The sequence below is a fragment of the Pistacia vera genome, unplaced genomic scaffold (assembly GCF_008641045.1).
Source record: "Pistacia vera cultivar Batoury unplaced genomic scaffold, PisVer_v2 Contig1066, whole genome shotgun sequence".
Lineage (NCBI taxonomy): Eukaryota > Viridiplantae > Streptophyta > Magnoliopsida > Sapindales > Anacardiaceae > Pistacia > Pistacia vera.
Genome location: NW_022195100.1, coordinates 1 through 124795, shown reverse-complemented (window position 1 = coordinate 124795; position 124795 = coordinate 1). Strand labels below are relative to the sequence as shown.

Here is a 124795-nt window from a genome sequence, read left to right as displayed (position 1 = left end):
GCAACTCGCTTGGTGCTTCGGTACCTCATCATGTGCCGCCATCCAGCCATCAATACGATCCCGAAGATCGTCCCCATTAAAATCCCGGAAATCAACCCCATTTTCCTGGAATCCAAACAGAATTTTGATTAAAAAGGCAAAATCAAGAAAATCGAAGAAATGTATTGTCGAGAGAGAGAGAGAGAGAGGAAGTTACAGCCCGATTGAAGAGTAGGGTAAAGGAGTGAATTATAATTTGTGGATCAGATGTGAGACAGAAATTAAACTAGTGCAGGTAAAGGAAACGTTGATCCCACAACACTTTATAAATTTGTCTCCATCTCTCTCTAAATTATCCACGTTTCTCTCACTAGACGTAAAGTTTCGTTACGTTTTTGTGATTGTGAACGTCATAAGGATGGATTTCTAGTTCTAAGCGTCGGCATTTGTTCCAAGAGATGAAAGCATTCAAGTGGTGTAGGCCAGACCAGAGCAGATAGAAACTCTCTATTTCCAAATTACATGTCCGTCTGTCACATTGAATTTTCCGCTTTTATTACTTACTTAACGCACGTCTGTCCGTTACTGTACACTGTACACTTGGAAATATCTCAATCTCATCCTAAATTTTCCATTAAAATACGGATTTTGTAGCCCTTTCACTGTATATTTATATATTTTGGGGTTAAATGGTCCAAGTTGTTAGGGTCATTGAAGAAGGGACGCCAATTAGTCTTTCACCGATGGTAGAGTGGATTTTGGTAATTGGAATTAATAGAAATTTGACGTAAGAGCGGTTACGCAAACTTTAATCGCTCGATTATTGGCGATTGACAGGATCAATGAGAGTAAAGTTTGAAAGATTTTGGTGAATAATTATCAGAAAAGAGAATAGTAATAGTGTAGGATCGTAACGATACTGAAGTTGAAAACAGAATATAAATTTTGGTAGTAAAGTGATATTTTAAAAGTATATGGATGAAAAAATGTTATTAAACCATTATATTTAAGTAATAAAATGATATTTTAAAAGTTTATAAGTGAAAAACTACCACTAAACCATTATATACGTGGGAAAAAGTCTTTTACTCCGGATATGATTACTTATTTCTTTCTTTCTTCTTTGGGCTAGCATTTGGACCGTTTATGTACTACCCTATTAAAGACAATTTGCTTGCTTCCATAACGGTTGAAAAAAGGTGAGAATGACACCCTTGCTATTGCAAAACGAATTAGTTTCATCCGTTTGGCCGTTGCAACAAAACCCTACAGTCTATCCGTTCAAAAGCAAACTTTTACAAAGTGGCTTGAAGTGGAGGCAATCTCTTTTTTTTGTTTGTAATAAATTGTTAATCAATAAAGAATCATTAATTTATTTTGTTTAAAAGATAACAGAACATGCAACGCACATGATCGAGATAAACGGTGAAAGAAGTCAGGAACCACGTTACAAACAAATATTAAACCGCCCGTTTGCAAGTCAAAATCATTAATGACCCGTTAAACCATTAAAGACTCTGATAAGGATGGCTATATCCATATCACGCGTTGATTTTTGATTTCTCTCAGATTTATCAAAAACAAATAAAATTTTAGGGGCTCTAATCATTTCCCCTCTTATTTCTCAATGTTTATTTGACCAAATACAAAAGAATCTGTAACCCACCCGACCATGAATATGAGTCCATCCGTCGCAAAGCTCACCCTAATCCTATATCCAAACATATCCCAACCAAAACGTCTGTAATCTCAAAAATAGCCCCTATATTATTGACTTTCAGACATGGCCACAATATCCAAAGTCCAAACTGCCCTCACTTAATTCAAAAATACCAATCCGGTTTCACACTAGAACACTCGCAAGACAGAGTAGTAACGAAGGCAACAAAAAGCGCAGATTAATAAGCCTACTTGATGCACCATTGTCCAGGGACGGTGACCCACCGGCGATTGTAACCGGCGGCGACTGAGCAGTGTCGGGGCTAGGCGGGGCGACGTAAGGTGGTGGAGGCGGTTGATTGAGGCTAGGAGGCAAGCCCAGGCCATGATTGACGAGGATCTGGAATGCCATGCCACGCTGGCACTGGATGCCATCTTCAGCGTCCGAGAAGAAGAAGTTGGGACCCACAACGGTCAACGGAACTGCAATTGTCAACGATTTACCGAACTCACTGTTACCACCGCTGAACTGGAAGGTATCATCATCTGATGCATCGTCGGTAGTGCAATTATTAAATGTGGTGTCATTGTATGTTAGGATCACGGTCTGGTTGGTGGTCGTGTTGAAAACTAAGTAGATCACAAAGTAAGCAATAAGAAAAATAAAATAAAATAAAAGAATGGATATAAATGCACTGAGAATTATAACTTACTGAGATAGTCTCCGAGGTTGAAGGTTTGGTTGGAGGCCCACGAGGAGTAATTAGTGGCAGAGATGTTGTTTTTGGCGTCGAATAACCAGCCCATGGAGCTACCGACGGTGTGATTGGTATATTGTTGTGATGCGACTGTGGTGATGAGGACTGCCATCACCGTTAGATTTAGCAAGAAGGTGGTGGTCGTCATAACTGTTGAATGTTGAGCCTATATCTATTGTATGCGGTTCGATCTGATGACTTTTGAACTGGGGCTCCTTCCTTGGTTTTTAAAGCGGAATTTGGAAGATAAAATATTGATGCAGGTTATATTACAAAAAGCCGGTGTTTAGTATGTACCAAGTCGTGGGTGGAGAGAGAGGTGTGGGTCCACATCAAAGTTCCAAAATGAGCAGCTGCTCTGCTATTTCCCCTCCCCTTTGTTTTGTTTTGCTTTTAATTTTTCCAGGGATTTTCTTCTTGTTTAATCGCTTTTTGATTTAATTAGACATTCTTGTTTTTGGATTTTGTCGTGGAAATCACCCAGTTGCGTAATTTTGGTTAGACGTCACGTCTTAATCAAATGGGAAATTTTGACTATCCAAACAAAATAAATAAAAGAACAGTAGTAGACTTCCTTTGCTTTATTAATTAATTTAGAACAGCCAGGATAAAACAATTGATTGTCCTTTTCTAATTTGTATGAACAAAACTTGGCTGTGTTACTAATGGAGGTAATGAAAATGTTGTGTGGGGAACCCGGAGAGAGGATAATTCCCTATTAGGAGAGAAGATATTTAGATTTATTCAATTTAAAAGGAAGATATTCAGATTAACTTAGATTCCAACTAAGATAGTCGAAGATCATACAACTTCATAATCCTACGTATTTGAATATTATCTAAACTCTTTCATGTAAATGGGTGCTATATAAACCCATCATAACTTGTTTTCAGGAGGCAGGACAATTATTTTAGGAAAATATTCATCGTTTATAATTCTCGTTCAATTGGAAAAATAGTTAACGTAAGCTCAAGATTCAAACTTACTGAACCACTTTAAAAATTGTCTCTTGTCATTACTTGTATTTTCTATTTAATTATTCAATTATTGATTTTCATTTAATCACGCGCACATTCATTCCGATTCTGATGAAGTCAATCGAAATTCTTTAGTTGGTGCAGATTTTTGTATCAATAGAAGACGATAGAGCAAAGGGTAAACCTTGAACTTTCGAAAACTTATGTTATATATACTACTTTTTTCAAAACTTATCTCAAATTTTACATTTCAATAAGACGTTATATATATATGGTATTATATTATCACATATGGTATTAACTTAAAAATAAAAAGACAATGCATTAAATGATAAGACAATACAATATACAATGACAAATCATTTGAGATATGTGTTTAGGTCATAGGTAAATCACATAATCATTTTGTGGGATTCGAACATAAGAGCTCTAAATAACTTACTCAAATAGGACTTCATTTGGTACACTACTCTCACATCTCACCCTATCCTAATTCACCATTCTCTCTTAAAAAATGAAAGATGTGTTTGTTATAATATCCTTCAAAACCTAATCATATTCTATTCAACTAAAAACATTTAAAAATTACCTTTCTTAATAAAAGTTTAAAAATCAACAAAAACACCCTCACCCACCCAATAATTGTTGGTAGCTAGCCACCACCGTCGAAAGTCGTTGAAATGGTGCACGACCATTTGGATCTAGCCGGTCGTGCGCTATTCCGATGATGTTTGGCCATCGTTCGGCGGTGGTGGCCATTGGCCAGCTGCTAACAATTATTGGGTGGGTGAAAATATTTTTGTTAATTTATAAACTTTTATTATAAAGGGTATTTAGTTAAATTAACAAATATTGGGGGTTAAAAGTAATCTCAATATTTTCAGAAAATATTTAAAAAAAATATACCAAACATATACTCATAATCCTATCATATTTAATTAAATGTTATTCAAAATATAATACTATTCTAAAAAAATTAAAAGAATCGGAACCTAAAATCTTGATATCCCACTACAGACCAAATAGTTTGTTCAGACGAGTATTATTCAATTACTCAAATAATTAATGTTTATTCGTAAAGCCATTATCAAAGTTAATCAAGAGTCAATGACAGGTTAAAATAATGACACTTTGGTAGGAACGTGTCGAAGAGGCCCAACCTTGTGTTTAGTTAAGGCCCAGCTCTTCATTCAAGTCCACATCCACCGCTTTCATCTAAGTCATCAAATTTTAAGTGTCCAATTCAAAGTACAGAGAAGTTAAGCCAAAACGAACTGCAGGACAATTCCTTCTTTCCACGTCCAAAGGGAATGTGCCACACGTTTTAGGACTAAAGGTTGCAACCAAAATGTCCCATTCTGATCTGCCACTCACTATCGCTCGTAAATTTGAGATTTTTCAGGTATTTTGGGGTTGTCAACTATCTTTTGTTAATATTAGATGACATAATAATATCTCGAAATTGCCCCATTTCAAATACCAATAAAGGTACGTAACCAATAATTTCCTAGTTTATTTTCTTATTCATGTATTTCAGTTCTTATTTGATTTACAACACTAATTTGTTTATAATTAAGCTCTGATACCACTGGATATAACGAAAATGAAGTTAAGTTTTGTTCTAATGAATAATAACATTATGATAGTTGAAGTTTATCTTCTTGATAAAATCTAATACGTTGAAGGTTTTCTTTGAGATTATACAGTAATGAAATGGAATATCTAGTAGAACTTAACAAAATAGTGAAGTTTTAGGAATTTTGTGACGTCTTGCGGTCTGACTAAACTTGCATAATCCTTTATTGTAAGGTACAAGCACTTGGGACAATTTGCTCCACTATGGGGAGAGCAAACTGTAGCTCAACTTCCAGGAGATTGGCGTAAAATTAGAGTAATTAATTTGGATTGATGCCAAGGGATCCAGGTGGCATAATTCATCTTTTATCCTTATTTTTTTCTTCTTCATGTGATGGACTTTGCAGATTGTTGGATGTCTTCATGCCTGTTTCACATGTACATTTTTTTATGTATAACTTCATCATTTAATTATTTATTTTTTCTAAGTGGTTGATATTTTCTTTGTTTAGGTATGTGATAAGAGCTTGAAAGTATACATTTTGTTAGTTATTTAATTGAATTATTTCTGGAAAAATGTATTTAATTTGTGGAATTCAAATTGATTATTTCATAAATACCTTTTACAGGATCACGGGTGTATTTTGAGTATTTTCAGGTTCAAACCGATATTTGAAGGAAAAAGAATGATGTCGATGGAATTCGTGATGAGTAGGAACAAACGGTGCAAGAATTGGAGTTGAAACGAGAAAGTTGTGATGCGTCGAAAATATAACGTAAAATCTGGAAATCTTTCAAGATGAGCATGCTTCGATGTTTCAATCATAACTTGAGCTGTAGTAATCAAAATTTGACGATTCTGGTGGCGTTGGAAAGGTTTTTCAAAGAGCTACAAAGTTTGTGTTGATGACTTCATCAAATTCTGAAGTTCAGGGACTCTGGGGATGGAAAGAATGATCATCGCAGTGACCGTTTCTCATCACCGCAGCGATGGGTCACGGGCCTATTTGGCTTATTGCATTCTCCTAATCCGAATTTGAGTGGGTTAAGGATTTTAATTCTTTTCCTAAGTAACCTGCAAACCCTAGCACTATAAATAATGATTTTTAATTAGTTTTAAGGGAGATTGGAGAAGGAGAAAGGACGGCTACTATTTTGGAGATCGGAATTCTTGCAGTTCTCGTTCACCAATTAGAGAAGTTTTTTTATTTTTCTTTCTTGAACTCATGTTATTGAATACAATGGTTGTTTTTATTATTGCAATTATGAACTAAATCCCTTTTCTAGGGCTAAAGATGTAGCCCAATTTATGAATACGTGTTGACTTTATTGTTGTTAATTCTTATTGAGCATTAATTATAAGTTTTATTATTGTGTGTAATGCTTTCAATTCTTAAGGATCCGAGAGTTGAATGATATCATGGGTTGGGTTGAGATCGAGAGATGATACCTAATTTGTTTAAGGTAATAAAACTATAGATTAAGCGAACGCTAGAGATAGGTTACTGCGATCTATGAGGCTCTGGTAAATTCCATAAAATGTAATGATCTCTTAGCTCTTAAATCCAACTTAGAGATATTTTGGGTTGTTGCTTAAGGGTTAATTCGCTAATTGTTCGAGAGAAAGTTAGTGGAATATCAGGGAATTTGGTCTTTAAAAATAAGCTTAATTAGGTTAGGAATAATTGTCAATGTATATGATTAAATTGGTGTGAAATCGGTGCCCTAAGTTTAGTCATATTGATCTTTATACCAAAGTATTTAGGAAATTCTGCTTTTGTTTAGTTTTTAATTTGTTTTCCTTTTCATTAAATTCATTCATAAAATTATGTTTCATCAAATAGCAATAAAATATACTAGTTTGGTATTTGGTAGGTAGTTCTCTTGGGATTCGACACTCGTTTACTCGAGCTTTATTACTTGCACGATTTCGTACACTTGCGAATAGCCTGTCAGTATGTCGATATGAAAAGTAGCTGATGTATTCCGGAGAAGGGCGAACGTGGGTTGGTTTCTTTATTTATCTTGTAAACCTTGTTCTATTTGTTTTTCAATTTATAACTTAGAATTTCCTATGGACATATAGTGGAAGATGGTAATTGCTAAAACATTTTCCATCATATTATGGTGCAGAATTTGAGAAGTTATGGTCTTTCTCCGTTTTGTGCAGAATTTGCGAAGCTGCAGAATTTCTCCATTTTGTGCAGAATTTGACAAGTTGCAAAATTTGAAAAAATCGGCTGTGCAGAATTAATTGGACTTACTGTTTAGGATGTTAGGATGGAACCTGTTTAGGATGAAACTGGAGAAAAAATCAGTTGTGGTGATATTTTTCATGAACTTTTATTTTGTTTTTATGTGAATAAATATGGTTTCCACGTATTTGCACATGATCATTAATACAAATTGTACTTCTTTTTTATTTGTTCTTTTTGGTGCTAGAGGGAAGAATTAATTGCAAGCAAGAATATACAATCAATTAATTGCAAACCTTGAAGATCCAAGTTCTACTTTTAGGTAAACCTAGTAATTTTATTAAAAAGTTAAAGAATTACGATCTAAAAAAGGGACTCCCATGAGAACCTTGGACATGCCCAAGCCCCAAGGGACCTAACTACACAAAAACAAAAAAGACCAAGCAAGGATATACAATCCTTATACACAAAAGCAACACAAACACAAATGACAAGACAACCAAACTGAAGACTTCGGCCAGAAAATGCAACAATCACGTTGCAGGTCCATACACACCACTGTCCAAATCACCACTTCAATTCTAGCACACACTACCCAAGACTCTTGGAAATTGCAGAAACAAATTGCAACCTGCACACCTGCTTAATCTGCAAGTGCAAAAACTACAACATGCCCAGGCTTCATTTCCAGCACCCACCAATCTGCACCAGTGGCACACAAATCATGGACTCTGCATAAAACGCAGCAATCTAAAGCAATAATGATACACTAACAGAATAACAGAAACTATTTTCTTTGGCATAATTGATGAAAAACACCTTTTGGAATCTTTTGTGGCTCCCCCTGTAATCATTAGACCATATCACCAAAATAGAAGAACAAATAGGCACCTTTCGATAAATGCCAATAGAGTTAAATATAGAATAGTGAAAGGCCAAAAGTTGTTAAGTTGCATGTATAGGTCCACCAAAATTAATTCCAAGATCATAACTGTATATATGAAAACTATATTGCATCATATATTGTACATTCATAATTATCCATGACCATATTAGCTTGCCATAATGCCAAACATCACAAATATTCTCACTGAAAAATATGAAAATAGAATGTAGAATATAAGATTTAGTTATGCATCAGCTAACACATAAACATTCAGCACTAACAAAACTAGCCTTAAATATTTTTGTATCCCACGTTATCTCACACAATGTTCCTGATTGATAACAACAATGGGGTGAATTTCAGATTCTAAAACTACCTCAGGTTCAACAGCTTCGTCTTGGAGCTGTTGACGATTAGTCACATCATTTTTGGTCTCCTAAGTCTACCACATGTTGAATTTTAATACAAATTAGCAGCAAAACAGTGGAAGAACAACATCAAAATAGTGGAAGAACAACAACAAAACAGCAAAAGAATAACAAGAAAATAGCAAGAGAACAGCATGAAAAATAGCATAAAGACAGTAGTAAAATAGCAATGATATAGCAGTAAAACAGCAATAAACACATCAGTAAAATAGTAGTAAAACAACAATGATATAGCAGTGAAACAACAATGATACAGCAGCGTCAAGGCATGCAAAAGCATTGTCCTTAAGATCAGAATTCCGCCCCTGCTGAAAGAATCTTTGCGGTGCAAAAAGGCTCAGTAGCGGACTGACCTCCAGGATACAATGACGAACTTCTAGTTAAAGTGCACTCTTTAACAAAAGCTTAGAACACTATGAGGCAACGTAGAAGTGGTGAAGGAAAGTTGATGGAATAAAGATGCAAAAGCAAAAGTAGATTCTATTAAGTGGAAAGATTTTATGTCAAAAGAGAATAAACACCCCTTTTTATACTTGACAATCCATTCATAACAACCCAACTTTTAATTCTGTAATAGCCTTTATAATTGCCACCATTACACTCCAAATTAATATAAGAAACTGCCATGCTTTGAATTGCAGTAACGAAAGCAATTTGCTTTCAAATAAAACGAAAAATTGCAATTACTTTTAATTGCATAAGAGCATCTTCAATGGTGCTCTTTATTTTGAAGAACATTTTTCATATAAATAAAGAGCATCTTCATTAATTTTTAAATATAAAGAATATAATTTTTATTCAACTCCAATAGACTCTTTAAATTTAATGATGATACTCTTTATTTTTAAGAAAAATACTTAATAGGAGAGAGAATTAATAAATAAAATGCATAGGAACTTGTAGTTTATTAATTAAAATTAGGATAGAGAGTGAAATTTGACTCTCTAAATGTGGAGAGCCAAACTCACTCTCTAATTTATATTTTAAAGATAAAGAGTCTATTGGACTATTGTTTTTATGGATAAACTCTTTATAATAAAGAGTTTGGGTCATATAAAGAGTCTTTTGGAGATGCTCTAACAGTCCAAACAATTAGAATTTTGAAATACCAATAACAGATCAGCTTTTATAACACCACAATTGGTATTTTGAAATACAATTGACATTTTTGTATTCTCAAGTGTTGTTTCCTAATCACAAAGTTACATATATTGCCATTAAGTTCCAATATAAAACAATACTAGAAATCGGAAATCAAATTGGTACTAATAAGGAAAAGAAAGAAAGGTTAATTACTTTACGTTTCTGGCAACCACACTAACAGAAATTGAGCAGGAATGGTATGATAGAGGAAGGTAACATGAATGCCATGGTAACCTTTTGAAGCAACATCATGGAAACATGATATAGCAATACTATAATTGTATTTAAGCTTAAAATTTATATCATATATGGTGAAAAATTACAACTGAAATTTGTTCTTAAATAGAAGATGCCAGTGGTATCAAGTTCTTCATAAGTATGTGGACCATCAAAGACATCCTTGATGATAAGCGTACTCAGCAACTACCAAGGGTGGATATCATATATATATTTAGCTCATAAATCATATGACACACACAAAATTGCATAATGAAAAGTGACAATTATTTGGTTATAGGATAAATTACGTAGAAGATGATGAAGATAATGCAGAAAGGTACTTACCATTGCATAACATAGCTTGCATCCTGTAAAATACAGAATAAGTAACAGTCAGTATATCCACAAAAATATCATAGCTGTCTTTAACGTTCTTGTGGCTATCTCTTATGCTTCGTGGGGTACCTTTCCCAAATGAGTTTCCTCCCATTTCACCCAACCTCCATATTGTAGCTGTAATTATGGGCTTCTATCTCATCACCCATGAAACGAAGGAATGCCATATACACTGGAGCCATCCCCACCTGAAAAGCTTCAAAATGAGACGAAAGTACTCTCAGAAACAGTGGAAAACCTAAACAAAGATCATAAAATAGAAAGAATTCAATATTATACGATTTGTCGGCTTGGATACGTCGATGATAGCGAATTTGGCGAAGCGAGATGAAGCTGGAGGTACTGTGAAACGTGCCACTCGTGGATGCAAATGACGAAGGTGGTGTCCAGGCGTACGACTGTGGCAACTGATAGAATTTGAGGTGGGCCTGACTCCTCATCCAATAAGGCCTTGTTGAATAGGAAGATTACCTCCTCTTATAACTCAATAGGCTTGAGCATGCCTAATCGGTATGAGACTCCAACACTCCCCCTCACGATCAAGCTCATATGTTGGGTCATGCCTATTGATGAAGGTAGTTGCTGGCTCTAACTTTTCACCCGCTGGTCAAGCGTCAACTCAAATAAACCTGGGCTCTGATACCACGACATAATTTGAGGTGGGCCTGACTCCTCACCTAATAAGGCCTTGTTAAATAGGAGGATTATCCCCTCTTATAAACCAGTATGCTTGAGCGTGCCTAGTCAGTGTGAGACTCCAACACTCCCCTTCATGGTCAAGCCCATATGTTGGGTCATACCTGTTGATGGAGGTAGTTGCTAGCTCTAACTCCTCACCCGCTGGTCAAGTACTCAGCCCAACTAAACCTGGGCTCTAGTACCAAGATAAAATTTGAGGTGGGTCTGACTCTTTATCCAATAAGGTCTTGTTGAATGGGAGGATTACCCCCTCTTATAACCCAATAGGTTTGAGCGTGCCTAATCGGCGTGGGACTCCAACACTCCCCCTCACGATCAAGCCCACATGTTGGGTCATGCCTATTGATGAAGATAGTTACTAACTCTAACTCCTTACCCAGTAGTCAAGCACTCAGCTCAACTGAACCTGGACTCTGATACCATGATAGAATTTAAGGTGGGCCTAACTCCTCACCCAATAAGACCTTGTTGAATGGAAAGATTACCCCCTCTTATAACCCAATAGGCTTGAGCGTGCCTAATCAGTGTGGGATTGCAACACTCTCCCTTACGGTTAGCCCATATGTTAGGTCATGCCTGTTGATAGAGGTACTCTGGCAAAGTTGCAACGTTGAGGTTTAAGGTGGTGGGGACTAAATGGATTTTGCTAAATGGTTTGGTTTGCAAATTTAGGCAGATGAATTTTGGGAGGGAGATTTAAATTTGGGGAATTCTAATTTCAGCAATGCTACAGACATCGAAATTTGGTACCAAAATTTTGCATTGATATACATGACACCTGACTTGAATGTCACCATGTAGGACACGGTACAAGACTTTCGTGAATGGACAACCATCCATATTTATTGGACGACCATTCATTCAGGAATAGACGAGGGACCAGAGAAAATATTTAAAAATAAATTAAAAATCAATGAACTCCCGTCAAATACTAGGGACGAGCGTCCCTTTAATATAGATGGCCGTCGAAATTACATGGACGGCCGTCCAAATAAGCACACTAGATGGACTGGCATCCATACTTTGTGAAATTTTTTTTTTAAAACATAATTTTAAAATAAAATGCACATAATATGGACACCAGTCCATCTAGTGTGGACGACTGTCCCTTGTATATGGAAGATCGTCTATATTAGATGGACTGGTGTCCATACTTTGTTAATTTTTTTTTTTTTTTATATATAAAAATCAATAGCTTGTCTAATACGCTTTACAAATAAGCGCAAAAAATTTATGTGAAATAAGGAAAAAAACTTTTATTTTTATTTGTTTTTCTTCTCTTCTCAGCGTTTGCGTGTTGTGTTCTCCTTACTCTTTGACGTCGGTTTCTTCCTCAACAGCCAAGCAGTAGCAACTGTTTATGGTATTTTCATAGGAAAGCCACCTCTTTTTATAGAGATAATCATTTAGCGTAGAAAGAAAAATAAGGATATCAAACATTTTAAGCTTCGAAATGTTTGTTAAGGTAAAGAATTTTTTACTTATTTTATATATTTATTTAGTTTCATATTCTATTTTGGATTGAATATATGTTACAATACAAAATAATTGATAGATAATATTTGTTGGTAACTGCTGTGAACTAGATTCGTGAATGCGAAAATTGGTATTAGTTGTGAATGAAATTATGGAATATGGAAGAGTCCAATTTGCTTCGTTTCAATGATGTTGAGGTAAATTGTGTTCAAAACTTTAACTTTGTCGTTAACATGATTTTAAATATGTTGTATTGTATTGTTTCTTATGATGTGTTGTATTAGTACATTCTAATTTTGTTTATTATAAAACCATTAAATCAAGAAAATGAATGTGATGAATTAGAAGATACGGGATATGCAGAGGAAGAAGTGGAGCCTCATATTGGAATGGTGTTTGATTCATTTGATAGTTTGGTGAAGTATTATATAAGGTGTGAGAATAAAATGGGTTTTGAAGTAATGATACGTACGTCAAAGAAAGGAGATGATAGGGAGATGAGATACGTGACAGTGGCGTGTTCTTGTTCCGGGAACGAGAGAAGTAAATCTAGAAATACCTTGAAAAAGCAACCTGTTGCAAAAATAGATTGTAAGAGTCAGATTAGTGCAGATTTGAATGGTGAATGCAAATGGGAAATTAAATTAGTTGTCCTTGAACATAACCATGATCTTACAAGTCCAATGAAAAGAAGATATTTCAAGTTAAATCGAACGATACAACAGTTTGTGAAAAAGAGGCTTGAAGTTAATGATCAGGCTGGGATTAGACTGTGTAAAAATTTTCAGTCATGTTCAGTTAAGGCAGGAGGTGTAGAGAATTTGACGTTTCTACAAAAAGATTGTAGGAACTACATTGAAAAAGTTAGAAGGCTACGACTTGGAGTTGGAGATGTTTCAGCAGTACTCAGGTATTTTATGAAAATGCAAAAGGGGAATTCAAATTTCTGGTATATGATTGATGTAGATGAAGAGAGTCGATTAAAGAATGTGTTATGGGTTGATGCCAGATGTAGGGCCGCATATAAAGAATTCAGTGACGTTGTGACCTTCGACACAACGTATCTGACGAACAAGTATGATGTGTCATTTACTGCTTTTGTGGAGATTGATTATCATGGACATTCGACATTGTTAGGTTGTGGGTTAATTTCTCATGAGGACACTGAGACATTTATATGGCTAATTTGTTATTGGCTTGAATGCATAGATTTTGCTCCTAATGGAATTATCACTGATCAAGATAAGGCCATGCAAAATGCAATTGAGATTGTTTTCCCAGGTACAAGACATAGGTGGTGTTTGTGGCATATAATGAGAAAACTGCCTGAGAAGTTAAGAGGGTATAAGGAATATGAAACTATAAAGTTTACGTTACAAAATATTGTGTATGATTCGCTAACATATAAAGAGTTTGAAGAACGGTGAAACAAATTCATTGATGTGTATAACCTTCACGAGAATAAATGGTTATGTGGATTGTACAAAGAAAGAGTATGTTGGGTGCTTGCATTTCTTAAAGATACTTTATGGGCATGTATGTCTACTACCCAACGTAGTGAAAGTATGCATGCATTTTTCGATGGATATGTAAATTCCAAAACAACATTGAGACAATTTGTGGAACAATATGATAATGCATTGCGAGATAAAGTGGAAAAGGAAAGGGAGGCTGATTTTAGATCTTTCAAGTCTTAGATACCATGCATAACTAATCACCCTATTGAGAAACAATTTCAAAAGGCATACACAACTGCAAAATTTAAAGAGTTTTAAGAAGAGATTGCAAGGAAGATTTATTGTGAATTATCTTTTTTTGAAAAAGTCCGATTCATATAAGGAGTATCAAGTTTTAGAAGATGTTTGGTTCGGAGATAGTAATCGGCGTATTCCCTTCTGGTATGCTTTGAAGAAAGTTCATATGATATTTGTTGTAATTGTCATTTGTTTGAGTTTAGAGGGATTTTATGCAAACATGCCATTATTGTGTTGATTCATAAAAGGGTTTCACACGTTCCAAATAAGTACATTCTACAGCTTTGGAGGAAAAACATAAATAGATGCCATACGAAAATTAGGGTAAGTTATAATAGGTGGAGCACCAACGTTGAAGAACAACATTTTGAGAAGTTGTCTAATATAATGCTGACAGTAGCCGATATGGCATCAAACAGTGAGGAAGACTGTAACATGTTGATGGAATTTATGATTGACATGAGAAAAAAGTTGAAGCAGAAGGAAAGTGAGGGAGGGCTTGGTATTAAAGATGGGGACAGTCCTCCCAAAGAGGGGAATACTCTAATTATTAGTCAACAGACAGTTCGTAGCAAAAGTCCTCCTCCATGTAAAAGAAAGCAATCAAAGGTTGACGAAATTGTACGTAGGGCTAAAAATAAAAAAATTGCAAAAACAAAGAATTGGTATGAGTTATACACCTATTTTTACAGATATTTGTTTTTAAAACATTATTTACTTATTTCAAGTTTATAATAATATTTACTTGATTATTAATGCATAAAAATTATCAGCAGAGCGAGACAATATTGCTGAAAGTCTATTAGGAACTCAAGTGTTGTCAAATGATGTTGTTGTTACCCAAGTATGTGTTATGTATGTTGTATAATTGTAAAAACCTTAAATTTTTTATAACGTGTGCTAAATTGTGGTTGTTAAACATTGATAGTTGTCCACTGGTCTAATTCAAAATCTCATAGGAGAAAGTAATTCATGCACTGGGTAGGAGGATGTAAATGATGAACATGTTTCGCTGGGAGAGATTTGATATCGTTAACCAGTTGAAGCATATAAAATTGTATTTAGTAGAAATCATTCGCGTTGTGGTTAATTTCTGACGAATGCAGTTGAGCTGTATGCTGATTCAGTTGTTTTGTTTTTATTATTTTTGTCGTTGGTTGGGTAAAAGTAGGTTGTATGTTGTAGGGTTGTGAATTCATAATAATAACATAAATGTATCTTGTTCTTACTCTGAATGTTTTCAGTATATATTATTCTACATTTCATTTGAGATTTTAATTTTGATAAGTCTTTTGGTATGTCTAGTATTACACATACATATGCATTGAGATATGTATTGAACAATAATTAATGATATGAAACTGTGGCACATATAATCTTCGTATATAACATTCATACTGACAATTAACATTCATATGATATTGGATACAGCTAATTGAGAACATTTTGTGAAATTAAACTTTATTAATTAACATATTTATAAACAAAAGGCAAACATAATTTGTGTACATAGAGTTTAGTATTTGAACTACACATAATGACAATTAACATTCATAGTGTGTTCCCCAAGGATGTTGAGAAGGTAGAGGTTATTGAGAAGCTCTTCATCATAGTGTAGGGGGTGGAGGCTGACTGGAGGAGGTGGAGATTTTTGACAATTTCTTCATCATGCGGGATATTTCCGTCATGCGTTCCCCAAGGATGTCAACCGTTTCTTCTATTCTTGATGCGAATGAGTTGAAATCACTTTGTAACTGATCATGTTGTTCCTGCATTTTCCTCTCAATACGTGAAAAACTCTCCTCTTGAAACCTTTTGATCTGCGCAAATCTGCTTACTATTTTGTCTAAGGTATGAGAAGACATTTCTTGTACATTCTAAAAAGATCCAGGTTCAAAACTCGTTCTTCTTCTTTTGCGCACATAGACTCGTCCTTGATTTTCCCCTTCTGGAATAGGGACACCTTCATGAACCATTGCCTCTTCCTCTATTTCATCCATAATCAGAAACCATTCTTCTACCACATTCTTTTTAATCAAACCCATTTTACACAATGTGACATCCCCCAACAAATTATTTGCAGAAAACGTAATCTTATTGGCTTCATCAGAAGGGGTGATCTTTAAGCCCAACTTCTCACATATTAGCGTAACAAGCATCCCCCAATATATTTCTCCTTTTTCTGCTTTAATCTCTCCAAACTTCTTAATCAATAACTTTGTTGAATTTACTTGCCTCCCTGTTATTGCTGCTTCTATGAACAATAAATCCTTAACTGTCACATTTCTATTTGTCTCTTTCCTACCATTAAATGTGAAAGTAAAAAATCTGTAAAAAACTCTCATGACAAGATTTTTTAACTTTGTACATTTACACCTATGTCTATGTGGAGGTAAACCCCTATTCCAGAAACAATAGACCAATCTTGTTTGGAATCTCACATTTTGGATACGTTATCCAAACCTTCAAAATCAAACCCTATCCAAAATTCCAGATTGCTAAATCATGCGGCCTTACTACACAATTCTGATTCTTTAATCTAAAAAACATTGTATACGTCGGAAAATCATAAGTATATGTCGCCACAACTTCCAAACTACTAAAAACCTCATAAATCAAATACTTATATCCGTCATATCTAATACTCACCAATTGGTCCCATTTCAAATTATGAATCCAACCATTAATCTCATCACCTAAACCTAAACTTGCTATAAATCCTAAATCCCAACTTCTTCCAAGACAAATAAATCTTTTCGCCATCTCTTTGTATTGATTTTAATGTTGCACGTCTCAAAATTGGACTCCAGATGATGATGTGCCTCCATGAGGAATGGTTGTATTTTTTGCTCTTACCATATTCTGCTTTCTTCTAAAACCAACAACTTCCTGGAAAAAAACATATCCATAAGTAATTCTGCAGATATTAAAAAAAGAGAACTATAATGAAAAATCATGTTTAGTGCCATTCATGTCTAGCTTGTAGCATTACTTATAAGAATATCATTACCTTGGAGCAGTTATGAATTATGTGAACTATAAAATGTTCAAAAAAATGAACTTAGCATACATGCTGAAATGCATTGCCAACAATCAAATTGTCATGTAGTCCCATAGGAGTTACCAGAAAATGAATAATCTTGCCTTGAACAGCCAACTCAAGATCTGAACAAGCAGCCAATGCACTTGTAAAAGTCACATAGTTGTATATTTTTTCCAGCTAATAATATTAATAATAATTGGTTATGGTTTTCTTGATATTTAGTCTCATCCATCTGTTTCTTCTTCACTTGCCCATGTGATTTCAGTTCTCTATCTCTCTAAATCCAGTGACCAATTTTCTAGATAGAGAAATCTTTAACTAACACTACATGGGATGTGGGAGAGAATTAATTGGTGCATTGTGAACTGAATCCTCCAACTATAGCGCCTCTTCTATACTAAGAATTTATTTAAGAAGGGTTTAGAGAATTTCACTTATGTGTTTGTCTATATCTATTATGTTAAAGTTTAAGGCAGCATGCATTAGGTATAATCTAATTAAATCCAAAAACTTTGATGCCCCAATATCGTTTTGGGATCCTAATTTTATAATACATGGTGGCAATTTTATATGATGTTTGGGTGGGTTTATTTGGTGGCTACAATTTTAAGATTTTATGATTTTAAATATAGAAAAGAAAAGAGAATCCACCAACAGAAGAAGTTTGCATGTGTAGTGCAAGCTGATGATTAAGAGGTGAGGTGACCATACTATGGATCATAGCAGCTACAACTAACTCAGATGATGGTAAATTCTTGCTTTGGTGATTTGTAATTGAAGGATCTTTAATGTATGTGATGTTTTAGCTGAGTGTTGGTGAAAAATCAAGATTCAATGACTATAAATGAATCATCAATTGAAGGGTTTTGGTTATAACTTTTTGTTTAGAGTTGATGGTTATCCCTGCTTAATAATCTGCTTTCCTTTCCCTAAAATCACACTCCTTAATATGCTAATTCTACTAATTGAATTATTCCCTCCCTTAGCACACTTACTCTTACGACAATATCACCTAACCAACCTCCACTAACACATGCTCACATGCCACTCACACCTCTTGCCATCTTTTATCCTTATGCCCTTTATATCCCTTCTTACTGATGGAACTCCTTGCCAATTTCACACTCTAACCAGCAAGCAATAGGCAACAAGAATGCAGATAACACAACAAAAATTCTGGAAGAGTTTTGATGCAAATTCACATTTTTGCATAACCAATAACCAAATTCACATCAATACAAATAACATTATTGCACAACCAATTAACAAGCAAATTATTACAGTTTTCAACTTTCTTCAATGAATGAAAGCAACTGAGAAATGCAGTGCAAAACAAAAAATACTCACAGGTGGTACCAGCTGTGTAGTCTAGCCGGAGTCCAGACGATGAAGACAAAGTAGTGAATAACAGCGGCATATAATGTGGCTTCAACGGTGGTAGATATGGTGTTTCTGCTGTTCTGCGTTTTTTTGGAACCCAACAGTTCCTAAACTAGTCTCTTTTTATTTTAAATTTATGTTTTTATTAGTTTGAATTAAGAGTATGGATGTCAGTCCATCTCATGTGGACAACCGTCTCGACTGTCCATATACAAGAGACGGTCGTCCACACCTAGATGGACTGGCGTCCATATTATGCGCTTTTTTATTTTACAATTAAGTTTTTTAAAAAAAAAAAAAAATTTACCACTAGATGGACGCCAGTCCATCTCATGGGGACAACCGTCCCTATAAAAGGGACAACCATCCACAATAGATAGACTGGCGTCCATCTAGTGTGCTTATTTGGACGGTTGTCCGTATAATTTGCCATCCATATTAAAGAGACGCCCGTCCTTAGTATTTGGACAGTGGTACATTGATTTTTAACTTATTTTAAAAAAAAATTTCTAGACCGTCATCCAATCTTGAATGAATGGTCGTTCACGAAGTATGGACGACCATTTGAAAATGTTGGACGACTACCCATTTACAGAAGTTTTGTATCGTGTCCTTCGTGACGACGTCCAAATCAGGTGTCACGTATATCGATGTAAAATTTCGATACCAACTTTTGGTGTACATAACATTTTTGTTCTAATTTTGGAAATTAAGGTTATTGAAATAAAAAAAAAATTATATTTAGAAAAGTGATGTGGCAAATTGTTGATGTGACGTATAAGGTGACAATGCCACATCATCTGCCATGTCATGGAGTAAGAGAATAGTATAAAAAAGTTACGTGAAGGTAGTATTACTCGTTGCTTATAATTAATTCACATACTCACTAAACCCAAAAAGGGAACATGTGGGTTTTGTTATAATGAAAACGATTCTCGTGTCACAATTTTTAAGTCTGAACATATATTTGAGGTATAAGATCGATATTTTATGATTTTTTATGTAATATATGTACTTTTGAAACTTAGCTCAATGCATTATAAAAACCAATACTAATTTTATTGTTATTAAAAGAGCCCACAATTTTAATATAATCAAAATAATCCAAAAATGATATATAAACTCACAATTTATTGGGTCTTCTCCCTGAAGTTCTGGGTTTGGACATTATGACAGAGCTAGGCAGCTAGCCCAGCCTCAGTCAACTGTAATGCTTGTTAGGCCTAAATTACATTACAGCCAAATCTAACAAGAATTGGCTGGTGCCAACCTTCATCTTATATTTTAGTGGTAATTTATCTAAATTTCAGGCACAATAATAACAACATAAATGAACTTTTTAAAATTAACTCCGTCAATGTATAATATTAAATAAACTTCAAGATAAACAGTTTGTAGTACATATATATTTGATGGCCTACATTAATAACATTAATGAGTTTTTTATATTAACTTTTTTTTTATATTTCAAATTCAATTTTTTTAAGGATAGTTTGCCAGCTGTAATTTCAGAATAGGAATAATTTTTTTTTTGAAACAGGGCTGCGTTTGTTTCCTGTTTCAAAAATATTTCATCATTTGAATGCGCGTCAAGATCATTAATTACTTAATGTACAAGTTAAAAAAAAAAAAAAAAAGAAAGAAAGATACTTATTTCAACGGTAATAATTATGGGTCCTTGAGGATACGATATATAAATATTATAACCCTTCCGTTGTGTGTAATTATTTTTGACTGGGCAACCACAAGGGAAGTCTACTAAATCCACCATCTCTCTGGCGCCCAATTCGCCTCCTCGACCGTCCCCTCCAATTCGCTCCTTCTCATTGTCAAACATTTCTTTTATTTTCACTGTTTCTTGATCGATCTTTTCTCTCACATTGATGAACCAATCGCTACAATCATAAGAGATTTGTATCGGATTCGTTCTTTCGTTATTTCGTGAAGGTATATTTCAAGTTATGTTATGATCTTCATTTCTTTATATCACATTTTGCAATTTATTTGATCTTTTATTGTTAATTTAGGTCGTATGCACGATCTACTGCATTGGGGGTTAGATCTGTTCAATTTCTTGAAAATCATTTAACATAATTTCTTGTAAATCATCTCACTCTTGTTTTCTTTAAATTTGATTTTCTTGTAAATCATCTCACTCTTGTTTTCTTTAAATTTGATTTTCAGTTCATGTGACTCCATTAGAGCCTTTTTTTATCATTTTCTCTTTTATTAGTTGTTGCCGAGAGTTTCCGAGAAAGAATCTTATGTTTAACGAAAAGACAGCGTCATAGGTAAGCCCATGAGTTACGTTTGGCTTAATATGTTAAAATTATTTGGTTGCAGTTCTCTTTAATGTTGAGTAGATCAAAGTTGGAATATTTTGAATGACTTTTATTCGGAACATGGATACTATCTTCGTTGATTGTATTGGTCAATGTTTTAGAATTTAGGAGCAATTTATTATCTGTAGTCTGAGTGATGAGTGTTGTATAATATATCAGTGAATTTTAAGCTGTTGTTTACTGTACATCACTGTCATGTTTTGAATTGAATGTGATAGACAGTTATTATTTATTTTTGTTTGTTGGAGTGTTAATAGATTTCCCACAGTGTGAGTTTTATATGCACAGTCACCTTTTGTTTATAACTTAATTATATCTTGTTGCAATTTCATATTATCAGATTGTATATTTATTTCTAGTTATTTAAATTGCAATTACATTTTCATTTATTTATTTTTTTTATGAGTGCCAGACATGTAAATTATATTGATGTTTATTCGCTAGGTTTTTTAAAGCAATAAAACAATGGAAGAAGTAACTTTTGATTATTTAGAAGGACTTGAATGAAGGGTGTAATATCATATAATAGTGAATTTTAAACTGTTGTTTTATCTGATTGGTCATGTTTTGAATTGAATGTGATATGCGTATTTTGTCGGTTGGAGTATTAATTGATTTTCCACAGTTTGAGTTTTATTTGCACTGCCATTTTTTTTGTTTAAAACTTAATTATTCTCTTTCACTTTAGTTGTAAGTTAAATTGCTCTTTCATATTATCAGATTAATCTTTCAAGTTAATTAAATTGTTATTAAGTTCTCTTTAATTTTAATTTTAATTTTTTAGGGATGCCCGGGCATGTAAATTATATTAATGTTCATTTGCTAGGTTTTTAAAGCAATAAGATAATGGAAGAAGAAGAAGAAAAAAGGAAGAAGGGAGAAGAAATTTCTAGGAAGGCCTTAGATGACCTCAAAGGCGTAAGTGTTGTAGAAGGTCAAGTAGAAACATCTGGCGGAGAAAATATCAATGCCAGTGGTGGTGGTGAAACAGAGACTGAAAATGATAGCATAGTTTTGCAAGGTGTTGATCCTGTGACTACAATTGATGAAGACCAGTTTGAGCAAGTGTCTTTGAAAGATCAAGATAACGGGAGAATCCTGCTTTCTGGAACTGAAGAAGCTTCTCAAAGTTTATCCTGGACTTATGGGGGTGAGTATGATTCTTCCCCTGTTGTTGAAACTAGGCATGATCATACAATTTCGAGTCCTGTACTTGAGAGAGAACCAGGTTATGCTATTAAGCAGTCAAGCTCATCAACAAGTCTTGATTCTTACTATGGGGATGTTGGATGCTCTCCCATTGGTTCCCCGCCAAAACCGAAGCTGAAAGCTGCTATGCCAAATGTTTCTCCAGAGTTATTGCATTTAGTTGATTCTGCTATTATGGGGAAGCCTGAAAGTTTAGACATGCTGAAAAATATTGTGAGTGGTGTTGAGAGCTTTGGAACTGGGGAGGAAGCTGAGAGCGTTGCTTATTTGGTTGTTGATTCTCTTCTTGCCACAATGGGGGGTGTAGAAAGTTTTGAAGAGGATGGGGATAACAATCCTCCTAGTGTGATGTTAAACTCTCGGGCTGCCATTGTGGCAGGTGATCTTATTCCTTCACTTCCTTGGGATGGTGATGGTATAGTATTCATGTCCCCCAGGACGAGGATGGTCAGGGGTTTACTTGCCATACTGCGAGCTTGCACAAGGAACAGGGCAATGTGCTCTATGGCTGGCTTGTTGGGAGTACTTTTGAAGTCAGCAGAGAAGATTTTCACTCGGGATGTTGATTCAACTGAGCAGCTGAGATGGGATGGAACTCCTTTATGTTACTGCATCCAGTACCTAGCTGGACATTCACTTACTGTTATTGATTTGCATACATGGTTTCAGGTCATTACAAGAACACTTACTACCAAATGGGCTAATCGCCTAATGCTTTCATTAGAGAAGGCAATTGCAGGAAAGGAATCAAGGGGACCAGCGTGTACTTTTGAGTTTGATGGTGAAAGCTCAGGCTTGCTTGGCCCTGGGGAGAGCCGTTGGCCATTTAGCAATGGGTACGCGTTTGCAACATGGATCTATATTGAATCATTTGCGGACACATTAAACACAGCAACTGCTGCCGCTGCCATTGCTGCTGCTGCTGCTGCCAAATCTGGAAAATCCTCAGCTATGTCGGCAGCAGCTGCTGCCAGTGCCCTTGCTGGCGAAGGAACGGCACACATGCCACGCTTGTTCAGTTTCTTATCTGCTGATAATCAGGGGGTAGAGGCTTATTTTCATGCACAGTTTTTGGTTGTTGAAAGTGGTAGTGGAAAGGGTAAGAAGGCTTCTTTGCATTTTACTCATGCATTCAAGCCGCAATGCTGGTATTTTATTGGTCTTGAGCATACCTGCAAGCAAGGACTTCTTGGGAAAGCTGAGAGTGAGCTGAGATTGTATATTGATGGATCCTTGTATGAAAGTCGTCCTTTTGAGTTCCCTCGCATTTCCAAGCCACTTGCATTTTGCTGCATTGGGACAAATCCTCCTCCTACCATGGCTGGTTTACAACGTCGTCGTCGTCAATGCCCTTTGTTTGCAGAGATGGGTCCTATTTATATTTTTAAGGAGCCAATTGGCCCAGAAAGGATGGCGCGTTTGGCTTCTAGAGGAGGGGATGTGCTGCCTTCTTTTGGACATGGGGCTGGCCTTCCTTGCCTTGCTACTTTTGATCATGTACAACGTATAACTGAGGAAAGTTCCCTTTTAGATGCAGAAATTGGAGGACATATTCACCTACTTTATCACCCTTTACTGCAAAGTGGACGATTCTGTCCTGATGCTTCTCCTTCTGGTGCTGCAGGTATCTTCATTATTTCTCTGCTTTATTGAAAATATTTGCATAAAATTCACTTTTGGTTTCAATGCGAGTGCTATTTGTTATTTCCATGCAAGTTTTGTGATGCACGTTATATTCTTTTCTGGAAGCTGATTTTTATTGTAAAGATGCCTGTGGATTTGATATTCTTTTGCTTATTTCTCGAAGCTGATTCTTATTTTAAAGATGCCTGTGCCTGTGCATATGGAATTTTTTGCTTCTGAGATATTTGTCTTTTCTTATGATTAGTTTTTGCTCAAGTGGTTTTTTAATTCTTCTCTTGAATCTGGATATATAAATAATAGATGAATGGAATCCATATATAAACATATACTATTTCTTCTTTCTTTACTCTCTCGATCATGTGCCGTTATTCTAATTTTCTATTATTTCTTCATCTCCTAATTTTCTTTGTTCTCAAAGCTTTCACATCTAAAAGGCTTAGTCAGGAAATTATAGATGGATTCACAGAAATTATTGTTCTTTAAAGAAAAATACTGTATTATATGGAATGCAAACCTTTAGTTTTTGGTATAATGCTCTTAGCCTTGAGTTTGTAATATTATTTCCTTTTCTGCATTATGCTTGAATGATTTGCTGGAGTGCTTGTTTCTTCTTTCTTATATTATCCAGGCATGCTCAGACGACCAGCTGAGGTTCTTGGGCAAGTCCATGTTGCTACAAGAATGCGACCAGTAGAGGCTTTGTGGGCGTTGGCTTATGGAGGCCCCATGTCATTACTTCCTTTGGCTGTTAGCAATGTGCATAAGAATAGCCTGGAACCACAACCGGGGAGCATTCCCTTAACTTTGGCGACTGCTTCTCTGGCTGCCCCGATTTTCAGAATTATTTCCATGGCTGTTCAACACCCTGGAAACAATGAGGAGTTGAGTCGAACCAGAGGACCTGAGGTTTTGTCAAGAATCTTGAACTATTTATTGAAAACTTTGTCTTCGCTTGGTCTGGGAAATCATAATGGTATAGGAGATGAGGAACTTGTGGCAGCTGTTGTCTCCCTTTGTCAATCTCAAAAGAATAATCATACACTTAAAGTGAAGCTTTTTAGTACACTGCTACTTGATCTTAAAATTTGGAGCTTGTGCAGCTATGGACTACAAAAGAAACTCCTCTCATCTCTTGCTGACATGGTTTTCACTGAGTCTTCAGTAATGAAAGAAGCCAATGCCATTCAGATGCTTCTTGATGGCTGCCGAAGGTGCTATTGGACAGTTCATGAGAAGGATTCTTTGAGTACCTTTTCTCTAGACGAGGCTACCCGTCCCATTGGTGAAGTGAATGCTTTGGTGGACGAACTCTTGGTGATAATTGAACTTCTGATAGGGGCAACACCTCCTTCATTAGCTGCTGATGATGTTCGTCGATTACTTGGATTCTTGGTTGACTGTCCACAACCCAATCAGGTGCTGTTAGTTTTATTTATAGGAACAGGCATGATGGTTTACTTTTTCATTGTCTTTTTTGTCACATGCATGTATTTGCTTATCATTGTATGTTTTGTGTGTGAAAATATATTACTATATATGGATTCATATTTGTGTATAGACACATGCATGTATGTATATGTTTGTTTGTTGCTTATAAAGACAAGACAACCTGAAAGGAGAATAGAGTTTGAAAAAAGGAAATCGTTGTTTAGGACTTTGGTGTAAATAAAATATAATGAATGCGGAAAAAGTTGTGTTCAGTTACAACCTATTTTGATGTGTACTTTGAAGCTATGAGGGGAATGTGAAACAAGCTCATAGCATTAGGACATAAACTTGACTGTTGATAATATGATGGCATATTGATTGGAGCTTGTGTTTTGCATCACTTGGCTTATTTTTCTAATTCATTTTCCTTGTCCTAGTGTATCTATTTTGAAGGTAAATTCATAGTGATATGTTTCTAGCTCACTGTCTCTCTATCTCCTCTGTTGTGGATCTTGGTGAAAACTGTTTTTAAAATTAGGCAATGATCTCCAAGAAGTAGTATCATTGTTTTTTATTCTTTATATTGAAAAAAATCATTTCTTTTTTCTTCCTTTTTAGGTTGCTAGGGTGTTGCATCTGATCTACAGGCTAGTGGTACAGCCAAATACTGCTAGAGCTCAAATGTTTGCGGAGGTATTCATAGAATCTGGTGGGATAGAATCACTTCTTGTCCTGCTTCAGAAGGAAGCTAAGGCTGGTGACGATCCAGTGTCCATAACCAAGAATGACGAAAGCTTGTCAGTACAGGGAACTGAACTAGACCCTGACTGTGGGAATTTGGAAAGAAGTAAGGATGATGAAGTAAGATCTCCTGAAGAAAGTGGATTACAAGAGGAAGATTCTAAATCTGAGCCCCTCAATACTGGTACTGTCCCTGTTGCCATTTCCACTGGCATTACAATTGACAGGATGCTATCGATTTCTGAAAATTCTTTCATTAAGAATTTGGGTGGTATAAGTCTTTCAATTACTGCTGACAATGCAAGAAACAATGTCTATAATGTTGACAAAAGTGATGCCATTGTTGTCGGAATCATAGAGCTCTTAGGTGCTTTAATATCATCTGGGCATCTGAATTTTGGTTCTCAGGCTCTGTCAGACACAACAAGCAATATTGCAGGCATTGGGCTACATGACCGAGGTGGTACCATGTTTGATGATAAAGTTTCTCTTCTACTCTTTGCTTTGCAGAAGGCCTTTCAGGCAGCACCAAATAGGCTTATGACTGGCAATGTATATACAGCTTTATTTGGAGCCTCGGTATGACTTTATCTTATTCTTTGGTTGATTTTATTCCTCAAGTTATTCTTCTGGTTACATTTTCCATCTGATATCTTTTAATATCTGCTAGATGATTTTACTTGTCAAGGACTTATTTGGTTTAATATCTATGCTTGGGCTTTCTACTGATAGTTTTGAAAACATATACATATTTATGAGTTCATACATAACATGTGAGTCCTATTGTCATACATGTCAGTGTCTCAAACCACTTAGTTTTGTCTTCTTCTTTTCGTGATTTGGTCAGCTTATCTTTGTTGACCTAGAACGTATTACCATGGACACATGTTTGCTGCTGAAAAATTAAGGTTTGTTGTCCATCTCTCTATGATGCAGAACTGTTCTGCTTGAGATGATTGTTTGAGATCTTTCTCAATTACTACTGTACTTGTTTCTCCATTGCTTTTGCTGACCTTCATTTTAAGTGCAGAATTGTTGTATTATGCTGAAATAGGGCCTTTTTCTCAATTACCTTTTTGCTGACGACATGTTAATGTGTTTCCTGTTGATCACCGTCTAAATTTGCTCAGGACATTCTGGGTTTTCTAATCTTCATATTCTATTCCAGCACCCTTGATGCTTTAATAGAATTTGCTTGATGATCTGCTGTAGTTTTATCACATTGCATGATGGAGGGTCATTTTTTTGTTTTCCACTATAACTTGGTTAAAGTCATCTTTATCGAATATTAAATCTTTTTTTTTTTAATCCTCTTCCATCTACAGATTAATGCTTCTTCAACAGAGGATGGGCTGAACTTTTATGATTCTGGTCATCGCTTTGAACATTCACAACTTTTGTTGGTTCTTTTGCATTCACTTCCATATGCATCTAGGGCTTTGCAAAGTCGAGCACTACAGGTAATGTATTCATGTTTCTCATTTCATGCAAGAAAGAAAGAAAGAACATAAGTTCTTGTATAGTGAGTTCTATAATTATTTGAGTTATGGTTGAATTGCATGATGCCCGTAGTTACAATAAGTGTGCATCATCCAAAGAAGCTATAGTGAATTTTCTGCTTTGGTATATGCATATTAACACTTTTTTCACTTATTTGGAAGTCAATCGTACTCAGAACTCCCAAACTTATTGGAATTTAAATTATTGAGGAACTATCATACTGTTTCCTCAGGTCATGATTTTCCATCTACGGCAGACTTAATGATCCACGAGATATCTTCAAGTTTATATAACTTAGCAACAAAAAGCATTAGAAGTATTTGCTTTTGATTTATGTCTTGACACTCTTGTTTAACTGATGTTTGTGCCACGTTATGTACATACATGATCATCTTTCTTACATACATTTCATGTGAATGCTGCAAGTGAAGTGTCTGGGGAATTGTATAATTGTTATTGTGTTGTGTAGATATGTTAATGGCGTCTTCTCTTGATGAAACAAGTTACAACCATAGTTAGAATATCTTCTTTTTCTTTTCACATTTTTTCTTCTCTGATTCAGGGTATTCATGGTGTTTCCTGAGCTGTTCCTTTCTATATGATTTCAGGATCTTCTGTTTTTGGCTTGCAGTCATCCAGAAAATAGAAGTATTCTGATTAACATGGAGGAATGGCCTGAGTGGATTTTGGAGATTCTTATCTCTAACTATGAGGTAATCTGAGCCAACTTCAGTCTCTTTATGTCAAAGATGTTCTCTTTAAGTAAATGACTTTTAGTTGCTTATGGAGACAAAGGTAATGCTTAGTTAGGATAAGAAAATTGGTAGAGCTTAGTAATAGCTAACAAGCATATTATCTTATTGGATAAATTTTTGCATGTACATGCCAACTTCTTGTCATAAATATAACTGCATGACTTGTTCTGATAGATGAGTGCAAGCAAACAGTCTGGTTCACCAAGCATGGGAGATATAGAGGACCTAATACACAACTTCCTCAGTATCATGTTGGAGCATTCAATGCGCCAGAAGGATGGATGGAAGGTTGATGTTTATCTTAATTTTTTATTCCATTTGAAGTCAAAAGTAACCTGGAAATTGGTGTGCTAAAAATCTGTATGCTGCATAAAAAACTAGTTTATTCAATGGCCTGAACATGCTCAGGTGCCACAAGACATGGCAGCTTAATTATTTTTCCTTGCTTCACAGTTTCATGGTGGATGACTTCTGTTATCCTGCTCCAATTAGTGCATTTAGAACTGTAGGAATGCCAATTCATTGATGTTTATATATATGTAATTTTGCTTGTGTGATGGTAAGTAAACAGATGCACTTATTACATGGAATTGATGTTTCAGATATGATTATTTGAATATTCTGTGTAGAGTTGAATTCCTATTTTACATTTAACTTCTTTGCCTTACTAATGTGTTTAATTTTTATGGTGCTGGTAATTCCAGGTTCTAAAACATCACAGATTTTAAAAGCCATCTCTATAAATTTTGTTCATTTTCTTGCCAATCAATTTTTTATTTAAATGCTGTCAGTTTTCTGCAACTATGATAACTTTGTTTCTTGAAGGCTGACAACCCAAATTTATTGCTGAACTAGTTTAATCCATCTGCAAGTCAATGCAGAAGTGAAATATGTATGAATAGACCCAAAAAGAAAAAAGGAAAAATTAAAGCATGACGGTATGTATGAGATGGAAATATATGTAGGAAATCAATTGTTAATGAAAAAGGAATTTTAAATGTATCTAGGCAGATGAGTCTTCTATGCAGACTCCCAAACCTTTTAAGGAAATGCTAGTTACATGTTACTTAATTGTTGATTGGATATACTTCTTAATATCTAGCTATATTAGTTTCATTTATTGTTGGTTCACTATTCCCTTTTACAGGATATTGAAGCTACAATTCATTGTGCAGAATGGCTTTCTATTGTGGGTGGATCTAGCACTGGAGACCAACGGACTAGGTATTACTGTTATGTATCTCTGGCCAACTTCTTATAATTCTTGTTGTCTAACTTGGTTGCCTCATCAGTTTCATTCAATTTCTTCATCAATTATCATGGTTGTGTCCAAATTAAACCGTTTCTTTTTCCATTTTAGAGGGGTAGTGTTGCAATTGTCATGAAATCTCATTGCTACAAATAGGGCTAGGCTGGAATACAAAACCATACTGTTTCCTATCTGCGTTGTGCTGAATATTGTTTAAAATTTTGTTGGTTTTATTATTCCTGTGGAAATCTAATTATATGCAGAAACATAAAGATCCACCTGAGATCATTTGGTCTTTCATTGGAAAAATTGCCATTGGGTGCATTCTGATTTTATATGGTACTATTATGAGTGGAAGGGCTGATGATTATATTGCTGTCAATACAGAATTTCTGTTTGATGCATAGAAAATAGTAAAATATAATTCTTAAACTTGAGGAGATTTTGCAATATTTTAAACCTGAGATCATTTGCAATATATTGCTGTCAATACAGAATTTCTGTTTGATTCATAGAAAATAGTAAAATATAATCCTTAAACTTGAGGAGATTTTGCAATATTTTAAACACAAGTGGAAGAGAGAGGACTCATAGTTATTAATGGATTCTCAAGGATGTCTCATGTGTTTGTTGGCAGATAAATACTTTCTAATAATGTTGCATATGCATTGTTATTTAAATCACATATGAGGTGAATAGCAAATTTGCAAAAAAAGTTTTTTGTCTTTATCTTTGAAATCCCAGAATAAACTCACATAAGATAATAAGAAATGGGCATAGGATCAGCATAGTATCATTATTAAGATTATGACTTGCAGGTTTCCAAGGATTTCTTGGATGCGGTGTTTGTTTAACTCTTTACTTCTTATCAAAATATATCTCTATAGATATATTGCACTTCTGAATGCTAAGCCGGTTGTCTAGAGTTCTCTAGAGTTGCAGATCACATACAAACTTTCTGTAGTATTTAATTTTTTATGTGAAACAATATTGGAGAGTCTGTGTTCATTTTATTGACAGTCACACACATTATTTGACTCATGATTGCCTTATTTGGTTCATCTCTATTTTTCGAAGACGTGAGGAATCTTTGCCATTATTTAAAAGAAGGCTCTTGGGAGGCTTGCTAGATTTTGCTGCCAGAGAACTGCAGGTTCAGGTAATGTGGTATACGTGTTTTGATGCATTGGTTTCTTCTCTGTATTGGTTTCTTTGATCTTTTGGAAATAATAGGATATAAAATTGTTCCTTTTTTTTTTAAGCTACAGATTTTCCAAATGGGAATAGAAAAGGAACTCCTGAAGTTTTATGGTAGTTATTATTGATAATCTAATAAGTTGGAGTGTCATGAATAAATTTTTTTCCATTTTTGTTTCACAAGTGTATTTTATTTATTTTTCCATTTTTGTTTCACAAGTGTATTTTTCATGATCTTGATCTGTTCTTTTCCTTGTGATGGCATAACCTATATGAGCTGCTACTAAACATAGTGAATTACATTCTAATTTTAAATTTTCTTTTCTTGCCACTTATATGCCCGAACACTTTAGAAAGATAAGGATGATACTGTCAATCCTCTGTGTTCTTGATTCCAAATGAATGTAGGGAGAAAAACTGCAATAATTTTTACATCCAACTTTTCTTTTGTAGCAGACTCAAGTTATTGCTGCAGCTGCTGCTGGTGTTGCTGCAGAGGGCTTGTCACCAAAAGATGCAAAAACTGAAGCACGGAATGCAGCACAGCTTTCTGTAGCTTTGGTAGAGAATGCAATTGTGATTCTAATGCTTGTTGAAGATCATTTACGGTTACAAAGCAAACTGTCTTGTGCATCTAGCAACAAGGATGCTTCTCCATCTCCCCTTTCTGTTGTAGCTCCCCCGAATAACCACTCAAGTTTGTCGACATCAATTGCTGGACAATCATTAGAATCTTTGTCTGATCACAAATCATTATCTAGTGAATCTGGCGGACTCTCTCTTGATGTATGTTTATAGTAATCTCTTTTTTTTTTTTTTTTTTTTCTTTTTGTGTGGATTTTGCTCCTGTAAAGTAATGCCTCTTTTATTCTGTATTAATTGTTATATGTCAACCCAGGTTTTATATTATGTAGAATTAGATGCATCATTACCTGTTAAAATACATATAGAATGAACCATTAGAGAGGAGGCACTTTTTACCCTGTAGCAAAGAATTTTCACTTTGCTTTGTACTGGTTGGTTGTTAGTTAAGAAGCATGAAATGTAACAAAGAAGAAGCATCTTTTACCAACTAGCAAAAGAATTGAACCAAGAATTCATTTTACTTCATGTAGTAGGTTAACATTTCAAGTTGATTTTTTCAGTCTTGTCTTCTTCATGGTGTTCATTTCTCATATATGTTTAATTTCTTCCCTCCAGTGGAAGTTACAATTTTCTATAATATGGCACTTCCTCTAATAAGATTTCATATAGGTCCTCGCTTCAATGGCAGATGCAAATGGGCAAGTATCGGCTGCAGTGATGGAACGGCTTACTGCAGCAGCAGCAGCTGAGCCTTATGACTCTGTTTCCTGTGCGTTTGTGTCATATGGGAGCTGTACTATGGACTTAGCTGAGGGTTGGAAATATAGGAGCCGACTTTGGTATGGTGTTGGCCTTCCAGCAAACTCATCCGAGTTTGGTGGTGGTGCCAGTGGCTGGGAATCTTGGAAATCTGCTTTGGAAAAAGATGCAAATGGAAACTGGATTGAGCTTCCTTTGGTTAAGAAGTCAGTATCCATGCTCCAAGCTCTACTTTTAGACGAGTCTGGACTTGGTGGTGGCCTTGGTATTGGTGGAGGTTCAGGTACTGGGATGGGAGGAATGGCAGCACTTTACCAGTTATTGGACAGTGACCAGCCTTTTTTATGCATGCTTCGAATGGTGCTTCTTTCAATGAGAGAAGAGGATAATGGTGAAGACAGTATGCTTATGAGGAATGCTAACATAGAGGATGAAACGTCCGAAGGATTACATCGGCAAGTGGGCAACATTGTGTCCTTAGATAATAGTGCTCTAATGTCAGCAAGAAAACCACGATCTGCGTTGTTGTGGAGGTATACTCTTGGGGTGTTTTCTAATTCTATTTTGAAATCTTCTTATTAGAAAATTTCCTTTGAAATCCGTGCATACATTTTTATTTTCCCCATATGATGAATTGTGATTTTGGATGCTTTAATGGCCTTTTGCGGTGGAGGTCCCTACTAGCTAAGTTTAAATAGGGTCATGTTTTTGCCTTCTTTTTTTTTTTTTTTCCCCTTTTCTTTTCTAAAGACCTGTTCATATTATGGGTGAAGGACAACTAACTGTTTTAAGCCATAATTGGTGAGTTCCTTGGTGCTATTCTTATACATAAGAATTCTTATGCTGAATAGGTTTTTTATGAGATGATGATTCCGGATTATTTAATGGAAATTCCATTCACCTGCTCTGTGATTGACTAAAATATAAAGATAATTGTGTGGTTTAATAATTCATCAAAATCCTTAGAGTTCTGAAGATTTCATAGACCCCTCCCTCTTTAAAACGACATAATTTTACCTAAAGCTGTATTAAATTTATCATACATTTTGCAATTATTTGTGATCAATGATTGAAGGATATTCTATCAGTGCATTTATATGGTTTTGCACTTCTAGTTTGTAGCCACTATATCTGTGATTCTTCTCCAGTTCCATGATTTCATATATATGCAGCGGATAAACTGTTCATATGTTTTACCTACAGTGTGGCTGTCACCTGTTCTAAATATGCCCATATCTGATTCCAAGAGCACAAGAGTGTTGGTTGCTTCTTTGTGTTCTTTATTCTGAGGTTAGTTTTTTGGAACTGGCTTTCTATGTTTTAATGAATACTTCTTTTCTTCTCTTTTATCTATTGTCATCTTTTATAAATATATCTAAGTAAAAGTTGGCTTCGTTACTTACCAAAAAAAAACCTAAAGTTGGCTTTTTCAGTTTTCTAGTCCTCTTAATATTTGATAGTTGTTTTTATTGTGACCTTAGTGGGACATATGTTCCAGGTATTTCATGCTGTCAGCAGGGACAGAAAGCCACTTCGTAAACAGTATCTTGAGGCTATTTTACCACCATTTGTTGCTGTATTGAGAAGGTGGAGACCACTTTTAGCTGGAATTCATGAACTTGCAACCGCGGATGGTTTGAATCCTCTTATTCTGGATGATCGTGCATTAGCTGCTGATGCACTGCCTTTAGAGGTCACTTAATATCATCTTTTTCTTTCTCTTTCCAACTTCCTGGCATGTTTCATGTTCTAAATTTAGGGCATGTTTGATATAGAATATAAATATAAAACTTAAATTTTGAAAACAAGGGATATAGAAAAACTTTATGACAATAATTTTGATTGAAATATTTTCAAAATAACTTTTGGATACACTTCTAGATGTGACTGTAAATCCAGAAACCAAGAAAAAAAAAAAAAAAAAACTTTTTCTGTTTTTCAAATTTTCATAGTTTTTAACTCAACAAAATCAAAATTCTGAATATTATATCACACATGATTTCAGATATTTAAATATTATTATATAACTCAGAATTTTGGATTGTGTCTTAGGTTTAACATTATTTTTTGTACAACCTAAAATGGCCCTTTAGTTTATGACTTTTCATGCCTCTGAATTTTTTAGCCACGGTCACTGCAAACTTTTTCATATATTTAGATGCTGCCATGACTATTACATTTTCTGTTGTTTATTTTAGTTAGCTATTTCACGTTATATATTGGTGTTGATGCATTATTCTGAGCCATTCCAGTTGTCCTTAATTTCAGGCTGCTCTTGCTATGATCTCTCCACCTTGGGCTGCTGCTTTTGCATCACCACCTTCGGCGATGGCATTGGCAATGATTGCTGCCGGTGCTGCTGGTGGAGACACCCCAGCTCCTGTGCCAACCACACCACTTAAGCGTGACTCCTCAATGCTTGAGCGAAAAACAACTAGGTTAAAAACTTTTTCAAGCTTTCAAAAACCTTTGGAGGCACCTAACAAAATAGCATCTCTCCCAAAGGACAAGGCTTCTGCAAAAGCTGCTGCATTGGCTGCTGCACGTGATCTTGAACGCAATGCAAAAATTGGTGCTGGAAGAGGTCTCAGTGCCATTGCAATGGCCACATCTGCACAGCGGAGGAATGCTAGTGATACAGAGCGTGTGAAAAGATGGAACATTTCTGAAGCCATGGGAGTTGCCTGGATGGAATGCCTACAACCTGTTGATACTAAATCTGTCTATGGGAAAGATTTCAATGCTCTGTCCTATAAATTTATTGCTGTCCTAGTTGCAAGTTTTGCTTTAGCAAGAAACATGCAACGATCAGAGGTTTGATTACTGCTTCCCATTGCTTTTATCCCCGTTTATAGAGGCTAGAGGCTAGAGGCCACATATAATATATCTTTTTAAATTATATTTTGCTCTTCAGATTGACAGGCGAAGTCAAGTTGATTTAATCGCGCGACATCGTTTATGCACTGGAATTCGTGCATGGCGCAAACTCATTCATTCCTTGATTGAGATGAAGTGTCTATTTGGGCCATTTGGGGATCATTTAAGCAACCCGTCACGTGTATGTTGTGAGATGACACTTTTTGTTAAAAGACAATAATTAAGTTTTTGTTCCATCTTTTTATGTTTGAATGAATTTGTAGGTTTTCTGGAAGCTAGACTTTATGGAAACTTCCTCTAGAATGAGGCAATGTCTGCGGAGGAATTACATAGGGTCTGATCATTTAGGTGCCGCTGCAAATTATGAAGATCAATCTGAGTTGAAACAGGACCAAAAGAATGTGATAAATTCATCAACGGCTCCTATTCTTGCTGCAGAAGTAATCTCAATGGAGGTAGTGAATGAAGATGATGAACAGGCAGAAATTGATAACTTATATGATAAGTCCTACGACTTAGAGCATAGTGGGGAGAATCCATCGAGAGTGTCTGAAACAACTGAGCAAACCCTGCAGACATCAGCAGAGTCTAGCAATACTCAACCTGATAGTGACCAAACTTTGGTTTCAAGTTCATCACCAGTCGCACCTGGATATGTTCCCAGTGAACTTGACGAAAGAATTGTTTTTGAGCTTTCTTCATCTATGGTTCGACCACTGAGGGTTATAAGAGGAACCTTTCAGGCATGTTTTTAACAAAACTTAATTAAAGAACTCTCTTTTAAAGTTGCATTTCTCTTTTGCATTAGACCTAAAATCAGTTTATTGAGAGGGGCTGTTTCCAGTTTATTGAAAATTTAATAGGGTAAACTATGCTCCTTTTTTTTTTTTTTTTTTTTTTTTTTTTTTTTTGAGAGAATGAAACCGGGAAATGTTGTTGCAAATTATAGTGGCTATTTTATATCTGGTTACATTGTTTAGCTATAAATATTTTCTTTCAGGTAACAACTAGGAGAATAAATTTCATAGTTGATAACACTGAAAGCTATGAGGAAGGAACTTCTGATTTGAGACAACAAGAGAAGGATCGCAGCTGGTTGATGTCTTCCCTTCATCAAATTTATAGCCGAAGGTGTTTATGTTAATTTTCTATCTTTTGGTGATTAGTTTTGTCCTGTTTGGCATGTTTATGTGTTGTGGGGTAGGTTATTTAGTAAGTTACCTGGAGTCTTGCTCATAGAAAATCACTATTATTTTGGCTCTTTTTGTTTTGTTTTTTATTGGAAAGGAATAGTTTTAGAGGTTTTCCTTGCAAGGAATTTTTTTCTCTGCGAATTGAGTTAGTCTTTAGACTTATGGAATTTCTTGTCATCTGAAGTTTGACTGCTGCTTCTTACTTCATTTACCTAAATGTAAAGTGGCTGTTGTGCTAAGTTTGGATAGTGGGAGTACTTCTTGTTAACTTTGCAGGCTTTGCTTGGTTGACTATAACTGGTTATTTTGAACCCCCAATATAATTACTGTTCGTAAGAATACCATTGTTTGAATTGCTTTCTTATTTTGGAGAAGTGTTTTTCTCACATTGTGTAACATCAAATGCTTTTTGGTTTTGTTGACTATTTTCTGGAATTATCTGGATGGAAGTTATCTATTTGAGCCTGATTATCCCCAATACGTTTAGTGTTTGTAGGACCACCATTGTTTCATTGCTTTATTATTTTGGAGAAGTGTTTTTCTTAAAATGTAACATTAAATGCTCTCATTTGGCTTTCATATTTTGTTTGTGTTGGCTGTTTTCTGGGTTATTTGACTTGAGAGGAGTAAAAGAATTTCTTTTACATACTATACTGCTGATGGGATGTGGAGTTCTTATGGGATAAAGTTGGCTTCCTAGCATTATTGTGGGCTTTCAGTATCTAAAGAATTTGAGGAAATCTCTTTTTTGTTTTATTTGTACAGTTTGGGAGGCTTTTGTGGCTAAAGTTTTGAGTTCTTTGTATTATCTTATCTTTTGAACCTGTTTTTGTACTAATACCTTTTAATAAAAGTTTCTCTTACTTCCACAGAAGAGAACTGCTGGCATTGCCTTTATGAATATATGTTTTCATCAATTAATGTTTGTTCCAATTTGTCATTGAACTGGTTTCTCTTTGTTTCAGATATCTGTTAAGAAGAAGTGCTCTGGAACTGTTTATGGTTGATCGATCAAACTACTTCTTTGATTTTGGGGTATTTATCTTTTGAAATATGGCTCTTTGTTTGATTGTGCCAAAGTTGCATTTTGTTCTCTTTGACGATGAAATTTTCCTGGTAATTGAATTGTTTGACCTGTTTTTCCTTTTCTACTTATGTAACTTCCCAGAGTTCTGAGGGCCGAAGAAATGCATATCGAGCAATAGTTCAAGCACGTCCTCCTCATTTGAACGATGTTTATCTTGCAACCCAGGTTTGCACCTAGTTATGCTGTATGATTCTGTAATAAACTCAACTCATTGTTTATCTGCAATTTGTATGCATGTGCGCACACTTGGAGAATTTCCTAAATCTATATGTAGATAAATTTATATGAGAGAGAGAGAGAGAGAGAGAGAGAGAGAGAGAGAGATCATCAACAGTGAATAAGGCTTCTTTTACCATTGTTTCTCTTATAATCTATAACTTTAATTTGTGTGTACTGTCTTCTGTTGTAGAGACCTGAACAACTTTTGAAGAGAACTCAGCTTATGGAGCGTTGGGCAAGGTGGGAGGTAAGAATTCTAACAAATTTAATATATGCTGCATTAACTCTTTTACAATTGAGAATCATCAATGTGCTCATTTTCGTTTCCAAATTCAATGTGTGAAAAGATAAGGGAGGATAATAACTGGTGGAATTATAACCCTTTTACAGATCAGCAATTTTGAATATCTAATGCAGCTGAATACACTGGCTGGGCGTAGTTTTAATGATATTACTCAGGTGGGATTTTTCTTTCTTATTTCTTTTTTCTTTATTTTGGGAGTTGTGGATAGTTGCTCATTCTTTACAGGACTTTTCGTTTTGCTGCAGTATCCAGTTTTCCCCTGGATTCTTTCTGACTATAGTTCAAAGAGTTTGGATCTTGCCAATCCTTCTTCTTACAGAGATCTTTCAAAGGTGACTTAAATTTTGCTTCCAATCGTCTAGATTCTTTTTTTTTTTTTTTTTTTCTTTTTCCTACATTCACTATAGGTTCATATTTACTTGCAGCCTGTTGGAGCATTGAATCCTGACCGGCTTAAAAAATTCCAAGAGAGATATTCTAGCTTTGATGATCCTGTCATCCCTAAATTCCATTATGGGTCACATTACTCTAGTGCTGGAACAGTATGTTTTCTCTTCCATTTAATTATTTTATGGTAGTGTTTTGTCTTCTTGATTTGTTAGAACTGTTGGAAGTTGGAACACTGTTGGCTGTGTAATTCCAGCTCAGGAAGATATGCTCTTCTATTTGTTTACTTTGTGAATTAGTTACTATATATTAAGTGTACTATAATGGACCATATTCAAATCTCTGGTAATTCTTCTGTTGTCCATGCTTTATTGAGTTTTGAGAGTTGCATCCTCCAGTGTATGTTTTAAAGACTGTCGATCTCCTTGAACCAACCAATGCCAATTTAAATTCTGTAGTATGTACTCTGCTGTAACTTCTTTAAAGGTTCTATTTTTCATGCCTTTCTTTTGATATAGAAGTTCATTAGCTATATGCGTTTACTTCTTAAAGATTCTATTTTTCATGCCTTTCTTTTGATATAGAAGTTCATGAACTCTGCTGTAACTTTTTAAAGGTTCTACTTTTCATGCCTTTCTTCTGATATAAAAGTTCATTAACATTTATTAAGACAGTTTTGAAAAAATAATAGCCTGAAGGCCTCTATTTCTACTTACCTGTGTCGTGTAATATGTCAACGCTGTCATTATACCTCTCTTTAAATGTGGGTGTTTCGTTGACAGGTTCTGTATTATCTTGTTAGAGTTGAGCCATTTACAACTCTTTCAATTCAACTGCAAGGTGGAAAATTTGATCATGCAGACCGGATGTTTTCAGATATTTCTGCTACTTGGAATGGGGTTTTTGAGGATATGAGCGATGTGAAGGAATTGGTATGTGTTGGTTTGATTATCACTATGTCTTAGGGCTTGTTTGGGAATTGCATATATATATTATTTATCCTTGTACTTATTAAACTAATGGTAGGTTATAAGCATACCATTTATAGTAATTGAATATAATATCTGAGAAATGCAATAACCGACTGCTGGAAACCAGTCGCTAGGATCTGGTGACCAAAAAATTCTTTGACGAGTTCTGTTATCAATATTAGTATAAAAATTATCGTCTTTGAATATCTATGTGTGACTTCATCGGCAATGAAAGTGTTGTTTGGGCGGCATAAGCCGGCATTTGACCGAACTTTCACAATAAGATCCTGTTCAAAAGCCGAACCAATTGGAATAAAAAATTGTATGGTTAGATAGGTTGTATAGAGATGGTATTTTTTATACCAATATTGTCACCAAAACACGCCATATTGGATTCCTGCAATCCACAGCTGTTGTGTGAAAGCACTTACAATTTTTTAAAATAAATAAATTGCAGATCTTATTTAGTGGAAGGTTTTATATCTATTATCGAATAAGGTTATTAATATCTTGTATGTTCTGTGTATTTTAGGTTCCTGAGCTGTTTTACTTCCCTGAGATTTTGACCAATGAAAATTCAATCGACTTTGGTACAACACAATTAGGGGAAAGGCTCGGTATGTAACTCAAAGTAATTTGTTTCATTGTTTGAAAAAATGAAATCTCATTTCCACTGACTGGTAATTTTCAATGTATCAGATTCTGTCAGACTTCCTCCTTGGGCCGAAAACCCAATAGATTTCATACATAAGCATCGGATGGCTCTGGAGAGCGAGTATGTATCTGCACATTTGCATGAATGGGTTGATCTTATATTTGGGTGGGTTTCCTCTTCTCTTGAAGAGATTCTTTTCTTTAATCTTCATCCTCTGTTTTTTACTTTTTTTTTTTTTTTTCTCTCTTTCATCTTATTTCCTTCAATATTTCTGAGCTGGTAGCAATGTTCATAAACAACTTCCTCACTTAAATTGCCTTTATGTTGTTCTGTTTACTGCTATTTACAAATGTGTATTGGAACATTTAGGTATAAGCAACGAGGCAAAGAAGCTATATCATCAAATAATGTTTTCTTTTACATTACTTATGAAGGAACAGTTGATGTTGACAAGATCACGGATCCTGTAAGTTTCTGTTATTTTAAAATGCTTCTTTGATTTGTTTTCTTTTACTTTATTCTTTACATTGTTGTTTGCAACAAAAGGTACAACAGCGTTCTACACAAGACCAGATAGCTTATTTTGGACAAACCCCTTCCCAACTGCTTACTGTTCCTCACTTGAAGAAAATGCCTTTAGCAGATGTTCTCCATTTGCAGGTATTCCTTGATTTAAGTTCGGCTGGAACTAATCCATTTTCAGGTTGATGTGGGTTTTGCGTCTGTACATATATGTTTCTGTTCTTATGTTTTATTGTTCTGCTGGCTATGTTGAAATGAATCAGCTTAGGCCATGTGTTAGATCATTATGGCAATGTCTTGTGCAACACCTTACTCTAGGCCCATCACACAGATGAGAAGTGATGGCAATGTCTTTTGACAGCTTCCCTTGTAAATTACTTGATGTAAACATTAAGGACCTTACTTTAGTATGATCTGGGACAAATATCACATATGCTCATGGAATTTCCTTAAGATAATCATCACCATACAAAACATATTTTGTATCATGCTTGATATTTCTTGTATGGACATATTGTATGGTTAAGTTTGTTATTACTTGGGATAAATAAATCTCACTGAAATTTATATAAAACCCTCTGTAATTTTATGCTTTCTAATTGGATAATCTTTTCTTGAACAAGATCCTGATTTAAATTTGGATTTTCAGACCATCTTTCGGAACCCGAAAGAAGTCAAGCCATATGTTGTTCCAGCCCCGGAACGCTGCAATCTACCTGCATCTGCCATCCATGCATCCTCAGACTCTGTGGTGATTGTTGATATGAATGCTCCTGCAGCCCATGTTGCACATCACATCTGGCAGCCCAACACCCCTGATGGCCGGGGTACACCATTCCTCTTTCAACATGGAAAGGCCGCAGCAAGCGCTACAGGTGGAACATTCTTGCGCATGTTCAAAGGACCAGCGAGTTCTGGTGCTGATGAGTGGCATTTCCCTCAGGCACTAGCATTTGCATCATGTGGAATAAGAAGCTCAGCTGTAGTTTCAATCACACATGATAAAGAAATTATAACCGGTGAGCATCTCTTAAATTCTTTTAACCTGTTTAATACACTATTCTTTTTCCTTTTAAATTAGAATTCATGCAAGTGAATGCTCTTTTTGTGAAGTAGAAGCTTTCAGTCTGTAAGATGTCAGTTAATCCCCTCCAAATGAATTCTTAATAAAATGTTAGATCGCCTATTCTTGTGATCTTCCCCTTTTTGCTTCCATTAGTTATTAATTGGGTTTCAGAAAAGTGCAACATAAGTGTGGTGAACCACCATTCAAATAAAAAGTAATTAGACATTATCCTTTTTTCACCGTTGTTGAAGACCTAAAATGAGGGATTTATGAGAATTTTCCCCTCAGAAAATGATCACTCTCATTTCTTTGCCCTTCCGTTATCTTTGCACTCAAGGGAGGATGGACAATAATTTTATAGTGTTGCTGGGTTGTAAACTAACTTTTTGAATAAAAGGTTGTTAAATTGAGAATATTAGTATTATTGTCATACCATTATTATGCTCTGTTTGTCCTTATTTTCTTTATGCCAGGCTTCTGCTTGTTTAAATTTTGCCTGCCGCCGAATCTAGTCAACCTTATTAGAATTTGTTTTTCTCTTGTTTCAACTAACTAATTTCTTATTGCTTGCTTTGGGATTTTAATAGGTGGGCACGTGGATGGCAGTATCAAGCTGTTATCATATGATGGGGCAAAAACATTAGAGACAGCTACTGGGCACTGTGCTCCAGTCACTTGCCTTGCTCTCTCACCTGATAGCAGCTACCTTGTGACAGGATCACAGGACACTACGGTTTTACTTTGGAGAATACATAGAGCTTTTGCAGCTCGAACTAGCAGCATAGCAGAGCCTTCCACTGGTGCAGGCACACCAACCTCCTCAACCAACAGTAACACTCTGGCAAACATATCGGCAGATAAAAGTGGGAGGCATCGTATGGAAGGTCCCTTACATGTTCTTCGGGGTCACCACAGGGAAGTACTGTGTTGCTGTGTGAATTCAGATCTAGGAATTGTTGTTTCCTGTTCTGAATCGTCTGATGTTTTGCTGCATTCTTTAAGAAGGGGTCGCTTGATCAGACGGTTGGTTGGTGTGGAGGCACATGCTATGTGTCTTTCATCTGAGGGAGTTGTAATGACCTGGGACAAATTACAACACACTCTCAGTACGTTCACCCTAAATGGGGTTTTAATTGCCAGAGCACAACTTGCTCTCTCCGGAAGCATTGGTTGCATGGAAATTTCTATGGATGGGCAGAATGCTTTGATTGGAATGAACTCATTTTCTGCAAGCAACAAAGCAAATAACAGCCAGTTTTCGAATTTAAAACTGACAGAAGATTTTGATCTGGAATCAGATGAGACGGGGGATACCAACAGTTTGGATATTCCATCACCTTCCGTTTGCTTCCTTGATCTACATACTCTTAAGGTATGAGAAACTGAAATTAGATGAGTTTAGGTTTTAAAGGGCTTTTCCCCCCTCCCCCCCCAAAAAAAAATGGATGAATTTGTAACTGAACTAGACAAGAAAGTTTATTCTTGGAGTCGTACAGAATAAGGGTGTATTTCTGTTTCTATGACTGGACATTTCTGTTGCTTGCGTCATACTGTTGGCGTTTTAGACTCGACTAATTGCCCTAGTCCTGTTGTTCAATACAGGTGGTTCACACTTCCTAGAGGTCATAGTAATTTAGCATATCTTATTTTATACTATCCGTGTCACAAGCTTCTGCATTAATATAGAACAATATTTTTTTTTTTTCTCAGGTATTTCATGTATTGAAGCTGGGGGAAGGTCAGGATATTACAGCTCTCGCTTTGAACAAGGATAACACAAATCTTCTGGTGTCAACTGCAGATAAACAGTTGATAATATTCACAGATCCAGCTGTAAGTTGAATCTTTCTCTATGCTTCAAGTTTGCTTCCTGTTTGTGTGGATTGAAAAAAAAAAAAAAACACTTACTGTCCTCCAGGCTTGATCAAAGTTAACTAGACCCGCAGGTTTTAAAAGGAGACAAGTACACCCATCCGGCAATATGTATTACTCCAAAACATAATAATGGCAAAGTCAAGATATGTGTAGAATAATAAAAAAAGTAAAATTAGACTGATAAAAACACAAATTGAATGACAAAAAAGAAAAAGAAAAAAAATTCTCTATGTTGTCAGTTTCTCTCTCACCATATATATCTAATATATCATTTTATTAGTGTAAAGCTTTATGCTTTTCTCAAATTAATAAATTTATATTTTAGATGACTTATTTTCCCATCTAACCTTTATCAGTATCAAGGGGTTAAACTTAGGCATAAACTTTTTTATTTTTTGTCATCTTAGCTTTATCTTCTGCCAGCAAGTAAACAACATTAAAACTAAGAACTGGAAACAAATACAAAAAAAATGTGTACCTTCACGACACTTTCTTTTTTTCCTCTGTTCTCTCTCTATCAATGTTGCTTTCTTTAAATCTAACACCCTAACATACATCTTGAATTTAAATCAAAGAGGAAATAGGTAGATTGAAGCCTTACCAAAACCGAGAAAACAAATTCTGAAAAAGAAAAAACTTAGGAAAGTCCATTCTTCCTCCAAATCAATCTGCTCACAATATGTTGATTATGAAGTTAAACATCCTCAACATTAAGTGATTAGCATCAAATAAAGCTTAACTTCATCATAAGGACTGTGACACTATGATCAAATAAACTTCATCGTGAGTTTGTTTTTCTATTCCTTGCAGTTGAGCTTGAAGGTGGTGGATCAAATGCTCAAGCTTGGTTGGGAAGGTGACGGGCTCAGCCCCCTTATAAAATCATAGTTTTAGGTCATTGTATTTCACTAGGTTTTTGAAAGATGATTACAGGAGATACTGAAAAGTAGATACGATTAGAACAAAGTAGAGCAAGGGCATGTTGGCTGCCCCGGTTTGGAGATCAGTACAGATTTCTTGGGTCACAGTTTGCAGCTGTCTTTGTGGGTGTAACATATGTACACGGGGAACAACCTATGCATATTATTGCATCATTGAGTTCCAGGCTACCATATTTATCTTGTATTCTTGTGGTGGTTCAATAATTTTTTGGTGGAGTCCACCTCCGAATCAGTTTTGTCTATTAGTTTTTTTACAGATTAGTGAATGAAATTATACAACAGCCATTCATTCTTGTATCTTCTTTGTATATTCTGTATATGACTTGAGTGAGCATATGAACTTTTCTTTTAATGCTATTTTACCTGGATTTTTTTTGTTGAAATTTCCATTATCAGATGAATCTTAACATTTCCATTTACTCCACGTTTGTGAATTTTGGTGCAAATATTGAAATTGTATGGTTCCAGAATAACAACCTCAGATAGTTTTCTATTAAAGCAGTGGTATCAAACGGTTGGGCCGGGCCTTTGTGGGCTATTTCATCAAACGGGTTACGTGGGCTCGGCCCATTGTTAATTTTGATAGGCACAGGCCGTTTGTAAAGCTCAATTAAAATTAGAGTGGTGATATTTGAGCTTCTACCAAATTTATTTGTAAACCCCTTAATAATTAATTTCATTATTTTAAATACAAATAATATTTTATTTTATTCTAAAATTACCCATATTTTATCATTTTCTTTATAAAACTCAATTAAATTTGTTTTTTTAGCTCCACCGTATTAATGCTTATCTTCTTGGGTCAAATTTAATTCATTTTTCATCTTAGATTTGCAGTATGAAATCCATGGCTAGCTAAGGTTAATTTTTTGTTCTTTTAAAGAACATCATGAAATCCACGCTTCCTTTGGTAGGGGTGTTCAAAGAAATGGAAAAACTAAACCGAACTGAACTTTTGGTTATCCGATAAATCGATTTAGTTTCAGTTCAAAGAAATAAAAATACCAAATTTTTTATTCTGTTATCGGTTTCGAAGGATATGGGAAACGGTTAACTGAAACTGGTTTTACCAACCAGTTTATTATAAAAAATATTAAATTAAAATATAAAAAAATCCTGTTTATTATAAATATTAAATTAAAAAATGTACAAAATATAAAATATTAAGTGTTGGTCATGCCGACTGAAATCAAGCCCGATTCAAGAAGCTCGACAAAATCTGCATTCGACGCACAACCTACGAAGTTCGAGCTTGACATCAAATTGAGCAATTAGTCTTCGAAGCTTGAAACGAGTACTGAACACTAGGGGTAAGATGTTGTGTGTGATTTTTTCATCAAGCTCGGAGAAGTTATAGCCCGACCCAGAACCAGTTCGGCTCAAACGATTGTTCGACCCAACATAAGCTTGTCGAGACATAGCTTAACCCAACATAAGCTAGTCGCAACCAATCTCGACAATTGTTCAAACAAATCACAGATAAACTTAGATTCTGAATATTTTGGAAGGGATCAGATCAACAACAATGATGGTGCAATCTCAACACTCAATCGTGAGGATATTGGAGTCTGGAGATACATTCCACTCTTGATTGTAATCCTTTTATTTTTGCTCTTTTCTTTGTACAAAATTTGTATATAAACCCCTTCCAATAATGGAAAAAAGGTTAGCAAATTAGTCTAAATACTATATTGATTTCTTGTAAGCTCACAAAGCAAAATAATAAAACAATGGACGTAGGCTCAAGATCATAATTTGTCAAACCACTTTAAAGAGCCTATTGTGTTATTTACATTACTGCATTCATTTTTATATTTTGCTGATTGTCATTAATCACGCACACACTCGTTCAAATTCCACCAAGGTCAATTGGATTACTTTAGTTGCTATCAATCTCATATCAACAACCGTTTTTGGTTAACCAAGAAATCGGTTTTCCCTTTAACCAGTTTGATTTCGGTTTAAGAAAATTCCTGAACTAAAAAACTGATTCGGTTCACAAAATCAGTTAACCGATCTTGAATACCCCTAAGACCTTTGCAGCATGTTAAATTTTTTTTTTTTTTTTTTTTGTCCGAAACCCATACACGATGGCTACTCTTCCCTCGATAAAGATTTGCACACCAATTACTTATTGGTGGAATCCATGGAGCCAAGCCCAGATCATTCATCATTGGGNTAATTAATTTCATTATTTTAAATACAAATAATATTTTATTTTATTCTAAAATTACCCATATTTTATAATTTTCTTGATAAAACTCAATTAAATTTATTTTTTTAGCTCCACCGTATTAATGCTTTTCTTCTTCGGTCAAATTTAATTCATTTTTCATCTTAGATTTGCAGTATGAAATCCATTGCTAACTAAGGTTAATTTTTTCTTCTTTTAAAGAACATCATGAAATCCATGCTTCCTTTGCTAGGGGTGTTCAAAGAAATGCAGAAACTAAACCGAACCGAACTTTTGGTCATCCGAAAAATCGGTTCAGTTTCACTTCAAAGAAATAAAAATACCAAATTTTCAGTTCGGTTATCAATTTGGAAGGATATGGGAAACAGTTAACCGAAACTGGTTTTACCAACAAGTTTATTATAAAAAATATTAAATTAAAATATAAAAAAATCTGGTTTATTATAAATATTAAATTAAAAATATATAAAATATTAAGTGTTGGTCATGCCGATTGAAATCAAGCTCGATTCAAGAAGCTTTACAAAATTTGCATTCGACGCACAACCTACGAAGTTGAGCTTGACATCAAATTGAGCAATTAGTCTTCGAAACTTGAAACGAGCACTGAACACTAGGGGTAAGATGTTGTATGTGATTTTTTTATCAAGCTCGGAGAAGTTAAAGTTCTACGAGGTTATAGCCCGACCTAGAACCAGTTCGGTTTAAACGATTGTTCGACCCAGTATAAGCTTGTCGAGACATAGCTTAACCCAGCATAAGTTAGTCGCAACCAATCTCGACAATTGTTCAAACAAATCATAGATAAACTTAGATCTTGAATATTTCGGAAGAGATCAGGTCGACAACAATGATGGTGCAATCTTAGCACACAATTGTGAGGATATCGGAGTTACATTCCACTTTTGATTGTAATCCCTTTATTTTTGCTTTTTCTTTTGTACAAAACTTGTATATAAACCATTTTCAACAATGGAAAAAATGTTAGCAAATTAGTCTAGACACTATATTGATTTCTTGTAAGCTCTCAAAGCAAAATAAGAAAAACAATGGATGTAGGCTCAAAATCATAACTTGTCGAACCACTTTAAAAAGCTTATTGTGTTATTTACATTACTGCATTCATTTTTATATTTTGCTAGTTGTCATTAATTACGCACACACCCGTTTTGATTTTGCCAAGATCAATTGGATTACTTTAGTTGGTGTCAATCTTGTATCAACAACCGTTTTTGGTTAACCAAGAAACCGGTTTTCCCTTTAACCGGTTTGATTTCGGTTCAAAAAAATTCTTGAATCAAAAAACCGATTCGGTTCACAAAATCAATTAACCGGTTTTGAACAACCCTCAAACCTTTTGCAATATGTTAAATTTTTTTTTTTTTCCGGAACCCCATACACGATGGCTACTCTTCCCTCGATAAAGATTTACACACCAATTACTTATTGGTGGAATCCATGGAGCCAAGCCCAGATCATTCATCATTGGGCCGTTCTGGGGTCAGACTAGCCCGTTTGACTTGTTTTCGGGAATGACATTTTTTTTCCCTTTGGAACTGGGTGTAGTAACTAGTAACTGGTAGTATTGTAATTACTTACTAGGTTTGTGTTGAGGTCTGAGGGGATTTAGAAAAAAGAGAGATGGGAGGCAAAGGAAGAAGAAGAAGAGAGAAGAACTACAGAGCAGCGCATGGAGGTCCCACCCGACTCCCACCTCCACCTGATCCCTCCCAAGTCGACGCTTTACCTTCAAAACTCCGCAAGCTAATCTCTTTCACTTCTACTCATCAAGGTTGCTTACCCTTTCTTTTCAACTTCTCTTTCTAAAAGCACTTTGCAATTACGTTTACTAATAATTTAATGTTTTTCAGATTCTAACAAGGTTTCAAAGGACGACTATACGAATTTAAAAGTAGACGCTGATGCGGACAAAGTTAGTTCCGACCTGCTCTGCTACTCTAATTTATATGGATGAATGTATAAACTTTGTTTTGATTTTTATTTTTTTCGCTGCCCGTGATGTGTTATGATGAACTAAAATTAATGTGTAGAAGGGCCTTCTGGAGAAAAAAAGGAAATTGGAAGCAACTGGAATCGAAGATGGAGATGCAGATAGCGTTGATGAAATGCCGCAGAATAGCAAAAATGAAAAGGGAAAGAAAAAAAGAAAGAGGAAGGAGATAAAGGACCTGCGATTTGAGACTGAAATAGGGAATTTGGCTACCCGTTCTAAAAGAAAAGAGCGCAAGAAAAAGTACGCACTTCTTACTCTTTATTTTCTTTGATATGATTATGATGATGCTTGATGCTGCCTGTAATCAGTTGCATCTTGTAGTTGTTGGAATGGTTTCCATTGACTTTAATATGCTAAAGATAGTCTAAATTTGATATGAAAGGTGACATTGTCGCTTTGAAAATTTCTTTAGAATTGAATGTGGTTTGTTTTTGGCATCCAACAATTATAGCATCTGCATGAATGCTTGACCTTATTGACTGCAAACTACTAAAAGTTTTAACTACTGGCACAATTTAAGCATATTAAATACTTTATGAGTTCCAGGCCTTAATGGAGGATTCATGTGACCAACTTCGTGTAGGAGGATTCATACACCCAAATGAAGTATAGTGATGCCGAAGGATTCATTTGACCAACTTCATATAGATGAAATTTAGAGTTAGCTTACCCCAAGTTGAATTTGTGAACTTCCCACCCCTCTTTTGAACTAGAATTAATAAAGAAACACTTGATGCAATAGTTTTGACTTTTGTACCCCGTGCCACTTATGAGGACAATATGTTTAGTCTGTGGAACTTAAGTACCTAGTTTGTGATGTGGAGAGACAAATATGAGATGGTAACTGATGGTAAAAACGAAAAGATGGAAAATATTATTCTTTGATGTAGCTGAAAATAATTGATCATAGCCATTTGACATCTTCAAAATGCTTGAGCAGTTTCATGTGTCATTCATCTCAACAAATAATCTGGGTGAATGCAAAAGTGATTTTCTGATGCAGACCTCCTTTTGCATGCTGCATTGTCAAACAGTTAATAATTATGTTGATTCATTTAGGTATTTAGAAGAAAAGAAAAAGAAACACAAGAAAGCTAAAACAGAGGAGGAGCTGGACTTCCCCGGATGTGAGAATATAAAATTCGGAGATGTGGTTGAAGCTCCGCCGAAATTGCTTGCAGTTCCTAAGGTAGTATCATTGGTATTTGATTAATAACTCGAATAACAGTTCTCCTTCAATTTAATGAGAATTTTCTGATCTTTCTGCAGGCAGTGAAGATTGATGCTTCGAAAGAGAGGTTACGTTTGCAGGCAATTGAGTCTTACAGAAATCGCAAAGGATGGAACTCAAGACCAGGGCTTCAGCTTCCTCCATTGACCACATCACAGTCATTATAGTTGGTATCAGCTTAATGCATATGCAACTTATTGCCAAACGTTTTTTCCCTTTTTCCTGCTTCTGTGACTTGATGGCTTTCATCTGTAAGATAGATTGTAGTTGATGGTTCGCAATGAGAAAAAGACAAACGATATATTGATTTCATTATATTGAGAAAATAGTAGAATTTATTGAGTTTTGTTTTCAAGGGTACTGGTGGTTATTATTATAGTTTAAAATTTAAATAGGCCCAGTACACCCGCTAACTATTCATTAGTCTTTTTGTGGCTAGAGGCATTGAATGGAGATAAATTTCATCCATTAAAATAAAAAGAAATCTTTATTTCGATGTTGCATTATGTGATTTTGTGTTTTACGTCCCTCTCTGAAGAGCTGTCTCTGGATCAAGACTAAACTTGGATCCAAAGCATTTGCCTTTTACTGCTAATTGCTTTTAGAGATTAGAATTTAGAATACGTGTGCAACCTCATTACTGGTTGTGAAATTATGTATAAAGGCCTCTATTTTGCTTTAGGGACAGTTTAGTAGGATTGCTAAAAAATTATAGTTAAGCATATTCAATCGGCAGAATCCAAATCAAAAAGGGGTTAGATCTTTAAGATTTAAGACCCATGATTAACCTCAGCTTTAAGATGCTGATAAAAGTGGGTCATGTAGAGGAAAGAAAAACACATAAAAGAGCGCGAATAAAGTGGGTAATAAAAGAACAGCGCGTAAATAAAGTGCGTCATGAAAGGGCACCACCAAATCTGCTAAGCATAAAGAAGCTGTAGTATCAGCTAATAAAAGCTTTTGATTATTTGCAGACTTTATGTCCATTGCTTAATATACAATAGAATAGATACAAAGTTAACTTCCACGTCTTTGGAGGATTCGAACATGGAGGCCTCCATCCATGTGAAGATTAATCATTGTCCTGTAATTGATAATTGCCTTCTCATTGCTCAATTTGAACTCGAAAAAGTGTAACAGGACTGCTGAGAAGATCTTCATCTGCCTATACGCGAATTCCTTCCCGAGACAAATTCTTGGACCCGCCTGTTAACCACCAAAAAATTTAGTTTAGTTTCTACAGCAAAATCAGACTCACCACTAGTAAACCATTCCATCACACATTCTGCTGACCTGGAAGGCTGTAAATTTGAAAGGGCTCTCTTTCTGAAATATTCCATTCTCATCTAACCATCTCTCCGGTTTGAATTCTTCTGCATCATCACCCCAAATGAATTTCATCCTGCCCATTGCATAAGGTTGGTAAGCTACCATATCACCTTTACTCACATTGAACCCATCTGGCAAAGTATCATCGGCAAAGCATATCTTCGCGTCCTGCAAACAAAACAAATTTAAAGGTAACTTTGAAATATGAAAATTGATTCGATTTGGAAACATTATGGTATTAATTGGCTCTTAACCAAATTTTGGAATGTTAATAAGGATGGTAACAATAATATTAACGCCAATAAAGGAGAAAAGGATAATCATTTTTCTTTCTAGGAGAAATAAGATTACCAAAAGCATATGGTGGGATTGGATATAAGTAATACATAGCAATAATATAAGTGGTCAGAATTTTATTTACCACTGGAACAGCAGGATACAGTCTAAGGGTTTCAGTTATAGCTGCATGAAGATAATACATCTGTTCTTGAGATTCTTCAGTAATACTGTCCGCAAACTCAGCAAAGTTTGTATTGTCCTTAACGTTTGTAGCTTCTTTCACTTCTTGTGCAACTTTTTCCTGCACAGCAGGATGCTTGCAGAGCATGTAAATAAACCACGAAAGTGTGGTTGCTGTTGTGTCTTTGCCAGCAATTATGAAGTTTAGAATTATATCTCGCAGATACTTTGGATCAGTCTCAGTTACTTGAAGAAACCTTGATAGAATGTCTTCTTTCTTCATCTGCTTCACCATATACAACATGTTCATACCACAGCTCTATATATCATAACACTTCACATTAAAAACATAAACTGTCAGTTAGCTGACTTACAGAAGAATCATCTTGTGGGTTGCTCATTTGTTCAATCTTGTTACGAATTAGCTTGTATACGAAAGTGTCAACCACTTCAATTTTTTTCTTTAATGTAGCTTCTGATCCAATATTAAGAAACTTCTTGATCTTCCATGAAACATCAACGTATCGAAAGAGGGTCATTGCACTTGCATCATCAAAAGCAGTGCTGAAATGGTCGCCTTCTTCGCTTGATCCACACATGCTGTCTAATTCAACTCCAAAAGCAACTTTGAATATAGAATCTAAGGTCGATTTCATAAACAGAACCTGAATGAATATTTTATATTCAGTTTATATTCTACATCAAAAGGCAAGTCAAAATCTGCGTATGAACATTGAAACTCACTTGCATGTCCATTATCTGATTGGAATTTGCAGCTTCAAACAGAATCTGAGCAAGTTTTGCGACATTTCTCTTGAAAACAACACTGCTAAAGTCTCTCAGAACTTTTGTTGAGAACTCATAGCTAGATAACTTTCGCTGTTGACGCCACTTATCACCATCAACTGTGAAAATTCCATCCCCTAGTAAATCCCTAAGAATTTCGTAATTATACCAGCCCTGCACAAAGGATTGATTACAGAAGCAAAATTTATATAAATCTAGAGCGTTGTATCTGTTTTGAACCTTCTTTTGTAGTAAATAATGAACGCCCATATGTTAATTAGAATTGAAAATCTTAAAAATCAACAGATACATACTTGATGCAGAGTCAAGAAAATAGCTTACCTTGCCATAATTTTCGAAGTTAGTTTTAAGAATATATTCAACATTGGGAGGATAAGCAGTGTAAACCTCATTTCTAAAAGGGGAAATCAACCTGTAAGTCTTATGTTTGGTAGCAAGATCAGTCATATAATGATGCAATCTGTTGAAGTTGAGGAGCTGATTGAATACTGTGCCACCAATTGGATGATACTTCTTCTTTTGCTTCAATTTTCTACCCAGAATTCCAACAGTAAGAACTCCCAGAATTATAGCTAAAGCTGTGATGGAAAGAGGGCTACCCAGGAAGAAATCCATGGAAACCTTGCTCACTAAATGAAGATGATGGATAACGCTTTTCAACTGTTTTCTAAGCATGCGTAAATGGTTTCGAGTTTGATTTATCTAGGTTGATAATTGGGAAGAATTTATCCGGTTATATTTTAAGATCTCAAAATATTAATCCAGGTAGGTGGAAATTGTATTAATTCAGGTAGCTGGAAATTGAATTCAATCCCTTGTTCAAAAAAAAAAATTCAGTTGTGGCACTGGCTCTTGACATTTAGTTATTAACTGTAGGGAGAACGACTTACACATACCTAAGGTTTATCGTAATGATAAGTTGATATCCAAAAAGTTTTAAAATGATAAATAGGTATTTTCCGTCATGTTCTGTTAGTAATTTCTGTTTATTACTGTTAGTAGAGTGAAAAGACTAAATGCCCTTAAAGTTTGAATTTTAGTTTTTTTATAAATTTAAAAATTTCTAAAAAAACCCTTAAGTTTACAAATTTAACTAAATACCCCAATATTAAAAATTTTGTAAAATAACAAAAAACACCCCCACCCGCAAGTGCCAGATTCCCGCCACCACCGCCGGTATCTGGCCGGAAAGTTACGTTACGACACAGACCCGCGGATCTGTGTCGTAACGCGTCGATCTGGCCTTTTCTAGCCAGATCCTGGCTGATCTGCCGGAAAAGGTCAGATCTATGGCTAGATCTGGCCGTCACGCCGCAAAACTCCATCTGCGGCTTCGACGCCAGATCTGGCATTAGATCTGGCCTTTTTCGGCCAGATCAGCCACGATCTGGCCGGAAAAGGCCAGATCTGGCTGCTGCTTCGACGGCCAATCTTGCCTTTTCGGCCAGATCTGTGGCGGATCTGACCGGAAAAGGCAAGATCGGCATGTTACGACCCAGATCAGATGGATCTGTGTCGTAATGCAATTTTCCGCCAATTCCGCGATGGGGCCGGAATCTGGCACTAGGGGTGGTGGGATTGGTGTTTTTGTCATTTAACAAACTTTTTATATATGGGGGTGTTTAATTAAATTAGCAAACCTAGGGGGTTTTTTATAAATTTTTAAATTTATAAAAAACTAAAATTGAAACTTTGAAGGGTATTTTAGTCTTTTCACTATTAATAAACAAAAATCACTAACAGAACATGACAGAAGGTACTTATTTGTCGTTTCAAAATCTTTTGGGTATCAACTATCGTTACGGTAAATTTTGGGTATGCACAAGTCGTTTGGCCTTAACTGTACTTTTAAGATTTAATTACGTGGATCCCTTCCATGATTTAAGAATGATATAACACGTGTCTGAACAGTCAGAAAAATATCTAAATTCAATTTATGATACAGTGAGGTAGCGTGTATACAAATTAATGTGATCTGTCGTGCCGTGTTAAATCGTGCTGGATCCCGTGGTCGTAACTCAATATCATAGGCAAACGAGATATTAGTAAATTAAGTCAACCACAATCCATGGGCCATAATGTGTCAAGTTGAAATAGATTTAACCATAAAATTATTACAGTATCTTTCTAGATTTGATACATTCAAATCCATCAACTTCTCCTTTTAATCGCGCGAAGATGGAGGCTTCCATCAATGTGAAGTGTGAACATTGTCTTATAAGTTGTGATTTTGGCGTCATCAGCTAATTTGAAACGGAAGAAGCGAAGAAGGGCCATTGATATTATCTTCATTTGCCGGTAAGCGAAACCTTTCCCTAGACAAATTCGAGGACCACCCTGTAAAAATAGAAAGAATTATATATATATATATATATATATATATTAAAGTTTGTTTGACCAGATCACATATATTGTAATAACCAAGAAACTAGGGAACTTAATATAATACGAACATGAAAAGAGACAAATTTGAAAGGTGATTGGGGTTGAAAAATTCCATTCTGAATCCATCTTTCAGGACGAAATTCCTCAGCATCATCTCCCCATATATAAGGCATTCTAGCCATGGCATATGCCGTGTAGTAAACTCCATCTCCTTTTTTAACTCTAAACCCATCAGGAAGGACATCATCAATTTCTGCACATTTTCCATCCTGATATAGCAAACATACAAGATTATTGTCTAGAGAAAACTTATGGTAAAAACCTGTAGTCAAATTTATGTATGAAAATAAAATTTTACCAGGGGAACGGCAGGGTATAGCCTCATGGTCTCTGCCAATGCTGCATGAAGATATTGCATTCTTTCAATTGTTTCTTCCGTAATAGTTGCCACAAAATCGTCAGGGTTGGTGACTTCGTATCCTTCATTCTCGGTGATGTCTCTCACTTCTTGTACAATCTTTTCCTGTACAGAAGGATTCTTGCAGAGCATGTAGAAGAACCAGGAAAGAGTGGTGCCACTAGGATCTTTGCTAGCGCATATAAAATTCAATATAATATCCCTTAGATATTTATCGTTCATTTTCTCCGGATCTTCTTCACTCGCCACCAAAAATCTTGAAAGTAAGTCTCCTTTTTGATTCTTTACATTAAAAACATAAAACAAAATTTAGAAGGAATTACTTTAATGCCTAAAACTCATAGTATTAGAAGCACACTAAATAACGCTTACATAATCTTGTTGTACGGCGAGAAGATTCCTATTTTCGTTAATGAGTTTGTTCACAAACCCATCAATAACTTTAAGATTATCACTAATAGAAGCTTCAGAACCGATATTGAGAAGCTTTTTTAGCTGCCAGAATGGATCTTTGTATCGTCCATATACTAAAGCATTTGATTCGTCAAAGGCTTTCATGAATATAGTCCCCTCTTTGCTTGACCCATCCAAGCAATTCAAATCCACTCCGAATGCGACTTTAAATATCGAGTCCAAAGTGAACTTCATCATCATATCCTGCAAAAGAAAAAATATTGTTATAGAATTAATTAGGTAGTCATGTGCAATCAAATATTATGAAGAAAACATATAGATAAGATTACTTACTTGCATATCAAAGATCCCACCCGCAATAGCAAATTCCGAAACTGCATTGACCACCTTCACAGTGTTTGTTTTAAACACAGAAGAACTGAAATCTTGAAGATCTCTGGTTGAGAACTAATGGCTAGCCAACATCCTCTGCTGCCCCCACTTTTCTCCATCCACGTTAAATATCCCTTGGCCAAAAAGATCTTTCATAACAAGTTGATTATACCCACCTTTTGAATATTTATCAAATTTCTCTTGTAGTACATGTTCTATGTTCCTAACGTCGGTCGTGTAGATTTGGCTTGCTGCCGGAGCAAGAAAGCGAAAAGTTGGTTGTTTTCTGGCAACTTGAGTGTGGTAGTCATAAAGTCTGTTGTAATAGAAGAGCTTGTGAAAGACTGTACCGTATACTGGTGCATAACTAGGGTCTCTGAAAGATTTGCCATAATAGGATTTGATTATGAGATAAGAGAAGCGTAAAAGGAGAGAGAGAATTGACAATGCAATGAAGGCAAAGATAGCAAGGATGATACCCATTTTTTTCTTTTTCCAGTTGTGAATGAGATGAGATGGATGATCTTGGTTATATATGGAGCTGGTTCTAACTCACCTTGGTAATCCACATGTATCGTAACTTAGCTATTAAGTTAAAACCTGGATTATTGATACTCTCCATGTGTTACAACAAGATCAAGAGCATCTTGAAGTTGGCTAAGTAACATTCTATAAAAGAGGAGAGCGAATACATAACGGGACTAAACATACTGTTATGCCCGGGAAAATAAAGGGCTGACATGGGAAAGTCACGTTAAGGGTGACCTGCTCCCGTCAGGGCAACACGCACACGTCAGACCTGCAAAATAATATGGAGCTCACACGCGTCCATTCCTCTGCAGCAAGTCGTGCGAAGTCAGCTTGGAAAAAGGAAAATGGGACGAAAAGCCGGATTATATCCTGACAATCACACCAACCCATGGATTTAATGATGATTACACGCTTCAGTTTGAAATAAAAGGAAGAAGACCCCTCCATTAGGGGGATTCGGCCATTCTTTACAGGAAACAACTCTCTCTCTCTTGTAAAAGAAAACCATTACTTTCATAACTCTCATGTACGTCAGTCCGCCTCGCGACCTGACCCACACTATATCAATACAATCAGTGGACGTAGGACTTTCTACCTTAGCATCCGAACCACTATAAAGTCTTCTTTGCATTTATTCCACTTGATATATCCATTATCACGTGTATTAATTCATCAATAGTGATACCCACGTGACAATTGGTTGGTGCCGAAAACGAGCATCAACAGTTTGGCGCTAGAAGGAGGGGCTGATTTAGCGTCTACCCTCCAGGAGAATCTTTGACCTACTGGTCTTCACTACTACATAGCCCACCAATCTGAACCTGAGCAGGGGAACCAACAGCTGAAGGAGTCCCCCCAGCCCGAGGGACACCCCTTCCACCAACCTCCAGTTTCGCAAAATGCTGTTGAATACCCCAGCAGCTCTGCAACGGACCCTGCCATCAAAGCTACCTGGAGAGGTTCGACCAATACTTTCCAATGGTCAACCAGAGGTTGGACCATCTGGACCAAGGCATGTCATCTACGACAGCCGAGCGGTACAACCGCCAAAACGCCTGCAGGTCGCGCGAAAGCGCGGCAAAGGGCGATAGCCCGTGCCGCGAGCACTGCAGCGCGTAAACGCAAGGGTAAGCAAGTGGCAAAAAGTAAGCCTACGGCGCTCCAAGGGCTACGAATACAAAAGGCGCCCCGAGCAGGGTGTCGGCAAAGCTGAGACTCGGTGAAAAAGTGATCTCGAGCTGTCCCATACCACGTCGCAAGCAACCCGACCGAAAATGTAGGGCCGATGATTCCGATCACCACCACAGAACGATCCCGATCGTTCTCATCGGGTGGCCTCCATACCTCGCGGGCGGTTTCCTACCACCGCGAGGGTCGTGAAAATGCCCCGCACATACATCGCCTCACACGCCTCTAGTCCGTGTGTCGAGCGCGGTTGGGAATACCAGCCGAGGCGAGGAGGGATCCGACCTCCGAACTCTCCTGAACCGCAACCGGGAAGGCCGGGCTCGCATGGGTGAAAACAACCCAGGTATGGCTCCGTTACCACAAATGAGGAGCTGCAGCGACTCTGGACAGGTTAAGGGAGCAGCGAAACGAACAGGCGCAGGTCGCCTCTACGTCCCCATTTTCTCCTGAAGTGCTAGCTGCTCCACTTCCACCAGGGTTCAGAATGCCAGATTGCGGCCGTTTGATGGAAACTATGATCCGCAGGATCATTTATATGATCAACACCTGATGGAGCTCCACCGGTTTTGAACCTTGCGAAATGCCGCTGTTTGGCCGTGACGCTGACTTCTCATGCCAAACGTGGGTAAGGTTGCTCCCAGCGGGATCGTCAGTTCGTGGCCTCAGATGACACGACGTTCCTGCGGCATTTCCAAGCCAACCGGAAATTTTTAATGCCTTTGAGCTACCTCAGCAATTAAGGCAAGAGACAATGAATCCCTGCAGTCTTACATTGATCGCTTCCACAGGGAGCTCAACAAGGGGCTCACGCACCAGAGGAGTCCATCCGAACTCTAATAATAGCTGGAGTTCGCCCCAAACCGAACTGTGGAAAGAACTGCAGGCTAAGGACGATACCTCCCTCACCAGATTCTATAACCTGGCAGAAAAGTATCTTCGAATAGAGAATTTGCTGGCGGCGCTCCGCCGTCGCGATCACGGCACTTCCAGTAGTATGTCAGGTCAGGGGGACAATAGGCGAGCTGATCGCAAAGGAGACATTGACGGTCAGCGAAAAGGGAAAAACCCCGCTACGAGCAGAAAGAGTCCTATGCTCCTGTCCCCCTTCGCGATCGCGACGGACCCAATACACTCCTTTGAATGTGTCCATATCTGCATCCTCGATAAATCCGAGGAACCAGCCTGCTCGTAGCCCGAACCAATGAAAACCCCCGCTACGGCCAGAAACAACAAAAGTACTGCCGTTATCATCGGGAAAATGGGCATCTCACCGATGAGTGCCGAGCTCTAAAGCGGCTATCGAAGAGCTCATCAAGAAGGGTACTTCAAGAGTACATTGACGACTCCCCAAAAGAAAACCAAGGGGAGCGAAAAAAAAGCGTCGTGATCGCAGCGGGTACGACAGTGTTAATATAATCTTCGAGGTCTGCACCTCGCGGGAAACACGCGAGGACGCAGGAGAGATATGTTCGCGAAGGGCGCCACGACCCGATCAAGTAATGAATACTTCTAGCGACCTCCGAAAGCCAGAAAAGAGGAGCCAATCACTTTCTGCGAGAAAAGCAGCTCGCCTGCACCATCCTCCCGAGGATGCTCTGGTAATCACGCCCCTGATAGGGTGTCATAATGTCTGCAGAATGCTTGTAGACAACGGAAGCGCTGTGAACATCCTGTTCAAATCCGCTTTCGACAGAATGAACCTAGTCGAGCCGACCTGAAGCCAGCCTCGATGCCTCTGTACGGTTTTACAAGGATCACCTGATCCCCAATGGAACGATCCAACTACCGTCACGCTCGGCGACTACGACGAGGTGACTAGGGTACCGAATTCTTGGTCGTGGACTGTCCATCGGCCTTCAATGGAATCCTGGGGCACCTCTGCGAGAACCTTCAGGGCAGTCACTTCCATTTATCATCTCAAATGAAGTTCCCCACTCCAACGGGGATAGAGGAGGTAAGCGGGTCGCAAAGCGCATCTCGCGAATGCTATGTAAAATCATCCAGATGGCCACAAAGGAAAGGGCATTTCTCGGTGTGCACCCCGCCATGCTATGGCGATCATCGGATCGAGCCACAGCCTTGTCCGCGGAGTAAACATAATCCGCGAGTTCAGGAAATCCCCCGGAGCGCCCGGTTAGGATCTGTCCGAGTTTCGGTTGATCCAGAAGAGCCGAGCCGAATGCTAAAAATCAAAAGCTGTCTCACCTTAGCTCGCTTCCGAGCTGGTAAGCTTCTTGAAGGAGAACATTGATATGTTCGCCTGGTCGCATGCATATATGGTCGGGATCACCCAGACGTTATTTGTCATTCACTGAACGTCAGCAGTGAACTAAGCCTTCGCCAAAAGAGAAGGGCAATGATCCGGACGGTACGCCGCATTAAATCAAAGTGAGAACCTTCTCCGCAATGGATCTATTCGCGAGGCTCTACCCGACCTGGGTTGCTAACCCGGTCTTGGTCAAGAAGCCAAATGGCAAGTGGCGGACCTCGTGACTTCAGCGACCTGAATAAAGCTGCCCGAAAGACAGCTTCCCCCTGCCAAGAATCGACCAGCTCGTTGACGCCACCTCAGGGCACGAGCTGTTAAGCTTCATGGATGCATACTCGGATACACAAAATCCCGATGTATAAGCCAGATGGAGAACATACGACCTTCATTACGGACCGGGGCTTACTGTTACAAAGTCATGCCCTTCGGCCCAAGAATACGGGTGGCGACTTATCAGAGGTTAGTCAACCGAATGTTCTCCGACCAGATCGGAGGACAATGAGGTCTATGTGGACGACATGCTGGTCAAATCCCAGGTCGCCACAGAGCTATTTCGCATCTCGCTGAGATGTTTGACATACTCCGACTCTACAGAAGAGAGTTGACCCTCTCAAATCTTCGTTCGGAGTATCGTCAGGAAAGTTCTTGGGATATATGGTCAATCAGCGGGGCATAGAGTAAACCCCGAAAAATTCAAGCTCTGCTAGATATGGAAAGCCCGACCAGTAAAAAATAGGTCATGATCTGAATGGGCGAATAGCGGCACTTAGTCGCTTCATATCAAGGCTAACAGACCGCGTTTATCATTCTTCAATGTTCTGAAAGCCAATAAGAAATTCGAGTGGACTTCCGAATGCGAGCAGGCATTCCAGAGTATAAAAGAGCATCTTGGGAAGCCACCTCTCCTCTCTAAGCCTCTTCCACAAGAAATCCTGCTCATCTACCTGTCCGTGTCTCATGCGCGGTCAGTGCAGCTTCTATACGAGAAGAGGAAAAAGTTCATGGTCGGTATATTATGCAAGTAAGCGTCTATCGGATGTCGAGATGCGGTACCCGGAAATGGAGCGACTAGCTTTTGCCCTATGGTCGCGTCAGAAAGCTGCGACCTTACTTCCATGCCCTACAATCAATGTAGACGAGTTACCCTCCAGGCAGTCCTCCAGAAACCGGAGGCCTCGGTAACTGCTCAAAGGGCCATGGAGCTGAGCCAGTTCGACTAAGGTATACGCCCAGGTCGACTATCAAAGGGTAGTGTTGCAGACTTCATCTCGGAATTTTCCTATCTCCCAAGCGAGCAACAGTCTAGCGAGTCGGCAAGAAACTATTCGAACCTGTCGACCTGGAACCTCTACGTCGACGGTCATCAACAGGAAAAGAGCCGGTGCGGGTCTTCTCCTGGTGCCCCCGAGGGTTTCGGATTCATGGTATCCTCCGTTCGGGTTTAAGGCGACCAACAATGAGTCCGATACGAAGCTCTGCTCGCCGGGCTGCGACTCGCCAAAGAAATGGTGCAACCACGATCAGTGTGTACAGCGACTCTATGCTGGTCGTCACCAGATCCTAGGGGAATACCAAGCTAAGGAAGAAACACGGTCCGCTACCTGAAAGAAGCTAAGGTCTCTCTGGGGTCGTTTAAGCACTTCGAGATCGCTCAGATCCCAGGGAGAACACCTCAATAGCGGACGCCTTGGCAAAGATAGCCTCGTCACTAGATTCAGGGGCTCCTGTAGCATTCTCTGTTCGTTTTGTCAATGCTCCAACTATCAGCTCACCGAAACAGTCCTTGAACGAGGTTCAGCCAGATTCCTGGATGACTCCCATTGTCCAGTACCTCAAGGATGGGATCTTGCCTAGCGACAAGTCGAGGCAAGAGTCCTACAAGTAAGTTCTGCTTTTCACACTCATCGGGGATCAGCTGTACAGGAGAGGATTCAGTGCCCCACTCCTCCGATGTGTGACCGTGAAGAGCAGACTACATCATGAGGGAAATTCATGAGGGGATCTGCGGTAACCACGCAGATCTCTTGCGACAAGATTGTTCGCCAGGGATACTATTGGCCCCGAATCCAAGAAATGCGCACAACTTCGTCAAAATGCAACAATGCCAACGGTTCGCGAACATTCCGCGAGCCCCTTCTCACAGCTGATCACTATGTCTAGCCCCTGGCCATTTTCCATGTGGGGGATCGACCTTATCGGCCCCATGCTAGTTGGAAAGGAGGGTCAAGTATCCGTGGTCGCGGTAGATTACTTCACAAAATGGGTCGAAGCCGAGCCGCTAGCCGCGATCACGACCAGAAGCTGAAAGACTCGTTTCAAGAACATAGTGTGCCGCTATGGAATTCTCACACCCTCATCTCAGTAATGGAAAGCAATTCGATAATGAGGAGTTCAAGCATCTCGCGACGAGCTGGGCATCCTAAAAAGTTTGCCTCAGTCGCCAGACCGCAGGCGATGGCCAAGTTGAAGCAGTCAACAAACCATCAAGCACACTCTGAAAGCCAAGCTCGAGGCAGCCAAAGGAAATTGGGCTGACGACCTCCCCGAAGTCTTGTGGGCGTATAGCCAACTCCAAGGACCTCCCCCTCGGAAACTCCATTTTCCACTAGCCTATGGCTGTGAAGCAATGATCCTGTAGAGGTCAAACGGGGTCTCTTCGGAGGGACTTGTACAATGAGGACAAAAACGAAGCACTAATGAAGCAAGTTTGGATCTGGTCGAAGAGCACCGCAACAAGGCTTCGCTAAGGATAGCACCTACCAGCACGAGCAAAAGATTCTTCCTCAAGGTCAACGAAGAGACTTCCGGTCAGAGACCTTGTGCTAAAGGAAGTTCTACTCGGAACCAGAAAGCCGAGTGCGGGTTACTAGGACCTAACTGGGAAGGTCCATACTGGGTCGACAAAGTCATCAGACCGGGGACCTACCATCAAAAGGTTGAACGGTTCCAAAGTACCCCGAGCTTGGAATGCCGACCACCTCCGGCCGTACTATCATATCCTGAACTCAGCTCTCATTTTTTGTTAATTTCTTTTTAGTATTACTTTGTTCGCTTAAAACAGTTCTATAGTGTTCTGTTCGCACGAAAAATTAGTAAACATTGCCTATGTAAATCGCAAATTGTAAATTGTACACACAATATATGAAAAGAGCGAACTGCAAATTGAAGATGATTTCATTCATTTACAAACAAAAAGAGTCCAAAAACCCGATTACGACAAGGCACACTCATTACGCCTAAGGCTGGTCAGGAAGATCCTTCGAGCCAGAGCCACCTGCCTGGTCGGGTCCCTGGGCGGCCGCGGCAGCCTAGTCGTCCTCCTCGACCATGATCCGCAAGGTCGCCTGCCAACCCTCCGGAGGTCGGACATGTCCAAATCCAGGTTCCTTGCTCGTAGGGAGTAAATAGACCCGATTGCCCAGTCCGCGGCCTTTTCTTCCAGCTCCTCTGACTGATTCTGCATTTCATCAATCAGAGAAGCGACCTCACCCGACTCTCCTGGACTCGGCCTCAAGAGCTAGCCTTTCCTGCTCGGAGGCCTGCCTATCTTCTCAGCTCGCTGAGCCCATGCGAAGGTCGCCTGGAGCTCCTGGTCCTTTTCTCTCCGACTCCCTAGAGAGCCTGGCGGTTGTCCTTTGAAGTTCTCTGACTTCCTCTGCACGCCGTCGATCTCCGCCCTCTGGAAGTCCACTGTTCGCTAAGCAGCGTCCTTTTGGTTCAGATACCTATTCGCTGCTTCGAACGCTTGGGTTCTTTCCGCCTCAACGGACTCCAAACTTTGCTTCAGCTTCGCGACCTCCTCCTGCAGGTCGCTCGTCCCTTTTCCATGGACATCCTCATCGTAAGCAACCCCTGCGAGGATACGAGTTAGACATAAATCAAAATGAAATTTCAAGTACAGCTGGTTTACCTTGCTCAGATGCTGGAACGACGTGGCCATCAGTCGTCGCCCATGTCTGCAAATTCGCCGTACGACTCCGATAGCTCGCAATCGAGCAGGCCATAGACAATTGGCTGCAGGTACTCGGCAGACTCCCCAACGATCCAGAACAGGAGCGTCCTTCGCCTTGTCGCCAGTCACCGCCTCGCTCGCTGGCTCTTTCCCGCACCTCCTGGATTCTTGCGCGTCCTCAAGGCTCCTCCTCGGATTCGGTCTCAGACTCTTCGACCTGGACCTGTTTCTCTTCTTGGACCTTTGGCCGAGCCTTCCTCTGGGGTGAGCAGGAGGTGCCTGAGCGACCTGTTCTGTCCTGGTCGCTTCTTGCACAGGACGAGGCGCGAAGGCGCAGAAGCTCGCAACATTTTGTCGGGAATACACGGGCAGCCTCGGCCGCCCTCTCCCTCCTTGATCGAGGAAAAACAAATGGTGCTCGGCGGGACTGCCCGGACCCTTTGGGGGCATGGTCTCTGTATTTAAGCTCGTCAGTAAGGGAATTTATTCACGACCAGAAAGGGATCAGCATACTTACCTTCTAGGGTTCTAACGACCCTTGTCGGTGAAAAAACCGTACTTCCGTAGGTTCGCGGTTGTCACAAGCTTCCTCGCGTCCGTGTTTCTCGCCCATCCCCCGAAGATACGAGCCTGTTCGGGTTGGCGAGTAAGTCTTGGCTGGTCGTTCTATTAACTGCAAAAGAAAACAGGTCGTTACTATGATCGTGCAAGCAGATAACGAACCCAGCGAAAGGAACCTATTTGGATCCTAAAATGGCAGTGACCGTTATAAAAGAAAAGAAAAACTTTGTCTCGTAGGCCCCCCGCATTGCTGGATAGCTGTGTATCTCCGCGGTAAGGTGGTCGCCGAGACAATAGTACGAATCCTTGTCCCTACTCTTCTTCGGTAGTAGGCGACGCCGAGCTCCACTGCTTAGGCTCCCCTAGCCGTTTTCGCAGCACGCGATGTACATCGCGACAGCGATGACATACGCGTTTGGCGTCAACTGCATTGGTGCGATCTCGAAATGATCCAGGACCGACCTGATGAAAGGATGGAAGGAATCCTCCCTCCACCCTTGAAGATCTCTTCAGAGATCGCGGCAAGGCCATCAGTCGGCGCCGTGACGGCCTAGTGTGGTCGAGGAACACCTCCGAGCGATGTCGAACTGCCTCTTTATCTAGCATATTCCTCGAGGTGAGAACCTATAGACATCGAGAGCTGCGTCCTCGGGAGCTCCCCGCGAGGACGAGCTGGCTCCTTCCTCGGGCCTGGATGTTGACGGTTCCATTCCAGTCTGCAACATTGACAGACAAGTCATTTAGGCCTTCGTGTTTGTCCCGTGCGGTGGCAAGGACAAATACTTAAAACCTAGCAGTGATTCAAGCCGCCATCCACGCTGAATCCAATAACGGCGACGCGACTCTGGTGAAACACCAGACCCAACGCCGTGGTTCAACCAAACCAATGCAAAATGAAAAAGGAAAGACCTTACTCTTGGTATATGGAGCTGGGGCCGAAACTCTTTCTGGTTGCCTGAAAAGCGCTGATCGGGAGAGAATGATTCTTGGTCTGCAAAAGTTTATCACTCGAAGCGAAAGAAATCTCGGTGACCTCATCTGAAAAATACAAAGTTTTATATGGATTGCGAATCGACGGTTACCACCCCTCGGAACCAGAACGGCAGTTCTCTCTCTCCCCGCATTAAATGCGCCCCACTCGCATTAAATGCCGTGAAAAGGGGCGTCGTTTCAAACCCACGTCGCATTAAATGACAGTATAAGGGTTGTCGTTTCAAATGTGTTACACAGTCAATGCTGTCAAAACGCGTCGGGTCATCATACCACGCATTTAATATGTCTGACAAACGCTGTAACGCATGCAGAGCGCCTGACAGCGCAGAGCCAGGTCATTGAACCTCTAAGGTACAGAAAGGAGCGTCCGTCAAGTCCAGGTCGCTAGGATGAAGATTGTCAGGTCGCTTAGGCAAGGGATCGCGCGAGATCGTGTTCGCTGCGAGTCTTAAGCCGAGCTCACCCCATCCAGGTCGAGCGACCAAAGCCTCCAGTGTGACTTAGTTTCCAAGGCTCGTTCCTCAAACCTTAAAAACTAGGGGGCTTCTGTTTGCCCGGAAAATAAAGGGCTGACGTGGGAAAGTCACGTTAAGGGTGACCTGCTCCCGTCAGGGCAACACGCACCCGTCAGACCTACAAAATAATATGGAGCTCACACGCGTCCATTCCTCTGCAGCAAGTCGTGCGAAGTCAGCTGGAAAAAGGAAAATGGGACGAAAAGCCGGATTATATCCTGACAATCACACCAACCCATGGATTTAATGATGATTACACGCTTCAGTTTGAAAAGGAAGAAGACCCCTCCATTAGGGGGATTCGGCCATTCTTACAGGAAACAACTCTCTCTCTCTTGTAAAAGAAAACACTTACTTTTTATAACTCTCATGCGTCAGTCCCCTCGCACCTACCCACACTAATATCAATACAAATCAGTGGACGTAGGACTTGCTACCTTAGCATCCAACCACTTTAAAAGTCTCTTTGCATTTATCCACTTGATATATCCATTATCACGTGTATTAATTCATCAAATAGTGATACCCATGTGACAATTGTTGGTGCCGAAAACGAGCCAACACATACATTCATTGATCTACTGCGATGTTGCTACTCTTCACATGTTACAGTTTGGATGTGTGTATTTCGTTGGTGTCAAAATTATGTATCAATATTATACAATATGAAAAGTGGATCATGTGAGAAATGAAAACGTAAAGGGTGATCATTGTATTCAATTTTATTTAGTCAATGGGATTTCTTGCCCTCAAATAAGCATTTCCGCAAACCAAAAAGCGATACTATTATCAATTTACTTGAGGTACATTTTAGGTACCTCTTAAGTTCTAACCAATACTATTAACTTGATCTGGCATGCGATGGAACAGAGCGGAGAAAATAGAGGAAAAATCAGACGTGCAATAGCAACTCCAAAACTGCTTTGACCAGCTGCTTAACAGCACTAACCTTAATTCTTACGACTGCTAGTAGTAGTAAACGTTGATATTGGCTACAGTTGACATGTTGGACATTGCGTGATCCACACTGCCAATAGCCATTACTATTAATTTAGATATTTACAATACATTTCCCGAATCTACTGATCGCCACCAAAATATGGAAAACTGTCCTCTTGCCATAATTTTCAAAGTTTGTCCTCTTCGTTGAATATATATATACATAATTTTTCAACTCGTGGGGGGACTTTAATTAGCAGTTAAACAGCCTGTAAATCTTGTGCATGTATCAATCACATTTACGGTGCAAATCATTTGAAGTTGAGGAGGCTGTTTAAACATATATAGCTTTTTGCTGCAATTTTGTGAGCTGATTAAGTGTATTCATATCACAATATAAGTTTTGTCCTTCAACTAAAATTAAAATTAAAACTTGATCTAATAGAAATAATCAAACGCTTAAAAATCAAATACATTTTATTAAAAAAATTCTTATTCATTAACTCAAGTTACCCTCCATTTTCATGGAATAAATCTTAAATAAATGATTTCTTACAGGGGTGTGGTATGGATTTGACTCCTAGGCTAAGCCTCAGGCCAGCAAAATTTAACCTAGGAGAAAAAATCTCATATCATTTAACAAAATAATTATCATATGCAATTATGTAACAACACACATATTAATGAATACCAACTACCAAGTACAAGTGACATGATGATTCACTTTATATCACATATGTTATGCCTGGACTTAGGGCTGACGTGACACTCAATTAAGTGCGCAAGGTCAGGCCTCGGGAAGAGCCGCTGCCATTCTGACGCCGCTGCTTCGTGTGATCATGGTGGCACCCATAGCTTGCTTCCATCAGAGTAATGGGTGCAGGTCAGGCCAGATAGAAGTTGTGGATGCCCCGCAAGTCCAACCTGCAGCAAATCACGTGAATTACTCTAAACGAAGGATTTGCACGGATCATCCCATCAACTTGTAATTCAATAATGATTACCTCAAGGCATCCCACTATAAAATGGGAGCTCCTCTCTCATTAAAGGGATTTCGCACATTTTACTCTTGATAAAAACTCACTATCTAGAAAGACAGTCTTGAATATCTTGTATTTTCAGTGTAAAGTCAGTCATCTAAAGCGACCTGACCCTTATCATTAATAAAAACATCAGTGGACGTAGGATTTGCTTCCTTAGCATCCGAACCACTTTAAAAAACTCATTTCTCAATGCATTTATCCATTCTTCAAAAACCTTTCACGTGTGTCTTTGGGGCTAACTCAACATTTCACATGTGCTTTTAGTTGGTGCAAAATCGTGCATCAACAACATAAATTAAAATATCTAATACGGAGCTGAGAAAGCAAAAATATGTAACACTTTTATTACAGAAGCAAGTTGTAACAATGAACCCATATTTTTTAGACATTAAGGTATTGTGCATGTATTTTATTACACAAAATCTGAAAAATCAAAGTATTTTCTCATTAAACAACAATTTCAATATTTTGATAAATTAGATTATAAAATAAAGTGTAGCTACACATAGAATTCATAGTGTTCTTTATTGCAATTGTCTTTAAGGTTAAACTCGCCAATACAACAAATTTATACTCATTTTTCGATGCTTTTTTGGATCCTATCATTGAAAATAGCCCATGTATGGCCTGGGTCAATCCGAAGGGGCTTTGACGAAACCATGTTTAGGATCTCTTCTGCTCGCTCTGTAGTGAAAGAAATTGGTCGGTGCCATTCCGTTTCACTCATGTACGTAAAGCTAAAAATGCAAGCACCGCAAATATTGCACAACACACTTATTTACATATAAAAAATTCATCGTATTCTATTATTGAACATATATATTAATATTAGAAATTAGAATCCATCAAATTTTCCTTGAAATTGCACACAGATCGAGGTTTCCGTCAATGTGAAGTGTGACATGGTCCTGTAAGTTACATTTTTGATATCATCAACCAATTTGAAGTGGAAGAAGCGAAGAAGGGCCATTGATACTATTTTCATTTGTCGGTAAGCAAAGTCTTTCCCTAGACAAATTCTTGGACCAGCCTAGAAATAAGAACAAATTAAGTATTAAGACCATGTGATTGGGATGCAGTATAATGCAATCTAATTAAGGAAAGGATATTACGAACATGAAAAGCTATAAATTTGAAAGGTGATTCAGGTTGAAAAATTCCGTTGTTAACCATCTTTCAGGTCTAAATTCCTCAGCATCCTCTCCCAACTATAGGCATTCTACCCATTGCATAAGCGGATAATACACAATATCTCCTTTTTTCAATCGAAAACCATCAGGAAGAATGTCGTCTGTTTCTGCACACCTTCCATCCTGTCATACCAACACCATTATGACTCAACATAACCACTATCTAAATGATACTTTGGCCTAATTAATTTTCATACCAAAATTAAGCTTGTTCCTATTACTCAGAAAAAAAAAAATTAAAATAAAATTGCCTACCACAGGAACTGCAGGGTATGCCTCAAGGTCTCTGTCAAGGCTGCATGAAGGTACTGCATTCTCTCAAGTGTTTCCTCCTCCGTTATGTTTGCAACAAAATCGTCAACGTTAATTTCTTTTTCTTGACTACAGTACCAGTGACATCTTTTACTTCTTGTACAATCTTTTCCTGTATCAGAGGTTTTTGCAGAGCATATAGAAGAACCAAGATAGTGTGTTAGCACTTGTATCTTTGCCGCTATCATAAAATTCAATATTATATCTCTCAAGTATTTATCATTCATTTTCCCTGGATCCTCCTGACTCGCCACCAAAATCTTGAAAGTATGTCCTCCTCCTGATTCTTCAAATAGAAAATTAATAATGGCAAACCTTTAGGAATTAAGTTAAAAAAACAAAGAAATGGATTTAACACAGATTGATATTAGAAACTCACATAATCTTGTTGCGCAGCTAAATTATTTTCTCTGGTGTTAATAAGTTTGTGCACAAAACTATCAATGAGTTTGATATTCTTCTTAAGGGATGCTTCAGAGCCAATATTGAGATACCTTTTCAGCTTCCATATTGGATCAATAAACCGCCGAACACCAAGCATTTGAATCATCGAAGGCTTTCATAAATTCAATCCCCTCTTTGCTTGATCCATCCAACAATTCAAATAAACACCAACCCAACCTTGAATATGGAATCCAAAGTGCATCTTGTTATGCAACGGAAACATAAACTCTAACGCTAGCTATTGAATATAATAATAACAATAGTAAGCATAAAAAATAGCCAAAATTAAATGCAAAAATAATAAAACCAGGAATTAACGAGGTTCGTTATTGAAACCACGTCCTCGGGTGCTGCAAAAGAAAACTCCACTATCTCCAAAACATTACAAACTTTTGGGCAATACAAACAATACCCAAAACAAAGGGGAGATACAACAAACTTACAAACTAAAGGGTCCTTAAAGAAAAACCCTAAACAAAAGAAGTATAATGGAATTACAACTTGGGATGCCTAATAACAATGATGGGTCCTTATATATAGGCCCCAAAAGTTTCCCACTTTTCAATCCTAATCAATGTGGGACAAACAACCTTTTCTTGGCCTATTACATATAAGTCCCTAAACCTTTCTCCATTATCATTTCTACCCCATGTGATTTTGCTAAAAGCCATTTTTCAAACAATCTCCACCTGGCGAATTAGCAAACCTCAAATTTTGTATTCTTCTGTCAAAATTTGCAACACCTCCAATGTGCCAAAAGCACAATCAAGCTCTTAGGATGTTGATCAAGTTCAAACAGTGATTGAACTTGATCATTGTCACTACTTTTGTTAAGACATCTGCAGGATTCTCAGCAGTCCCAATCTTCTCTAATAAGATTCTTCTTCAGAAATAATTTCCCGCACAAAGTGGTAACAACATCTATATGCTTGGTGCGAAAGGAATACTAGATTCTTTGTTAAGTGAATAGCACTCTGACTGTCAGAATAGATATCTTCTTCTGACTAATTTTCAATTCATTCAATAGCCCTTGTAACCAAATAGCTTCCTTCACAGCCTCTGTAACTGCATGTATTCTGCCTCTGTAGTAGACAAAGCAACTGTAGACTGCAAAGAAGATTTCCAACTTACTGGGGCTCTAGCAAGAGTAAATACATATCCAGTAGTTGACCGACGCTTATCCAATCACCAGCATAATCAGAGTCAACATAGCCAACACAGCAATTGACTAAGATTTTCATCCTGCTCAAAAACCAAACCAATGTTTACAGTACCTATAATATACCGTAAAATCCCTTCACCTTGCCAATGTCCTTTACCAGAGCTCATATACCTGCTCATAATTCCAATTGCATGTGAAATGTCGGGCCTAGTACACACCATTGAATACATCAAGTCACCACCGCATTTGAATACGGAACTTTTGACATATACTCTCGTTCTTCATGCGTACTTGGAGATAATGATGCACTAAGCTTTATATGAGGAGCAAGTGGAGATTACTCAGGTTTTGTACTTTTAGTTATGCCAAAACGTTGTAAGACCTTCTTTAGATACTGCTTTTGTGTCAAACAAACCTTGCCATTTCCTCTATCTCTAATTATCTCCATACCGAGAATCTCTTGGCTTTCCCTAAATCCTCATCTCAAATTCTGATTTAGTTGAGCCTTTAACTTCTCAATTTCTTCTACATTCTTTGAAGCAATCACATATCATCAACACTATAGAGTAGATAAATGAGAGTATCACCTTGTAGCCTTGAAAATACACACAGTTGTCAAATTTGCTTCTTGTGTACTCCTGACCCATCATAAACCTATCAAATCGCTTGTACCACTGCCTCGAGATTGTTTCAAACTATAAAGCGATCTTTTCAGTTTACAAACCCAATCTTCCTTCCCAATACTCCATATCCTTCTGGCTGAGTCATATAGATTTCCTCTTCCAATCACCGTGTAGAAACGCGGTTTTCACATCAAGTTGAACAAGTTCAAGATTCATCTGAGCAACCAAGGCCAACAAAATTCTAATGGAAGAATGCTTTACAACTGGAGAAAATACCTCATTGAAATCTATTCCTTCCTTTTGAGCGTAGCCTTTCGCCACCAACCTTGTCTTGTATCGAATGTCTTTCAAATTCGGAAATCCTCTTTTCTTTCATATACCCATTTGCATCCAATTGCCTTCTTATTCTTTGGTAATTGAACGACCTCCCAAGTTTCATTCTTATGGAGAGATTGCATCTCTTCTTTCATGGCTTTCCTCCATTTACCATTTCGGAACTGCTAGCTACTTCATTATAAGTGGAAGGAACTTCACCATCTTCAATTGGGAGTGCATAGGCCACCGTATCAGCAAAACGAGCAGGCTTGCGAATTGCTCGTCTTGGCCTATTAACAGCATGGATCTTGTTGAGGTTCTTGGGAAGAATCCTCTTCTCATCTCCAATGAACTCCTTATCATAGGAGTCTCATTTCCAGCTGGGCTAACTGATGTTGTTTCAAACTCCACCTGCGGCTGAGTAGCTCCACCTGCTGCTGAGTATGCTCCACCTGTTGCGGAGTACTGAAAACCTTCATCTGGCTTCCTGTTTTCTTTTCTAACAAGAAACTCATCAAATGTCACATCCCTACTAAACAGTATTTTCTTCGAACTTGGACACCAAAGACGTATCCTTTCACACCTGAGGTAATCCCCATAAATACTGCTTTCTTTGCTCTAGGATCTAACTTAGACTCTTTTACATGTATAAACAGTGGAACCAACACATGTAGAAGTCATAATCAGAAAACAGGTTTTCCAGACCATACTCAATCGGCGTCTTGTCTTCAATTGCAGTTGATGGTAGACGATTAATGAGATGACACGCATATATAACTGCCTCAACCCAAAACTCTTTGCCCAACCCAGAATTGGACAACATACACCAAACTTTCTCTAGTATAGTTCGATTCATGCGTTCTGCCACCCCATTCCTGTGGTGTATTTCTCACTGTAAAGTGACGTACTATTCCTTCGTCTGGCAAACTTTCAAAAATGGATCACTACGATACTCCCCACCATTATCTGTATGTAGCTGCTTGATCTTTCTGCCATTCTGAGTCTCAATCACTTTTTCCATTTGGAAAACACCAGTACGTTATCTTTAGTTTTTATCACATACACCCAAACTCTTCTGGAAAAATCATCTACAAAAGTGACAAAATAGTGCATACCTCCCAAGATGTTTGTTTGGTAGGTCCCCACATCAGAATGAACATAATCCAAAATACTCTTAGTATTATGGATTACGGTGCTGAATTTCACTCTTGTCTTTTTCCCAAAAACAATGCTCACAAAAATCTAGCTTACAGGTCTTTGCACCTTTCAATAACCTTGATTCACCAAACTAAGTAAGGCTTTTTCACCTGCATGCCCCAAACGCATATGCCATAGCTTGAGCATTTCTGAATCTACATCCTTCTGCACGACTACATCGTCGTTTCAATAATTGTACTACCATTATAGTATACAAGTTGTTTCTCCTGCCTTTGCTTCATTACCACAAGAGCGCCTGAAGAAACTTTTAGAATTCCACTCGCATATTCACTGTGAAGCCTTTAGATTCCAAGGCTCCCAAAGAGATGAGATTCTTTTTCAACTTCAGTACATACCGAACATCTGTCAGAGTTCTAGTTGAGCCATCATGATTCTTCAACCGAATTGAACCTATCCCGGTTGTTTACAAGCATCGTCATTGCCCATATAAACAACTCCACCATCAAGTTCTTCAAAATTAAAGAACCACTTGTGGGGACACATATGATAGGTACAACCTGAATCTATAATCCACTCATTTGTTCCAGAGGGGATGGTAGGCTAACTAGACAGAAATCTGACTCATCCTTCTCACGCTCAATAACGTATGCATCAGAAGCAGCTTTGCCTCTTTCTTTTGCAACTTCGGACAATCTTTCTTCCAATGCCCTTTCTCATGACAAAAGGCACATTGATCCCTATTGAGTTTTCCCTTAAAACGAGATCTTCCTCTTTTCTCCTTCTTACGACTCTGATTTTGACTCAGCCCTCTTGCAACAAGAGCTTCTGCCGACTCATCTCATTCTCCTTCTGATCCTCTTCCGAATTTCATGATTGGACAGAGCAGAACAAACTTCTTCAAAGGACAATTTTTCTTTCCCAAGAAGTGTAATACTAAGATAGTCCAACTCATCTGGAAGAGATCCAATTAACAACATAGCCTTATGCTCATCTTTGAATGTTTCATCCAAATTTAACAAATCAGCAATTAATCTATTAAATGTATCAATATGGCTACTGATATTCGTACCTGGTCTCAACTGAAGACGAAACAGTCTTTTCATCAAATAGAGCCGATTCTCATTACTTCTCTCATGTATTTGTTTTCCAGCGCCTTCCATAACTTATTGGCAGAAGTCTCTTTCATGATGGATATTTTGCTCTCTACAAAGACATGAGCGAATCATCCCACACACTTTTACATTCAACCTCACCCAGTCTTTCTCATAGACATCTTCTGGTTTTCCTCCTCCAAAACGATTCTAGATCCTGCTGATACAACTCTCCATTACCTCACTCAGCCACAAGCCAAAATTATTTTGGCCATCAAATTTTTCAACATCAATTTTGCATTTGAAACCGTTATCATCTTTACGGGTGTGGATGTGGGTGCCGCGACGGTGATGCCTCGGACGATAATCCTCGGACAATGATGCCATATTTGCCTTACTCAATTAGCTTGGCAAACAAAGTTCCCAATAACCGCTCCCACAATATTATATTCAATAGCTAACCAACAAGTCACATAGTAACCAACAAATCAACAATAGCCCTAGGTAGTAGTAAGTGCTGAAATATTAAATACACACCAGGAAAATTCCCAGGAAACAATGGAGGGGTCACAAATGGTCCCACTTAAAATCCAGTCTCCTTAGACTTTTATTGTCTTTTTGACAGAATTTCCTAGACATGCATATAACCATACAAATAGCTACTCATTGTCCTAAACCTAGGCTCTGATACCAATTGTTATGCAACGGAAACATAAACTCTAACGCTAGCTATTGAATATAATATAACAAGTAGTAAAGCATAAATAAATAGCCAAATTAAATGCAAAAATAAAGAATACCAGAATTAACGAGGTTCGGTTGAAACCTACGTCCTCGGCGCTGCAAAAGAAAACTCCACTATATCCAACATTACAAACTTTTGGCAATACAACAATACCCAAAACAAAGGAGAGATACAACAAAACTTACAACTAAAGGGTCCTTAAAGAAAGAAACCTAAACAAAGAAGTATAATGGAATTACAACTTGGGATGCCTATAACAATGTATGGGTCCTTATATAGGCCCCAAAGTTTCCCACTTTTCAATCCTAATCAATGTGGGACAAACAACATTTTCTTAGCCTATTACATATAAGTCCCTAAACCTTTCTCCATTATCATTTCTATCCCATGTGATTTTGCTAAAAGCCATTTTCAACACATCTCATCAGTATCCTACAAAGAAACATTAATTAGGGCGCAATAAGAAATTAGACACATTACGTTACATGTATTAAAATATTCGAAATGATATAACTAGAGATGCATCTTACTTGCATATCAAACACCTGTCCGCAATAGCAAACTCGTAAACTGTTTTGACCAGCTTAACCGCGTTTCTTCTAAACACACCAACACTAAAATCTCTAAGAACTCTTTTTGAAAACTCAAAGCTAGCTAGCTTCCTCTCTGCCTCCACTTCTCTCCATCGACTATAAATATTCCTGGCCAAAAGATCGGTGGCTATATCTTGATTATATTACCTTTCGAATAGTTACTGAAATTTGTTTTCAGGATGTGTTCTATGTTCCGTATATCGGTTGTGTATATTTCGCTCAGTGCGGGAGCAAGAAGCCGAAAAGTGCTTTGTTTTCGGGCAAATTGAGTTTGGTAGTCATAACGTTTGTTCAGGTAGAGGACCGTTGAAAGACTGTACCTTTTACTGGTGGATACAGGGTCTTTGAAAGATTTGCCTGAATAGATTTGATTTGAGAAAAGAGAGGGTTAAGAAGAGAAATAAAAGTGACAACACAATGAAGGTAAAGATGGCCAAGATGATACTCATTTTTTTTTCCCTGTTGTGTAGGAGAAGAGATGGATGATATTTATTATATATTGAGCCTGTTCTCTATCTCGTAATTCCTCCTGGAACATGAGAAAAATATGATATTGAAAAGTGGATCTTTGAGGAAAATATATCTACATCTATTAGAGACGTGACCACGTTAGGTGATGCATTATTGCATTGTATATTAATTAATTTATTACTTATCTTTGCCATCCTGCGCATGGATGGGTACAGAGTCGGGAAAACTCAGACACTAGCAAACCCCAAAAGCCAAACTGCTTGACAGCATTCATTCATTTTTTTTTTTTTTTTTTTTTACCAGATGTTTTTAGACCAGTTTTGTACCCTGATACTAATCTTTCGAGACTTAAGTTGACAGCTATAAATCTTCTCTAGTCACACCTATTAGCAATCTGGTGAATCGAACTAAAACCTCTTAAATATACACCCAAAAATCTCATAAGTTAAGCAACTCAATGGTGGTTAGCATTCTTCTCCTCTGCAACACTTTTTTTTTTTTAATTCTGAAACAAACAAAGTGGTATTGCATTTGCTACGTAAATCTGATATCATTCTTTATCGACACCTTGTATGATGTTCTAATTCAACTCATTTACTGTATTTTTTGAACTACATAAAATGTTAAATTTATTATTATTATTACTGTAACCTCATACTTATTGAGTAGTTTCATGGACATACTTTTAAGTCAAAAGCTAGTAGGTAGTTGACTTCACTTTGGCAATGCCTTTCTTTGTTGGGTTTTCGGCTCAATATAACAAGAGCATTACGAACAACTCTAGGATCTTCGGCTCATTTTGAGGCCTGTGATTCCGTTTTACTTATCTAGGCTTGGGCCAATAAGTGACATCCGCGCCTATTAATGGTTAATATACAATTACATAGGGTAAAGCTAACAGTGCAGCACCACACCAATTACATAACACTTATACTAATAAATCTCGTATTCTATTTTTGAACATATATATTAAAACCCATCAACTTTTCCTTGAAATTGCACAAAGATGGAGGTTTCCGTCAATGTGAAGTGTGAACATGGTCTTGTAAGTTACATTTTTTGTCTCATCACCAATTTGAGTGAAAGAAGCAAGTAGAGCCATTGATAGTATTTTCATTTGTCGGTAAGCAGTCTTTCCCTAGACAATTCTTGACCAGCCTGGAAAATAAGAACAAATTCAAATATTAAAACTGTGTGATTGGGATATAGATATAATGCAATAGCTGATTAAGAAAGGGATATTACGGACATGAAAACTATAATTTGAAAGGTGATTCGGTTGAAAAATTCCATTGTTAGCCATCTTTCAGTCTAAATTCCTCAGCACTCTCCCCAAATAAGACATCCTACCATGCATAACAGATAATACACACCATCTCCTTTTTTCAATCGAAACCCTCAGGAAGAATGTCGTCTGTTTCTGCACACCTTCCATCCTGTCATAACAAACCCACTACCACCTATAACCACTATCTATAGGGTACTTTGGCCTAATTAATTTATATCAAAATTAAGCTTGTCCTATTACTCAAAAAAAAAAAAAAAAAAAAAGAAACTTTAAAATAAAATTGCCTACCACAGGAACTGCAGGGTATAGCCTCAAGGTCTCTGCCAAGGCTGCTGAAGGTACTGCATTCTCTCAAGTTTTTCTTCCGTTTGTTTGCAACGAAATCATCAAGGTTAATTTCTTTTTCTTGATTACCAGTACCAGTGACATCTTTTACTTCTTGCACAATCTTTTCTTGTATTAGAGGGTTTTTGCAGAGCATGTAGAAAAACCAAGATAGTGTGTTAGCACTGTTATCTTTTCCGGCTATCATAAAATTCAATATTATATCTCTCAAGTATTTTCATTCATTTCACTGGATCCTCCTGACTCGCCACAAAAATCTTGAAAGTATGTCCTCCTTTTGATTCTTCAAATAGAAATTAATAATGGTCAAACCTTTAGGAATTAAGTTAAAAAAACAAATAACATGAATTAATACACAGATGATATTATCAGAACTCACATAATTTGTTGCGCGGCTAGAAGGTTCTCTTTGTGCTAATAAGTTGGTGCACAAAACCATCAATGAGTTTGAATTCTTTTAAGATGCTTCAGAGCCAATTGAGATACCTTTTCAGCTTCCAGAATGGATCAACATATCTCTGATACACCAAAGCATTTTGAATCATCGAAGGCTTTCATGAATTCTGTCCCCTCTTTGCTTGATCCATCCAGGCAATTCAAATCAACACCAAACCCAACTTTGAATATGGAATCCAAAGTGCATCTCATCAGTAAATCCTACAAAAGAAAACAATAATTAGGGCGCAATAAGAAATTAGACATACTACGTTACATGTATTAAAATATTCTAAATGATATAATGGAGATACTTGGCACTTACTTGCATGTCCAGGACCCGACCCGCAATAGCAAACTCGGACACTGCTTTGACCAGCTTAACAGCGTTTCTTCTAAACACAGCACAACTAAAATCTCTTAGAACTCTTGTTGAAAACTCATAGCTGGCTAGCTTCCTCTGCTGCCTCCACTTTTCTCCATCGACTATAAATATTCCTTGGCCAAAAAGATCCGTGGCTATATCATGATTAAATTCACCTTTTGAATAATTACTGAAATTTGTTTTCAGTATGTGCTCTATGTTTCGTATATCGGTGGTGTAGATTTGGCTTGCTGCAGGAGCAAGAAGGCGAAAAGTTTTTTGTTTTCTGGCATCTTCAGTTTGGTGGTCATACAGTCTGGTGAAGTAGAAGAGCTGGTGAAACACTGTACCATTCACTGGTGGATAAATAGGTTCTTTGATAGATTTTCCAGAATAGGATTTGATTATGACAAAAGAGAAGGTTAAGAAGAGAAAGAGAAGTGACAACGTAATGAAGCTAAAGATAGCCAAGATGACACCCATTTTTTTTTTTTTCTTTTTCCAGTTGTGAATGAGAGATGTGATCCATGAAAGAATTATCTTGAATATATATTCAGCTGGTTCTGTATCTTATAATCTATCGTGGAACATATGAAGTATATACTATTGGAAAGTTGATCATGTGAGTGAAATATATCTATGAAGAAATTAATACGTTAAGGGTGATGCATTTCATTCCAATTTTATTTAGTCAATGTGATTGCTAATTAAATTAACTTTCAGTAGTACATTCTAAATAATCTCATAACATAAGCAATTATTAACATGATTTTTGCCAATCCAGCGCATGAGATGAGAACGGAGTAGGAGAAAAATATTAGAAAAATCATACGTGTATTAGCAAACTCCAAAACTGCTTTGACCAGTTTAATTAACAGCATTTATTCTTAAATTTTAATTATTATATTACAGAAAAAAATAAAATTGACACCCCTAAAGTTTTTCTGTTCACGCTTAAGAAGTTTGACTGTTATTAAGTATTTGTAGTTCCTTTTCCCTGAATCTCGTGGCCGCCACCAAAAATATTAATTGGAAGTATCTCTTTGAGATATAATTTTCATTTTTTTTTTTTTAAGAGTAAACGACTTTTTCCCACCCAAGGTTTGCCTTAATGGCACTTTTTCACCTAAAAAGTTTCAAAATTCCACTTTCCTACCAAAAGTTTATATTTTATTAATACTCAAAATACACTTCACTTTCTTAGTTGGCATTCGACGAGTTACTAGGATCCAAGGTAAGAGGGGTTTTGTAGAGTAGAGGTCAACGGATCGAATAGTGGTGACTGATTAAATATTCGCTATCGGAATTAGCTGAAAATCAACTAAGAATAGGAAATACTAGGTTTGCGATGGCTGGCAATCGACGAGAAATCAGTAGGGGTGTTCGGTTCCAGGTACCCTACACTTTTTGAAGGAACTGGAACCGACGGTTCCTTGAAATTTGGGACCAGAACCGAAACCGACAGTTCCGATTCCTAGATACCCAGAACCAGAACCTGTAACAACGGTTTCGGTTCCTGTTCTGGGTGCCCTGTAAAATTTTATGACCCCCCAAAAGTTTTTAGAATGGCAAAAAAACCCTTAAAAACTTACAAATACCCCCCCTGGCACTTGTTAACAAAAATAAAATTACAAATTATAAATTTAAAATTATAAACTTCATTACTTTGTAAAGGTAGATTCTCAAAAGTCAAACCAACTTACTTTAAATGTTATGAAATATAAATATAAATGTATTCACATTACTTTTTCTAAAAAAGTTTTTATTAACCCCCATAATCTTTAATTTTATTTTATATTAGTCTCGGTTCCTGGTTCCTGGTTCCGATTCCAGTTCCTAACTATAGGAATCAGAACCGGAACTGCACAGTAACGGTTCCAAAAATTTGGATCCAGAACCTACACATTGACGATTAGTTCTGGGTAGGAACCGGAACCAAACCTAGGGTACCCGCAGGTTTTGGTTCCAACCGATTCTTTTGAACACCCTTAGAAATCAAGTGCGGGAGTCAGAGAGATTTTGTAAAAAAGAGATTAGAGGTTTAAATGGTGGTGACTGAGAGAATTTTTGCCGCCGAAATCAGCTTTGGATAGTAACGGAATATTAACTTTGGGTGGGAAAGTGGTATTTTAAAACTTTTTGAATGGGAAAGTGTCATTAAGGCAAACCTTGGGTGGGAAAAAGTCATTTACTCTTTTTTTTTTCTATGACGTGGTATACGGACCTAATGTTGGAAAAGTAACCCGCCCGGCCCGTGGCGGGTTGGTGGTTTTGGCAGGTTAGGCCTGCCACTTGTTAGGGTTGGCTGGCCTAGGCCGGCCCGCCAACCTTAACCTTCCGGGTTAGGCTGCGGGCTGGGCTAGGTTAGCCCCCTTTTTTGATTTTTTTTTTCTTTTGTTTTGTTTAGTAATTAACATTTATAAATGAATAAATGTAATTGTTTTTAGTTAACTTTTCAAATATCAATAATTCAATTAAATTAATTTTTTTTGTTTTGTTAACATTTCAAATATTAATTCAATTTTAATACAATAAAATTGTAATATAAGAAAAATTAGATTTATTCATTTATCAAAAAAAAAAAAATTACAACAATTATTGCCTCGTAAAAAACTTCACCAAGAAAAACCCAATGGGACAAAAACTTGGTAAAGAAGAAAGAGTGCAATAATTAGCAATTAATTTACAAGTTACAATTTACAAAACAACTAATACGGGGGTTGACTAGGACCTCCCTCATCCGCATCATCTATATTACAAAATTGAAATGATTCTATTAAAGTATCGTCGACAACCTCGTATTGATCTTGATGGCGCAACCGTTCCCAATCTCGAAGACATGTGAGGACTTCAATCATTTTTTGTGAAAGTTTAGTCCTCCTTTCATTTAAAATTCTTCCACTTGAACTAAATGTTTGTTCGGATGAGACGGTTGAGACATGAACAGCGAAAACATCCAAGGCAAGTCTTGATAATACTAGAAAAATACATTTTCTGATTTTCCAATATTCTAAGACATCAAAGTTCCCAAATATTGTTGAAGCTCGTTACTCTGGATCCTCCTGACTCGACACCAAAAATCTTGAAAGTATGTCCTCCTTTTGAATCTATAAATTGAAAATAATGGTCAAACCTTTAGTAATTAAGTTAAAAAAAAACATATAATAACGGAATTAAAACGGATGATATTTATCGAAACTCACATAATCTTGTTGCACGGCTAACAGATTTCTCTTGGTGCTAATAAGTTTGTGCACAAAACCATCGATGAGTTTGATATTCTTTTTAAGGGAGGCTTCAGAGCCAATATTGAGATACCTTTCCAGCTTCCAGATTGGATCAACGTATCGCCGATACACCAAAGCATTTGAATCATCGAAGGCTTTCATGAATTCAATCCCCACTTTGCTTGATCCATCCAGGCAACTCAAATCAACACCAAAACCAACTTTGAATATGGAATCCAAAGTGCATCTCATCAGTGAATCCTACAAAAGAAAACAATAATTACGGCGCAATAAGAAATTAGATCCGTTAAGTTACATGTAGTAAAATATTCAAAATGAAATAATTGGAGATACTTAGTACTTACTTGCATTGTTTTAAAACCCGGCCAGTTCAACTGGGACCCCGAAAGCTTCAATGGGCCGGGTTTATATTTTTCCTATTCACCCAAAACCCTAGGATTTGGGAGGATGATCGACGAACAATTGACGGCCGGAATGTTAGGGCTTTTGGAGAGAAATTGCCGGTGAATGTAATGGTAGTGACGGAGTTGATTTCCGGTGAGTAAATCGACCGAAAATCAAACAAAACTGGCAACGGCAACAATGGGATTTTTCCAACAATTGGTGAGGCTAACAGGGGTGGGGTGAGGTGAGTTTTGGTCAAGAGGAAAAGGGGAGTCATTCCTGGGTGATGGGGAGGGTTTTCGACGCCGGCGTCGATGAAATCTGGCCTAGAATGCCAACGCCGACGTCGGTGAGATCTGGCCAAAATCGAACCTATTTCGGCCAGATCATGGGTATATTTTGATAGAAATGGGCTCAAGTGATGATTGGGGTTGCATCTGGGGTGTCACCGCCGCTAATCAGTCGACGGTTGATTTGCATTTGGGGTGTGTTTGATAAATTTCAAACCTATAGGACTTAACGTAATTTTTAAGGGTATATTTGCTGAATTTTAAAAGTTGTTGTCAATCGGTTTGACCGTTGGTCAAACCGGGACCCGGAAGCTTTGTTGGGTTTCACCCCGGGTTGGGTTTTAAAACATTGCTTACTTGCATATCCAAGACCAGACCCGCGGTAGCGAACTCGGAAACTGTTTTGACCAGCTTAACGGCGTTTCTTCTAAACACAGTACAACTAAAATCTCTAAGATCTCTAAGAACTCTAGTTGAAAACTTAAAGCCGGCTAGCTTTCTCTGCTGCCTCCACTTTTCTCCATCGACTATAAATATTCCTTGGCCAAAAAGATCAGTGGCTATATCTTGACTATGATCACCTTTTGAATAATTATTGAAATTTGTTTTCAGTATGTGTTCTATGTTTCGTATATCCTTCGTGTATATTTCGCTTTGTTCCGGACTGAGAAGCCTAAAAGTTTGTTGTTTTCTGGCAACTTCAGTTTGGTAGTCAGAGAGTTTGTTGAAGTAGAGGAGCTGGTGAAAGACTGTACCTTTTACTGGTGGATAAGTAGGGTCTCTGACAGATTTGCGAGAATAGATTTTAAATATTAAAACTGTGTAATTGGGATGCGATGTTGCCATCAGATATATGCTAAGCAAGCCATTCCTATTATTACTAAATTACTAGGACAAATATAAATTTATCTGTTGTTGGCTACAATCGGTCCTGATCATATTGTCGCTCTCTTTTGGATTTTTCATCAGTTTCAACGTTTTTTTTCCAAGTGACTCCCTCTCACAGTACTCAATAAACAACATTCTCTTCGCATTCTGATTGGAACACCCTTGATAGTTCCTTTAACAACATGAAATATATCAAGTTACTTAGGAAACAAAGGTCGAAATTAGATGTAAAGATTAAAGTAATTTTTGTAATAAATTTCTTAAAACTAAATCTCTCTCCTCACAGGGCTTGGCACTTGGCAGTATATTAATTTATTTATTAACTTGATCTTTGTCAATCCAGCGCATGGGATGGGTACAGAGTAGGAGAAAACTCAGACGACTGGCAAACCCCAAAAGCCAAAGCTGCTTGACAGCATTCATTCTCTTCTTTTGTTTTTGCACACTGACACTAGGACCTTAAAGTTAACAGTTAGGTAAATCCTCTCAGTGGCCACACTTATTAACAATTTAGGTAGATTGAACTCAAAATCTCTTGAATAATATACCCAAAAATCCTAGTTAACCGTTAGGCAACTCAGTGCTGGTTAGCATTCATTCTCTTTTACGTCCATTTTTGTTTTTTTAATTACACTGACAAACAAACAATAGTGGTATTGCGTTTGTGCTACCTGCTAGTAAATCTTGATATCGGTTCATTTATCGACACCTTGTATGATGTTCTAATTCAACTCATTTACTTGTATTTTTTGAACTACATAAAATGTTAAATATTATTATTATTATTGTAACCCTCATACTTATTGAGTAGCTTTTATGGACATACTTTTAAGTCAAAAGCTAGTAAGGTAGTTGATATCACTTTGGCAATGCCTTTCTTTGCGTGGCTTTTCTGCTCAATATAACAAGAGCATTTACGAAACAAGGTCTAGGATCTTCGGCTTATTTTGAGGCCTGTGACATTCCGTTTTACTTATCTAGGCTTGGGCCAATAAGTGATATTCCGCGCCTATTAGAGCATTTCTAAAAGACTCTTTATATGATCCAAACTCTTTATTATAAAAAGTATATCCATAAAAACAAGAGTTCAACATACTTTTTATCCTTCAAATATAAATTAAAGAGTAAGTTTGACTTTCTACATCTAGAGAGTCAAATTTCACTCTCTATCTTAATTTTAATTAATAAACTACAAGTTTTTATGCGTTTTGTTTATTAATTCTCTCTCCTATTAAGTATTTTTCTTTAGAATAAAGAGTATCTTCATTAAATTTAAAGAATCCATTGGATTTGAACAAAAATTGTGTTCTTTATATTTAGAAATTAATGAAAATGCTCTTTATTTATATGAAAAATGTTCTTTAAAATAAAGAGCACCATTAGAGATGTTTTTAATGGTTAATATGACAATTACATATAGCTAAGGCTAATAGTGCAAGCACCGCACCAATTACATAACACTTATTTACACAGTAAAAATTCATCTTATTCTATTTTTGAACATATATATTAAAACCCATCAACTTTGCCTTGAAATTGCAGAAAGATGGAGGTTTCCGTCAATGTGAAGTGTGAACATGGTCTTGTAAGTTACATTTTTTGTCTCATCAGCCAATTGGAAGCGAAAGAAGCGAAGTAGAGCCATTGATAGTATTTTCATTTGTCGGTAAGCAAAGTCTTTCCCTAGACAAATTCTTGGACCAGCCTGGAAAATAAGAACANTGGATTATTGGGGTGTTTTTGTAATTTAAAAAAAAATATTTAGGGGTATTTAATTAAATTATCAAATTTAAGGGGTTTAAAAAAAGTTAAATAATTTTGGGAGTAGTATTCCCAAAAATCTGAAATTTTGGGTAATTTACTGTTTAACTTTTTTGGGAATACTAAAAGTAGTATTCCCAAATGTGAAACAAACGCAGCCTAAAACTGTGTAATTGGGATGCGATGTTGACATCAGATATACGCTAAGCAAGCCATTCCTGTTATTAGTAAATTACTAGGACAAATGTAAATTTATCTGTTGTTGGCTACAATCGGTCCTGATCATATTGTCGCTCTCTTTTGGATTTTTCATCAGTTTCAATGTTTTTTCCAAGTGACTCCCTCTCTCACAGTACTCAGTAAACAGCATTCTCTTCGCATTCTGATTGGAACACCCTTGACGGTTCCTTTAACAACATGAAACGTATCAAGTTACTTAGGAAACAAAGGTCGAAATTAGATGTAAAGATTAAAGTAATTTTTGTAATAAATTTCTTAAAACTAAATCTCTCTCCTCACAGGGCTTGGCACTTGGCAGTATATTAATTTATTTATTAACTTGATCTTTGTCAATCCAGCGCATGGGATGGGTACATAGTAGGAGAAAACTCAAGACGACTGGCAAACCCCAAAAGCCAAAACTGCTTGACAGCATTCATTCTCTTCTTTTGTTTTTACACGCACTAATCTTTCAGGACCCTAAAGTTGACAATTGGATAAATCCTCTCAGTGGCCACACCTATTAACAATCCAGGTAGATTGAACTAAAAACCACTTGAATAATACACCCAAAAGTCCTAATTAACCGTTAGACAACTTAGTGTTAGTTAGCATTCATTCTCTTCTACGTCCATTTTTATTTTTTTAATTACCCTGACAAACAAACAATAGTGGTATTGCGTTTGCTACCTGCTAGTAAATCTTGATATCAGTTCATTTATCGACACCTTGTATGATGTTCTAATTCAACTCATTTACTTGTATTTTTTGAACTACATAAAATGTTAAATGAGCAATGTTAGTTTTACAAAGACACATACAAAGGGACATATAAAGACAATCTATACTCTTGATTTTTATGATTTATCTCTCTCTCTCTTTCTCTTTTTCTGTTTTTTCTTTATTTTTTCTTCTGGATGATGTCACTTTGTAGCCCTCTTTATATGGGTCTTTGTAAGGATAACATTTTTCAATATTAAATATTATTATTATTACTGTGACCATCATACTTATAGAGTAGCTTTCATGGACATACTTTTAAGTCAAAAGCTAGTAAGCTAGTTGACATCACTTTGGCAATGCCATTCTTTGAGTGGCTATTCGGCTCAATATAACAAGAGCATTTACGGAACAACGTCTAGGATCTTCGGCTCATTTTGAGGCCTGTGACATTCCGCGCCTATTAATGGTTAATATAACAATTACATAGAGGTAAAGCTAACAGTGCAAGCACCACACCAATTACATAAAACTTATTTACATAATAAAAATTCATCGCATTCTATTTTTGAACATATATATTAAAACCCATCAACTTTTCCTTGAAATTGCACAAAGATGGAGGTTTCCGTCAATGTGAAGTGTGAACATGGTCTTGTAAGTTACATTTTTTGTCTCATCAGCCAATTTGAAGTGAAAGAAGCGAAGTAGAGCCATTGATAGTATTTTCATTTGTCGGTAAGCAAAGTCTTTCCCTAGACAAATTCTTGGACCAGCCTGGAAAATAAGAACAAATTCAAATATTAAAACTGTGTGATTGGGATATAGATATAATGCAATAGCTGATTAAGAAAGGGATATTACGGACATGAAAAGCTATAAATTTGAAAGGTGATTCTGGTTGAAAAATTCCATTGTTAAGCCATCTTTCAGGTCTAAATTCCTCAGCATCTTCTCCCCAAATATAAGACATCCTACCCATTGCATAAGCAAGATAATACACACCATCTCCTTTTTTCAATCGAAACCCATCAGGAAGAATGTCGTCTGTTTCTTTACACCTTCCATCCTGTCTAAACAAACGCCACTACCACTCAATATAACCACTATCTATAGGGTACTTTGGCCTAATTAATTTCATATCAAAATTAAGCTTGTCCTATTACTCAGAAAATTAAAAAAAAAAAAAAAACTTCAAAATAATTGCCTACCACAGGAACTGCGGGTATAGCCTCAAGGTCTCTGCCAAGGCAGCATGAAGGTACTGCATTCTCTCAAGTGTTTCTTCCGTTATGTTTGCAACGAAATCATCAGGTTAATTTCTTTTTCTTGATACCAGTACCAGTGACATCTTTTACTTCTTGCACAATCTTTTCTTGTATCAAAGGGTTTTTGCAGAGCATGTAGAAGAACCAAGATAGTGTGTTAGCACTTGTATCTTTTCCGGCTATCATAAAATTCAATATTATATCTCTCAAGTATTTCGTTCATTTTCACTGGATCCTCCTGACTCGCCACCAAAAATCTTGAAAGTATGTCCTCCTTTTGATTCTTCAAACAGAAAATTAATAATGGTCAAACCTTAGGAATTAAGTTAAAAAAACAAATACATGGAATTAATAACACGGATGATATTATCAGAACTCACATAATCTTGTTGCGTGGCTAGAAGATTTCTCTTGGTGCTAATAAGTTTTTGCACAAAACCATCAATGAGTTTGATATTCTTTTTAAGGGATGCTTCAGAGCCAATATTAGATACCTTTCACTTCCAGAATGGATCAACATATCGCTGATACACCAAAGCATTTGAATCATCGAAGGCTTTCATGAATTCTGTCCCCTCTTTGCTTGATCCATCCAGGCCAATTCAAATCAACACCAAACCCAACTTTGAATATGGAATCCAAAGTGCATCTCATCAGTAAATCCTACCAAAAAACATAATTAGGCCCATAAGAAATTATACCGTTAAGTTACATGCAGTAAAATATTCAAAATGAAATAATTGGAGATACTTAGTACTTACTTGCTATCCAGGACCCGACCCGCGGTAGCAAACTCGGAAACGGTTTTGACTAGCTTAACAGCGTTTCTTCTAAACACAGTACAACTAAAATCTCTAACAACTCTAGTTGAAAACTCAACTCTGCTAGCTTTCTCTGTTGCCTCCACTTTTCTCCATCGACTATAAATATTCCTTGGCCAAAAAGATCCGTGGCTATATCTTGATTATAATCACCTTTTGAATACTTATTGAAATTTGTTTTCAGTATGTGTTCTATGTTTCGTATATCGGTCGTGTAGATTTCGCTTTGTTCCGGACCGAGAAGCCTAAAAGTTTGTTGTTTTCTGGCAACTTCAGTTTGGTAGTCATAGAGTTTGTTGAAGTAGAGGAGCTGGTGAAAGACTGTACCTTTTACTGGTGCATAAGTAGGGTCTCTGATAGATTTGCGAGAATAGATTTTAAAAATGAGAAAAGAGAGGGTTAAGAAGAGAAAGAGAAGTGACAATGCAATGAAGGTAAAGATAATTAAGATGATACCCATATTTTTATTTTCCTGTTGTGAATGGAGGATCATCAGATGATCCTTAATTATATATTGAGTTGGTCCAATCTGTAAATAATTGATAATTTTAATTTTAAAGTCTTACGTTCGTTATTGAAAGTGAATATTTATTTAAAAACAAAAAACGGGAGTTTAGTTGAAACGTCAAGGTTTAAGCGATGAGATTCTCTATCTTGGTGGCTAAGAGACGGAGTCTTCTTTCAGGGCATTAGAGAATTCATCATCATCTGTTTAACACATTCTTTACAGGACACAACGGTGCAAATAAGGTATTGAGACAGGAATTTGTTAAAATATTGATAAATTGACTAACAATTGGATCTTTTTGAGGTTCTTTCTTTCTTTTTATTAGTTCGATTTTCTTTTGCGATGTTGCCAGCAGATATATGCTAAGCAGGCCATGCCAATTACTGGGATAAATATAAATTTATCTGTTGTTGGGTACAATCGGTCCTGATCATATTGTCGCTCTCTTCTGGATTTTTAATCAGTTCCAATTTTTTTTCCAAATGACTCCCTCTCTCGCAGTACTCAATAAACAGCATTCTCATCGCATTCTGATTGGAACACCCTTGACAGTTCCTTTAACAACATGAAACATATCAAGTTACTTAGCAAACAAAGGTCGAAATTAGATGTAAAGATTAAAGTAATTTTTGTAATAAATTTCTTAAAACTAAATGTCTCTCCTCACAGAGCTTGGCACTTGGCAGTAGCCTTAAAACACTTCATATTGAACAAGCAGTAACCGAAAGGTTAATGTGCAGCAGATACTTATTTAGAGGTAATGTCAATAGTAGGCTACAAAGTTCATTACCTACAGAGATCAGAATAGCCACAATAATCCAACATTATTAGAAGCCCGAGCTGACAATGCAAGAGTTAAGTGCAATACGCTTCCTGCAAATAAAAACTAGATTGTTTTTCCTTTTTCTTCTGTTTGGGCGTCACATTTTGATATCCATCAACTATTCCTTGAAATTGCATAAAGATCGAGGCTTCCATCAATGTGAAGCGTAAACATTGTCTTGTAAGTTACGTTTTTTGTGTCATCGGCCAATTTGAAGTGGAAGAAGCGAAGAAGGGCAATTGCTACTATCTTCATCTGACGATAAGCAAAGTCTTTTCCGAGGCAAATTCGAGGACCAGCCTGCAAATGTAAATACATATTAAAATATTGAATCTGTTAGACAAGCGTACATTATAATAGAAAAAAATGAGATTACTAACATGAAAAGATACAAATTTGAAAGGTGATTCAGGTTGAAAAATTCCATTCTTGAGCCATCTTTCAGGACGGAATTCTGCAGTGTCTTCTCCCCAAATATAAGACATTCTACCCATGGCATAGGCCATGTAGTACACCCCATCTCCTTTCTTTAGCCTAAATCCATCAGGAAGAATGTCGTCTATTTCTGCACACCTTCCATCCTTGTATACCCAAAATTCAAAGAATATTTAATAAGTAAAAACATATAGAAAATTAAATTGATCTTTAAAAATAAAATTTTACCACAGGGACCACAGGGTATAGTCTCAAAGTCTCTGTTAATGCTGCATGGAGATACTGCATTCTCTCAAGTGTCTCCTCGGTTATATTAGCCACAAAATCATCAATGTTGGTTGTTTCTTTCCCATCATTACCAGTGATATCATTTACTTCTTGCACCACCTTTTCCTGTATTAAAGGATTCTTGCAGAGCATGTAAATGAACCAAGAGAGAGTATTGGCAGTAGTATCTTTGCCAGCGATCATAAAACTCAATATTATGTCCCTTAAGTATTTATCGTTCATTTTCTCCGGATCCTCTTGACTCGCCACCAGAAATCTTGATAGTATGTCTTCTTTTAGATTCTTGAAATTAGGAAAAAAAAATTAAAATGAATTAATTTAATTCAAGTAATAATAGAATTAGAACAAAGGTAGTGATCAATATAACTCACAAAATCTTGTTGCAGCGTCAGATTATCTCTCTTAGTTCTAATAAGTCTGTTCACAAACTCATCAATGACTTTCAGATTGTTCTTAAGAGACGCTTCAGAACCGATGTTAAGAGACCTTTTCAGCTTCCAGAATGGATCAACATATCGCCAATACACCAAAGCATTTGCATCGTCAAAGGCTTTCATGAATTCAGTCCCCTCTTTGCTTAACCCATCCAAGCAATTCAAATCAACTCCAAACCCGACTTTGAACATCGAATCCAAAGCGCATTTAATCAGTACATCCTGCAAAGGGAGAACATTAAAATATAATTAGGATTTATACATGTTATGCTTAATAAAATATTTTAATCTTAAGAACACTTACTTGCATATCGAAGATCCGACCCGCAGTAGCAAACTCCGAAACTGCTTTGACCAGCTTAGCAGTGTTTTTTCTAAACACAGCACAGCTAAAATCTCTAAGAACTCTTGTTGAAAACTCAAAGCTAGCGAGTTTCCTCTGTTGCCTCCACTTTTCTCCATCCACGTTGAATATCCCATGGCCAAAAAGATCTGTCATAATATCTTGATTATACTTCCCTTTTGAATATTTACCGAAATTTAATTTTAGTACATGTTCTATGTTTCGTATATCGGTGGTGTAGATTTGGCTGTTTTCAGGAGAAAGAAGCCTAAAAGTTCGTTGAGTTTTGGCAAATTGAGTTTGGTAGTCATAAAGTTTGTTGAAGTAGAAGAGCATATGAAAGACTGTTCCATTTACTGGTGGATAACTAGGGTCTTTGATAGATTTTCCGGAATAGATTTTGAGTATGAGAAAAGAGAAGAGAATGAGAATTGAAGACGTAGTGAAGGTGAAGATCGTTAAGAGGATGTTCATCTTAGTATTTTTAATTATGTTATCAAAAAAGAAAGGAACAATAGAAAATATTGATTATCTGCAAGAGCTCGTATATGTTGAAAAATCTTTAGAAATCCATCCCTAGAAGTAATATATCTAGCTTTGTTTTGAAAAAAGGAAAAAGCATCTGAAATAATACCTAAATTTCATGCGTGGAAGCTCCCTTTTGTTCACGCTCTGTTATATTTTAGAAAGGCCGCCTTTATTGTCTAAAAATAACCACAAAAAATAAAGGGATAACATTATTTCTATATTATTTCAGAACACTCATTTACGGAGAATTTTGAATCACAATTTCAGAGGGAAGAGATTTATCCTCTTTGGCAATTTCTAACGAAGTTGACGTCTTTTTTATCCAGTGCATGAGGAGGTAATATGGTGCGGGAATGTACTGTGACATATCATTTAATTGGATCACCGGTAGTACAATATTGATTGGTTTGCAATAGCTACACATTTTACTTGATCCAAATCAAGTTCAACAACATTAGCAGGGCAATACATATACTAGAATTGTAGAAAATAAAGACTCGAAGAAGGAGGAAAAACAGACTATTTCTTCTCGTGTTATTTTATTGAATAAAGAAGACATTTAGTAATTAGGAATTCAATCTTCTTATAAAAGGAAAAGAATAATTAAAAAAATAAAAAACTCCTAAAATAATTAAAAAAAAAACTCCTAAAAAAACAAGATACACTAACTAATACATAATAAGGAAACAAAACAACCAAATAAACACAGTCGACGTCTTGACTTTCAACACTCCCCCTCAAGCCGATGTATAGATGTTGATCATACCAAGTTTCTCTACAAAGTCTTTGAAGTTGGCTCGAGCAAGAGCTTTTGTGAGAATATCTACAGTTTGATCGGTTGTCGGAGTATAGTTAACCTTAAAAATTTCTTCTTCAATCTTTTCTTTGATAAAATGTCGATCTATCTCCACATGCTTAGTTCGATCATGATGAACCAGATTCTTGGCTATACTGATGGCAGCTTGATTATCACAGTATAATTCCATAGGATGCTCCAAGGTGACCTTTAATTCTAACAATAATCTTTGTAACCAAATTCCTTCACAAATTCCATGTGCCATAGCTCGAAATTCTTCTTCTACGCTACTACGGGCTACAACGGATTACTTCTTGCTTCTCCAAGTCACCAAGTTTCCCCACACATAAGAACAATATCCAGAAGTTGATCGTCGATCTATAATGGATCCTACCCAATCTGCATCTAAATAAACTTCAATATTTCTCTTAAAAGTTCTTAAGAGGAATAGACCCTTACCCGCAGTCATCTTGAGATATCTCAGAATTCTGTATACAATAGTCATATGTCTCTCAATCGGGCAATTCATGAACTAGCTGAATACACTGACGGAGAAACTGATGTCAGGTCTAGTATGGGAGAGATAGATGAGTTTCTCCACAAGGCTTTGATACTATCCCTTGTCGACAGAAGCACTCCCGTCATTAACTTCAAGCTTGACTGTTGGATCCATGGGGGTCTCGGCAGGTTTACAACCAAGCATTCTTGTTTCACTCAACAAATCCAGAATATACTTACGTTGGGAGATAGAGACGCCTTTCCTTGACCTACCAATTTCCATCCCCAGGAAGTACTTAAGATTCCCTAGGTCCTTGATCTCAAATTCTTTATCCAAGAATTGTTTGAGAAGACTAATTTCTTCCTCATGGTCACCTGTTAGAATGATGTCATCCACATAAACAATAATAATGGCCATCTTCCCTTCAAGGAAGTGCTTCACAAACAAAGTATGGTCAGATTGACACTGAGAATATCCATAACCTTTTACTGCTTTAGTAAATCTCTCAAACCATGCCCGCGAAGATTGCTTGAGTCCATACAAGGATTTTTGAAGTCTACAAACCTTGTTGGAGTTAGATGATGTCTTAAGCCCATCAGGAATATCCATATAGACTTCTTCTCTAGATCACCATTGAAGAAGACGTTTTTCACATCTAGTTGATGCAAATACCAATTAAGGTTAGCTGCCAAGGATAAAAGTACACGAACAATGTTGAGCTTGGCAACTGGAGCAAAAGTTTCCTGATAGTCAATGCCATAAGATTGGGTGAATCCTTTGGCAACCAAACGAGCTTTATACCTGTCCACACTACCATCTGCTTTATATTTCACTGTGAAGATCCACTTACACCCAACAGTTTTCTTACCTCTCGGAAGATCAGTAATTTCCCAAGTTCCATTCTTTCTTAGTGCCTAAATCTCTTCATTAACGGCAACGTTCCACTTAGGACACTCAAAGGCTTCCTGAATATTGCTAGGAGCCTGTATCTCTGTAAGACTACTAGTGAAGGCATGAAAAGAAGGAAACAAACCATCATATGAAATAATTTAAGTTTCCAATGGGATGTTGAGTGCATGACCGAACCCATTTTCTCTAAACTATGAGCATATTTAATATCTCATTTTCTAACTCAGAATCAACAAAACCATCTAAGTCAAAATTATTACCTGGAATTTCGGGAGGATTAGGACTTGGTTCATGGTTTTATTGAGAAAGTGCTCTTTCCTTTGTTTCCTCTTGGATGTGCTCCGTATCCCGCAAATCAACAATGAACTTGGTGTTTTCTGCAGGTTGAGGCTGACTAAATGACTCTAGAGGAATGTGATTTTCTATGGTGATGGGTGACTCTAGGAATGACTCAAAGTCCTAAAACTAATATTCCTGAGTTGAGTTCTCCCCCTGAATATCAGTTTTGGGGTAGTATGGTTGATTCTCAAAAAAGGTGACGTCCATTAAATTGTAGAATTTTCTTGTGACAGGAGAGTAACACTTATATCCTTTTTGATTTGTTGAATAACCAAGGAAGATACACTTGAGTGACCTAGGATCAAGTTTACTTATATATTGTTGATGGACATGGACAAAGACAGAGCATCCAAAAATTTTAGGTAGAATAATGGAAATAAGACGAGTAGTCGGAAAAGATTTTAGAAGGGTTTGACATGGTGTTTGAAATTTTAGCACCCTAGAAGACATCCTATTGATAAGATATGCTGCTGTAAGAACAACTTCCCTTCAAAAGAATTTAGGTACATTTGTGGAGGACATTAGCGACCTAGCTACCTCTAACAAATGTCTATTTTTCCTTTCAGCGATTTCGTTTTGTTGTGGGGTGTCTACACAGGAATTCAAGTGAACTATCCCTTCTTTTGATAGGAATTCCCTAGAACGATGTTGAAGTAATCTTTAGCATTGTCAGACTTTAGGATTTCGATTTGTGATTGGAATTGGGTTTGAATCATATTTTTGAAATTTTTAAAGATTCGACTTGTTTTTTATTTGTCTTTCATAAGAAACGCCCAGGTTAATCTAGTATAATCATCTATGAATGAGACAAACCACCTAGCACCTATTACATTTTTTATTTTTGACGGACCCCAGATATCGCTGTGAATCATAGAAAATGGTCTAGATGCTTTATAAGGTTGAATAGGAAAATGAGATTGGACATGCTTGGATAATTGACAGATTTCATACTCAATAGATTTTGGATTTTTATTAAATAACGAAGAAAATAAATGTTTGAGGTACATAAAATTGGGATGACCTAAATGATAGTGCCATAACATAATAGTATTATCATTATTTTGATGAAATACTGAAAAAGAACTAACGTTAACTGCCGTTTGAGGTTGTTCTTGTGAAAGTGGGCACTCCTTAAAGATATAGAGTCCAGAGCACTCCTCAACATTGCCAATCGTCTTCCCCAAATCCAAATCCTGAAATTCACAATGAGTGGAGAAAAAATTAGTAACACACTTCTGATCCTTGGTAAGTTTACTAATTGACAACAATTGCAGTCCAAGTGAGGAACAAAAAGAACAGAATTGAGTGTGATATCTTTTGCTAACACAATTGAACCTGAACCAGTAACCTTTGATAGTGAACCATCTGCTATTCTAACAGTTAAATCATTTGGACATGAGTTAAATGTATTAAAAACCGTTGCATCCCCCATCATATGATTAGATGCTCCTAAGTCCACAATCCAGGGTTTGTCTTGTTTCTTATACACAGAAAAAATGATCATAGAATTACCTTTGTGAGCCAGGGTTCTAGAACCAATGACATGATTTGAAGACGAACCAATTTGTGACTGAGTAGACAGAAGAAGAGACAATAATTTTTGAAGCATCTCCATTTGTTCCTTATTAAAAGGACTTACTTCAGGTGATAGTGGCTCCTCTATGGAGGTGTGATTTCCTCGGCCTTCTTTCTCCATTTGACGTGCTGGCTTCCAATCAGACGGCTTCCCATGTAATTTCTAACATGTTTCCCTCAAATGTCCTAGTTTTCTGCAATGATCACACCAAGGTCTTCCTCCTTTAATTTTCTGACGATTATCTGAAGGGGCAGACTGAGTTCCCTTAGTGAAAAAAGGCAGAGTTTTCGACTACACTCAGATGTTGAGGTGACCCCATCATGACTTTCTTCCCGTCGGACTTCAGAGAAAACTTCTCTGAGACTAGGTGATGTCTTTGCTCCCATGAGTCTCCACGGACCTCATCAAGATTTTTATTCAAACGTAGCAAAAATTTGTGAACATGTTTTTTCTCTACAATATTTTTGTACAATAATCCATCAGTAGTACATGACCAATTATGAACCGTCATACATATCAAGTTGATGCCAGTTGCGAGTAAGAATATTAAAATATTGAGTTACCGTAAGATCCCTTTGTCGCAGATCATGGAGAATCCCTTCAATCTCTGCCACCTCAGAAGTGTTCTCGATGTCGGAGTAAGTCTCCTTGGCTGCATCCCAGAACTCCTTAGCAATTTCAAATGCCAGAAAACTCTCGCCAATGTCCATATTCATTGAGTTAACGAGCCATGACATAACCATGTTGTTTTCTGCCAACCACTTCTTGTAGGTAGGAGCCGTTGGTTCTGGGGCTGCAGAATCACCAGTGAGGTAGTCGTATTTCTCTTTCCCCCGAATGAACATTAAGAGGGATTGAGACTATGGGACATAATTCTGTCCATTTAATTTATGAGAGGTAATAGGAACATTGGTGGCTTCCATATTTTGAACAAAAGGAGATGAAGGAACGATGATGCCCGAAGAAGTTGAGGAAGAATTACTTTCTGTAACCATACTGGAGGTTGGTTCGTATTTGGGCATGAAGATTTGAAAGACCAAAAAATAACGAGTAGGAAAAACTCGATGATGAAGATTAAAGATTCAAGATTAAACCTGCTCTGATTTCATGTAGAAAATAAAGACTTGAAGAAGGAGAAAAAACAGACTCTATTTCTTCTTCTGTTATTTTACTGAATAAAGAAGACAAATAAATAAGTAACAAGGGTGAGATAATTCTGGAAAAGAATCTCTCTTAAAGGAAAAAATAAAAATAAATCAAGAAGATTTGACAATTAAGAATTCAATCTTCTTGTAAAAGGAAAAGAATGATTAAGAAAATAAAAAACTCCTAAAAAAAAGATACATTAGCTAATACATAACAAGGAAACAAAACAACCAAATAAATAAACACAGTCAACGGCTTGACTTTCAACGAGAATTTAAGGCAAAAATAAACTTTACAAATTTTTAGTGTATACACATTCAGTAAACAGACATTTCAAGAGGAACCATTTCAGGAGTAAGATTGTGCTGGCTCTCGCATGAAATAAGAGAGGGGAAATGCTGTGAAGGGAAGGCAGAGATGACAACTTTTCCTCTAGCTCTTCCAGTTTCTAAATATCGAAAAGCTTCAACAACATCTTCAAACTTATATGGGCCAGTAGGATCAATCTCAGCTTTAAGCTTTCCATTTTCTAAACAAGGCCTGAGCTTCTCTAAGTTTTCTCCAGAAACTGTCAGGCTGGAGTAAACAGCTCTCGGATGCGATGGAGGCCATGTTATATCAATGATAGGTGCATCATCCTTAGCTACCACGAAAGAACTCTTACAGTCACCTGAAATAAAGATTCCCAATCCACATAAAGCCACAAACTGCAATTAAGATTTAATTATAGTAATAGTAGTAAAAATTAAAATAAGAAAACTTACCAATTGTATCATAGAGGAAGTCAAATTTCTCCTCAATTTCTTCATAACTAGTCTTTTTGTAGTCAATAACTTTATCAGCTCCCAAATTTTTGACATATTCCACCTTTGGGGTGCTGGTTGTAGCCACAATATAGGAAGCTCCATACAAGTGCTTCGCCAGCTGAACAACTAAAGTACCAACACCGCCTGCTCCACCGACTATAAAAATTGTTTGCCCCTCTTTGAATTTTGCAGTTTCAAAGCCTTCTATTGCCGTCTGAACGGCAAGAGGCAAGCTGGCAGCTTCCTCAAATGAAAGGTTTTTGGGCTTCTCCGCAACCACGCTCTCTTCCACCACTATGAACTCTGCCAGAGTCCCAAGCTGCTTTAGTTTTCCCTCCGCATTAAAGTCTTGGATGTTGCCATAGACCTCATCACCTATATTGAATTTTGTAACACGGCTGCCTTTTGCAACCACAACACCCGCCATGTCACAGCCAGGAACAACCTGCATAGGCACACATCAATCACCCACATAAATTGCAATATTATTGGTTCCTTAACTACCAATAAAATATTTTTATGACCAGGGTACCAGAAAAATCACAAATTACCACAAAACTAAGTGTGTGACTCTAAACATTAAGTTATTACAAAATTCCGTCCAAGTTTAGTCATTTTCTGCTTAATTAATTCCAAGTAGTGAGTCTCTAATTTCTAATAAATCTAAAAATATTCTAAAATGGTCAACATCCATGTGTACATCGAAATAACCAGTTAATGGTCAGTGTACCCTTCAAACAATTCCCACGTCCTAAAATTTTCTCCATTGATCTGTACACATAAAAGTTTTAGTCAGTACTTAGTAGGATCAGAGCACGGAATTGTATCCAACACATGATGTTGGTACAAACGAGGACGACAATTCAGACAAAGAAAATGGACAAATCAGCATACAGAGAAATTAAACCAATCATATATGTACACACAAGCCCTCACAAATCCCAGTTCCCCTCATGGCCTCATCCTTTCCTCTCGTCTCTCTCTACGTGCTGATATATTTGTTCTCACACGTAATAGTGGTATTAATTTCTACTCACAGGAAAGTCAGAAGGAAATATGGGTCGTTGGCGCCTCTTGGAATCAATAGGATTCAAGGCAGCAGCTCGTACTTGGACGAGTAGTTGGTTTTGCAGGGGAGTAGGAAGCGGGAATTCCCCCAACTTGAGGACTTCCTTGCTACCATATTCCTCATAGCACCAAGCTTTCTGCATTTTTATGTTTCTTGCAAATGTTGCCCCTTTCCTCAGTATTTATAGGCTACAAAAACAATAATGCAGACTTGAAAGGATAAGAAACAAGATAATTACGGTAATTATAATCTCGACATTGAATGTTGAGATTATGTCTATGTCGAGAAGAGAGAATCTCCAAGATGATAAAACTAGCTGTTATCTGAAACCAGTAATATATTATCACAGTAATTTATCTTCTAAGATGACAAGAGTACTTGCGTTAAACCATTAATATCACAGTAATGTTATCTTCTAAGATGACAACATTAGCCTCTTTTTTAAACCTTTAATATCACAGAAATTTTATCTTCTCGTTGAGAAGAAAGGAAAATTAAAATTAACCTCTCTTTAATGATGGAAATGAAATGACATGACATGCATGAAATTAACAATTAAACAAGTTGCATGTCGTAATCCTTATTGCTATCACTGTAGGTTGCCATTGATGAAATGTGATGCTTTCTTTCTATTTAAAGAGCAGGTTTGGGTCTTTGTTATACGTCAAAAATTTTAATTCAATTCAACTCCACGAATGTACATATTTCTACTTCTTAATAAATGAGTATTAAGGTTCAGCATACATGTTCAGAGTTTACAGTTTTTTATGATGATATCAAAATGTCAAATTCACCAGAATGCCTAACAAAGCAGAAGGGAGGTGAAATTGATAATCATACAAATAAATGGTGACAAGACAACTGACAAGTACAATACACTGATTGATGTGTGCTTGCACAAATTTCTTATATGCTAATATTGCTATTGGAGGAACATTTATAACATTGGGTAGACATCAATTTACAACTTGTAATAGAGGTGGATAGGGACCAGTCCCAAGCAGGCCTGGGTCGGCCCCGTTTGAGACTGGTCCCAAATGAGACCAATAGCTCATGGGTTTGGGATCGGGTCAGGCCCAAGTCCATGAGCAAAATAAGGACCCAAACTAGTTCTAGGACTGGTCTTATAGGCCTAGGATTAGGACCGGTCTTGAACCGGTCCTATGGGTCTGGACAATTTTTTTTTACCCCTGATCTTTTTTTTATATTTTGGGGGTAAAACAAAATTTTATAGGAGGTTTTTAGTATTTTTTAAGGATAGATTAATAAGTTTTTAAAAATTTAATTAATTTTAAAAAATAATAAATTAATTAATTAATTAATAGTTAATTTTAATTTTTAATATAAATTCACGTTTCACACATTCACGCTTCACAATTAAACAATTAAATATTTTTTTAATTTAATTATTTATTTTCATTGTCAACAATATTTACATCATTTAAATCAGTATTCCTAAGGAGTTCGAGTAGTTCGGGATCTTCAGGGTGTTGTTGTAGTCTTCTTTCTACATGAGTCCAATCCAGTAAACACGTTATCACTTCAATCATCTCATCGGTTAAAGAACATCTTCTGTCTTCAACAATCTTACCAGTCGTTGAAAATGTTGACTTAATGCAATTGTAGAAACCGGCACAGATAAAATGTCACGTGCCATTTGGGTTACAATAGGGAATCGACTTTCATGTTGGTTCCACCACTGAACAATATCCATATCATGTTGCTCCTTCATCGTCATATAGGACAGGTCCACTTGTAGGTAACGATTCAGCTCATTTGATCCATGTATGTATGAGCTGGAGCTGCTACTTCCACCACGTTCCACATACGTCCACTTGCTCGATCCTTGACGGAGGGCTACATTAAGGTCCTGATCCTCTCTCCTGAACGTTCCACTTCCACTTCCACTATGCCTGTTCTCATATAAAGAAAAAAGGCTATCCAATTTTTGTTTAAAGTTAGTCAAATAAGATGTATAATCATGTCTTAAATGATGGTCTATCTTAGTAATTATACAGTTAACTACGTGTAATTTAAACCTAGGATCTAAAGACTAAAACAAGGACTAATCCATATAAGAATGGAATATCTAACCAATATCTCTCATATTTTTCTTCCATCTTTGAAACAATTTCACTTAAAATGTTATTATATCTATATTGAGCAAAAGTTTTAGAAATTTGAAGTAAAATATCTAACACTAAATTAGTAGTTGGATAATAAATACCACTTAATGTATTAGTAGCATCATAAAAAATTTGAAGAAATGAATAAAAAAGTTCACAAACCGCCCAATTATCATAGCTGACAACTTTCTCTGGATGGTTCTTCCAGTTGACGAAATCTGTAATTTGTTTCACGGTTGGCAAAGCTTTTTCCAACATCAGATAGGTGGAGTTCCAACGGATAGGCATGTCTGTACATAACTTCAAAGGTCGAACCGGTGGGTCCTCTTGCTTACAATATTTGACATACTCATGCCATCTTTTATTGCTACCGCTGACGATAAATTTGATAGCTCTGCGCACCCTCTCCATCTTCGAATGTATAGCATCTAAACCTGCTTTAACTATCAAATTGATGATGTGGCAAGCACATCTCTGGTGAAAAAATCTGTCTTCACCACGCGCATCCAATTTCTTTTCAAATAAAGAAATTGCCGCGGTGTTAGCAGCTGCATTATCAAGCGTTTGCGCTACAAGTCTATCAGTTAATAAATATTCTTGCAAAACTTCAAGAATTGTAAAATAAATAGTTTCAGCACTATGTTTTTCATATAATGGTTTAAAACCTATCAATTTTTGTTGTAAACCCCAATTATGATCTAAGAAATGTACTATGACAGTTAAAAAATCGGTTTTTGATCTACAAGCCCATATGTCTGATGTAAGTGCAATAGATATATTCCTAAAATTTTGAAATTCTTTTTTAAGTTTATTATTTATTTGTTATAAGTTTTAGTATATCTTTCTACTTGTACTTCTACTAACAGCGTTATATGCTGACAAAATGCAGTTTTAACCATATGAATAAAAAAAGGATTTTCAGATAAACAAATGGGAGAGTCCGTAGCAACTATATATCTTGCTATTTCCTCTCGTGCAACAATTGTATTGCCATGTTGAGAGAGTTGAGGATTGTGGATTAAAATTAAGTGGAGTTTGAATTTGTCTACCTGATCCGCTTGAAGATTCATCGGGCAACTGCATTATTTGGGGGTGCTTCTTCTCTACGGTGTCGTCGCATTGTCGAAGTCCCATTCTCAGCGCCAATAATGGTTCCACAAAAATTACTATCCCACATGATTCTTCCCCTCCCCATTTGTCTTTGGCCGTTTTGATTTAGTGAGTATCGCCATACATCGGACACGACCCTCTTTGATGGTCAGGGGGTTGGGCTATGCCCGTGCCCGTTGACTCGCAGCTCACATGTGTTTGGCTACACCTCGTCCCGACCGATGTGGTTGTGAAATTGCAGCTGCTTCCTCTAGAGGAAATGGTGAAAATGGATTAAAGCCTTCCATTTCTTCGGTGGATGGAACGTAAAATTATTTGGAGAACCATTATAAATTTATGATAATAATAAATAATTAAAATGAAAGAAATTAAATTAAATATAATATGAAATGATGATATTGAAAAATAGAAAAAATTGAATAATATGTAAATTATAAATATAAATATAAATTGAATGAGAAAAATTAAAATGAGAAATTGATTGGAGATTTGGAGTGAGATTGATTGGTGTGGAAAAAATGAAAGATCTTAGGGTTATTTATAATGTGGTTGGGGGGGGGGGGGGGGGGGGGGGGGGGGGGGGGGGGGGGGGGGGGGGGGGGGGGGGGGGGGGGGGGGGGGGGGGGGGGGCGGGCGGGGGGGGGGGGGGGGGGGGGGGGCGCGGGGGGAATGAAAAAAAAAAGTTATAATTTATATTATAACTTATAACCGTTGGCTGTGACCGTTGCCAGCCAACAGTTAAAAATAAAGCATAACCTGCAGCAGCCAACGGTTATTTTAAAACCATTTTTTTTAATAAATTTTGTCAAATTTCATTTTAACCCTTGTATTTTATGTTTATTTTAAAAATGATAGGGGGTTTTAGGTAATTTGATAGGGACTATATTGAAAAAAAAAATTGGGCCCAGGCCCTCCTCCTTAGCCATGGTCCCATTTTGGGACCAGGCCTCCTAGGACCGAGTTTTGGGGCTGGGGTTTTGGGCCAGTCCCAAATGCCCACCTCTACTTTGTACCTTGTTCCCCAGAACTCTCGAAGATAAAATAATAGATAACATCAAATATTAAGGCTCCGTTTGGTTTACTTTTTTACACTTTTTAGAAAAAATTTGTGAAAAAAGTTAAAAAAAGCTGAATTGGGCGGGTATTACGATGTAGGATTTGAAAATTAATAAAAATACCCCCTATATTTATTTATTTACTAAACACCTCTATAATAAAACATTAAAAGTTAACAAAAACACCCACAATTCACCCAAAAAATATGGACAGCCGGCCACCACCGTCGGAGGGTGACCGTAGTGGCCTTATCGGCACATGACCGGCTGGATCTTACCGGTCATGCGCCGACATGGCCTTCGCCAGAAAAGGCCAGATCTACGGCTAGATCTGGCCATTGATGGCTAGATCTGGCCATATTTGCTAGTCAACGATGGCCAATATATGGTCGTTGTTGATGGTCAACGACGACCATATGTTGGCCGTCGTTGACAACTGGCTACGGCCAGATCTTTGGCCTTAGATCTGGCCTTTTTTGGCCAGATCCACCGTAGATCTAGCCAGAAAAGGCTAGATCGGTGCACTACCGGCCAGATTCAGTCGGTAGTGCACTGTTATACCAGATTCCAACCATCTTCCGGCAATGGTGGCCGGAATCTGGTAAACGTGGGTTGTTGGGGTGTTTTTACAATTTGTTAAAAAAAATATTTAGGGGTATTTAATTAAATTAACAAATTGAAGGGGTTTAAAAAAAGTTGAATAATATTGTGAGTTTTTGTTATTTTACTGTTTAACTTTATTGGGAATACTAATAGTAGTATTCCCAAAAAGGAACCAAACGGAGCCTAAGACAATATATACCTTGTTGCAATTAAAGAGACCAAACGAAAACCCAAATGCAATCCAAACATCCAACACAACAGATAAATCACAAGAATAAACAGATAATAAACTGGAAAAATAAAAGACACAATGATTTATAGTGGTTCAGTAATCTTACAGATTACCTACATACACTCTCCAAGGCAATAAGCAGATTTTACTGAGAATAGAGAACCTTACAAAGATTTACGCTCACCCTTTACACAGTGCGAAAAACCCCTCTGTAAAAACCCAGACCTCATCACCTCTCATACACCACACTCAATAACCAAATATTAGAGACAGATTTATACAGAAAGTGTAACAGAAGGAATAATCCAGCTAAGACCTACCACCACCGTTGATTCCATCAACGCTCTTCAGATTTCCAACACATCCAGCAAATCGTAACAAACTCTCTCTCTGTGTTAACCAAGAGAGAAAGCTCGAGAGAAACTGAAAATGAGCAAAACCTAATTTGGATTAGGTTTATTGAAGATTAGATGTTACAGAATTGCCCCTTAGCTTTTAGCATAATGACTTTGACTGCCCAAGTTGTATTTTGACTTCCACGTGGGCATAAATCAATTGCCACCTCACAACAAATCTTCACCTTGACACTTGATCATTGCCCTCACTTATTGCCCTGGAATTCCTTCTAATTTTCTTCAATGTGCAGAAGGCTCTTAAAGAGCCTTAACTTGTCCAAAACAACAGACTTGATGAACATGTCTGCTGGGTTTTCATCTCAGGAACCTTCTCCACCTTAATGGCTTTATCTTCAATCAGATTCCTTATAAAATGCAACCTGACATCAATGTGTTTTGATTTCTCATGAAACACTTGATTTTTGCATAGAAAAATTGCACTTTGGCTGTCACTCTTAATTGGAACCTGCTGCTGGTTCAAACCCATTTCTTCAAGCATTCCTTTGAGCCACATTGCTTCTTTGACAATCTCTGTAATGGCAACGTATTCTGCTTCCGTAGTTGACAAAGTAACAATTGCCTGCAGATTAGCCTTCCAAGAAACCAGATTATTCCAAAAAGAGAAACAGAAACTAGTCATGGATTTCCTATTGTCTACATTTCCTGTATAATCAGCATCCACATATCCTACAATGATATTCCCCTGATTTTGCCCCCTACTGTAAACAATACCAGTAGTCAGTGTACCCCTCACATACCTAAGCACCTATTTTACAGCTTCCCAATGATTCTTCCCAGGATTACTCATAAACTTACTTACTGAACTAACTGCAAAGGCTAAATCTGGTCTGGTACAAACCATCAAATACATCAAGCTCCCTATTGCATTTGCAAACAGGATGCAAGCCATTTCCTTCCTTTCTTCTTCTGTTTCTGGGCATTGTTCTGGACTGAGTTTAAATTGCTGTCCTAAGGGTGTTTTGACAGGTTTGAAATTACTCATGTTAAACTTCCTGATGACTTTTCCAGCATATTCTTTCTGTGACAAGATCAGTTTTTCATTTTTTTTATCCCTTTCAATATTCATTCCTAGGATCTTCTTAGCTTGCCCTAAGTCTTTCATTTCAAATTGTCTACTCATCTCTTCCTTAAATCTAGCAATTTCATAAAGATCTTTACAAGTTAAAAGCATATCATCCACATACAAAGCCAAATAAATGTAGCACTCACGATACAAACACTTAAAATAAAAGCAACCATCAAAGCTACTTCGAATAAACCCAGCATTCACCATAAACCAGTCAAATTTTCTATACCACTGCCTAGGTGACTGCTTTAATCCATATAGTGATTTTTTCAACAAACAAACTTGGTTTGTAAACCCTTTTTCAAACAACTCAGGCTGCTCCATCAGGATTCTTTCTTCTAAATCACCATTCAAGAAAGCAGTTTTGATGTCTAATTGCTCCAATTCTAAATCAAACTGAGGCTAAGAGAATTCTGATAATAGTATGTCTCACAACTGGTGAGAAAATTTCATTATAATCAACTCCTTCAACCTGTGTGAAACCTTTGGCTACCAATCTAGCTTTAAACCTATGTGCTTTTACCCCTGGTATACCCTCTTTCCTTTTGAAAACCCATTTACACTTAACCACCCTACTGCCTTTAGGTTTGTTAACAAGAATCCAGGTTTGATTTTTTATTAGAGACTCATACTCTTCCTGCATGACAAGTTTCCATTCCTTAGAATCTTTACTAAACATGGCTTCCTTAACAGTTCTAGGTTCATCATCAATCTCTTCAGCAACTTGAAGAGCAAATGCTACCATGTCGGCATGTGAGTACCTCCTAAGTAGTCTAATTTCCCTTCTTTCTCTATCTCTAGCTAGTTGATAATTTTGTAAGTCATGTCCACCATCATCATTATCATCATTATCACCTAAACTAGGTTCATCCTCTTGGGTATGGGAATCTGAAACAGATTCTGTAACAGGATTGTTCAGACTTGGAATATCTCCATCTAGCTCCAGATTAAACACCTCTGTCTTATCTGCATTGTCACTCTCTTCCTGACTCAAACCACCCAATCTCATCTTCATTGAACCTCACATCTCTACTAATAATACACTTTTTCCCTTCAATATCCCAGCATTATAACCCTTAATCCCATCAGGATATCCTAAGAAAATACACCTAATAGCCCTTGGTTGTAACTTATCTGTTTTTTCATGAATAAAAACAGTGCAACCAAAAACCCTAAGGTTACTATAGTTTGCAGGATGCCCATACCCTTTTTCCATGGGTGTTTAAAACTAATAGCTGAGGAAGGTATTCAGTTTATTAGGTAAACAGTTGTGTGGGCAGCCTCTGCCCAAAAACTAGTAGGTAACTTAGAACAGGATAATAGGCTTCTAACATTTTCTAGAATGGTCCTATTCATCCTTTCTGCTAAACCATTCTGATGGGGTGTGTGTCTTACTGTCCTATGCCTCCGAATTCCACTTTCCCTACATAGATTATCAAACTCTTAATTTATGAATTCTTATCCATTATCAGTTCTAAGTATCCTAATTATCTTCCTAGTTTGGTTTTTAATCATAATCTTTCAGTCTCTGAATTTCCTAAAGACCTCTCCCTTAGTTTTCAAGAAATAAATCCAGACCCTCCTAGAATAGTCATCTATGATGCTGATGAAATATCTACAACCTCCTAAAGATGGATATTTAGTTGGTTCCCATACATCTAAATGGAGATAGTCTAAAATAGCCTTGGAACAGTGGTTTCCCACACTAAATCTGATTTTGTTCATCTTCCCATAAATGCAGTGATCACAGAACCAGCTTCTCTACTTTATCTCCTCCTAGAACATTTTGCTTACCCGGCTCAAATAATCCTTTTTCACTAATATGCCCTAAACTCCTATGTCATAAAGTTGTCTTATTAGACTTCTGAGATAAGGATACTGCTGCTGTTCCAATGATGGTTGAACCATTTAGAATATACAGCCCATTCCTCATCTCACCCTTCATTACAACTAAGGACCCTTTAGTTACTTTAAAGACTCCACCTTGAGCTTTATAACTATAGCCAATTGAGTCTAGACTTCCTAAAGAAACTAAGTTTCTTTTTAGCTCTGGTATGTATCTAACATCAGTGAGCCATTTTGAACTTCCATCATGCAAATTCAGCCTTACATCTCCTATTCTGAAGACTCTACAAACTGCATTATTTCCCATCAACACCTTTCCAGACTCTAGTTTCTTAAAGTTTGACAGAAAACTCCTATTTGGAGTCATGTGAAAAGAACAGCCAGAATCAAGTACCCATTCAGCATCAGTTTCTTTTTCAGAAGCTACTAACACATCAGAACTCTCATAACCATCAGAAGCTATATCTACACTCCCACTAGCATCTTTTCTCCTGCTTTTTCTTCCTATCAGGACAGTCCCTCTTAAAATGACCTTCCTTATGACAGTGAAAACATTTCCTAATGAACTTAGACTTAGATTTTGATCTGCCCCTGAAATTTCCCTTCTTGTGGCCTTTCTTATTAAATCTTCCTCTTACATAAAACCTCTCACCATCTAGTTTACCTTCCTTTTTAAATTCAGCATCCTTAGCAGTAATTGCTACCACTACTTCATCTAGTTTAAGGGTTTGTCTGCTATACTTAAGGGTGTCCACAAAGTTAGAAAAGATTTTTGGAAGTGAGTTAATAAGGATCACTGCTTGATCTTCATCCTCTATCTTAACACTAAGCCCTTCTAGATCCTGTATAAGTTTCATAAAGTCATTCATATTTTCTCCTAATATTTTTTTTTCATCCATTTTAAAACTGAACAGTTTCTATTTTAAAACTAACCTATTAGGAGAGGATTTTGACAGGTATAGGGAGTCTAGTTTTTCCCAAATTTCAGCTGGTGTTTTCATTTTCTTAACTTCCCTTAAGACCTTATCCCCTAAACCTAGGATTAAGGTATTGTAGGCTTTATCTAACAGGTTTTTCTTCTCCTTCTCAGATAGGGAGTCTGGTAAACTATCCTCACCCTCTAAAGTACTAGACATACCATCCTTAATTAAGATAGCCCTCATTTTCATCTTCTACAATCAATAATCATTATCCCCTATGAATTTCTCCACCTCAAACTTAAACATTTTCCAGGTTCCTACCCTTCATAGATGCCCAGAGTAAAAAGCCCAATTTACCCGAGACTAAACAGAAACCCTAAAATTGTAGCTGTAAACAGAAAAATCAGATCTAAGCCTAGATGTTTCAAATTCGCAAAAGATCTCTTAACCTAGGAAAAAACCTAGGTGCTAGAATAAGAACCTAGCTCTGATACCACTTGTTGCAATTAAAGAGACCAAACAAAAACAAGATGCAATCCAAACATCCAACACAGCAGATAAATCACAAGAATAAACAGATAATAAACTAGAAAAATAAAAGACACAATGATTTATAGTGGTTCGGTAATCTTACATATTACCTACATCCACTCTTCAGGGCAATAAGCAGCTTTTACTATGAGAATAGAGAACCTTATAGAGATTTACGCTCACCCTTTACACAGTGCACAAAAGCCTCTGTAAAAACCCAGATCTCATCACCTCTCATACACCACACTCAATAACCAAATATTAGAGACAGATTTATACAGAAAGTGTAACAGAAGGAATAATCCAGCTAAGACCTACCACCACCATTGATTCCATCAACGCTCTTCAGATTTCCAACACATCCAGCAAATCGTAACAAACTCTCTCTCTGTGTTAACCCAAGAAAGAAAGCTCGAGAGAAACTGAAAATGAGCAAAACCTAATTTGGATTAGGTTTATTGAAGACTAGATGTTACAGAATTGCCCCTTAGCTTTTAGCATAATGACTTTGATTGCCCAAGTTGTATTTTGACTTCCACGTGGGCATAAATCAATTGCCACCTCACAACATACCTTAAATACGATCGAGTGTACAAATAGTAATAAATGATTTTTTATCAAGAATATTGTTCAACTACTAGTCTTTGATAGATCAAGAAACCCGAAATTCAAATGCACCAGACCTGTTGTTGGGCTTTCTTTTGACAGCCATGAATAACAAAAATGCAGTAAGGTCTGGAGTAGCTCTCTTTGTAAACTAATTAGTATGTCCCTTCTTCCTTCTTAGAGTTACGTTCTGTTGTTAGGTTGTTCTATATGCCTTTTGATGTGTATATAAAAGGAAACCCAAGTTCCAGTATCCAGCAATGCGGGATTCTACTGGTTATTGATGCAACAATGTTGATTCAACTAAAGAGAATAGTAATATGATAAGTTAGCATTTCCTTGTGTAATCTTCCAGAGATAGAGAGAGAGCAACTAACATTATAATATAATACTGGTTCTGTTGCAATGAGATCATTGGAAAATAAACAAATATAAATAAACTCAATCTCTTAAAAAACGCACGAGAACCATAGATGTTTGCATCTCTGAAGCACCAAGGAAACGAGAAATATTTAGTGACGTCGATTTTCTCCAAGTTAAAGCTTTTTTATCCTCCACTTTTAGTCACCTTCAATACATAATAAATTCACGGATTTAGAATGTTCTATATTTCTATTTGACATGAAAATAGGTTTCAATTGTTACGAGGGATTTTGAAGAGTCAAATAGATAAGGGATTTGACAGTTGTTGGAGACTTTGAATTAATGCCGCAGAGGAGAAGAAAATTAGAAAATTAAAGTAAAAAGTACGGTATTTTTGTCCTTCCATCTCATATGTAGTTAACTTGACTAGCATATGTATACGCGGAAGTTGCTATTTTTCAACAAAAACTCTCATATTTAGGTTATTTTTGTGGAGTAAACGACTTTTTCCCACACAAATAATGGTTTAATGAAACTTTTCCACCCACAGGCTTTTAAATTATCATTTTATTACTTAAATTTGTATTTCGATGGCAAACAGAGAGCAAATTCGGTTTAGACTATTGGGGTTTTTGAAAAGAGGAGGTCGATAAGTCTTTTGGTAGTAAAAGGTTGGATTTTGATGGTTGGGATTGATCGGAATTTGACTTGGGAGGAGTGGCTTTGCAAACCCTAATCGCTCGATTGCCGGTGATTGGTAGAGTCTACAAGAGTAGGGTTTGAGGGGTTTTGGTGAGTGATGATCGAAGAAGAGAATGGTAGTGGTATAGGATCACATTGATGCCAGAATCGGAAACAGAATATAAATTTTGGTTGTAAAGTGGTATTTTAAAATCTATGGGTAGAAAAGTATCATTAAACATTATTTGGGTGGAAAAAAATGGTTTACTCTATTTTTGTGCTTAAAGAAATTTCGTCATGTTCGGGGATTACAATTTACAAACGACATCCCGTTTTGTTACGAAACTATATGAATTGTATCCGATCCAAGTTAGATAAGCCACTTGGCCATTTGAGAAAGACTGTTGTTATTTATGTTTCATTAAATTATTTTAAGGTCTAATTTAGGTTAAATCTATTTTAAAAAGAGTGATACTACACTTACAAAGAAATTTTATAAAGATCTTCATACAAAGTGATGTGACAAAATATGAATGGAATAGTGAATTTAATGAGTTTAACTTTTTATTTTATTCTTTCATTTATTTTTTTTATTTTATTTTATTTTATATAGAAATCTTTGTAAGAAATCTTTGTTTTAAAAATATGATTTATGGGACTTACAAAAAGCTTTAGTGTAGCTCAGATGACAATACTCTTTGTTGAATTCGTGAAGTCGTCCAGCCCAGGCCTAGAATTCTGTCCACTACCCAACCCATATGATACTATTGGGTTCAGGCAATCCAAAGTCTACATAGCTGTTTGGGCAAGAAAATTAAAAAAAAAAAAAAAAAAAACTTTATGAAGATTATTAACGAAATCAACCAAAGTATCTATATACAGAAGTAACAGAACATTATCGTTTGATAACATACTATGATTAATGTAAAGCTGTTAAAGAAGGTTGTCTTATTTCCAACATCATGGTATCATCTTGTTGATACAAAAAATCTGATTGACCTTAATAGAATCAGAATGGATATGTGCATGATTTAATAAAAATCAGTAATTGAACAATTAAAGAGCAAAAATAAGTGATGATAAAAGATAATTTTTAAAGTGGTTCGACAAGTTTGAATCTTGAACCTCCGTTTACTGTTTCTCTTATTAAACGAGAATTATAAATGATGAATCTTTTACTAGAACAATCATCTAACCCCCTGGAAAATAAGTTATGATTGGTTTATATAGCACTCATTTATATGATAGAATTGAAGTACTATTCAAATATATAAAATTAGAAAGTTGCATAATCTTCGACTATTTTAATTAAAATCTAAATTAATCTTAATATCTTTCTTCTAAATTGAATCAATCTAAATATCTTCTTTAATGAAAATTATTCTCTCTGTATTTTCTGCACAACACATCTTTTGTGATTACATTCTAAATCAAAAAATTAATTGATATAACCTAACCCTTTAACTGTTTAATTATATGATATTGCAAGTTATAGACATTTCTCGTTATTATAATGTACTCCCTCTGTTTTTTTTTTTTTAAAGTCGTTTTAAGGGTATACACGACTTTTAATAAAAAAGTTTATTCTCTCTCCCATCCAACATTTTTAATTAGTCTCCCTCCCAGGCCAATACGGAAAATGGAGAAGGAGACAGACGAAATTGAGAAGGAACAGATAAAATATTTAATTTGAAAAAAAACTATACCAAACGATTTAAAAAAAAAAAAAAAACGAGGGAGTAGAACAAATAGAATTATCCTTACAAAAACACAATAATTACTGTAAATATGGTCATAAAACGCATGTCTGTTTTACACATTTGCCGTTTTATGACAGTCTACAAACGAATAACGTCTGGAAATAGAAAATAGAGGCAACACGCGTACTTTTTACGAAATTTATTATTGATTAAATTCATACGAAATCGCTTAATGATCCTAGAAAACAAACTCAAGAGAGGACATCATTAACATAGCGTTTGACACAAGCTATAAATACCTCTCGCGCCAGCCTGGTACCTTTTTTCTGCTTAGAATTTACGATCTGGTCCTTCCCAATTACATGTAATTCCGGCCCGTTTGGATGGCATCTTCAATTCTTCCCAATCTTCACGTGACTTCTGTGATTCAGTTTCCAGTTACATTTATTTTCTAAACTGATTGATTCCCGTACTGTAAATCTGCGATGACTTTAATTTCCTCAGAAATTTGTTACATTATCTGTGAAATGGTTCGTAAAATCTCAATCGTTTTCTTGAAGTTTAATTTTCTTTTCTTTTTTTTCCCTTTTAATTTAACTAAACAATTGTTTTTGGTTAATTTTATCAGACATGGGTTTCCTCAAAGGCATCTTTGCTCTCTAGGCTCAATTTTCTCCCCGATAATTCGCCCTATGAGTCTGGACAAAACCCTAGCTCTTCCACAATGGACGTGGAGCAGGAACTTTAGTCACAACGAAAGAACAGCATATAGCTTAAGGATATTTCGAATTAGCTAAAGCAGAGATTGATAAAGCGGTCAGGGCTGAAATGGGGTTTGGTTGACGATGCTGTTATTCATTACAACAACCCCAACGAATTTTAAATGAAGCCATTTCGACTCCTGTGCCTTCTTATATCAGCTCTAGTATAAAATCTCGGACCGAGTGCCGTTTTCATTCTCTCAAATAGTTTGATAATGACACGTGTTTTGGCAGTGAACTAGAGAAGGTGAAATCTTATCGGCAAAGATATCAAATGGCAGGGTCAAGTGTCCGAGAGATTACAACTTGGGTCGGCGGACAGGTTTGTATTGGTACTGTTATATTTTCATTGACCATTTTCCTTTTTTATCTTTTTAAACATCAGTTGTACTCATTTTTCCCGTTCTTGTTTTCTGTTTTATGTACTCTATTTCAGGTGGCACATCAAGAACAGGTATGGGTTTTCTTTTCTTATTTTAATCTTAGACACATTTCACTTGAACTTTAATTGGGGATGCTTTTTTTATTCTAACATTTGGAATCATCTTTATGTAAGTTGGATTTTGCAAAATGCTGTAAATTTTCATATTTTTTTCTCAGAATTAAGGAACATTGTCACATATTACTCATTCCAATCTGTGTTAAAAGTTTTTAGCTTTTCTTGTATCAATCTTCGTCTCATATTAAGGCTTCTGAATGGCAATTTTATTGTTGAAACAGGAACCTTGGATCTTCAGTATCAGATTCTCTGTGTTGGCTTCTGAAAGTCTTTATCAATCTTTACTTTATACAGCAATGAAGTTATAAAATATTGTCTGGTAAAACACCCAAACTATTTTAGGGACCCCAGTTGATTAAGACCTGTAGCCATATATGAGAGTCATATCAATGGTTTTACAACTTTTTCGTTCTTTTGTGATCCTTACTGATATTGGTAATGGTTTTGAGAATTGTCCGTGTTCTTTTTTCTTGAAAGTTTGCCACAAACTGGACCTGTGGGTTACTGATTAATTATGCTATATTTTACTGGTGTTTTTCATTTTTACAAATATTTGCAGAGCACCTTACCTCGGGCACAACTGCTGCAGTTTCATCAACATCAAATACGAAAAAGGTGTCACAAAATCTCCGCATTTGAATAAAAACAATCCATTGCGAGGAATCAGACTGATAAAGTTGTAAGCTCTAAACCTGTGCAAGAATCTGGGGTGGATAGTGATATCAAATTGGTTGAAATGATAAAACAGCAATATGGATAGAAGTCCTTCTGTGAAGTGGGAAGATGTTGGTGAGAAATTTTAACTGGCTTTTTCCTCTTTTTTTTATTAAAAAAAAATGTCACATTATAATTGCATAAGCACTGGATCTTTTTGCAGCTGCGCCTTGAGAAAGCTAAGCACTTAATGGAAATGGTCATTTTGCCAACCAAAAAAGATTTGTTCACTGGCCTTCGGAAGCCGGCAAGAGGTACCTATTGATTAATCCAGAAAATGATGTGTTAGCACTTAAGACTTGTGCAATGGACAGAACGTCTGAATTCTGGTTTTTAGGTTTGCTTCTCTTTGGTCCACCTGGTAATGGGAAGACCATGCTTGCCAAAGCAGTGGCATCAGAGTCACAGGCAACGTTTTTTCAATGTTTCGCATCTCCACTAACTTCGAAATGGGTTTGTCTCTGTCCATATTGTTTCGTTTCTATTTATTGTGCAAATAGTGCTTTCTAGGTTGCCCTAATCAGTTCAGTATATAGGTGGGAGAGGCTGAGAAGCTCGTCCGGACACTCTTCATGGTTGCCAATCCAGACAGCCATCTGTAATTTTCATCGAGTATGGTGCTGATTTTTTCTGGAAAACCCATTCTGAAACATCTTGCTGCTCCTGTTTCACAAGTTGGTTGTGCTTTGCATGTTTATCATTTGTTACTATTATTGTGTTATTGTCATCAACTTTTGTATTTGGGTATTGATATCAACTGTCACTGGTAGTACCACCATAACTTAATTTGTACATCACATTACTTAAGCTCTTTTAGCGATCTGTAAGATTAAACAAATTTTAGCTGCTAATATTCTATGTTTCGCTTGGTGATGCTCATCTTGTTTTGAAATAATAGTAAAGTTCAAGCATTTCAGTGCAAATATTGACTAACACACTATAAATGACAATACCTCCACCATCACCATCACCCGCATCATCTCATCTTGTGTATGCCAACATTTGAGAGTTGGTGTCAATTGGTTGTCAATCTGAGTTCAGTTAAATTTTACTGTAATGATATCTATTCATCCCTGTGTTTCTATTAGATGGTGCTTGACTGTGCATTTTTCCTTTGTCACTTTAAATAGATAGATAGCATAATGTCAACAAGGTTAGCTAATGAGAATGATGCGAGCAGAAGGTTGAAGTCTGAGTTTCTGATACAGTTTGATGGAGTTACATCTAATTCTAATGATTTAGTGATTGTCATGGGTAAGCTTCATATCTTTATTGATTAAGCCCATCTTGATTTTCTTGGCTACTGGGATTTGTTGATTTATCCCCATCATTGTGGCTTTTTTCTGATATCTTGTCAGCTTCCTCGTTTAGGTTCTTATACCTGATTTGCACCATTAGTCTTGGTTCACTTAGCGAAACTGCCTTAATCAATAAATAAATTCAACAGGAATGTCAAGAAAAAACGTTTGCACTTGATACTTACATTTTTGGCCTATGGAGATTGTTTATTCTTCTTTCTGATCCTAAATTAAAGAATATATTGTATTATTGACCATTGAAATCTCAACAGAAATGTCAAAGAAAAACGTTTGCACTTGATACTTACATTTTGGCCTATGGAGATTGTTTATTCCTTTTCTGATCCTAAATTAAAGAATATATTGTATTATTGACCACTTGAAACCTTGGTGGTCTCTTGGTCTCGTCAAGAGTGTAAATCTTGACAACCTTGTTCCTCTTAACTGTTATTTTAGCTTTGATATAGTGATTGCATTTCTTTTAAATTCTCTTCTAAGTTTATGAGTTTATTTTTTGGGGTAGGGGTGGGTTTTTATACAGTCCCTTCTAATTTTGTAATTTCTTGATTTTTGTATAATGCAGGTGCTACTAATAGCCACAAGATTGGATGATGCAGTTCTTAGGAGATTGGTTGTATGTTGCTGAATTATTCTGAAACTTGATTGCTCTGAAGTAATAGAAATCATACTAGGTTATGCTTCTAAAGATATTTTCTCTAGGCCATTAGTTATGGTATTACCTCTCTCTTTTTTCTTATTCTTTTCAAATATTTTGAGCAAAATCGGTGATGATATTATTAAGTACAACCCCTTAAACTTATACTTAAGTTCATATATAGTATTAAGCTCTAACAATATCCATAGGGTAGACAGTTTTTTTTTTTTTTTTTTTTTTTTGTTTTTTTTCTTTGCGTAAGGGAGCGGTAACCTTGTCGTTTGTTGTGGCCTTAATTTGGAGGCAGTTTTGATTCATGTTCTACTGTTTAATATATTTTTCTGCCACTCCTTCATTGATGCTATTGATGTCTAGACTAGTGATTTTTAGGAGCCGTGTTTGTCCAAACATTCTGGATTCTATTGCCTTGTAGTTGAGAATTGTTTACTGTTGTAAGCTTATGTATTCATACCTAAACACCTTTCCGTAAATTACCAGCTACAGTGGCAAGAGAGAAAAGATAATGGATATCTAGAGAAGTAAAATGGTCTGTTTGAAAAATGTAAGGTGGATAGCAAGTCAACCTTGTCAGTTATGCTGCTTACCCTAACCCCTTCCAACCTCCTCCCAGTTGCCTGGTCTCTATGGCTTAGAAAATGTTGACTCGTGACAATATAGTGTGGCTGTTGTTGTGCATGTGTAGAGTCATGTACTCTTTGTTTAAGTGGCATATTATTTGACATCAATGACTCATTTAATGTGAAAACCTGAACCAGGTGAAGAGAATATACATACCTCTACCAGATGAAAATGTTAGGAGACTTCTTCTTAAACACAAACTGAAGGGCCAAGCATTTTCCTTACCTGGTAAATTTATCAAGAAGGTTTTTTTGGTGATCAACTGATTTCTGCAATCTTGGTCTTTGGTTGTAAAGGACATTGTTGAATCTATGTGTAATCTGCAAATAATGTCTGTTTATAATACACTTGTAGCACTGTGTATTTCACAAGCATACTGTATCCCTTGCACTTTCTGTTGATCTGCCCCTTTTGCCGAACCTTGCTGATACTTGTCATTATTTGTCAGGTGGAGATCTAGAAAGGCTTGTGAGGGAGACAGAAGGTAAAATTTTAATCTGTATGATAACATTTTCAATAATATTTGTTTGGATAGTAGTGTTATAAACCATTTTAACTGGATAAAATAACTTTGGCCAAGACTGAGATGGTTGGTGTCTTGCAGCCAATGAACTTATACTCCCAAGACACTTAACACAGCCCAATGCAATCACAGTATTCGGAATATTTTATATTCCCATTCTTAAATAAGAAATGAAAATTTTAACATGGCAACTTGTAATGTATAGGATACTCCGGAAGTGATTTACAAGCCTTGTGTGAAGAAGCTGCAATGATGCCAATTAGAGAACTTGGTGCCAACATTCTGACCGTCAAGGCAAATCAGGTAATCCAGCTAGAAAATTTTGGACTTGGTGATCTTTTCTCCGTATTTTGGAACAGTAAATGAGAAATTTTATTGATGCTAACTGAAATTTTAATCATACCAGCTAAGACCTCTAAGATATGAAGACTTTCAGAAGGCAATGGCTGTAATTAGACCCAGCTTAAATAAAAGCAAGTGGGAAGAACTTGAACAGTGGAATCGGGAGTTTGGCTCTAATTGAATTCCAAATCATCACATGTACTGAAAGCAATTTTTATTTGATTTACTACCCGAAGTAAAAACAACACGACACATTAAAAATGAAAGATCCTAGTATGTATTCTTGGAAGTTTCTGAAATGTAAATTCTTTTCATTCTTTCTGATGTATTATCTCATTGTGTAACTTTACCAAGACAATAGGAATTTCATTGTTGTTATTATTGAGGATATCATATGGTTGAGTTTTGATGAGTTTGTACCATAAGATGCTTGAGACAGTGGTTAAGATAACTGAGATGACATGAGATAAATACCGTCTTGAAAACATTATTTCGTATATAAAGGAGAATAGAAATAATTCTAGTGAAAGCATAAACTTGGGACGTAGTGAAACGGTGCGTTTTAGAAATTCAAATTTTGAAAGCTCGAAGTTTAAAAAATAATGACACGTGCATCACCGTCTTTACAAAGACAACTAACGGTCGAAACTCGAAACGAAACACATATAACGTGAAAAGACTACACTACCCCAGTCAGTATCAAACACATTGGATTGGAAGCTTTTTCCTCTTCCTCGTGCTATGCTAATCTCTCCGGTAAAGCTTTTGCCCTCGTTTGAGTATGGCCGCTCGGCCCGCTCCCAATTTAGTCTCTTCCTCTATCTGCTTGTTACGCAATTTCTTGAGGTTGCTGATTGAGATAAACTAGAGAATATAGGCGAGTGGCTTATATTTCTTTGCAAGGGTAATATGGTCTTTCGGCTCAAGATTGGTTCATTTTAAAGTTTGAATTTGCAGGGGTTAGCTTTTATCCTCGGGGGATTTCCAGCGAAGGCCTCGGATTCAGAAGCTGTGGGGTGTCATGTGGACAGTGATAATTAAAAGCTCGTGACTTTTTATTAGTGGATATTAATATTTTTATTTTAAGGTAAAATATATATTTTTATAATAAATTTTATGATTTTCTTTTTATTATAAAGGGAGATATATGAATATATTTCAACTTTAAAAAAAAAAAGTTCTTTCAATTGTTTATAAAAAAATATGTTCATGAAAAATATGCTTAAATGAAATCATCACTGAATAGTCCAACGATCAATTAAGATTTTTAGACGTATTACTTAAGAGGTTTTTAATTAATTTTATTAATTGAGATTTTTAGGTAATTCGAGTGTCTAGGATTATGCATGTCACTACTAATCTAACGGTGGTGTCAAGGTCTTGTAATCATTTCTTCATATAGTTATACCTATTTTAAAACTATATGGGGGAAAACTAATTTTAAGAGTAGATTTGTTATGCATGAGAGTGGCTTCGTATACCTATTCAAAAAAGTACTAAGCTCAACTAAATGACATTCTTTGACGTTGATCCAATGTAGTCCGACAATTTAGAAGTCAGTTAGTTAACAATAAAAATATCTTTATCTTCTTTACAAAATTCTTTGAATTGCATTAAATCAATGGCTAAGTTTCCACTACAATAGTTTAACCTCATATACATTCACATAATATTTTTATTTAGTATATCATTAACACTAAGGCTATATGTTTGGATGAGGATGAGAATGTATAGTGACAGACCCACTTAGTCATGAGTGGGGGCTAGTGATCCCACTAAAAAACAATTCATTAATTTGGTTTGATTTTTTACTTTTGGAGATTCTATATTTGTATTTGTGTTTTTAGATTTGGTCAAATTCATTTACTTTTCTTATGAAGCAGGCGGCCTCTAGAGTACAGGCAACGTTTTTCAATGTTCTGCTCTCTCACTAACTTCGAAATGGGTTTGTCTCTGTCCATATTGTTTCGTTTCTATTTATGTGAAATAGTGCTTTTAGGTTGCCTAATCAGTTCAGCTATAAAGTAGGTGGGAGAGGCTGAGAAGCTCGTCCGGACCACTTCAGGTGTGCCATTACCAGAAGCCATCTGTAATTTCTCGATGAGGTATGCTGATTTTCTGGAAAACCCATTCTGAAACATCTTGCTGTCCTGTTTCAAGTTGGTTGTGCTTTGGTGTTATCATTTGTTTATTATTGTTGTTTGTCATCATTATTAACTTTTGATTGGGTATTGATATCAACAGTCACTGGTAGTACCACATAACAACTGACAAGTCACATACTTAAGCTCGTTTTAGCGATCTCTGAGATTAAACAAATATTTAGCTGCTAGAATATCTATGGTTCGCTTGGTGATGCTCATCTTGTTTTGAAATACATATTGTAAGTTCAAGCATTTCAGTGCAAATATTGATACACACAACTGATAAAATGAGCAATACCTCCACCATCACCATCACCCGCATCTCTCATCACATGACTCTTCTGTGTATGCAACAATTTGAGGATTTGTTGTCAAGTTTGGTTGTCAATCTGAGTTCAGTTAAATTTTACTGTAATGATATCTATTCATCGCTGGTTTATTAGATGGTGCTTGACTGTGCATTTTTCCTTTGTCACTTTAAATAGATAGATAGCATAATGTCAACAAGGTTAGCAATGAGAATGATGCGAGCAGAAGGTTGAAGTCTGAGTTTCTGATACAGTTTGATGGAGGTACATCTAATTCTAATGATTTAGTGTGTCATGGGTAGCTTCAATTCTATTATGATTAAGCTTATCTTGATTTTCTTGGCTACTGGGATTTGTTGAATTTATCCCCCATATTGTGGCTTTTTCTGATATCTTGTCAGCTCCTCGTTTAGGTTCTTATACCTGATTTGCACCATTAGTCTTGGGTTCATTAGCGAAACTGCCTTAATCAATAAAATAAATGTCAACAGGAATGTCAAAGAAAAACGTTTGCACTTGATACTTACATTTTTGGCCTATGGAGATTGTTTTTTTCTTCTATCCTAAATTAAAGAATATATTGTATATTGACCATTGAAATCTCAACAGGAATGTCAAAGAAAAACGTTTGCATTGATACTTACATTTTTGGCCTATGGAGATGTTTATTCCTTTTCTGATCCTAAATTAAAGAATATATTGTATTATCGACCACTTGAAACCTTGGTGGTCTCGTGACTCGTCAAGAGTGTAAATCTTGACAACCTTGTTCCTCTAACTGTTTATTAGCTTTGATATAGTGATTGCATTCTTTTTAAATTCTTTCAAGTTTATGAGTTTATTTTTTTTTTTTTTTTTGGGGGGGGGGGGGGGGGGGGGGGGGGGGGGGTGTTGTGTGGGTGGGTGGGGTTGGTTGGTTATACAGTCCTTCTAATTTTGTAATTTCTTGATTTTTGTATAATGAGTGCTACTAATAAGCCACAAGAATTGGATGATGCAGTTCTTAGGAGAGGTTAGTATGTGCTGAATGAATTTTGAAACTTGATTGCTCTGGGAAGTAGATAAGAATCATACTAGGTTATGCTTCCAAGGATAATTTCTAGGCCATTAGTTATGGTATTATGCCTCTCTCTTTTTTCTTATTCTTTTCAATATTTTGAGCAAAAATCGTGATGATATTATTAAGTAACAAAACCTTATACTATACTTAAGGTTCAAGTAATAGTATTAAGCTCTAACAATATCCATAGGGGTAGACAGTTTTTTTTTTTTTTTTTTTTTGGTTTTTGGTCTTTGGCTAGAGTGTAACATTGTCGTTTGTTGTGGCCTTAATTTGGAGGCAGTTTTGATTCATGTTCTACTGTTTAATATTTTTTCTGCCACTCCTTATTGATGCTATTGATGTCTAGACTAGTGATTTTTAGGAGCCGTTTGTCCAAACATTCTGATTATTGCCTGTGTGTTGAGAATTGTTTACTGTTGTAAGCTTATGTATTCATACCAAACACCTTTCCGTAAATTCCAGCTACAGTGGCAAGGGAGAAAAGATAATGGATAACTAGAGAAGTAAAATGGTCTGTTTGAAAAATGTAAGGTGGATAGCAAGTCAACCTTGTCAGTATGCTGTACCCTAACCCCTTCCCCCTCCCAGTTGCCTGGTCTCTATGGCTTAGAAAATGTTGATCATGACAATATAGTGTGGCTGTGTGTGTGCATGTGTAGAGTCAGTACTCTTTGTTTAAGTGGCATATTATTTGACATCAATGACTCATTTAATGTGAAAACCTGAACCAGGTGAAGAGAATATACATACCTCTACCAGATGAAAAGTTAGGAGACTTCTTAAACACAAACTGAAGGGCCAAGATTTCCTTACTGGAAATTATCAAGAAGGTTTTTTGGTGATCAATGATTTCTGCAATCTTGGTACAGAGGGAGTAGAACAAATAGCAATATATCCTTAACAAAAACGACAATAATTACTGTAAATATTGTCATAAAACGGCATGTCTGTTTTGTACACATTTGCCGTTTTATGACAAGTCTACAAACGAAATAACGTCTGGAAATTAGAAAATAGAGGCAACATCGCGTACTTTTTACGAAATTTATTATTGATCTAAATTCTAATACGACATCGCTTAATGATCCTAGAAACAAACTCAAGGAGAGGACATCATTAACATAGCGTGTGACACAAGCTATAAATACCTCTCGCGCCAAGCCTGGGACCTTTTTTCTGCTTAGAATTTACGATCTGGTCCTTCTCCAATTACAAATTGTAATTCCGGCCCGTATTGGATTGACATCTTCAATTCTCTCCCAATCTTCACTGACTTCTGTGATTCAGTTTCCAGTTATCATTTATATTCTTCTAAACTGATTGATTTCCCGTACTGTAAATCTTTGCGATGACTTTAATTTCCTCAGAAATTTGTTACATTATCTGTGAAATGGTTCGTAAAATCTCAATCGTTTTCTTGAAGTTTAATTTTCTTTTTCTTTTTTTCCCTTTTAATTTAAACTGAACAATTTGTTTTTGGTTAATTTTATCAGACATGAGTTTCCTCAAAGGCATCATTGACTCTCTAGGCTCAATTTTCTCTCCCGATAATTCGCCCTATGAGTCTGGACAAAACCCTAGCTCTTCCACAATGGACGATGGAGCAGGAACTTTAGTCACAAACGAAAGAACAGCATATAAGCTTAAAGGATATTTCGAATTAGCTAAAGCAGAGATTGATAAAGCGGTCAGGGCTGAAGAATGGGGTTTGGTTGACGATGCTGTTATTCATTACAACAACGCCCAACGAATTTTAAATGAAGCCATTTCGACTCCTGTGCCTTCTTATATCAGCTCTAGGTATTAAAATCTCGGACCGAGTGTCGTTTATTCATTCTCTCAAATAGTGTTGATAATTGGACACTGTTTTGGCAGTGAACTAGAGAAGGTGAAATCTTATCGGCAAAAGATATCAAAATGGCAGGGTCAAGTGTCCGAGAGATTACAAACTTTGGGTCGGCGGACAGGTTTGTATTGGTACTGTTATATTTTCATTGACCATTTTCCTTTTTTATCTTTTTGAAACATCAGTTGTACTCATTTTTCCCGTTCTTGTTTTCTGTTTTATGTACTTCTCATTTCAGGTGGCACATCAATGAACAAGGTATGGGTTTCTTTTCTTAATTTTAATCTTAGACACATTTCACATGAAGCTTTAATTGGGGATGCTTTTTTTATTCTAACATTTGGAATCATCTTTATGTAAAGTTGGATTTTGCAAAATGCTGTAGAATTTTCATATTTTTTCTCAGAATTAAGGAACATTGTCACATATTACTCTATTCCAATCTGTGTTAAAAGTTTTTAGCTTTTACTTGTATCAATCATCGTCTCATATTAAGGCTTCTGAATGGCAATTTTATTGTTATTTAGTTCTTTAGTGTTGAATCAAGGAACCTTGGATCTTCAGTATCAGATTCTCTGTGTTGGCTTCTGAAAGTCATTTATCAATCTTTACTTCTATACAAGCAATGAAGTTATAAAAAGTATTGTCTGGTAGAAACAACCCAAACTATTTTAGGGAACCCAGGGTGATTAAGACCTGTAGCCATATATGGAGATCATATCAATGGTGTTACAAACTTTTTCGTTCTTTTGTGATCCTTACTGATATTGGTAATGGTTTTGAGAATTGTCCGTGTTCTTTTTTCTTGAAGAAAGTTTGCACAAAGCTTGGACCTGTGGGTTACTGATTAATTATGCTATATTTTACTGGCATGTTTTTCATTTTTACAAAATATTTGCAGAGCACCTTACCTCGTGCACAAACTGCTGCAGTTTCATCAACATCAAATAACAGAAAAAAGGTGTCACAAAATCCTCAGCATTTGAATAAAAACAATCCATTAGCGAGGAATCAGACTGATAAAGTTGTAAGCTCTAAACCTGTGCAAGAATCTGGTGGTGGATATGAATCAAAATTGGTTGAAATGATAAATACAGCAATAGTGGATAGAAGTCCTTCTGTGAAGTGGGAAGATGTTGGTGAGAAATTTTAACTGGCTTTTTCCTTCTTTTTTATTAAAAAAAAAAATGTCACATTATAATTGCATAAGCACTGGATCTTTTTGCAGCTGGCCTTGAGAAAGCTAAGCAAGCTTTAATGGAAATGGTCATTTTGCCAACCAAAAGAAGAGATTTGTTCACTGGCCTTCGGAAGCCGGCAAGAGGTACCTATTGATTAATCCAGAAAATGATGTGTTAGCACTTAAAGACTTGTGCAATGGACAGAACGTCTGAATTCTGGTTTTTAGGTTTGCTTCTCTTTGGTCCACCTGGTAATGGGAAGACCATGCTTGCCAAAGCAGTGGCATCAGAGTCACAGGCAACGTTTTTCAATGTTTCTGCATCTTCACTAACTTCGAAATGGGTTTGTCTCTGTCCATATTGTTTCGTTTCTATTTATTGTGCAAATAGTGCTTTCTAGGTTGCCCTAATCAGTTCAGCTATAAATTAGGTGGGAGAGGCTGAGAAGCTCGTCCGGACACTCTTCATGGTTGCCATATCCAGACAGCCATCTGTAATTTTCATCGATGAAGTATGCTGATTTTTCTGGAAAACCCATTCTGAAACATCTTGCTGCTCCTGTTTCACAAGTTGGTTGTGCTTTGCATGTTATCATTTGTTACTATTATTGTTGTTATTGTCATCAACTTTTGTATTTGGGTATTGATATCAACTGTCACTGGTAGTACCACCATAACTTAACTTGACAAGTCACATTACTTAAGCTCGTTTTTAGCGATCTGTAAGGATTAAACAAATAATTTAGCTGCTAGAATATTCTATGTTTCGCTTGGTGATGCTCATCTTGTTTTGAAATAACATATTGTAAAGTTCAAGCATTTCAGTGCAAATATTGATTAACACAACTGATAAAATGAGCAATACCTCCACCATCACCATCACCCGCATCATCTCATCTACATGAACCTTCTTCTTTGTGTATGCAACAATTTGAGGATTTGTTGTCAAGTTTGGTTGTCAATCTGAGTTCAGTTAAATTTTACTGTAATGATATCTATTCATCCCTGGTTTCTATTAGATGGTGCTTGACTGTGCATTTTTCCTTTGTCACTTTAAATAGATAGATAGCATAATGTCAACAAGGTTAGCTAATGAGAATGATGCGAGCAGAAGGTTGAAGTCTGAGTTTCTGATACAGTTTGATGGAGTTACATCTAATTCTAATGATTTAGTGATTGTCATGGGTAAGCTTCATATCTTTATTGATTAAGCTTCATCTTGATTTTCTTGGCTACTGGGATTTGTTG

At 36.8% G+C, this 124795-nt stretch overlaps 7 protein-coding genes and 5 pseudogenes across 10 annotated transcripts; 4 read left to right on the top strand and 8 right to left on the bottom strand.

Moving 5' to 3' along the window:
- Positions 1-1676: 1676 nt before the first annotated feature.
- Positions 1677-2685, bottom strand: LOC116131214 (cucumber peeling cupredoxin-like). Its single transcript, XM_031416861.1, has 2 exons — positions 2352-2685; positions 1677-2268 (listed from the first exon to the last, which is right to left on the bottom strand). Exons 1-2 carry the CDS (start codon positions 2542-2544, stop codon positions 1823-1825), a joined length of 639 nt encoding a protein of 212 aa, XP_031272721.1. The 5' UTR covers positions 2545-2685; the 3' UTR covers positions 1677-1822.
- Positions 2686-20316: 17631 nt separating this feature from the next.
- Positions 20317-44456, top strand: LOC116131183 (BEACH domain-containing protein C2). The gene is given in 35 exon segments (XM_031416834.1): positions 20317-20514; positions 20752-20858; positions 21704-23742; positions 24391-25178; positions 25809-26510; positions 27257-27391; positions 28040-28144; positions 28361-28474; positions 29334-29410; positions 30513-30594; positions 31089-31418; positions 31887-32509; positions 33000-33001; positions 33180-33247; positions 33249-33266; positions 33475-33669; positions 34245-34790; positions 34891-35034; positions 35117-35596; positions 35854-35984; positions 37012-37081; positions 37215-37298; positions 37543-37599; positions 37743-37811; positions 37902-37988; positions 38082-38198; positions 38826-38975; positions 39547-39631; positions 39714-39834; positions 40039-40135; positions 40216-40329; positions 40841-41210; positions 41845-42629; positions 42968-43090; positions 43943-44456. Coding segments are annotated over 33 exon segments (8934 nt in total). The 5' UTR covers positions 20317-20514; positions 20752-20858; positions 21704-21755; the 3' UTR covers positions 44021-44456.
- Positions 44457-47857: 3401 nt separating this feature from the next.
- LOC116131197 (glutamic acid-rich protein) lies at positions 47858-49821 on the top strand. 2 transcript variants are annotated; one of them, XM_031416851.1, is made up of 5 exons: positions 47858-48059; positions 48139-48200; positions 48322-48521; positions 49341-49470; positions 49551-49821. In XM_031416851.1, exons 1-5 carry the CDS (start codon positions 47909-47911, stop codon positions 49677-49679), a joined length of 672 nt encoding a protein of 223 aa, XP_031272711.1. In that variant the 5' UTR covers positions 47858-47908; the 3' UTR covers positions 49680-49821. The 2 variants fall into 2 exon arrangements, with proteins under 2 accessions (XP_031272711.1, XP_031272705.1); XM_031416845.1 differs by having other exon boundaries at positions 48319-48521.
- Positions 49822-50433: 612 nt separating this feature from the next.
- Positions 50434-52772, bottom strand: LOC116131153 (cytochrome P450 704C1-like). 2 transcript variants are annotated; one of them, XM_031416799.1, is made up of 6 exons: positions 52429-52772; positions 52045-52260; positions 51675-51965; positions 51263-51586; positions 50806-51009; positions 50434-50718 (listed from the first exon to the last, which is right to left on the bottom strand). In XM_031416799.1, exons 1-6 carry the CDS (start codon positions 52720-52722, stop codon positions 50530-50532), a joined length of 1518 nt encoding a protein of 505 aa, XP_031272659.1. In that variant the 5' UTR covers positions 52723-52772; the 3' UTR covers positions 50434-50529. The 2 variants fall into 2 exon arrangements, with proteins under 2 accessions (XP_031272659.1, XP_031272664.1); XM_031416804.1 differs by having other exon boundaries at positions 51263-51583.
- Positions 52773-54826: 2054 nt separating this feature from the next.
- On the bottom strand, positions 54827-56179 carry LOC116131142 (annotated as a pseudogene).
- Positions 56180-68532: 12353 nt separating this feature from the next.
- Positions 68533-75769, bottom strand: LOC116131135 (annotated as a pseudogene).
- A 1407-nt stretch (positions 75770-77176) lies between these two features.
- LOC116131128 lies at positions 77177-82991 on the bottom strand (annotated as a pseudogene).
- Positions 82992-86121: 3130 nt separating this feature from the next.
- LOC116131191 lies at positions 86122-88283 on the bottom strand (annotated as a pseudogene).
- A 441-nt stretch (positions 88284-88724) lies between these two features.
- LOC116131167 (cytochrome P450 704C1-like) lies at positions 88725-91303 on the bottom strand. 2 transcript variants are annotated; one of them, XR_004128219.1, is made up of 6 exons: positions 90615-91303; positions 90248-90532; positions 89817-90158; positions 89534-89734; positions 89121-89453; positions 88725-88885 (listed from the first exon to the last, which is right to left on the bottom strand). XR_004128219.1 is itself a non-coding variant. In XM_031416808.1 (5 exons), exons 1-5 carry the CDS (start codon positions 91125-91127, stop codon positions 89268-89270), a joined length of 1527 nt encoding a protein of 508 aa, XP_031272668.1. In that variant the 5' UTR covers positions 91128-91303; the 3' UTR covers positions 88985-89267. The 2 variants fall into 2 exon arrangements, 1 of the variants encoding a protein (XP_031272668.1); XM_031416808.1 differs by lacking the exon at positions 88725-88885 and having other exon boundaries at positions 88985-89453.
- Positions 91304-96497: 5194 nt separating this feature from the next.
- On the bottom strand, positions 96498-98500 carry LOC116131113 (2-methylene-furan-3-one reductase-like). The gene is made up of 3 exons (XM_031416751.1): positions 98290-98500; positions 97211-97697; positions 96498-97116 (listed from the first exon to the last, which is right to left on the bottom strand). The coding sequence occupies exons 1-3, from the start codon at positions 98461-98463 to the stop codon at positions 96764-96766; spliced, it is 1014 nt and encodes a 337-aa protein (XP_031272611.1). The 5' UTR covers positions 98464-98500; the 3' UTR covers positions 96498-96763.
- Positions 98501-112267: 13767 nt separating this feature from the next.
- LOC116131102 lies at positions 112268-117466 on the top strand (annotated as a pseudogene).
- A 4235-nt stretch (positions 117467-121701) lies between these two features.
- On the top strand, positions 121702-124789 carry LOC116131177 (spastin-like). Its single transcript, XM_031416822.1, has 9 exons — positions 121702-121914; positions 122015-122321; positions 122397-122488; positions 122606-122625; positions 123269-123506; positions 123596-123691; positions 123776-123891; positions 123979-124059; positions 124609-124789. Exons 2-9 carry the CDS (start codon positions 122017-122019, stop codon positions 124756-124758), a joined length of 1098 nt encoding a protein of 365 aa, XP_031272682.1. The 5' UTR covers positions 121702-121914; positions 122015-122016; the 3' UTR covers positions 124759-124789.
- Positions 124790-124795: the final 6 nt, after the last annotated feature.

Excerpts from the sequence above, each read along its gene's own strand:
- LOC116131197 (XM_031416845.1), top strand. The coding sequence starts at position 47,909 with ATGGGAGGCAAAGGAAGAAGAAGAAGAGAGAAGAACTACAGAGCAGCG. Across the intron at positions 48,201-48,318 it reads TAGACGCTGATGCGGACAAA|AAGGGCCTTCTGGAGAAAAA; the intron begins GTTAGTTCCGAC and ends ATTAATGTGTAG. Across the intron at positions 49,471-49,550 it reads AATTGCTTGCAGTTCCTAAG|GCAGTGAAGATTGATGCTTC; the intron begins GTAGTATCATTG and ends ATCTTTCTGCAG.
- LOC116131214 (XM_031416861.1), bottom strand. The coding sequence starts at position 2,544 with ATGACGACCACCACCTTCTTGCTAAATCTAACGGTGATGGCAGTCCTC. Across the intron at positions 2,269-2,351 it reads CAACCTCGGAGACTATCTCA|TTTTCAACACGACCACCAAC; the intron begins GTAAGTTATAAT and ends TGATCTACTTAG.
- LOC116131113 (XM_031416751.1), bottom strand. The coding sequence starts at position 98,463 with ATGCAGAAAGCTTGGTGCTATGAGGAATATGGTAGCAAGGAAGTCCTC. Across the intron at positions 97,698-98,289 it reads TATTTCCTTCTGACTTTCCT|GTTGTTCCTGGCTGTGACAT; the intron begins GTGAGTAGAAAT and ends GTGCCTATGCAG. Across the intron at positions 97,117-97,210 it reads CTTCCTCTATGATACAATTG|GTGACTGTAAGAGTTCTTTC; the intron begins GTAAGTTTTCTT and ends TCTTTATTTCAG.
- LOC116131167 (XM_031416808.1), bottom strand. The coding sequence starts at position 91,127 with ATGAACATCCTCTTAACGATCTTCACCTTCACTACGTCTTCAATTCTC. Across the intron at positions 90,159-90,247 it reads TGACGCTGCAACAAGATTTT|AATCTAAAAGAAGACATACT; the intron begins GTGAGTTATATT and ends CCTAATTTCAAG. Across the intron at positions 89,735-89,816 it reads TATACCCTGTGGTCCCTGTG|GATGGAAGGTGTGCAGAAAT; the intron begins GTAAAATTTTAT and ends TGGGTATACAAG.
- LOC116131177 (XM_031416822.1), top strand. The coding sequence starts at position 122,017 with ATGAGTTTCCTCAAAGGCATCATTGACTCTCTAGGCTCAATTTTCTCT. Across the intron at positions 122,322-122,396 it reads CCTTCTTATATCAGCTCTAG|TGAACTAGAGAAGGTGAAAT; the intron begins GTATTAAAATCT and ends CTGTTTTGGCAG. Across the intron at positions 124,060-124,608 it reads CTGTAATTTTCATCGATGAA|ATAGATAGCATAATGTCAAC; the intron begins GTATGCTGATTT and ends CACTTTAAATAG.
- LOC116131153 (XM_031416799.1), bottom strand. The coding sequence starts at position 52,722 with ATGGATTTCTTCCTGGGTAGCCCTCTTTCCATCACAGCTTTAGCTATA. Across the intron at positions 52,261-52,428 it reads ACTTCGAAAATTATGGCAAG|GGCTGGTATAATTACGAAAT; the intron begins GTAAGCTATTTT and ends TCCTTTGTGCAG. Across the intron at positions 51,966-52,044 it reads ATCAGATAATGGACATGCAA|GTTCTGTTTATGAAATCGAC; the intron begins GTGAGTTTCAAT and ends ATATTCATTCAG.